Source organism: Cyanistes caeruleus, chromosome 1, assembly GCF_971803275.1.
Source record: "Cyanistes caeruleus chromosome 1, bCyaCae1.hap1.1, whole genome shotgun sequence".
Lineage (NCBI taxonomy): Eukaryota > Metazoa > Chordata > Aves > Passeriformes > Paridae > Cyanistes > Cyanistes caeruleus.
In genome coordinates, this window is record NC_141701.1 from 58919501 (window position 1) to 59063679 (window position 144179).

A 144179-nucleotide genomic window follows, 5' to 3' on the forward strand; every position below is an offset into this window, starting at 1 on the left:
TTTTCTTTCATCATATTGGAAAGTTTATGTATTCTTATCCCCTCCTCCACAAGTCCTTCAGGGATTATTTAATTATGGTCTTGTAGAAAGCTGTTCTGTATGGGATTTGGGTTTATGGGAAGTTCAGTTTTGCCTTTTCTTTTCTTTTATTTCTGCTGAGGGTCTCTTATGCAACATTTGACTGTTTTATTTTTATGATTTAAAGCAATAAATTGTGTTTTAGAGAAAGAAAGGAGACAAGGTCTTTTTTGAATTTGCCTTTGTATTTCCTAGAGTACAGAATGCAAGCAATAATTTCTGGCTGTAACTTATATATATATATTTGAGGGGGTGGAGGAAGGAAATTACTACCTACTTTTTATATACATATATATTTTTTAACAAAGCAATAGGGATTTATATAGACACAATTGTTTAGAAAGTCCCAGAAGAATAATTCTGACATGATGTGAAGTTATACACAAATGCAAGTCTTTCAAAAAGTCCACATGGCCTACAGTCTTCAGATTTTAAACAGCTCCTGACTGTTATACACATAAAAAAATGTTTAGAAAAATGACATATTTTTATTACTTTTATTTGACAATCTAATTGAGTCCCCGACCATGCATATATCAAAAAGCCGTTATCAGCAGTGGCTTAATGCAGGGAAGGGGCACCCATCCTCCCCATCTCTTTTGCTTAGCCCCAGGGCTTGGCTTCTTCATGTGAAAGGTGTCTGAAGACAGAGAGAAATCTCACCACACTGAATATAGAGAGAAAACAAATCTTTTCCCACCCACCACCACAACAAAAATATTCTCTGCTATTCAGCGAAGCAATTTAGAATTATGAGCTGCCTTTGACAAAACAGCCCATAAGGACTTTGTCACATAAATCACACACTGTGTGACCCTAAGACATTTTTCTATTATTTAATATTTAACAAAGGATTTGCACAATGGTGACACCATGCCAATCTTAAACCCATTTAAATCTTTAACCAGCAAGTTTTTAATCATGGTTGAGTGGGTGAAATAGCCTCTGCCGAGCAACACTTATTTTTCACCAACAGATGTAATTTGAATGCTTCTGTTTTCTGTAAGAATTGTTGACCATCAAAGCATGGTAGCAGTAGGTGATTTACATACCAACCACAGTCAAATTGTTGCAAGCCACATAGATGAAGGGTTTTTTTCTAGTTCTAGAACTAGAGTATAATTCATATTAACGATTGAATGGATGCAGATAAAATAAAAGCCGACCTGAGCCTCTGAACAGAAACTGAACATAGCTAAGCAAGCCTTTTCTCATGCAGACTAGTTCCTCTCATAGCAGAGAAGTTCATTTTTGGGTCACATATTGCCCTTAAACAACTGGGTTAGTTAAGGTCAGTCAGTCTGTGTCCACTGACTGATGAAAGCATCCTGATTGCTGCAGTGAGGAATATTTCTAGCACCATACATCATGTCATTTGTACCCAGAACAATTTGGATGAATCCTCAACTCTATGCATTCTCCAAAAGCAGGAAAGGTCAAAAGTTTTCTTCTTGCTACAGGATACTCTGCTACAATATGTACATCAAATTAGATTGCACATACGACAAGCTATTGAGATGACTTGTGTACTCCTTGCATTTGACACATATTAAACAGCATACAGCATGCAGAGGGCTGATAGATCCTGCGGCCAAAAACGAAGTTTAGGTTCAGTTTTTAAGTACAGATAAGTTGTGGGGGGAGGGGGACAGTGTTTTTTGTTTTGGGTTTAGCAGCAGTAGCAGTTCCCTAGTATCAAGGAAAACATCTTTGCTGCTTTTGGAAACAAATTTCTGTTACACTGACAAGGTGAAAAGAAATTTCAAGTTGAAAAAAACTATTTGTTTCTATGAAACCAAAAGCTGTAAACAGTGCTTATTTTTTAAGATATTAATGTTTAGTACATGTAAAATGCAACTTAAATTTTAAATAACATTGAGGAGCAAATTTGGATGAAAAATAATTTTCTCAAAGCAAGCAATGATTTATGAAATGATGAATGATGAAAACAAAAACATAGTTTTTCTGTCTAAAATGTTTTCAATATTTTTTTTAAAAAATAAATCAATGAAATCTATAAAATGGGCAAAATATAAATAAACCAAAACTTGTGTCTTTCTTGATGTATCTTCCATGTAATGTTTTAGAAAATAAAGTTGTTTCATAAAAAAAAAAACTGATTACCTTTCTATGTAAAAGACACGGTAACCCATAGAGAAGGCTGTATTTGGAGAAGCAATAAAACATCTGGATTTAAAGCTAAAAATTCTTTTCATGAAAGCACTAATGACAGCCTTTATTTTTTTTTTCTTTTAAATTGACACCATTTTACTAAGTAGGTTTTAGAGGTTTGTATTTGATTCTGGCTGGCTGGCCATATTTGTATAAAGCAACATCTTAAATCTGAATTGCCTTGCTATTTTCAAGGGGACTTTAAGTTACCATAAAGCTGGAGTAATAAAGAAAAATCCTTAATAAACAATTTTCTGTAGTTTTTAAATAGCTGTTCAATCCTGATCCAGCTGTTTTATGTTGATATTACATAATAAAACAACTAAAAAACTGGATTAACCTGCTTCTCATAGATTCTCTCAACACTGGGCTGTCTAAATTGGCATAAAGCCACTTAGAAGGCTTTCCTCCTGCCCAACAACAGGGAAGTTAGGAAGGTACATAATTCTTTTTCTAAAAACTAAATCCCAAAACATTTTGTTTAAAATTTAAATACTCCTGCATTATATCTTCAATTTGCAGTTTGGGATTATTCATTTATCTGGATACACCATGTTTTCCATTACTGACAATGTCACTGCCTTTGGATGATAAACTTATCACAGAATGTTGGTCAGCTAGATCTTAATCAGATCCCTTTTGGCTTTACACAAGGTAAATTTTTGCTATCAATGAAATCAAAAGCAAAAGACCTCTAACTTCAATCAGAGTAGGATTTTCAACATCCCAGCTTCTGAATCAGAGAGATACATTCTTATAATGAAACAACCTTTGCAGGCCAATAACTAGGCTGTTCTTTCTTGTCTTAATCTATTACTTAGTCTTTCAATTCCAGATTTTCAAGTGTATTCTAAGTTGCTTTTCTTTATTATACTGAGTAGAAGTTCAACTTGTAAAATGCAGTATTATTTACTTTTTTCTTATAACATTTACTATGGTTTTATTTTAATGACTCAGAAAATACAATATTTTACCGTCTTCTGATGTGACCCGACAATAAGATTTTCCACATCTGTGCAAAAAATGTCTGGATGTATCTGTTTATTCCAGATATATGTACTGTATATAAGGATAATCATTAGAAAATTACAAACCAGTCTCTGTGCCTTTCTCAAAGATCTAGGTTCACACTGGGAACACTAGTCCCTTTTGAATAAGGCTTCCATAAAATTCTGCTCAATAACTGTTTAATACAGATATTGATGAAGTTTTATAGTGTCTTGATTCATAAAGGACTAGCACTAGCAATATTGAGTTCTATTCATGATTTGCATTCTAAATCACCTTGCAAATTGATGGCACTTTTCTGAGATGAAAGTTAAAAAGTTAAGTGTTGGGCTTTCACAGCTCAGGAAAGTAACGGATTAAGTACCAAACCAAACAGAACTATAAAGGGGATTTATGCTACTCAGAACATCTTGTCTAATTGAAAAATAAATATTTATGCCAAACTGTAGGAATGAATGTGTTTATGCTTTCAATTTATTTTTCAGCAGCGTGATTCTTAGCATTCTGGCAGCATCTTGTTATGGAGCTTTGGGATTCTGGAGGCGATGCCCGCAGACACTGAAAAATATATGTGGGCAATAAGTATGCCTTAGATAAGTTATCTGCACTGTGTGATGCTCTTGGAGCATTTCATGTAATGACTGTAGGACATATTCAGATCAGCCACCATAGACACCTTACTTAATCACAGGCATTACTGAGAGTCCTTCCCCCAAGAGGGAAGTTCAGATTGCTGAACATTCGGGTTTACCAAGTCAGGTTCCCTGTCAGCAGTGAAATTGTTAAAGGACTTGTTTGTCATGGTGTCTAAAAGATTAGAACTATCCTGAAAACACCCATATACTTAGGAAGATGGTAAGCCTACCTGTATCAATTTTGGATCACATAGATTTGGGAACATGTTTATGGAGCAATTCTTGATGTCTGCCCTAAAGAAAGTTCATCTGAGTCCACAAGCATGAGCTCCTCTCCAGAATGTCCTTTGCTGTGGGGATGCTTCTGAATCATCTGGACCAGTTTTAGTTTTTTCATTGTCTTTACAAACACCTTATGATCTAAAATTAATTACACAAGAAAATAATATCCAAGACTATGAGTCTCTTCTAGACAAGGATTGCAACGAAATTTTTCCATATGTGTATGATACGAGATGAGACCAGAGAGCAGCTAATATCCATGACCTGGAAAATATGGCACTAGAAGAGTGTGCTGGCTTTTTCTCTGGTATAGTTAGTTTTCTTCCCTGTGGCTGGTATGGGGCTGTGTTTTATATTTGTGCTGAATACAGAGTTGATAATACAGAGATCCTTTTGTTATTGCCGAGTGGGTCTTTCACAGATCCTCTTCTACTTTTTATACTGCCACATTGTCAAGGACTTTGAAGGTGCATGGGAGGTTGGGAGGAGACACAGCTGGGACAGGTGACCCAAACTGACCAAAGTTTTCCAGACTATGTGGCACCACACTCAGCATATAAAGCTGGGGAAAGAAGGAAGGTGGGGAGGGAGATTTGGAGTGATGGTGTTTGTCTTCCCAAGTCACCATTACATGCAGGGGCCCTGCTCTGGTGGTGATGTGGTGATGGCTGAACAACTTCCTGCCCATGGGAAAAAGTGAGTTAATTCCTTGCTTTGCTTTGCTTTGTGTGCACAGCTTTTGCATTCCCTATTAATCTGTCTTCATCTGAACCCATGAATTTTCTTTGACTCTTCTGATTCTCTCCCTGATCCCACTGGTGGGGGAGTGAGTGAACGGGTATGTAGGGCATGGCTGCTGTCTGGGGTTAAACTATGATAAATGGTTAGACACAAAGTGTTTACCTCAGATTTATGAAGGAATCAAAAGAAAAAAATTCACTTATACTATTTACCTCTCTAGATTTCGCCCACTGGAAAGTTTCTCACATGGTAGACAAACATATTGCAAAAAGATAACAAGAGACAGGTGGACCAAAGAACAAAAGAAAGCCAATGCATCCAGAGTAAATCATGACTGCAAACACATTTGGAAATCTTGTTATTGATCTTCACAAGAAAAGGATATGAATGCCTGCACGTGTACACATGCATTAGCAAACTTTAACCCACCTGCTGACAAGAGACTGCTCTGACAGCTGTTCATCCAGTTGGACTGTGGTTTGTACGTGGTTACAGAAGATATGAGCCTGCCAATTTGATAGATGGCTCCTTTTTTATTGTTTAGAAGAGGAAGAATACACTGTTCTGGAATGTGGCCTCTTTCATTCCACAAACTTGAAAGAAAAGTATCAGAAGGATGCTCAAAGGATGCAGCATTATGCCATTACACACCTACAATTCAAAACACACATACTCCAATAATGCAAACTGACTATAATGTGCTTAGCAAGAAAGGAAAGATTTGCACCCTGGGCAATACTAAATGTGACTACCTAACTAAACAACATTTTTGTTAGCACTGTATGACAAACCAGAATGGGAAGCAGCTATGTCTGTTGTCCAGCCAAGTCTTTGTTCTGCTTTTAAGTCCTGTGGCAAATTACTCAATCTGTGTACTATTATCACCATTGTCAGTACAGAGGTGTTATTAATCCTTACCTTCATACAAATCTTTACCTCTACAGCTAAGATGGGGAATGCAGAGTGATATATGGCTGAAGTGGCTCAGAATATTAGGGTCACTTCCTATATTTTGGGTTCTGACATTTTTTTATTCTAAAGTAAACCAGATCTTTGATAAAATCAAGTGTATTAAGCAGGAGTGGTAAGTTATAGTCAATTCTGCTATGGGTAGACTTACATCAACATCCTCATACTAACTCCTGTATAGTTTACACCAATTTCCAAAGTTGAGTTTAACAGCATGATGTTGTATAACTATGGCCTCAAAAACTGTTCCCTAGGTTTACTTTCTTGATAATTAAAAAAAAAAAACCAACTTTCCTTTCTCCTGCAGTAGCTTTTCTGCTTAGTTTATGGACAGAAACACTTACATGTTGGTATGCAGAAAAGTGTTCCAGAACTCTTTGGAGGCTCTATGAATCACAGCAACACAGGAATTAACACATTTGATTTGTGGTGTTAGGTTCCTAGTTATTCATATTGCTAGTTAAAGCCTAGATACTACAAATCTTCAGTCTTCCAATTAGTCTTTAGCTATTGAAGCCAGTGAGATTTTTTGTATAAGTAGAATCAATTTACATGAATCAAAGTTTTTGATATTGGCTTTTTATTTTTATTTGCTCTTTCAAACACTTCAGTACAGCAATATTTAAGCATATCATTTCAAGATCCTGTATGGATTGAATCAGCTGACAATGCTATAAAGAAAACATATTTCATATATTTTGGGCTTTGCCGTTCATCTAAACTCACAGAACCAGAAGAGCTCTGTAATTTCTGATTCCAAAGTTTGCATGTTCTGATCCCATGTGGGGGCTGGACAGGGTTCCCAGCTTCCCCTCTTTTTTCCCCCTCCCCTTCTTTCCCACCACATACACACACCACTTCCCTCCCCCAGAAAGAGGGAAACACAAAAACTCCAGGACAGAAAATAAACAACACAAGACAGGCTCTTTGTCCAGCAAGGACAATTAGGAAGCAGGAACCTCCAGTGTGTCAGTGTAAGCAATCCCTTGAGAACTTCCTTTTTGTTCTTTAGGTGCTTTGAGGTCCCAGTGTTGCTCTGTCTTCTAAATATAATTGCTATAAATTAAGTAGGAAAAAGGGATGTTATCCTCCCAGTCGTTCTGACAACAGAGAGCAGCACAAGCTGTTCCTTGGAAGGTGTGGGGCAATGTATTCCATACTCATAAACTCAGGACACTCTAACCCACATACTTAGTGCTTTGAAAATCTGGAACACTTGAAGACTTAGCAATCTTCTAACATACTAAATAATGTCTTCCCACTTGCATTAGTAACAGCTGAGCTAACTTCTTAAATGTAGTTAAATGCTATTATTCATTATACAGAGAAATTTAAATTTTGCTGCCTAGAGGATCTTTATATTTATGGCTTTGAGAATTACCTGATTTCATCAGTTATTATCCACTAGCATAGTCTTCACATTCTATCTAAACTGCAGGTTTATTATGTTGACCTCGTTTCTACAGCCACCAAAATTTAACTTCTGTATTTATATTCACAGATATTTTCTATAATTTAAAAAATTACAGCTGCAGTATGATAGCAGTAAGAATCACACAGTAAACTTTGCACTGAGATAATCATCAGTGTTTCCAGTTTTAGGACTCAAGAGGACTCAAAATCTGATTAAAGTGATAAAAATGGACAGACAGAAAAATGAGGGGGAAGAAGAGGACTTTTATTATTAAAATCACAGAAATGTTTTCTTCTGAAATACTAAGTTTTGGAATTTCTTCAGCTGTGATCCACAGATCTCTTGGTATAGTGTGCAGAAAGGGAATTTGCTAAAATGTTGGCTTTTCCTCTGCTGTAAAGAAATAAAAGGAAGACAGATACTTCTTCCTAATACCGTCTTGATCATGTTGGCAATTTCTCTGGAGGACTGCTAAGGTCAGGTAGAGAAAAATCTTGTGCACATGGCTCAGTAAGACAATCTCCCCATTAAAGACAAATAGAAGACACAAACCTACCCATATAATGGTTGAGTCAGGGAGGGAACAGGAAGATTCCAATCTGTGAATCCAGACATTCAAGCTGAAAAGCTCTTTAAGTCTGTAGAAGCATGACTCAGTATGTAAGTACCAAGTATTAAAATTAACTCAGTAAATAGGCAGTTTCATCACATTGAATTTTAGAAATTTAGCAGTTCACACCTTGTTGGTGTGTACCTGAAAATGAGGCTTCTCTCTCTACACATTTGTCACTTCCTCATAGCCACAACCCTTTTGCTTTCTCTTAGTGGCATGCCCATTCCGGGAATTCCCAATCCTTAGCTGTCTTAATCAGGGCAGCAAGCTTGTCTAAGCACTTTAAAAACCATTTTGACCTTAAACAGCCTGTATGAAAACCTTCAAAACCATGATTCAAAATAGATGCCATCAAGAAAAAAAAGACAAGATTGAAACAAGAAATAATTCTAGATTCAGTATGAGAATCTGGCAGATCTTTACTGTCTGCATACATACACGCTCTGCCAAAATGCAGTGCTTGAGCAGTAGAGATATCTCATTGCAGCTCCTGAGGCAAAGGCCCAAGCCACACTCTGGTTTCATACCCAAAGATGTTCTCAGGCAGCTTAGATGAAAGCATTTGGCCTCTAATCCTAGAAATTAACACTGTCCAGAAGACCCACTTCTGTGGCCTCATTTATGGGCCACTGCTGGAGAACCTGTTCCTGCAACTCATTTACACCCTGGAGATCAGCACATCTACTGTGGGCACAATTATTTAGAACAATCTTTGCTGACAAAACAAAATCAGATAATTAATGTTAACCCAGAAAAAAAAAAATTAAAATGTACCTGAAATGGACATATAATTACCAAAATGAAATTAAAGGCATTAAGTAGTGATCCTTTCTGAGGGTTGAAGGTGAAGGATATGGAACCTGAGCACTGTGCCCTTGCTTCACTTCCCCTCTCTCTTAGCTATGATGACAAGACATGACAGACAGAAAAAAGGAATCATTACCTTCAGCTGTATATTCATCCAATCCAATCCATAAAAGTCTGGTATTACAGTTTGGCTGGAATTTTCTTTCTGTGAAAACCACTCTTGCATGTTTTTCTGCCTGGTGGCAGAGTTTTAGGAGGAAAGACGATGACTCACATCAGAGTACAGTCTGCTAAAAGGTAAAGGATTTGGGTAAATACTTCCTGAAGCTGGGGCAAGAATTGAAAGTAGGTCTTCTCCATCTTCAGTGAACACCCCAGTTATAATTACATCACAGGAATGGGAAGCATGAATGATCTTTCACTTTTTTTAATTTATCTGAGCAAGATCATTGCCAAGACAAGCTCAAGTTCAATCTACTATACTAGATTCATAGGAGGTTTTAGCAGAACATGTGGATCCCAGCTAGATCCAGATATTAAAGCAATGCCAAAGCACTTAATTAATCTGCTAAAATGATGGTATTTCTGTTTGTGCACAGAAACAGGACTCTAGAAATCAGAGCAATTCTACAAGTGAAAATGTTGATATCCATAGATTTCCAAATAGATTTTCACTCAGGAACCAAATTCCACCTAAAATCCACTGTAGTAAGCAAAAACCTTCTATGGACAGGTTCTAAATGACTTGAGCAACACACTCAAGGAAGCCCTTGTTGGAGTATGACATAGAAGTCTAGAGGGAAAACAGCACACCAGGATCTAAATAGCCAAAAACAGTCTGGGTTGTTTTGCTCTGTGATTTTAATTCAGGTTCAATACTTGTTATGAGAATTAATTAATCTTATTAAGATGAGTGTAGCAACTACTTGTATCAAAAAATTGCCAAATATTTTCAAAGACAATAGTAAAGCCTTGGTATGGATTACTTGGTAGAACCACAGAGGAGGAATTGTCTGAGCTTGCATACATGGATTCCTCATGAAGAAGGATATGACACTACCAAATCACCAGTTGTGTATTTTGGGTTGCCAGATTAATATTTCTGTCCTGCTGTAGCTTAAATATCATGTGTTGAGCCTGGTTTTCCCCAGAGGAATCTTGACACTGCCAGGTTCCAGTGTCTTACCCCTTGTTATGAACATACCCCTGCAACTGATGAAACCTGGCTAAATTCTGCTCTTAAATTCCTTACCCCAGCAGTCTCTGAAGACTAGTTCACAACATTAATGGACATTGTAATGGCCATTATCAATGTAAAGGAAAGTTGAATGAATCAATTAAATTGCATTTGTCTTATACACTTAGTGTTCTATGTCACTACATTCCTGAAATTTAAATATATTTAAGCCTGTCCTGAAAAGTTTGAACACAGTTTTACTCACCAGCTTCATGATGTTCATGATGTTCACAGTTCAGGAGCAAGCCTTCCTCATATGTGGTTATGAATATGTTGTTACGAATATGTTGTTATGAATATGAGGACTGATTTTTCAATGCTGAGGAACAATAAGTATTACCATGTACTGAAAATCTGTTCCCACAAACACATACTCCCCCTGAACTTGTAATTTTGTTATATTGCAAAGGAGAAAAGTGAAAAATATGAATACATGTGATGAGGCAATGATGACACACCAGGAATTGGGAGAGAAAGCATCATCTTCAGTGAGCACACTGATTTCCCAGGCACTGCTTTGTGGCCCACAGCAGAACAGGAATTGATGTGAAGACACGGAGTGCTGTTGGGCACAGCACAGGGGGAAGGCTCAGGGGGCTGACAGGAAACTTCACAGGGCAGATAGTGGAGGCTGGCTGAGGTTACTTCAGGTTAAGCTGTTGTGGTGAATTGTGGGGACTGTCCACTGCTCAGGAGTTCAGTCTCTGTGGAAGGACCAGTCTACGGCCTGGAGAACTTATTCCTGAGGGGAATGGAATGGAAAGAGCAAACTGACTGCTGAGGATGATGAGTGTGCTTGTTTGTATACACCTCTCCTTTCTGTGCCTTCTCTGCAATGTCAGCATAGCTGTGGGAGACAGGCCTACTTTAAAATGAGACCAGGGATCAAGAGGAGTATCGTTTGTAAGGCGCCCAGAAAATGTACTCTGTCCCCTACAGGTCCCAGTGCTAATGTCTCTGGAGGTTTTAATGCGAATCTCGCATTATTTCAGTGTTTCGGTGCAACCAAAATGAAATAATTTGGAAAGCTTCACTGGGGGGGGTGGTGGATGAAAAAAGAAAAAAAATCTGAGATTTTGGCTTGTTTCAATTTGGACTGACTCCACATGTTAGGTTCTTGGAATTTCCTGTAGGAAATACCATTTTTCAACCAGAGGGTAGGATGAGGTTCATTGGCAGCAGAGCATGAAAGAGCCTCTGTGTCACCATCTTTGTTTTAGTTATTCTTCAGACAAATTGAAGTTTGCCAGGACTGTAAGTAAGAAGACCCATTTATTTCATACAAACCACAGACTTCCAGGTATTGTGGCTTTCAGTCATTACCAATCTTTCTATTTACAAAGGCAAGAGGCAATCTCTAGTATACTTCAATCTATCTCATGTACAGCTCCTCAAAATTCTCACAGATAAACCTGAAAAGACTATATTTTCTGAGTTTCTTTATTCCTTAAAAGCAGAGTAGTAGCTTTTCAGTTTGGTCAAAACCTTGGACTGATTCGCAGGTAAATTGAGATTATTCCAAGAATGCCAAGTAATCACAAAGGTCATTTAATAGATTCATGAGCAGTTTCCAAGGAAAATGGGGAAGTCTTTATTTAGGATTTACCTTACCCAGGCTGATGTTGGTGACACGTTGCATTCTTGAGGTCCTTTGGGATGAAGGCACTAAGCAACTGGAACAATTATATGCAGTGGAAATATGTGCTTTACACATAGATTGGCAGATCCTGTACTCTCATGTCTGAATATATTTCTCCATACTGGTTCAGCTCATAACTTATTATGAACATTTTTTATTCTTTCTTGCTAGCATATGTCTGCTTTTATCTCATCCATTACTGGCACATGTATCCTCACAACATTATACCACAGCGGCCATTTTAGTATAACAGATGGGCAAAAGGATTATTTGTCTTGATACTTCATTCAGAAACCACGTTTTGTTTATATTTTGTATTGACATTAAAAAGCTTTTCAACCAATGGGGGTTTTCTTTTGAGTTAGTTTCATTTTATTTTATTTTTTAGTGATACAAAAAGGCATACTCTTTTTTTTTCTACTTCAACACAGAATGATAGCACTGCCTGGGGGTTACCCATAGCAGTGAGCTAACTTCTAACACAAATCAAACACAAAGGCTGATGAAGAAGAGATGCAAAATTACTACTGTAACATTGGAAATAAAACTTAAACACGAGATTCAAAGGCTGACTACTTGATAATACAATGGAAAAGAAGAAAACCCTATTAGGAAAAATGCTATTGGAAATATTCAAAGCCAGGGAAAGAAAAAAAAAAAAAAAAAGAAGCCAACTCATCAGAAACAAAAATGGATTTTGCAGATTTATCAGATACTATTTTTTGAATTTTTATACTAGAATCAAACAGGCAGACAAAGCAGGGAATAGCTTAATGCTTTGGGGAGGAATGTACAGTTTAGGGTATATTGCTTCTGTCTGTCTATATGTGATCTGTCTCTTTTCCTTCCTTTGGAGCACTGAAAGTTTATGCTTCAGGTATGGATGACCTGATGATCAGGCAAATGCTCTTCATGGTGAGTAGAGCTATTGTCCCTCTTCACTGAAGGCAGGACCTTCTTTGCCCTTTTCTTGATCAGGTTTTCCCACTTTTAGCAACCCCTGTACAGTAATAAAGCAAGATTACTGCACTCAACAAGGATCTGCAAAAAGAGGTTCATATTCCTGGAGTTTGCAGTCCTCGGTGAGCACATAAATCAAAGTAAAGTTTTGCTGCCCAAGTAATAGTATGGCTGGAATGTAGCACGGGGGGATTGATATCCCTTAGGTTAAACAACTAACACTAATTGAAAGGGCGAAATTTGAATTGAGATGTATAAGTTTAAAGTGTTGCAGAAACCTCTGTTTTGGGGGTTAGATCTGCCAAATTTTTGACTTTCCATACTGGGACCGAAGTCAGAAATGTTATTAACTCTGATCTTGGGTGGTCACTTACAGCAATTTCTATGTAACTGAAACTTAAACCCCTTTTTGAGTTCATTCAGTTCATGAAAATACCAATACTTACATTTTTGAGAAGTACACTAAAAGATCATTGATAACTGAGATAGTTCCCATTAACACTGAAACAGTAAACTCAGGTTCAGATGCCCATCAGAAGAATTTTAGTAGCATCTAGAAAACCTAAAATTCTTCTGTGTGACCAATTTAACACTACATCTAAAGGTACATAAAGTGTTTCCCCGTAAAATTATATGTAAACTAAGACTGGAAACATGCTAACCTGTACTTTACATTGCATCATTCCTTCCAAAAGAGAAACAAAATATACTTGATTGTTCTCTCTTCTCTTATACAGAACAATTGAACTAGAAAGTAGAAAAAACCAAAACACCTGCATTTATAAATTATACAGAGATTTTTCTTCGTGGAAAGTTTCCAACATTCATCTCACAGAGGTCCACTATCTGGAATATATAGTGAATAAAGTTTGTTCACAAAATATGATAAAGCAGCTAAGTAGGCTGCAGTTTCATTTTCCTGGTGATATTACTATAACAGATAAGAAATCCCCTCTCAACATTTTTAAATTTTCCCTCATTTATTTTGTTTAATTTTAGGTCTTTAGTGGGCATCAAAACAAACATGTGAACCTAAGTATTTGTACAAGCAAACTTTTGAACGTTGCTATACCCCTGATATTACAATTACTTCTAGAAAGTTTGGTTTATCTAAAAATGTTTCTGTTTGATTCATCTCCTCCCCCAGCCTTTTCTGATTTTCTGGATTTCCTGGTTATTCAACTGAGCACAAATTGCTGTTCATACAGATGCACTGCCATGATTTCTGATTTGCAGGCTGTCACTCCCATTAATAACCTACTAGGCTGTCATGCTGTCATTCCTTGTTGCTGCAACGATTTGTTTCAAACATAGGGGCTGATTCATGAAGAATAAAAAAAGCAGTTGTCCTGTTTTACAGGAACCTCAAAATATTTATGCAGAAAATGTGTGAAAAGCACACACACCATTTTTATCCCGAAGTATGTGCTTGCTAAATACTCAACTTGTTTTCCTGTGAGAAAAGAGAAAGAATACAGACTCCACTCAGTTTTATCTATATGAAAACATAATGCCTTTAATAAAATCTTCTCCTTGTAAAATATCTGAAGTTCAGTTCCAGAGATATGATATGATAAATCCCCAGGATGATGCAATGGCTTAAAAACTGATATCAAAGCTGATTTTAGAGATTTTTTTTTTTTCATTTCTCACCCTGTCTTTCCCAAAAGTATTAACGGCAGCTATATTAACAACAAGAAACAAAAGTATATCAGTGCCCTCCAGTCTATTCTTTTTCTTTCCTCATTCAGAAGAACTTGGCCAAATTTCACTCTTGATAGCACAGGTGCAGCTTCATTGCCTCTTAGAGGCTTGTGCTTTCAAAAAAAGACAGAACAAAGTGACCCATTGGACTCTCTGTTCAATATCCCTCTACACTGTTGGACTGGGAATGGTCAGATAATTTTTGGGATGGGAAAATGCCGCTGATGAATAAACCAGCACATGCATCCACACAAAGCAGAAAATGAACTGGGACTGAACCAAAACCTGCAGAGGTTTTGACCCACTGGCAGGTGTCCAGGGACTCCCCTGTCCCTGTGGGCTGGAGGCAGACAGCTCTTTGACAGGTGATGCTGGTGACTGTGGGGAAGAAGGGCAGGTCTCCTCTGCTGTGCCTTCTCCCCCGAGTGCTTCCCAGCACATCATGGGCATCACGCCGGGATGTCTGTCTCAGGGGCAGTGGGGCTGGCCAGCCAGCCCGCTCTTGAAACATCTTGTCCCAGCATTTACCATTCAGCTCACATAACCACAGCGTTTCAAGGAGATGGAGCTGCCAGGAGCTGAGCTCCTGCACTTTTTCTACTGCCAAGGCCCGACAGTTGGCACATCTCCCAAAGAAACAGGCAGAAGAAGATTTCAGAAGAAGGAAAAGAAATAGAACAACACAGGATGCTGATGTAAATCAAAACTGGGAGAGAAGATGAATGTGGAGGCTGTTTGGATCTCAGCTGCAGTTCTGGCTCCTGGTTTCCCATTTTTACCCTGTCATCCCTGAGTTGCTTCTCCACACCCCAGACCTGCACTGTTCGAGCTGTGCAAAACTTTCTGCTCCGCTTTCTGTTCCTCTCCCCACACCTCTCACTAGGCAGCTTGCTCCTAGTGCTGCCTACATGGCTGCTGATGGGTGAACTAGCCATGTAAAATGCTTAAATCATTAGGCTCACTTCGTACATCATAATTTAAACCAATATTTTAAAGAGGCAGTCTCCCAGTTACATAGCACTGTTATCTTCCATAAGGCTTATACATTAACCCAGTTGAAAATTGATGCCTGCCAAACAGTATCAGCAGCCAGTCCCAAACCTGTCAATGACACTATTTTCTAAATTGATGCTTAATTAATGAAGTATGATAGCAACAGGTTCTCTCTCTCCTTTTTTAATTTGATCTCCATGGCATTATAGGAACCTAAAGCTTCCACTAGGCATATATTCCTACCGTTTCCTTGTCAGAGGAAATGTATATTCATTTCAGACTTGCGGAGGCAATTACAGTAGCCACCAGTTGCCTACAGCAGCTAATCAAAGTGATAACCTGCAAGTTCTCAACTCCCCATGAGACAGACCACTTGCCTCCAGCTGATGAACGCCAAAAGAGCAGCATGGGCCTACCAGTAATGACACCGTCATCTAAGGCAAGTTTTTAACTAACCCATGGTTTTATAAAGACTCTATTAATGTCTCATAAAAAGAGGTCTAGATAAAACACTCTAATAAGAATTTTTTTAAAGGGAAATACCAGTGCTGATGTAAATGTCTGTTCTAAAACACTAAGCTGGTATTTGCCTACTTGTAACCTTTGCACTTCTCGTGTTCTGAAAAGTGATGAAGCCTTCCCTGAGCATTTTCAAGCATGTGACTAACCTCTGACTGATGTGCTATCATATCCTTGCCCATGTCCATCCACAAAGTCGGGCACGTGCTTTGTCTTAAAGAAACGCACAATTCCACCATTTTCTAAAGGGGCTTAAATTTAAATGTATAGAAGCACCATAGGAAAGTGGGCTATAATGCTGCTGGAAAGTAGTATTCCAGATTTTTAATTTAGGCATTAATTGGTGTTGCCTACACCAACTGCCTACACCAATAAACAAAACAAATTTAGAAGTAGAAGCAAACATAATTTATAATTAGCTCACAATTAATTGCTAGCAGAAGGGATTCACCACATTGGTAGGAAACATTTAGATTCTTCTGCATGACCAGTCCCTTGTTTTTGCTGGAATTTTATTATTTACGGCATAGGCATACTTGGCAACAATATGACCCCCTCCACAATCTGCCACTCTATTAGTGTGAAAAGCAGCATTAAAGATATACATTATATTTATGCTTTATTCCATCTGCATAGTTCAGAGAGTTCAGTGTGTAGAAATTTAAAAGAAAGAGAATAAAAATATTTGAAGCCTGTTCTCTGACCTTTACCTGTTTCAAAGTGACAGGCTTTGCAACCAAACAAAACCACAATTTTGTGGTCTCATTAAGATTCTTTAAAAAAACAAATTTTAAAAAAGCCACAGAACCTCCTTTCCCCTGAACTATAAAAGCTCCCCAAATGAAGAAATTCTCTGTAACTTTACTCGAGTTCTTAAATATGGGATTTCTCTTTAAGGCTTCTGGCCAGGTTTCGACATCAAATTTCGGGATATTCTAATTAGCTGTGATCCCAAAGGAAGCATTCCTGGCTTCTTCCCTGCATAGTTGGGAGTCCTGAAGGACTCCAGGCTTCAGGCTGTAAAGAGAGCGGGTGAGGTTTGTACATTTCCTACTCATGTCGCTGTCATCGTCCAGGGAATGGACTTCTGCTCTACTATTTCCTAGTCTCATTAAAAAGTTTGTGAGCTTTTAAAGGCTGAAGTTTCCAGTTTTCAGGACTGTCACCACCTGCAATGGTCATTTTGTGCTTTGAAAGACACACATCATCATGCTATCATTATTACTTGTTTGCAACTAGCACTCAAAGGACCTGAACAAGGCCAGCCCAGAACTTGGAAACCTCCTGCACCTTAAAGGAACAGGTGATGACCACATTGGGAGCTCAGGCTGTGCACAACTTGAAGATCACACCAACTCAGTCATGTAAGCAACACCAATCTTTTTCTCCATAACAAATGTGAGGACAAGTAATTAATCTTAATTTGAAAAATCAAGATTTAAAAATCTTCCACCACATTTCTCTCTGAAAAGCATAAAACAGCAGGTATTCATCCAGGGCTAGCCTTCACGCTCAGCTCTTTTCTCTCTGCTCAGCCCCAGGGAGGCAAAACCAGTGATGAGGGGACAAGCAGTAAGCTCAGGCTGTACATCCTGGACATGAGGTGTCCACACAAATTTTTGGACTTCAGCAAAGCTTTTGATATTGTCTCTAACAGTATTCTTCTGGACAAAATATCCAGCACATATTTGGATAAGCACATCATGTGATGGGTGAGCAACAGGATCACAGGTCAGGCACAGCATGGCCAGCCAGGCAAGGGAGAGGGGATTGTCCTGCTCTGCTCTGAGCTGGGGCAGCCTCAACTCCAGTGCTGTGTGTGGATTTGGGTGCCACAATATAAAAAAGATATGAAACTATTAGAAAGCATCCAAAGGAGGGCCATGAGGATTTTGAAAGTTCCTGAGAGGGAGCTGTATGAAAAGCAACTGAGGTCAACTGGTTTGTTCAATCTGGAGAAGAGATGGAGGGGAGACCTCATTTGGATAATGCTTTCAGCTGAAAGCTGCATGGTGTGGTTCTTGGGGTGTCCTGCACAGGAACAGGAGTTGGACTTGATGATGCTGGTAGGTTCCTTCCAACTCAGTTTATTCTATGATTCTATGAAGATTGTCTGGCACCAGGGCTGCTCTGCTGGCTGAAACTCATGAAGAAGCTCTGTTTGAGACATAAGCAGTATATAACTGATACTGTATTGCTGGGTATTTCACTTTTCTAAGACATTACTAGGAATAATGAACAGAAGCCAGGAATGTTGGTTGAAATGAAAATTTAATTAATAGATAGCAGACATCCTTACAGGAACAAATATGTATTACACATGTATGCAGCTTTTCACTAGTGGCTCCTGGTACACCAGGCATTTCTGAAACTCCTGGATTGTACTACTTTTACAAGTTAGAACTTTTTTTGTGGGGTTATGATGGTCCTGGCTTTGAGTTTCTGTTTAGTGAGAGAGGCATCTTGTGTGTGAACCCATTTCGTGGGGTGATATGACAAGGCTTTAGTTGTCTTTTCATTTCATTAGGAGCTGTTCTCAGCTGTCCTGAGGCTCAGCTCATTTCTTTTCTCCAAATTTCTCTCTCTTCAATCTCAGATTTTTTCCTGCTTCTCTAGTTTCCACCAGCTTTGAATACAATTACAACACAGTGGGAAAAATTATACAGAAATAGGCTTTTTTTTACTCAGAAGCATGAAGGATTTTCTGATGCTTTTGAAAGCTAAAACACATTTCTAAAACTTTTCATCCTCTCAGGACAATGTTCTGTAGCTTGGAGGACAATCTGGCTAGCTTGGGAAGAGAATCTTAGTTGCCCAAAAAGAGGGATATTTCGTGAAGATCATTTCAAACTTCAGCAAAACAAACATAAATAAAGGCTCAGAACTGCAAACTTCAAAATTCTTTGATTCACCTTTTGAGGTATTGGTTAGCTGAATTCTACCTGCAGGAACAAACTCACATTTTACATTTTACATGAAATGTAAAAATCTTGTAGATTCAGAGTTGCGAGACAAATGTGAAGACAATTTAGAAGCAAGAGAAGCAGAATTTGCCCTGTATAATCTTTCTTAGAAATAATGATTGCAAGGAATGGCTTTCCTTCCTTGGAGACAGAAATACCTTTTGTGAACTGCAGTCATTTGATCTGAGACACTGAGAAACGATAACTAAAATAGTTCTCACGTTTATAGTTCTACAGACACTTTCCAGAAACAGTTTAGATTTTCTCACTTTAGAAAGTATGCAATAAAATAATGACCCCCTGTATTTATTGAAATGGCATGGTGTTCTTAAAGTCTAATTTCATTTTCCTCCAATAACACAAGGAGATGACACCCAACAGATTATACTAGCTGTCAGCTTTATGCAACCATATCTGTAGACTTCAGACAATTATCTGTAATCAATAGCTGTAGCATCATGGTGATAAAATTATAGTACTTACATATAATTACACTTACATTCAAATAGAACCAGTTCCATTCAGAACATATGTCAATGGAGTAAATCATGGTAAGTCTGTAATTCTCAAAAGACAGAAGGGAAGGTCAGATCCATGTTTTCCAAGAAATTTAGTTCAGAAAGAATTTTCCTTTTCAGTTAAGCTTCTTTTAGATCTTAAAAGAAACTTTTCTGGGTAAAGCCTTTGCAGAAGTAACCTTGCTAATCCTACACATATCACTCTATTTTTCTACTAAATAAATTTCTTACAATTATATGCATATGAATGAGCATAACATAATTTATCACATGCTGATTCTGTTACTTAAAGTCAGAAATTAGTGGACACTCTTGATTTCACAATTGCTTGTAAATTCACCAAGATGAATTTTTCATGTCAGTATAAAAATAGGCCTTTATTATATCTTTCATTTTGTGCTTTCTCCATTCAGTTTCAATACCATCTCTGTGTTCCTTTTCTGTTCTCCTTCTATTCCTTCATTTCCTGGTCCTCTATTCATTCTGTGTTTCTCCTTTATTTCTTTCTCCTTCTACTACTTTTGATTCTTAGCATTGATCTTGGAGATAGAATTCTGTGTTGATGAGGTGTTTGTATTTGTTTAAAAATACATCTGCTCAATTACTTCCCTCCCCCCCTCCCCCATATAATGACACTTTAATACCTTGTTTGTGTTACAGACCCAGATTTCAATAGTTACAGGACTTTTTTCTACATAATGAAATCCTGAGTCCTAGTCACCCTGCTGTTAGGAAAGGGGGAAAAGCAGACCCTTAAAAAATCCTAATATGCAGCTTTCTGGACATGTTTCACACAGGTCACCACTCATGTTTAAGTATATTAAAAACCAGATCTGTGCAAGCAACAACAGTAGGAAATGAAAGGCACTGTAGGAGGACTGACAGGATCAGTCCTTCTTCCTTTATGATTTACATGTGCAGGCTGCTGCTAAGAGCTTCTCTTCCTGGAAGCACCTTTCTCAAAAAGTGTAATGTTTATGGTGAAAGTTTCAAATTTCTACAGTTTTCTTTACATAGAATAGTGTTTATTCATATCATTATACACAGAAATGCAAAGTTTTTCCTAGCCAGAGCTACCTGCAGCTGAGAAAATGAAAGCTGTGAACATGGATGGGGAACCTGTTCTGGGTATGCCTATGAAGAATTCAGGTCTGTTGTTCCTAGTGGCATTTCTCAGTCAATTTTAAAACAGGTGCCTTAGTTCTGCCAGCAGCACAAAAGCTTCTCTGCTTCTCCTGTGACCTTTGCAAGCCATACAAGACTTGGTGCTGCCTGGGTACCTCCAGTGGGCCCCATGGGCTTAGAGAGAGAATATTCTTGTCCTGGAGAGAGCAAGAACAGAAGACAAGGAGAGACAGCTCACCTGTGGCATGCTTCCAAGGGCTCTTCTTGAAAATTGTCCTGATCTTCACTGAGAAAACTGACCCTGACCTGATCCAGGAGTGAGGGTCACTGCCACTATTCCTATGTCAAATTTCAGGTGGTTAATATCAAATCTGCAGTATTTCCCAAAGCTGCAGCACTGAGTTACTATCAAAGTGAGTTTAGGAACTTCAAGCCTACAAAATTAATATTTTGGACAAAGATTTCCTTTTGGGAAGATAGGTCATGTCTTAAAAGTCAAGGATACTTGGAAGATTGTCAACGCCTCTTAGAATATGGCCTGTAACTCCTCAGGTTCTAGCTAAAGAAATAATATGCAGCCAGACAAAAAACTAGAGCTGTCAGAACCTGAAAAAATCTGATTTATGAGAGATTTTTAATTTTCTTTTTTCTTTACTCTCTACTTCACTAACTAGAGGTAAAACCAAGGCAATCACACCATAATTATAGCTTTGATCAGTTCTCTGCTGAAGACAAAAGTGGTTCTATATAGGTCATTTTCTGATATCTAAGAGTGTCAAAACAGATTTATATGACAATAATATCAATCTAAAATCATCCATGGCATGCACACACAAAAACTGCAACTGTTTCAGGTATTGTCACTAACCATTCATTACATATTTCCTTATTTAACTGTTTATAAATTTTATTTATTGTCTTACAATTAGTAGTACTAATAGTGTGTAATATCAATAAGGTCATTAAATATGTAAACAAAAAATGATAGCAATATTAATGCCACTAAGTAGCAATGCTTGACAGCATTATGCATATTCAGTCAGCCTATGACTATTTCTCAGCCCTTTGACAGTCAGACATGGAATAGTGCCAGTCACTGGTTTAATGAACATCAAGATGAGTGCAGAAGTTGAAAAGTTAGCAGTTAGTTAGCAGTTGGTTAAAAGGAAAAAAAAAAAAAAAAAAAAGCTAATGAAATAAGTGTGTTCTAAATCTTTTATAATTAATTTGCGGACTTTTTGGATCCTTTTTATTTACCACATCTGTTCTACATCCTCATCCCCTTTTCCTGGACAAGCAGGGATACTAAGCTTCTTTGCTGTATCAACCAAACTGGTGGACTTAGCTAGTTTTCTATGAGAGCTGGAATGACAGATTTGACCTCTAGATTACATAAAGATATATCGAAGACAAAAATGAAAAGCAAGTAGGTTGGACGTTTTAATACCTTTTTTCTTTTTCTTTTCTTTTTTTTTTTCTTTTAATTCCCTTGGAGATGGTCAGATTTATTTTTTTTTTTGTTTTTCTAATGGGCATTCTACACTCTGCACAGATTTGCTATCTGCTGGACTCCTGGAGAGGCCAGGTAAGGACTGAAGGAAAACAAATGATTTTTGAATCAAATGAAACCTTGTTGAAGCTTTGCATTAGGTGTTATATTGACTTTACCTCTTCAGGTAGAGAGGGTATATAAAGATGCCTTTATACTTACAGATCGATATGAAGTGTTTCATTTTCCTTGTCTTTCCATCTTAGAAGACTAGAAATCTGCTCTGAAATGAAAATGGAAACTATTTGTCAAAGAAAAGACAACATCACCTTTTTGCCACAACTAGGATGGCACACTGAGAGGTGCACTCCTCAATATTTGGGATGTGATTCTGAAATACACTGTCTCTTTTAAAGATGTCTTGACTTCTCCATTTATTCTGGAACTAAGGAGCAAACCCATAGGATTTTATTTTTTCAAACTTTGCTTCCCATGTATCCCAAATTAACGACCATTATCCATTCAGCCCTCATTGCTTGTAGTACTGGGAGTCCTGCCCTGTTCTAGATCAGCTCCACCACAAAAATTAGCCCCACATGGATTGCTCTAAACACCACCACCGTGGCAGGTGCTAAGAGGGTTTCTGGTCACGTCACAACTAAAGATTCCAAGAATTTGAGTAGCTCAGGAGCTTTTAGGTCAAATCCAGCAACACCTAATGCAAAAGCAAAAATAAACACACTTTAGCTGAACTGCATCCAGGCTACTTGTGACACATTGCTGGACACAGCTAAACTCCATTCAACAGCATTAACTGCATCCCAAAAAAATCTTTGATGTCATTCTGGTCTGTTTAACAAGAAAGGCATGTATAGCCATTTTTGTCTGTGGTGACAGTAACAATACCATATCTGATGGGTTCAGCTAAGATTGTCTTCAGCTGTGTTACTATCCTGGGAAAAATAGTGTATGCTCCTTGGTGCTACAGTGGATAAATGTCCACACAAAATAAAAACTGCTGCTCCAGGCCTGTCCCTCCACACTGCCAGAAGAGGCTTACTGCTGTCATGCCCAGACCATGTAATTTGAAATCCATCATGATAAGATGACTGATGTTCCCAGTAGACAACAAACTGACCATGAGCCAGCAATGCATGCCTGCAACAAAGTAGGCCAATAGCATCCTGGGATGCAGTACAAGGAAAGCTGCCAGCAGGTCAGAAATAGTGAACCTTCCCCTCTGCTCAGCACTGGAGAGACATGCTGGAACACTAGCTATAGGATTCCTAGATGAAGATGTCCGAGATGGACACCCAGTGGAAAGGAGTGAGAAAGAGGGAGCCAGACTTTTACTGGTGGTGCCCAGTGACAGGACGAAAGCCAATGGGCATAAATTTAAATATTGGGAACTCAGTGTTGATACAAGAAAACACTTTTGTACTGTGAGGATGGTAAAACTTCAGCAGAGTTTGCCTGAACAGGTGGTGGAGTATCCAGTCTTGAAGATATTCAAAGCCCTATGGACTGGGTCCTGCACAACTTGTGCTTGAGGTCCATGCTTGGACAAAGGGGTTAGGCTAGCTAAGATCAGAGGTCCCTTCCCAACAATTCTGTGATTCTGTGATTCTGTGAAGACCTCAAGGGTCTTCTGTGAAGGCTGAAGAAGAAATAAAATTTGAGGTTATGTCTGGTCCAAGTATGCTAACTACTAGGCACAGTACATTAAGTAAAAAAATGTACTGCTGAAAAAGCATATTGCACAGAATAAGCTGTTTTGGATGAGACCCACAAGGATCATCAAGTCCAATGCTTGGCCCTGCACAGGACAGCCCCAAGAGTCACACCACATCCCTGAGAGTATTGTGCAAATGCTTTTTGAACTCTGGCAGGCTGGTGCTGTGACCTGTTCCAGTGCCCAGACACCCTCTGGGTGAGGAATCTTTTTCTAATATCCAAACTAAACCTCCCCTGACACAACTTCAGAACATTCCCTCGGGTCCTGTCATTGGCCACCACTAATGTCATGGATAATATTTTGGATCCCATTCTGAGGTCTTAGTCCTCTCAACTTATTGTTGGAGGAAATCTGCATGTCCATCTCAATGCTATGGATCCTCTAGGTAGCTGGACCTCTGAATTATAGAATTTCATTCTGGATATTGCTCAGTTTGCTATAAAATACCCATATGCATCTGATAATTTTTCTCCTTCAAAACACATGATATTAACAGTAAATCCTGATAATGCAAAATCCAGCTACTGCTTGGAGGACAAACTAAGGCTTTCACACCAGATACTTCATATTTTCTCATCAACATTCATCTGTTCTTGACAGCCAAAGCTGACTGATGCACCAGAAATACTTCACATGATAATGAGTAGCACTACCAAGTGTCAGACACACCTGAGCTAGCCAAGGTTATGGATTAGGCTTCAAATATTTGGTCTTGATTTTTCTGCTGATAGAAGAAATCTTGAAATTAATTTTTCAATAAAGAATACAATTACAAGATCATTGGTCCAAAGAATATCTAGAAACACTACAACTGAAATTGTTTGGGGACACGTGTCTCTTCTTCTCAATGAGGTATATCAAAGTGCTACAGTGCAGGTGAGAGCAATTCTCAGATTCAATCCAGATAATTCCAAACCCTTTCTGAAGACTTGACTCTTGAATAACTTTAATAAAATTAACTCATCCTTTATCTCTTCCTTAAGACTGGCTGTTCACACATTTCATTAAGAGTGCTTCCTAGCTACAGACTATTTAAAAAATACTGTTTATAACCCCATCTCAGGACCTTTTTGCTCCTTTTGAGGATTCTTGTCTTACAACAGGTGAGCTCCAAGATCCTCTCCATCCATTCTTTATTCCTGAACTATAAACTTTGGTGGAGTGTAGGGACAGTTTTAGGTCTCCAGGCAAGGTGATTTCATTTCTTTTAGATTAAATTTTTGAAGTACATTCTCTTCGTTTTCCTGTTCCAGCATAATTTTCTGTGTGGAACACTTGAAGCAATATTTTTTTCTTTTCCTTTGCTACTTTGCTATTTGGTTTTTCTTTGGGTTTTTTTTTCTGGCTGCAGACATCTCTTTTGGGCCTCTCTGCTTGTCAGACTCTCACTTTCAATGCAGAACCCTCCTCCATTCTCTCACTTGAAACATGAAGCTAGATGTTTAACATACGGATCTTTGAAAGTGCTGGGCACCCTCTAACAGACAGTGATAGATCTTCCCTCGTTTCTACTGGAGTTGAATTTCCTTGGCACCTTCTATCGTGCCTGTATACTTAGGGCTCTTCCATTTTGGAGCGCAGCCTTCACTACCTTTCAACACTTCTCCTGTTTCTGAGGACTGTCTTTCATGCAGTTCCCATTGCTCTCTTTCAGTCTGCTTAAAATGCTATCTTTAGCTGTCTTCAATTTTAGAAGACTCCAATTTTGTTTGGAAAACTAAATCAGACTTTAGCAGTAAAGCTAAATAAATACATGAGCACACATTCATGCGTTTGATATTCCAGGCTGCAACTGAAATGTGTCTCAGTTTCTCAGTGTCATGATTGCTTCCACCTTACTGGGGTTAAAACAAAGTTCTTTGAATAGGAAGCAGAGATTCTGCCTTCTAGTGAACCAAAATCCTAATAATGTTAATTCAAATAACCCAGCTATATTGCTTGCTTTTAATCCCACATTCCCAGCTTGAAAGCCCAAATGCTCCGATCTTGAATTCCATGCTCATTTCTAGAATAGGATCTGTATGAGAGGAGGGCCATGGTAATAAGCTTTTTCCTTACAGCTGATAAATAGAGGGCATAATTAAGGACTGTAGGCCAAATCTTCAACCAAGGTAATTCACAATGATCCACTTCACCTGCACATGTGGCTCACAACACAGAATTCCTGTTGTTAACATCTTAAGTCACTCCCAACCAAGACAGAAAAGCTGTATTCTGGGCTTACTTCCTCATGTGTACTTTGAATTTTCCTTGATTTGAACACCTGTCCCTTGGGAGATGGTGGTGACCATTTTCTGAGAGAAAGCAAACATTAATTTTAATAGAAGGTCTGCTTGATTCCTCAAAGCAGGTCAAAGCTGGGATAATTCTAGGTATTTGACTGATGTTCAGATGCTTACATTCCCTGATGAATCCATAGCTAACTCTATGCGATAGAAATATCTCACATTATTCTTGTGTTTGCCAGCTTGCAGTGTCATTCCAGATGGCAAACACAAAAATAGCATGAAAAAATTCTTTCTGAAATTCAGGCTTTAAAAGGATTCTGTTAATCCTACAACAGATTTTCCAAGATGTTCAAACTGTCCATTCCTTACTGACAGTAAAACATCCCAACAGGAGTATCTTGTAAAACCATTGTTACAGTAAATTTCAGGCCATTACTAATTTCATTACTGGCTACTTACTAAAAGTATATTTATTCTTTCATCACTCCTCCTGAAATTCTACCTCTGCTACATTTTATTCTTTCCTTTATGCTACTTTCATTAGGGTAGGAGTATCTTCAGAGCAATAGAATCGCAAAGGTCTCAGTTGTTAGCATGAAAGTGGGACTGCTTAAATTTGATTACTGTGTTTAATGAAGTGTCACATTTATTTACAAGATGACATGATGAATCACATTACAGTTATTATGAATCAGCTTATAAGAATGGACAAATGGTTCAATAAAGCAATGGATTTACGAATTTGAGATGAATGCATTTGGGTTCCTTGTCATATTTCCCTTTTAAAAAAAATGGCAGTGCACTATTTACTTTATCCCAGGAGTTAAATTGGCAATTTGTTTGAAAAAGAGAGAAGAGAGGGTTCACATTACATTTTGCATTATACTTTCTGTCTCACTGACCAAAAATATCAGATCATTCACATGGACAAATCCAGTTCACCTCAGCATGTTTGTTAACATTAGAGCCATACATATGTGCTGTTTTCTGCCTCTTCCAGTGCAGTTTTGTCCTATCCCTTGCTAAAGACTCTTCTCACATCCATACCAGACATAATATCTCCTGAAAAACTTACTTGGTCTGTCTCATTCGTTTGCCTGTATGCTGGGCCTTTTACTGGAGTTCAGATTACCTCCAAATACTATGATTAACATAAAATTTTATCTGCTTGCCTTTTGACACATTCAACACCTTGCCTTGTTTAACAACAGCGATGTGAGTGGCCCAAAGCCTGAAAAAAAAAAATCAAAAAGTAAATAAATATCTATCCAGCAACCCCTCCTCGGCCTTGGAGTCTTCATTAAAAAGGTTTTAGTTCACTTCCATGTGAAGGAAATTGGCTCATTTGTGTGCTATACTTTCTCCCTCTCTCTCTCTCTGCCTGACTTGCAAAGAAATTTGTTTGTAACATTTTTTTTCGGCACATTTCTGTTTATTTGTGTTTGCCCTGCAGAAATGCTAATGCAGGTTCATTGCATTAAACAGGCCTGATAACGTCTGAGTGCACTCACATATGTGTAGGCTGAAAAGCAGCCACGTCCTGGGAAGGAGGGGGGCTCAGGAAGGCGCGTGTGTGTTTTGGGGTGTGTGTGCACGGTGAGCGGGGGAGGCTTCCGAGTGAGTGAGCTCAGGTTTTTGTGCCACATCTGCATTTTGCTCAGCTTGAGTGACAGGTGTACATGGATGCCACATCGGCTGCCAATATGCTATGAGACCATGGTAACAATCGCTCATCTCTGGGGAGCTATGCTGCCTCGTTCCTCACTATCAGACATGAAAGAAATAATTTCAGGTGCCAGAAAAGGAACTGTGATAAAAGAAAACATTTCGGTTTTCATGGCACTGGAGTTTGCCCCGAGGCAACAGCTTTGATAAAAAAAAGTGTCTCTTTCTTTACATTCACAATTAATCCATGATTATCTACAAGCAATCCTTTGACCTATAGGATACTGTCAGAAAAAGTTGTTTTTCTTTTTTTAATTCCTTGTACTCTTCACCTCTGTTTTTTCCTGCTACAGGAACCTATTGTATCATGCAAATCTTCAAACCCTGCTGAAGCTAGAGACAGCTTGCCACCCCCACTTTGGGAACTTATGTGGGTATTAGACATATCTGTGTAGAATAGCTATTGTTAGCTGAAGTATTAGCATATAATGTTTCTTCAGTTGTACATTTCAGAAGGATATGAAAGAGGGCTATTATAATACAAGGAAAGTTGAGCCAAGCCCTCTTTTCTGCAGTGTTCTGTGTCATCAGCCAAAATAAAGTTTGGATATATTTTTAAGAGCAAAACAATGAACTTCATTCAGAAGGCGGTATTATCTCTGTCTGCATGAGTTCACTTTCACTTGATATTGGTTGAATTCTAACATTTATCATGTCCATCTGATATCCACAAGACCATCCTTCACACTGGAGTCCAGGTCCTAGGGGTCAAGGGACATGAGAGGTCACAGTGTAAAGCAAATAGCACCAGGCAGTAGTAGTAAAGCAAATAGACCCAAGCAGCCTTACTCTTCCTTTGGGCACTCATGAGTACTGGGGACAAACAGCCTCCACAAAATCTTCACTGCCCAACCCAGCAGTGGAGACAAAGGAAGATTGAAAGATCTTTGCAAAAAATAACCAGGAATTGTTTTAGAGACAATGCTTAACCTGACATAACCATCACTAATAGTGAGAGTTAAGATTTCTCTTCTCATTCATCTCAGTCATGGTTGATTTCTTGAACCACTTCCAGCCTTTGAATTTTATGCTGGTGACGCTTAGATTGCAAGAAGGTGTAACTCCTTCACGTTACTTATTTTGATTCTTCTAAGGACAATGACATACCTTTCATTCAGATCAACTTTGGAAAAAACCATACACCTACAGGGTCTAGTATTTAGGCAGTTTGAACAAGAAAATGGAACAAAAAAGCCAGAGAAATTACTGAACTCATCAGCTACCATGGATGTAGAAACTCTGTGTTTCTCCTTCTCATTTTCTCCCATTCAGATACATCTGTCCATATGGATGGATGTCTCTTTTTATTTATCACTTTCTCTCTTCCTTTCTTTCCTTTTTCCTTCTGCATCAACATGCATCATTGTCCTCTCAATGAACAGTTTTACGGTGCTGTCTTCTGACTAACCCAACCCGCAATACTTTCAGCGATGGGCTGATTAGTGGAAAGGAAATAAAACTGTGTGAAGGATAATAATAAACAGACTGGAGAGATGAAGGATTATCAGGCAGCAAAGCCCTAACACGGTATTGTTAAGTTATGTACTCATTGCTCTCATGCTCCAACAAGCAGCTGCATAGAGCTAGGTAGATTTTCTTCTCAAACAAAGCTAAGGGCAGAAAAACAAAGCAAGACTTCTGTGCGCATGTTGGTACATGTTTCAGGGGGAAAAAAATCAGGACACTGTGAGCAAACTGGCTCTGCAACGGATCGACACGGGTTTATTATTCTGAGCAGCACTCAATCAAATGTGGCCCCTATGAACAGAGAGTAATGTTGGCGAATCATCCTGGGGGCTTTTTTTCTGTGTGTGAGTGGTATCCATCTGTCAGCTGTCAGTGCCAGTGAGAGATATACAGAGCTGTCACTTCTTGTCAGCCAGCATTTGTGAGGCCTTTTGCAGCTGCTACACAACACATACTGTCCTTATTGGAGGCCAACTAGGAGTCTTGGAGAAGATTCTGCTGGGCAGGGTGAAAAGGGGAAGAGAGATGTCAGGACCACTCTAGGAGAACAGCCTTGACCCATCAAAGATTTTTAACTTCCCTCTCAAAATGCTATATTTTTCTGAATATTAATGATAATAAAAGGCAGATGGAGAGCTGAGGTAGTGGCACAGCTATATTCCCAGCATTCTGAGATTCAAGGCAAGTCTTGCACTTCCTTTGGTACCTCTGGAACCTGTAATAATAAACATGGTGGGATGTAGGTGGTGATGCATTCCAAAAAGTCCAGTGGTGTATCCTGAATGAAATGAGAGAGGGTGCAAACAGTCATTCCTCCAAGGGAAAGAAATTATCTCCATCTATCATTCCCAAGATATACACACACACACACACACACACACACACACACACACACACATAGACACAAGATAGATGTGTGTGTGAAAAACTTAGATGCGTATCCACACCTTTTAGAAGTGTTGGAACTGTGCTGGGCTTGTGCTGAATTTAAGGCTAAACCAAAATTCAGGTTCCAAGGCACTGAAATCTTGCCAACTGTTTTCTGAAAATGTTGGCTCCAAATGGTGAAAATCTCATGACATCAGCTGTTCTTCTGAGTTTTCCTTCACCATGAGTTGTATCAGAACCAGCTCCAGCAAATAAGAGGTCTTTTGGGTTTTTGATCTGCTGCAGATTTATAGCATTGATAAGGGCAAAAAGTTTTGCATCCAGCCTGTTTGTTCTCAAATATTATTAATTATAGATGGAATTGAAATACATTTATAAGTAAAGGATCCTGATTTTAGAGCAGTATTATAAATGTGTGGGTATTCCAAATTGATTTGCATCATTTGAAAAGGATAACTAACTAAATCTATAGAGAACATTTTGGTTTGGTTTATATGTTTACAGCTGCCTTTGCAACAATGCTAAACTAACATGGCAAAGGTGCAAGACAGCAGGGTTAGGAGAAATGAGTGTACGTGGAATCGGGAAGTGCTAAATTCTACTCTGCTTTTCCATCCAAGTCGCCTCAAGCTAGCCATGTCAATTGTCTACTATTTCCCATTTGGTGATGACATTTCATTACCACTCTCACAAGAGTATCAAGTTGATGGATCTTTCAACCAACCTTTGAACTTCTAGAGATCTCTACAGGTACAAATCTCTTCTGAGTATATCATGAAATGAAGTTGTGTGATTCTGGTTGTGGGTCCTTAACGCGAAGCTGGAAACATAGCCCTAGTTGTGCACCAATGATTTTGGAAGGGGAGAAGATCAAGTGATATTTACAATTCTGAGAGTTCAGTGGAGCTTTGGGCATGAACAAGTCATTACTTAAACATAAGATCTCACATCAGATAATTTTCTTTTAGAAGTTATTTTGCTCTTATGAAGAGACTTTGTCAAGAAATATAGAAATTCAGGATTAAAAATGCAATCAAGAGTACTGTGGCAATGAAGACCTGTTCAATAGCTAGGGTTTGTACATACTGTATAAACCAAATAATAATATCTATAATATAATGATTAGATAGTCGTATTATATAAAAATGCAAGCAATTAATTTAAATTATTTTACATGGTTCTGTTACATTACACGTAAATGAAATTTAAAATCCTGGACAATACTAAGACATAGTCAGACTGGATAATTGTTCTCATTTTTTTTAGTAGGGTGACTGGTTTTCTCAGGCAGACTGCTATTGTTAAGCCCAAGCAGCAAGTTGTTCACTGATTCATTTTGTGCCTGTAGAATTACTTTTTATTTAAAAGATGCAAAAAAGATTTATAATTTAGCTTAGGCTTGCTTGAAAGACTGCTCTGTTTGGTTACCAGTTTCAAACACATATGGTATAACTCATATTGCTGCAAGTAAAACAAGGCTGACTGTTGAATGAGCATAACACTGTAATAGCAGAATGTCTGCATTTAGCCCTTTTAACTCAGATCTGCTTGCAAGCCAAAATCAAATGGGAAACAATTAGTGCCTGTCAGAAAACGATTTCCTCCTTCCCCCTGAGAAAATACAAAAATGCAAAAGAAAAAAAGAAGAAATTTTCAGATGAAAACTATTAATTTTATTGTGGAGATGCTTTTCCAATGTCTCATGGGAACTGTAGTTTGTGTGCCTCATGACCCAATTCCTTTTCAACAACTTAATGCCTTAATAGTCTGTCTTTTGCCCTAAGTCACCCTTACACCCTTCCATGCACAGTTTAACCATAACATGGAGGATTCCACAGTTTGTATAGTAGAAGATACAGAAAACTCGCTAAGAGGAGTGCCATGCATACATGACAGGGAAGCCTGTGACTCTGAACAACAACTTCTGCCAAGCCTTGGGCAAAAGTTCAAAAGTCTGGGCAATGTTGTGATTTTGATAGGAAATCATAGATATAATTGTCCTCTCTGAGTCAAAATCTAAATCTTATCATGCTGTAGGCTATTAAAGCTTAGGATCCTCCTCAATTTCTTTTCCTATTTAGAATAAGAGTAGCTAATATTTTGAGGAGTCCATCATGACAAACCCCTTAAATAAATCTGTTCGGTGAGTGACACAGAAACCATACTGCCAAAGCATTGCATACCTAAAATGTTTCAGCATTTCTTGTGAAATCTAGAAGTGTGCAAAAGAATTCTAGGGCCACAGAAGGGAGCACTTCCTCATGAGTCCCTGAAAGTGTGCTGTATTATTAGCTGTATTAAGCAAAATTTGTTGGATTACCACAGAGTACTTTAAAAGTAATATTCTTTCCTGGGGGAGAATAAGAGGAGAACACTGCTTCAGAGAGGAATAGTGAGGGGAACATAATAGTTATTAATGTGATTAGAAAGAACAGTGGATCTCTATAAACTCATGTTGCTCTTGGTTTTAGAAAATGGCAAACCTGAAGTAAACTGGGATTGAGACAGAGAAGCTTGTTTACAGCAACTTGCTGCCTAGCATCTATTCAGAAAATTCTGGTGGGCACAAAGACACTCTGGTTTTCCTATGTTGCAATCAAAACAGCATGGTGATCTCAGCAAAATGTGTCTACTATCTTTTTTTTTTTTCTCCAGTGACAGATATACATATTCCATACCTCTCCAAACAAGACCTGGAGAACCTTGCACCCTTTTCAGTCCTCAAATGTTATCAAATTGTATCACTCTTTTCCCTCAATACTTTGTGCAGTTTTCAAATTTACTCTTGGGCATTTCCCCAGTCTGCCTCCGCCATCTAAATTTAATAATGGATTTTATTTCCTTCCCAGAACTGCCCTGCTTCTCAGATTCATACGCTGTCTTTGCTGATCCTGACTCTGCTTTCCCTATTGCATCTACCTGGACTTCTCCCCTGGCTCCTCAGTAGGTGGGCCAGCACAAAACATGGAACAAAACCCCCAGTTGTGTAGGGTAGCAGCCAGACATGGTATATGACAACACAGTCCCAAACAAGAGAGAGTATGGACACAACAGTGTCCATGGCTCTGTGTTTAGACCCCAGAAACTCAGCTATAAGGGCACTAAGCTACCTGGGCTCATAAGCCTTTGTAGATGGCTTTTGTTGACCCTGCTGTTCAGTGTCCCTGATGTTTCGAGCATAAGGACAGAATGGGATTAAGTCTGGAGACTGGCTATTATCTTGCACATCTCTTCATTTTCTGACTGGCAGGGCTGTACAGGCTGATCAAAATCAGGCAGTCAGAGCTCAGCACAGCCAGAAGAGCTCCTCTGGCCTTTGCATCCAAAGCTTCAGAAAATGGTGTGGAAATACCGTTCCCTCAGACCTTCTAAGAAACCTCCAGAGAACCTCGGTAAGAACAGAATCAGGCACCTTGCAAGAAACCAGTGATATAACAGTTTCAAGGTGTATTGGAGACAAAATATAAATCTCTGAGAATAGACAGTTCCTAATGTTACTGGGTTTACCCAATAACATCAGGAATTAACAGATCCCAAATTAACTGTGGGCTCCCAACAGCAGGAATAAACTCAACTACTTGATTAGTAAATAAAGATCATCAGCATTAGTTTTCTGGCACCCACAGCAGCAGTTTAGATTTCCAACCTCATCCAGGTAACTTAAGTGTAGGAAGAACCCCCATGGGAGTTCAGTGAGGAACAGGACTTTTGAAAAACTGTGAGGATACCAGGGGGTTAATTACAGGGCACAGACACAGGGCCAACATAAAGTCTGATTGACAGTGCCAGCAGCTAAGAGGACCACTGCTTCTGGCAGCATTTCTCTGTCTAGTGCAGTGATGACTCACAGATTTCCTCATCACCTGTTGATAAACAGAGAGAAGATATACATTGAGTCTTTCAGATACCTTTAGCAGAGAAAAGAGAAACAAATGATCAGAATTCATCCCTAAGATGGAGATGATGCATGTCAAGCTACACAAGTATACACTTGTGTTTAGCGGGATTGACCCCAAGGACTGGGAAAAAAGACAGTCTACAAACCATAAATGAGCATGTCAGCTGCAGACATTGCAAAACAGGAATAAGCAGGACCATTGGATTGCATAGTGCCACCTATTATTCAGCATTGCTTAACTCCTGGCTTTGTGGGAGAGTTTCCAGTTACTCAAAACACTAATAAACTTTATTCACAGTGGCTGACATTTTCCATGCCTCAGGGTAAGTGCTTGTGGAATAGTGCAGCCAAAATGTGGCTCAACTATTTCTAAGTATTCAGCAGTCATGCTTATAGCTTGAGAATTACCCAGCTTCATCCTTTTCCTTGTGGTCAAAACAGTTGATGAGGCTCGGACACATGTGTTTGTCCATCAGCTTGCGACTTGGATATGCATTTGTGCCATCTAGAATGTGATATTGATACAACGCTTGATATTACGTGGCAGTTTAAAGGGTTTCTTTGGCTTGAGACCCACAAAGTCATTAATATTCCATGAAGGCCACACCAAGTTAGTCACAGGCCAACACCTCATCAACAATTTTGTTGATGCAATGTTAGAGAGAAAAGCCTGAAGAAGATTAGGATTTTTTTTTTATATACATTGCCATGTGTATTTCTTTGTTTTTGAAGCCAAATTGAATCACTGACTATGTTCAGACAGTTGTGGAAGGGGAAAAATATAAGCTTAAGTTGGAAAATCACTTCTAAGTCATTAAAGATAGCTTTTCTATGCAGTAAAACTGTGTTTTGAGTGAAGATCTGTAACTGAAAGGTTAAATTTGTTTTAAGCGTGTTGCAGTTATCAAGAAGCAACTATTAAAACGCAGGAAATTCTGACTTAAGGTTAAACTTAAAAGGAACTCAAGACAGATGTTAGACCATGACTTCAAGGAATAAGTGTTAGTAAGATTTATTGGGCCAAATTCATTGGAATCAAACCTAGTGCAAGCCAACAGAGTTTTTAAAGTTAGTGATAAGAAACCACTGCTATGCTAGATAGATAAGAGATGCCGACTTTTGTTTTTCTCAGGTTGTTCAAATAAACTGATTTGAGGTGGCTTGGATATCTTAATCAGTAGCTTTTATCACTGTAGAAATTTATATTCCTTTTTTCCTTTATTTTTCTACACATTTAAAATATGGGGCTTGTCTTTCTTGATCTTAAGCTGGGCACAGTTTCATTTTTTTGATTTTATACATTTTTTCTTGGCTTTCTTTTCCTGATTTTCTTCCTACCATTTTAAAGTGCCATTTTATTATTCTTTCCCTGGTGTGCATATGATAATATAGGAAAGAAGGAGAAATATTCAGGGATGAACCAATCTGTGTGTAGAAACACTCATTTTCACATCCTTCCCTTTCTGGAAGAAAATCACCCCTGTGTTTGTTCAAGTCCAGAAAGGTGTCCCATGGAAGTCATCCACAATTTTTGAGGTTCAGATTCATAGTCTGAGGTGCTTTTATATCAGTGCAACATTAAATAGGTGAATGCAGATTGACAAAAGGAGAAAGAAATCCTTCATTGATTAGAGGTCATCCTAAGAGCCTTTTTCATATTTTTATAACATTTTATACTAAAATTAATTATACAATTTCATTACATGTATTACATTTTCATCACGATTTTTTTCTAGAATCTGAAACAAAATGCAGACATGAAAAAATAAAAAAGTGGGGAATAATGTATATGTATCAACTTAGCTTCACTTGAAGCATATCTGAACAGCTGTCTCCCACATGAAGTGTTATTCTTCTTAGTGATTGCCAAAAAGAAAAAGAAAATCCAGTGGTATTAGTGTATAGGGCATTCTAGATTTCCCTGGCACTATAACAGAACAAAGAAATAAGAAAAGTGGTGCAAAAAAAAAAAAGAATAAAGGTTACCCCAAAGCAGGTTGCTCGCTTGCTAGCAGAAGTGTCAGTAATTTTTACTGACATAGTCACTTTGAACAGTACAGAAGCAAAACCAGTGAAACACAGGACAAGAAAGATCAAAATATGTCTATGTCCCCAGGATCTTCTTGCCTTTCCTTTACCAAAAAACCAGGATATGAATCACATACACCAGGACCACCAAGCCCTAGCAGCTGATCTCTGCTCTGCTTTCCTGGGAAAGGAGACCTTCTTTTCAAATTTCTGTCAATATGTCACAGGGGAAAGGAAAGTCATGCAAAAATCACATCAGAGTTTTCCCAGTGATGAAGCTTTTTTACAAAAAGCAAATGTTTTCCTTAGAATTATTACCATCTGAGTTATTTCCATGTTGCAGCTGAAGGCCAGTAGTTTGCAAGTGCAAATACTTGGGGGCGAGGAATAGGGGAAGAGGGATCGTTTCCATTTTTGCCAGTGTGTAAATCTTGTTTTCTGTTGGCTGCAGTCACCCTGATGGACTTGCACTCAGTGAAGGCCCCACTGTTTCATGACATGAATATGATTTTGGAGTCAATAATGTAAATGCTTTCTTATACTCAGCATAAGCAGGCACAAGAGCAAATGGTCTCATTTACAGTGAAGTTGACATTTAAAATAACTATTATATGTTTATCTACCCAAAGCTCCCAAAAGATCTGCATATGTGTGTCTCCTGCCTAGGTCTTTCCACTGAAAAAGCTGAGAACGTAGTTAAGTCTCCTTGGACTCATCAGCTGTACTGCTTTTGGCACAGTTCTTCATCACACCGTCCCCTTCTGCCTATTTGTTTTTCCCATTGTCTGCCTATATCATCTGAACCTGTAAATACATGGAACTCAAAACATTCTGTGATTAAAAACAGGATACTTTCTCTTGCAGTAAGGTTAATCATGCTCAGAAATGGGCTCTTAATACAGCATCCCAAATATCTTCCTTGAAAATGTCCTATGGGCCCTAATTATCTCTCTCCAAATAAAAAGGATTGAGTCAAGAGTTTTATGCATCTGCTTAGTTTTCAACTGGATTTTGCTGGTGGTTTAAATAAGCATGCTCATTAGCATCTGTCAGCTGCCCAGACTTATTATTTTATTGCTATGTGTTGATTTGACTTTATTAAGACCTACAAGCCTTGATCCTGCCTGAGAGATGGACTCCAGATCAGATCTGCCACAGAAGTTACAGTCATCTGCACAGGCTGCATCAATGCCCACAGTCACGTGGAGTCTGCTGCCCTGCCCTGCACAAGGTTTTCACCTGCAGGTTTTTTTCTTTTCTCCGTCAGCTGAGTCCAGAGCTTCTGACTGTTAGAGCACACTGCTGAAACATTCCCTCTTCTCGTCTTTGATGGAAGCTGCCCACCTCTTTCTTTAGCCTAAAAAGAAGAATGGATTCCTGGAACTTGGAAAGGCAGATTAATGCTTCTAACAATATGACAAATCAACCAAATAAGCAGTGTATTTTTTAATTTGTCCTCTTCTCTCTTCCCTCCTCAACCCTATCTCCCTTCCTCCCAGGTGAGAAATGCTGATATGTTGTGTAATTCAGGAGCAGTTTGGTGTGTTCCTGGCCTGCCCCAGAGCTGATGGCTGTTTGGACTGTGGTATAATTGCTTCTTTGGCTGCTCCCAGAAATGTGGCTCCAGGTTTGCAGACATTGCTGTGGGAGAATGGGGAAAAAAAAAAAAATACCATGGCAGCCCATCTTCTTTTTCAGATGGGGAAGAAAACTCACTAGTAGTTTTTGGTCATGGTTTTATAATTCTTAAATAAATTTCTGAAGGATTGCTTGTGGGAAAGGGTGACAGACTAGTAAGTGAAAAATCTGTGCTTGGGCTGTCGAGGTGACTGTGTAATGGAAATGCTCCCCTAAGAAAGGCTTGCAGATTATAAGAGCTTTTTTCATTTGAATTCTTCTAATACTTTTTCAGCTCACATGGTATAGAAGTGTCTTCTGTGGACATTGATACAACCAATCTCTATTTTATTAATTTAATTCTTTTCCAGTGTTTCTCCTCTCCTTGTTTTCTCTGCTAGAGAGTGAAACTTTCATTTTCCTTCCAGGTCCTGTCAAATATTGCTATGATGCCTTTTAATCCATCTGTTGTCTCCCAAAACTTTGGAGTCTGCTCATATTCTGAAGAAGGAAGATCATCCCAGACTGTCCTCAGCTGAGAGTCCTGAGACAGGGCTGAGAGGGACCAGAAAGGAAATTATCCAAAAGAGCATGCAGGGATCACCACACTGTTGGAAAACAAGAGTTACCTGACACTGCAGCCAGTCTGCAGCCCTGTCTTGCCTGCAGTCCAGTCTGCAGCTGCCTGTGATGGCAACTTTTCTCTGGCAATCAGGCAGGAAAAAGTTCCAGCCCATATCCTGTGCTAAGCTAAGGATGAAGAGGTAAAAGTATTTAGTGTTTTCTCACAAGAAGTGAAAGCAGCTCCCTATCATTTGCAAAGGCTGAGTTATGATTCCACCACACACCTTCCCTGAGAGACAAATACTCACCAGGGCTGATGAGTTGTATTAGCCTAAGAATTAGCATCCATGTACTTAAGAAAGAAATGCTGAAGCAACAGCCACTTAGCTTGGGACAATGAAACATCAATGATCTCACATTTCAAGTCCTTTCACCTAGCAATGTTTGCAAGCACTGTCCATTAGCCCTCCTCCAGCCCCCCAGTGCCACCTCTAGAAATGATGAAGTAAAATTCAGTTTGAGATCACACTTATTCCTGCATCCAAATCCATCACATATTATAGCCTCTCATGTTAGCACAAACATCCTTTAGAATGAAACTTTCCTATTACCATTTCCATTACAGAATCATTTCATCTGTAATAATTTTCCATCAGAGGCTGGAGAGGAGTCTGCTGCAGCTTTACCTGCTGTTCATACCAAGCACGATTGAGAGATACCATTTTTCTTTGTGTTTGAAACCAACAGGAGGAGGAAAAGGGTCTATAAATACAGACGATCAAGAGTCTTTTACATCTAGTGGTACGCTGTGAAGCACACCTGTAACAAAATAGGAGAGCAGAAGGGGGTGGGGGGGGGGAGATTTAGGAAAAATCGGAGCAGAATTAATCCTTCAAGCTGAACCGCCTCTGCAGAGCACAGCTATAGAGTCCTGCTGACTCGAAGGGCCATTATTCAAGGGTTAAATGTCACTCAAATCAACCTCATTATGAACTGAAGGATGAGGAGGGGCTCGGGGGAGACACTGCTTTCTTATGCATTTACAATTGAGCCGCTCTGGCCTGGAGATGACCCGCCGCACAATTTTTAAATTATCTCTGCGCGCTCTGCTTGTTTTGGAAATGCTCTAAATAAAAATAATGGACTGTCTTTTAATAAGTCTCATTGTGAAGATTCCACATATCAAACAACACAGCGCAGCTTGGAGGCAAGCGACGGGCATGTGTGATCTAGCTGGAAGAGAGACAAATGGTGATGGGAGCAACTCCATCTAGGGACCGCTGACAAGAAAATGGCATTCGCAAACTGACACATCTGTCAGGGTGGAGAATATTGGCACCTGTCACGCAATTTCAGTCATGACTTTTAATAAAGCTGCTTTCCCTTAGGTAAAATTGGAACTTGACTGTAATATTAGCTGCAAGCACGTCTTGTTTTCCCCTTCAGAGCTCTTTTGTACGTGAGACGTTTCAAATGAATCTTAAAGCTGAAGTAATGATGTTTACTACTTCTTTCCTCCTCCCCCCTCCATTCCCTTTCCAAGTCTGGATTTGAAAGAGATGTTGTGCTGAGTTTTTTTCTTTGCAAAATGTCTCCCCTTCATCTACCAAAACGAGATTTTTTTTGTATGTGAGTGTGTGTGTGCATGCGCGTGTGTATAGCGCTTTTTCTGTATCACTCTTTTTTTTTTTTTCCTTTCCTCCTCCTTTTCAGCTGGGCTGTTGTTTGAGTGAATTTAGCCTGGGGAGGCATGTATATCATAAAAACTGGGTTGGGATTTGTTGGCTGTCAGTCAATAAATCAGTCAGAGTTTAATTACCAGGCATGTGATGGGAAGCGGTGACAGGCACCAGGTCTGTTGGATAGCATTTCTTATGGGGCAGCAGCTACTAAAAACAAAAAGTTAGAGAGTATGTGTGTGTGAGTAGATGCCGGATGGGAAGGAGGGGGAGAGATTCGGGAGGAGGGAGAGGAGGAAAAGTGGAAAAGGAGGAAGGGGGAAAGGAAAAGTTGAGGAGTCCTGCAGCTGGAATCCACTATTACAAGAGAAGAAAAAAAAAAAAAAAAAAGTTTTGTGTTCTTAAAACAAAGAATATGAGTCTCCATTTCAAGACAAAAAAATAAGGTTTTTTAAGTGAATTTCCCATGTTTTGCTTGAAATATGTCAGCATGTTCTGAGTGTTACCTGATGCCTGCATTAACTTATGCTACACTAAAGTGCACCCCTTTGTTTAACACTTGCAAACATTTTATCAGAAATATTTTTTTAAAAGGAAAAAAAATAACTACAGTTGAGAGAACACATCAGGGAGATGGGGCTGGAAGGAGCTGGAGAACTATTGTATTACAGAATGACATAATGTGTTAAAGGACGTTTCACAAAGTGAGAGTAAAATTTTTTAATAAAATATGAAGGTTATATAACATTCCCAATGAGGAAATCAATAACATTTTTTTTCCTTTTTCTTTTTCCCCTCCTTCTTCCCCCTTTTTGGAAGTTTTCCAGGATGTCTGACCATGGAAATCATGTACAGTATTTTTTTCAAAGGCAATTCATACTTGACATGGTTTTTATTATTGACTAGTGATGAGAGATGTCATCTTCTTCCTGTCATATGCCATGAAGCATTATGTGGAGATACTGCAGGATGTTTTGACTGAAAAGATGCTCTATTTTCTTTTAACCATTCTCCTGTGGTGTGTCTCAGTGTGTGTTTCAGAAACCTTTTGTCCATTTTAATGCATTATGGGTAATGGACACAAAAGTCTCTGTCTTGAGGTAGTGTAGCTGCTCCTCTCCTGGCAAGGCATTTGTCCATGAACACGAGGGAGAACAAGAGATTTCTGAGAAGAGGAGGAAAATGTTCAGCAGAAGAAGAACACGTTACGAGTGGACTTCAGCTGGTGAACATTTAGCTGGAAAAACTTGTTGGTTCAAATTTCATAGAAACTTCTGAACAAAAAAAAAAAGCCGTATTAAATATGGAAATTTTCTGCATTTAGATGTCTAGTTTAAATAGTTACTTTATTCAAGAATAAGAAAAAAGCCTTCTATGGTTTGCTCAGTTAGCTGGACTCCCATGCCAACAGTCTGTTTATCTCCTTGTCTGGTTGCTTTGCAGCTGCCTCTGTGACTTCACCTATGTGAGTCTGGATATCCAGCAAGACCTCCCAGAGATCACCTGCAGGACCTTGTCCCATCTATGCATTAAATTGCTCCTGTCAAGTACAGCCGACTGTATATAAACTTTCTATTTCTCCCCCTCTACCCTCTGTCAACTTTTGCCAGCACTCTTAGATGGCAAAATCCTTGGAGCAGAGAACTTTCTTCTTGATTGCCTCACCAGGGCCTAGCTTATAGTGTGTACTACTAAAAATGTGCAATAAGTCCAGAGCTTGCCCTATATGTGTACATATTCAAACCACATGTGGTGCAATATCCAGGGTGCAGAAACTGTCTCTCATTGTATTCACAGAGGATCAGAAGAAGGAGAGGCTGAAAAGGAAGGAAGAAAGTTCTAGGTAGGAAGGGATACAGACACACGAAGCCACACTTTCAATGGAAACTTTTGTGGATATTTAATGACCTTTCCTCCCCCATTCCTTCTCTTTCCTCTATCTGTGACCTGGAGATTTTGCAGCACAGCAGGCCTTACTCCCACACTCACAAGCCACCAGCAGCACTGGCTTAATCAGTCTCAAAAGGCCTCAGTCTTAAAAGTCTTGTGGATCTAAAGGAAAAGAAATATTTTTATTAAAACCTTCTCTTTGGAGTTGCTTGCTCCATTCCCTAATTCCACACTGGCTAGATCCAGATTTCTCTCAGACTACTGGAAATTCCCCTGGCACCCTCCCAGAGTTAGTTCGTCCAACATCAGTAAAACTTGTGTAAGCTGAACAATGGTAAAACACTTTTTAAACATTCTGCCCAGCAGCAACAGCACCTTGTGGCTGGTAAGAATTCAGCCAGGTCCCACAGGACATCCCACCAGCTCCTGCCATCAGGGCCCTGGCTGCCTTGGACAGCACAAAGTTTCATTACATCAAGTTTGCCCTTCATGGGATGGCCACGCTAAATCTCAGTGCCCTGTCCAGAACTGAAAAAAAAAGTCCAGAAGGACTCCAATGCCTAATGTCACATAAAGCAGGCTGACCTCCATGCAAAATGCTCCCCAACAGCAATGCAGGGTGTCCGCTCATTGACAGTGGTGGCTGAGAAACAGAGAATCAGAGAGACAGTTTCATAACTGGTTTAATCTTCTACTACACACCAAGGCCACATGAAAACCCACTAAGGTTGAAGCTTTAAGACTCATCTTAACACAGAAACAATAATGGGACCATAGCAGATCGACTCTGAAGTTTTAAGTCAGAATCCACCTCCCAGATGAGTCACTCTGGCTATTAACGCATTACAGGAATGTCAAATTATTATAATCTTTGTCAGAGGTCAACCTGTATTAAAACAGCAGCTCAACAGACATAGGATAAAGATATCTTAATAATATAGGAAAACTGTTGGGGTTTTTTTCTGCCAATAATTAACTTTAGTCTCCAAACATTTGCCTCTGCCCTGCTCTTCTCCTTGTGTGAGCATGAGCACCAGGCTCTCCAGTTCACCTTAATCACAGGTGAACTCCACACTGGACAGGAGTGTTCCTAAAAACAGAAAATATGCCAAAATTGGAAGTGAACAAGGCACAAACTTTAGAAGCAAGTAAACTTCCCCATTTGCCTGAAAGTGTTGCCCACTTTTCTTGATAGCCCGAGGAAAATGGGCCCAGTTTTTTTCACTTTCATTTGATACCCACTTGTTGTATTCAAAGGAAAAGTCTGATGCATTCTGTATATGGACCAAAGGCTTCCCTAAAACAGCTTCTCTCTTGAAGTATATTTTGCACAGATGTCTTAGCCAAAGGACCTGAACCCAGAACTGAAGTACTAGTGCCACAAGGCTAGATTAAGGGGCCCAGGAATTCCCCAAAAACAAATGCATTAATTGATATTTATTTAGGGAAGTGTGTGATGGCCTCTAGTGGTGCACATTGTCGACAAACGCCGAAACACCACAGCTTCTGTCCTCTGTTTTTTGAGTGGCACTGGGAGAAAAGTGTTGTGGATGTACTGACACCGGTGTATTGCTGCCACATGAGTAACAAGACAGCCCAGTGACAGACGAGCCTGTTTCATTTATAGCTCCCTCCTTTCCTTCTCCTCCGTGCGCTGAGGAGGAGGGTGCACAGCACACGCTGGGAGCAAGTGCACAAACTGATATTTAGCAGTGACACATTAAGTACTGCAGACTTCCTGTGAACACACCACCCTGTTCCTGTGTCCAGCATCAGGGAATAAAAACAGATTGACTTCATCACAGTTTTCTTTTCCTGCTCACCCACCCGGCTCACACCATGCTCAGAAACAAAAATTTTGATTTGGTTCTTTTTCTGCCGCAGTCTTCCCCCTTTTATCAAAATATATTGATGGCATCATCAGATCAAGACCATAACAGGAATGTCACGACTACAGGACATTTCCTCCCAGCCATCAGATGGACTGAACCTCAACAGCACAAACATGCCGAGGCTTCTTGCTGTGAGTGCAGCCTCTACCATTACTACAGTGAACGTGATAGCCATTAACTAATCGTCATCAGAAAAAAATATAGCACTCTCTCCCTCCTCCACTGCACACTGAGGCACATACCATATAAACATCATAAAGGACACAGTGAGAGAGAAAAAACACACTAGAGGCCATACTAAACCACATATAACCCTGATCTGAGAAGAGACTGTTATTCAAAGCAGTGAAAGCTTTCATATACTGTATGGCCATAGAGTCGGATGTTTTCTCAACAGTTTTCTAAGCAATAATACATAGATAAAGAGGCTGGAATCTGCCATCCCCTTTATAACATATGCACGTCTATTTATGAAGACACTTAAGCATGGATTTAGTAAGTCCGAGACAAAGCTCTAGAGGCGGCTGTCTCTTTAAATCCGTCTCCTACCAAGTGAAATTTGTGGCCCTGATGAATGGCAGAGCAGAGTCATCCATAAAAGGGCAGAGGCAAATCACACTCATTTGCATACAGTAATTATTCTCTGAATCGGGCCACCTTTATTGCTGCCAGAAAATCTACTGTCAGCATCGCTCTATAGATCATGTTGGAAAAGCCCGCAGCTGAGGAGCGGGGTGGTGGCTTCAGACCCACCGGCTGGCACCCCAGCCAGCCTCACCACTGGGACAGGTTGTGCTTTGCCTCACTCCCCACCCAGAGCACCCATAGGTCCATCTTCTTTTGGGTCCTGGATATTCTCAGCAGAGTAGCAGCATAGCATGTGGGTGAAAATTTGTCCCCAGATAATAGATGGTGGGAGCCATGCAGGGTGGCTGGGGAGGTTCCTAACTGCACCAAGAAAGACTGGATATTTTTCACCTTTTTTTTCCTTCTCACATGACATCTTTTTTACAGAAAAATAAAATAAAAGAGAAACACTGTATGCGCAGAGTTACATTGCATCGCCTTATGGCTGTGATAACTATGCTTATGCTCCTGTTTGGCTCTACCTCAGAGGGCACCAGCAGATTAAAAAAGGGAAAAAGCTGAATGAAGGCATTTCAGTCTGCTGGCAGGAGCAGTAAGAGGGGAAAGGGCACAGCCAAGGACTGCACAGGCAAAACCAAACAGAAACCCTGAAAAATGAGCAGAGATCTGTGGGGCCAGAATCTCATTGCAGCACAAACAAACCTGTCCCCTGTCAGAGTCTCAACACACAGCATGAAAACAGAGTTTATTCGGGTGCCCATGGTAGTTATAGAAGAGCACCTTCCCATCCATTTATGGCCATCGACTTGCAACACTACCAAAAAAACTGAAGTCTGATAGAAGCTCTGTGGCAAGTATGTCCTTGGCAGGAATCCAGTTGAGATCACACTTCCTGTGCAACCAAAACCTGACATGCAGAAAACGCTCACTCCCAGTAACGAATCGCAAAGACGAGAGCAGTTTGGAGCTGGAAGCGACAACAGCAGCTTTGGTGCCAGCAATGCAATTTGCCACACTGTGGAGCAGCTACCACCCAGCACAAGGGCCTTCCACCACTGCAGCAGCTGGGAATAGAACATTGGTGGCTCCCATTTTGCAGGCACTGCCCACCAGCTCAGGTGTGTTTGCACATCAGTTTTTGCATCGGTCCAAATTCACAATCAAATGCATATTTGAATTTCTTGTTCAGGGTGGCTGCAACAGACTTTAGGAAGTCTCTGTGGATATGGGCTCCCCATGAGGGTGGAGGCAAGGATTTCTTGGACAGTCATTATCCTACAGCACCATGGCACCCCATGGCATCATTGGTTAGTCAGTGCTTACTGCAATATTGAGTCTGTCCTTAAAAGGATCCAATTTTGTGACCCAAAAGGAAAGCAACAATATGAGACTGAAAAAGAATCTAGAAGTCCTGTATTCAGCCACGACAGTTTCCATCTTCTGTTCTGTCCTAGGATGTCTAGACCTAGAGGCAAAATGTTGGGAAAATAGTTGATTACTTCCCAAATACCATGTAGTATTGTTACAGTAGTAGTAGTAGTAGTAGTAGTAGTAGTGTTGCGTGCATGTCATGGATGTTATGTTGGTGAAAAGCTTTGTTATCAGTGGGTACTGGAAACACTTGGTATGAGAAAATGGAGTAAAAAGTACACTTGAAACTCCATGGGCGAGGAATGTTTTAAAACATAACATGAACAAACATGATCCAAATTTTGCTATAGACAGAGAATTAGTTGATCAAAACTCTTCCTGAAAACACTGAAAATAAGTTTTGCTTGATTGACTGGAAGCATCCTGAAGTTGCAATTTTTCTCTACTCTCCCACCCCAATTTAGAGACCAACTTAGGACCTTTAATGTTCATTTAATTTGTGATCTAACCAAACACTTTGGGTTTCCAAACAGCCACAGACAAAAAGCTTTCTTAGAGCATTTTTATGACTAAGCCAAAATGAAAACTTCATGATAAAACACAATGGACTTTTCAATGTTTCCAGCAGGTACTTTCAACATTATCATACCATCCAGACAGGGAGTTACTGAGAGATTACTTAAATAAGAATGTTTTTTAATCCAGCTAGAAATGTTTGTTAGTGAACTGTTTTATGATTCATATCTATAACAAAGGTTTCAGTCAAAGCAGAATCTAGTCTTTTCCCCAATAAGTAAGAGGTGATGGAAAGTCATTTTGAATTGGACAGTATTTTTTGCACTCAAGTATATAAAGTTTATATATATAGAGAGAAAAAAAATACCTGCCACCTACCATAGCTTCGTGAATCCTCATTGGCTTATTTAAAACAGATTGTATTTCACAGTCCTGTTTCCAGAGCAGTCATCTGTCCACATCAACTCCACTAATTTTTACCGTTGTCCCTTCTCTGATTCCTCAGGAAGGGAGTGTAACAAGCCAAAGTGAGAGACCTTGTCTAAAGCAAATTTCTGCTGACCAAAACATGTCCTGCCATGTGTAAGAGAAAGGCTTTTTCCTTGATCAGGCTGGCAGTAGGATATTTTGCAAATATTAACTTAAATAAGATGCAGTAGAAACAGCAAGAGAAAGAAAAAAAAGAGAAGGGAAGTCAACATTGCTGAACAGTGATACTTCACCTTGCCTAAAGCTCTGTCAAAGTACCTGACCCCTGACAGATCTAAAGTAAAATCTTTTAAATGATGTAAGGGACATAAGTTTTAAAGCAAGCAACACAAGCTCATGGCTTTGCTGTTTATTAGGGGACGAATCTTCCAATATTGGCTTGCTGAGATGAACACTTATAAAACCACACCAATATATGTGTTTGCATTCCTCTTCGGGTAAAAATTTGTCAGAGAAGGAAGACATTAAACCTGTCACCTCAGATAAAGATCAGATGTTTGATTTCAAACAGAACAAAGCAAACACTTCACTGCAGGTTCCATTAACCCCTTGAGTACCCCATGGAAACTGCTCGATGGGACGAGTAGCAGGTGCTGTCTGGGTTGTGGACTTGCAGCTGCAGAGTTTTCTTGGGGAACATCAGTTACAGGCTGTTTCTTTCTGTCTGCTCTTCTTTCCAGCATTTGCAAAGCAGAGTGAGTCTGCTGCCTGCAGAAAGTGGTGTGATTCAAAACAGAAACTAGCTTAGATATTCGTACATAGTCCTAATACCACTTACTGGATCTGCTTTTTAAAAAAATATACTTTCAGGGCATCTGAAGTAGAAGCAGCACTCAGATCTTCTCTAGTAAAGGGAGAGAACTAGGCTAGTATGGAGATCTCTCTTTTATTTCTCTGGCAACAAAGGGCTGCAATTTTTGTACCCTTAGACACATATCCAGGTTACAGCTGTTCAAAATGTCTACTGGAGTGGCCTTACATTAGGAACTAAAACTCTCTGGCAAATCTATCTATGGTAATACCTGGAACTTTACTATGGCTAACTGGCATAAAATGAAGCGAATAAATTTTACTGCAGAAAAAAGAAGAGAAGAGAAAGCAGAAATCAACCTGTTTCTAGACACTTCATGCATAAAGTCGGGGGTTAAATCATACAAAAGAGAGGCGTAATAAGAACTGCTAATAAATATTTTCATATGGAAAATCTGATCCATGCAAGACTGGGAATGTAAGTATGAGGCAAACTTTTATGATCTCCAGTTTGCGGCAGATCATGTGGAACATTTGGAAGTATGTGAGATCATGCCACACAAGTGTTTGCTATATTAATCAAACAGCACAATAGTTGCCTGGATACCCACATCATTTCATCAGCTGTGGTGGCCTGTTACCAGTTTTCAGAAAATGAAATGTGACCCCTGAGGACTGTAATTGGGTGAGTATAGTAATTTAGGAACGTTCAGGGGATCTGGAAAATCTGTCCAGCCAATTCACTTACAGCCAGCCATGGCAGAAGGGTATTTCAGCACCAAAGAATCACGCATGTTGCCTTTTATCACTGCTGATACCCAGTTCTTTCCCTTTGCCTCTTTTCTGCTTGGTGCCAGTTACAATGAACTCCAGAGTCTTAATGAGACTAGAGATAATTTTGTTTAATGAAGGATTAAGGCAGTGTCTTAGAATACTTGAAAAAAAAGGGTGAAAAAAATACAAGCCAGTTCTGTGCTGGCAGAAACTGTGGTGCATTTGCAATATAAACTGCTGGATCCTCTTACACAGAATGTTTGTCGTGATACAATTTGAAACATAAAGGGCAGTGATCTCATATTTTAGTGCAGGAGGAAAAAGCCCTTCTGGATTCATCTAAGCTTGTGGCATTTAGTTTAACCCAGTGTAACCTGATGCAGTTTTGAGGCAGGTAAACTGTGTGTATGTTTTAATTACAGCTGGGATATGTAACCGGTCCAAAGTTCGGGTCAATAGAGTGATGAATTCTCTAGCCACACAATCTTTAATACTGGCTGGTCTGGTTATTAATTTTCTTTATTTGTACTGTTAAAGACCTATATAATTTGTAGCTTTGGTCATTTGTTTTTTAAAAGCTCAGAAATGCTCACCTACTTTAATCAATTCATTTTCGTGGGGTAATAAACTTATTTTGTGCTCTTTTCATAATTTATATAGGGTTCTATTATTTACATATCTCCTATTTATTCTATTTCTAGTAGGCTATAAGGCTTCCTATTTCTGTGGCAGCAGATTGCACTAGATGCATGATATAGGAATACTAAAGGGCAGAAGAAGACCATATGCTCCATCATAGGCTGCATTTTAATCCCTGAAATACCAAATCATCAGTCTAATCCTTCCAGTTGACTCAGGAGTGGTCTGTTATAACCCTGGAACTGGGATGGAAGACAAAAGAAGGCACAGAGCCAGAACTTCTGCTAATATAAATCAGTGTGCTTCCACTGACTTCAGCGGTAACATCTTTGACAGCAGCTGAGGTTTTACCCCAGATTGTTTGGCTCAGTGGTGTCAAAAGGAAAGGTGGGCTTCTCAGAGCCTGTTTTCCAGGTCAGACACTGGTAGCACATTATTCAGAGGTAAACCAAACTGTCTGAAGTGTTCTGAAAGCTGCTAGATGCAAATTGCTGTAACAGGTTTTAAAAATTTAATATTCTTTTCTTCAGAAAATTCCTCTATGGTCTTTTCTAAACTCATCCAAGCAGAATGCATCCTTCATATTGTATGAAGAGAGCAAAAGTGGCAATATTCCATGTTCTGATCAGTACCCATCTGAGAAGCTTGAATCATACATACATACATACATAAAAACGTCGAATGGTTTGGGTTTGAAGGAACTTTAAAAATCACCTCATTACAACCCTCTTACTGTGGGTGGGGACACCTTCCACTGAACCAGGTTGCTCAATTATTAGTAAATTTTTTTAGGGTCAATCATAAGCTTATGAGTAAGGAAAACTGGTTCTGCCAAAAAACTCGTGACAATAGATAGGCTTGCTTCAAGATGGCTTTGTTCTGCCACTGATCAGATTGTTGGGAGCCTCTTCAATTGTTTCATTGAATGCTGCCACTCAGCTAGAAAATGCTCTGGCAAGCATGGCTGTACATTTCAATTGTTCTGCCAGAAATTGCATCTTTCCATGATGATTCCAGCTGCAGTCGATACCCTATTGGCATTCCCTTGGCATGTTACCCTGGAAATTTGCAGTTGGTGATCTTAAGGTGAGCCACCTTCTCTAAAGCTTTCAAAGAGTACTGCGGCTGATCATTTGTGCATCTGCTATACCATTCCCAAGAAGCTATCCTAGCACACATGGCAGCATTCCGAACCGGCTTAGGCTGATTCAGTGGGGAGGCTGTCTCTAAGAATATTTCAAAAGAGTTAGTATCAGGCTGCAGAGACACCACAAGTGCAACTTTTCAAAGTGAAAAGTTGCTGCTTCTCCTTCAAGGCTCACCGATAGCGTCCGAGTGGGAATTAAGCAGTACACTGATACTGTACATGATTCGCAGCGTGGCTGTGGGATAAGAACAGTTATATCCTGGATAAATTTAAGATGACAAATTTGCATGTAAAACCAGAGACTCTTGTCAAAAGAAAGAAATCAATGAAGAACTGTCCATCTGATGACAGGTTGCATAGGCTATCCATGACAGCTAACACAACTTTAAATAGTCTGTCTCAATGTATTTGAAAATGTTTTGGAAATGTATTAATAAAAATTACTTAAGATTTTTTTGTATGAATCATCTTGATGGTGAGCCTTCTGAGAAACAGCTGGGGAACAGAAAACCTTTAATGGATTTTGTAAATATTCTCAGTTCTGAACTGTATATTATTTTATTGATACACCCTCACTCCAGAAGGCAGATTTCACTGCAACAAGAATTTTTTTACCCCTAAGAAAAAAAAGAAAAACCTGAAACCAGAAGATGGGTGCATAATACATGGCTCCTCTGAGGCAGACATTCCTACAGTTATTCAGAGTTTCTGCAAAACAGTATTTCGTATTCTCTGTATTGGAGAAGAAAAAAGACTAAATTTGAAACATCTCCCTGCTTCTGTGCACCAATAACATTCGAGCCTTGATGCAGGGCACTCCAAAAGTGAAGAAAACATTAATGGATAACAACAAAATTTTAGAAGTTACTGAAACTTATGCTGATCAAATAAATACTCTGACTAATACAGTGCTCAAAATGAAAAAGCTAATTTTTCAGACAGTGGAGGGGTGGAGAGGGAGGAGATGTTACATTTCATTAGGAGTCATGTGATTTTGTGGTTTTTTTTTTCCTTTAAGTAAATTTTAATGAAGGGTTGTGGTCTTGGAAAACTTTCTTTTCAGATAAATGCTTTGAACCTCTGTACTCATTTTAGCCTATGAATTACTTAATAATTCAGTTTACCGAATGTGCTGGATATTTGGGAGTCAATATTTGCACAGAATATTTAACTCCCCTCCCAAAATCATCTGGTATTATATTAATAGCTTTATGCAAGTCTTCCATGGAACAATATAAATTAGAAATGGTTTCCTAAATATGTCTGTAGGCAAAAAAAAAAAAATCACCAGTTGGAATTTTTGCAAGAAAAAAACAGCCACAGATCTTGACTCTTAAGAATTTTTGCAAGGACCTGTAGATATATATTTCCTCTATTTAGACACATACATGTTGTCATCACAGTAGTTAAAAATAGCAGTTCTTACTGAGTTCATGTTGTGAAAACAGATTTCTAAGTAATAAAACTATATGACCCAAAGCAAATTAAGGTTTCTTCTCACTTAAATTGTACAATAGTATAACTTTTCAAATACTAATTGGACACTAGATTTTTGAATGCCCCAAAAAAGCCCTTTCCACAGACCTGATTTTTAAAAATCATTGTACTTTAAGAAACATATCCATTGTAAAAGCTCCAAGTTAAGTGTCAAAGTGTAAGGACCTAGAAAAGTACTATTCTGTTTTGTAAATATTGCCATTCAATCTCTTGTTGATTCATTCATAGCAGCCTGTGTTTCCTGTTTGTTTATAATATTTATAAGTATATAAATCTATATACTTATATAAGTTTATATAAGTATATAGATTTGCACATGTATGCATGTATACATGAGTGTGTACATATGTGCTTATTTGTGTGTTGGGAGTAGGGAAAATTATTTTGTGGACAATCAAATTTGGTTACCAGGAAAAGGTGCTTAAGTGGTCACACTGAAATTTCTCAAACTGGTGAGACGTTCCCACAAGGCCCTGTCAATAAAAAAGCAGCATTAAATAAGATGTAATACATATAAAAGGACCAGAAAATCTTCTTCAGTGATGCCATCCAGGTACTTGCTATCCTTGACTAATGTCTTAAGACTTTTTTGCAATTATACTGATCTTCATCTTAAAACCAGCTGAATTTCTGATTAGTGTCTGGTCAGAATCTCATTTCTCTGATGACCAGAAATCTGAAAATATCTAGCTTACACTTATTTGTACCTAGATTTATATTCATTTGTTCTCATCTCAGCAGCTTTTACATATGTATTTTGATCCTTCTAGCAAATGTACCTTTTGGGGAAATGTAGGGAGTTGTGTCTGTTTTCATAAGACCTCAAAGGTTACAAAAGTGCAACTACAAAAGGCTTACAACTCACCTCATTTGTCTTTTGGTCTGTGTTTTTTAACAAATATTTACATGCAGAAAGTTGCAGGGAAACTCTGAGCAATACAATGCAACAGTACCCTGTCACATCAGGCATTGCAGAAGTATCTAAATGAACAAAAAGGTTATCTATCACTAATGGAGCAACCTGCTGATTTCCTCTTCTTGAGAGCAAATAACCTCTTTGCTGTTCCCCAGAAACTTCCTTTGTATGGAGGTGATGCCAGCAGACAATAAGGTCTGGTTGCCCATCTCAATTGTTCCATAAAGCTATGTGAACCTGCCTTAGGCAAGTAATAGAAGTGAAACCTCCCTCCCTTCTCCATCACACCTGGCTATTGTTTCTGCCCCACATTGATTCTCTGATGGGATCTTCAAAGCTCTCGCTTCATCTCCCTATCTTAGCCCTTTGGTCTGTCCTAATGCTCTTAAGAGTATTCCCTTTCTGTACCCTGGCAAATATCCTTACAGTTTGACTGCAGCTGGGGCAACACACTCACTCAGACACCAGCCAGTCCTATCTCCATTCTCTGTCCTGACCCATCCTGGAGTAAAGTTCATGCTTTTATATCAGCTACTCTCTTTCCCTCACAGAAGTCTGTTGAGTGCAAAGCCAGGCTTACTTCCCCATCATTCATATTTATCCAGACCAAGCCAAAATGCTCTCTAGCTCTCTCACTGCATTTTCTCTGTCTATTTTCTCCAGAGTCTAGATTACCTGCAGACTCTGCTGTATTAACAACAAATAATGAATAAAGTATAAAACAAGTAATTGAAAATTTTATTGTAGTCAAAGTTTTGGACGTTAGAATCTCAGACTTCTGATATGTCAGAGTTTAAAGAGGAGGGAAATGGCAAACAAGGCATACTTTGGATGTTTAAGTTCTTGGCACAGGAGAGCATTTAGCATGGTGTTTTGGCCAGACCAGCATCATTCAGAGGGTGATCTTCTACCTCAATTCCTGCTGAAGTTGTTTGGCCATAACTAGGGGGGATTGTTTCCTGTCTTTTCCAGATGTGGACAAATTACCAGAGAAGTGAATATACCGCAGACCATAAAGTATTCCCCTCTCTTCTTTTGTGTCACCTCTGATATGATCAGGCTAACTAATTCACTCTGAACATCTATTATTACACTGATGAGGTCTGACTGGCTGCCCTTACTGATTGACAAGGAAAAATGAGCCTTCTTGAATGTGGTTCTAATCTATATTCCAGACAAAGAAGGAGTAAAAAAAAAAAACGCAAGAGGAAAAAATTAATTTTGTCTCTTTAAATTTTGGAAATGATGACAATTATGCCTCCAGGTTTTTAATTTTCAATTTACAGATGTGGTGAAGTACACTGGGTCACTTGACCTCTCTAAGAAGCAGTCTTGTCCTGGCATCCTCATAGGTATCTGTGTCCATCTGGCAGAGATATTGCAATTCAAATCTCAAGCTCCAACTGACTGCTGAGCTGAGAGCTGTGCTTCTTTTGTGCATCCTGTCATTTCCCCCTCCCTAGCTTCAAAAGATTTAGAAAAATGCAAAGGGAACAATATCATATGGTGAATTCTGTTTATGTGGCATGGCTTAGTCATTCTTATTTACATCACCCTGCCACCTAAAAAGACCTATTCACAATGCATAGCTGTCACTCAGCCTGAACCTTAGATTATTGTTAATGTTTGCAAAGGGAGGGTTATGCAACACTATACAACTGTACATCAAATACAGAGCCCAAGGACATCAAAGCTTGGTCCAAACTGACCTAAAGGCTCTGGGATTTCTGCTCTGCATACTGATTAATCTGATTACACAAGATAGAAAATACCAGTAACATATTTTAAAACACTTTTTTTTTTTATATGTCCAACTTTTTTCATCCAAGCTGTTTTTCTTCCCTCATGTTGTCAAACACACTCTGTACCCAACCTCTATGAAATGAGATCAGGTCAGGTTTGCTTGAAAATAGAAGCATATACTTTAATTTCTGTATGAAGGCACTGTAGCAACTTTACAGACAGGAAACTTTGGAGCAGTGAAATGAAGGACAGAAGATTCAATGCCCAGTAGAAGAGCAGCTTACACCACTGGTAGGAAACATAAATTTAAAGTTTAAAATCAAATTAATTATCATTAATCTGAGGCCCTGGTCTGACTTGCTATCCTGATGCCATTCAGTCCCTACTCCTCACTCCCCATAATCATACCCATCAACATCATGGGGATACAGCAGATGGCCTGGAGCAAACTGAGGCAGCTCATGGACTGAGAAACCCAAAGTTCAAACAGAGGCAGTGAGGCATGCCAGAAAGAGGCAAGTTTCCAAAGTTAAACTGACCCTTCATAGCACCCAGATGTGTTCCTGGAGGCTGCTGGCAGCAAGAAGCAGCCAGCAGCCAGCTCTGCCACATGGATCAAGATCTGGCTGGTACACCTCCAACCTAAAACTGTGAGAAAAACCATACAGTTTGCATGGCTAGATGTGGGAGAGGATTAAGGACATGGGTTTTCCATTTTTCTTTACAAATGCCCAGGAAAACTGTCCAAAGTACTGTTACTGGCCCATCCAGTCCTGTAATACTCAACACAACAGACTCAGCTGGTCTGTTGAATGCAGAATTCAAAGGGGAGACTTTTTTCTTCATACCCATCCTCAGTAACAATAGAGAACAAGGGGTGACATCAGGCATGGCTCTGCAGCCTGACTAAGGGCTCTAGACAAATATCATCCTGGACTTTAACGTCTTGGTGATGACGCTTACGGAGAAAGAATCTATGGAGGGTTTTCCATTAACTGTGCATCAGCCAATATTCTTTATCTCAGCTTTGAATAAAACTTTGAAACTGGGTCAACTAAGGCAAAAAACTCTTTAAAAAATCCCTCTTAATAAGTCCAACTTTAGCTTATCAGCCATTTCTATTTCAAACAGGTCTAGAAGCAGTTTCCACTCAGAGAGGCCACTGTTACTTTTCCAAATGGAGATGCTAATGCACATAAATTAAAAGCCTCACAGCTGTGTTCTGATCACAAATAAGAGTTACACTGGTGAGCTAAAGGGAGAATAATAATAAAAATGCTCACAAACAAGTCTTACTTAAAAAACTAAGGGTATGCATCTATAATGCAATTTATATTCCTGCCTAGATTAGTTTGGGGGGATTAAGGGATACATAAAGGCTTAAATCCTCAGCTGTTATCAACCTGAGTTGTGGCAGTTCCCCTTAAAAATGTGGAGTTGGCCCCATGCAAACCCACCAGCCAACAACATAACAGATTTCCAGGAACACAAGTCCAGGTTAGAAACATAAGTGGAGAAGGAAGAAGTGCTTGGGTGGCAGAAGAAGGAAGAGGAGAGCAAGACTGCGGAACACAGCAGGCAGCAGGAAATTCTCAGTAGTTTGCCACTACCATTGCAAAGAGCTTTCGAGGCGGTTATTTACCAGTCACCCAGAACTGTGTTGTTGTTAATGAGTTATTACTTATTTCTCAATAAACTGAGACAACTAGGTAATTACTTAATTGGGTGTTCCCTCCCCCTTTTACTCCTTTCTTCAAAGAGATTTTAATGTGAAAGCCATCTTCTATGTCTCTGAGCAGTAATATGCACTTGAGTTTTCAAGCCCATGTATCATAGAATATAAAAAAAAAGCACCAAAATAATAGAAAGCTGTAATTCTACTGATGGTTGTTGGTGATAAGAAAAGCTGCAGTGGCGTGGCTTGAAAGGGTTTGTCACCATAACTCCAGGATCAAATTTCCTTGTATTACAGAAAGATGGCAGAAAGAGTCTGCAAAGGACACTCAAGGAGACATGTAATAAATGCCATGAAAAGAGCAATTCTTTCTGATAGAAAAGCTTTAACACAGTCACAAAGTGCCTAATCATGGAAGTGCTGAGTGAGTTCACCCCGCCTTGAACTTCAGCAAGATGCAAGGTGCTCAGCACCCCTTTGAAGAGGCTCAGCACCTCAGAGAATCGGGTCCCAAACTAGGAGGAAAAATCATCTTCAGAAATACATGTGGCAAGATATAAATTCCTACCTAATAAGATAAATCAGGTTTTATTTCAGCATTTGGCATACAGAAGAAAGAGATCCCAGACAGGGCGATATATTTAAAACAATCCATTTGTTTCCTCCCCCAGAGTGGAATCCAACGTAAGAGACATTTTGAGAGTTTGAGAGGTATTTGACTGTCTTTAGCTTGTAGTAGACTTCCACACAGGGGTGAATCACAACCTTAAGAAAATGCTTCATACATAAGAAGGGCCACAGCTCAGACAACTTAAAATGAAATAGTGTCAGAGCATGTAATGAGAGATTTTGCGCACTAAAGGCGATTTCTTGGCCATGATTTCAGATTCTACCCAATTATTTCATGGTAAGATTTTAATGCAACAAAATCAATAGGGTTTTTTTGTTGGGTTTTTTTGGGTTGTTTTTTTTTTGGTTTTGTGAGATTTTCACTTTATGAAGATAAAAAATAGTCTAAGACAAAATCACATCCAAAAGAGTGGCCTATGAAGGGAAAGAAGGAAATGGCCCTAAGGACGTCAAATTTCTTGGTCCTAAGGATATCAAATTCCTGTTGGAGATCCCCACAGACAGCATACAAAATGTCTGCAAATTCTTTTAGAGTGAAGCAAGATGTTCCAGGGAAGTTGAACCTGAACAAAACTTACCTCCTTCCCTGTTCAGTCTGGACTGTTGGAACCAGACATCTGTGCTTCCTTCAGATTTGAAATTTGCTTTTCTTTCTGGTCTTTAAACCACTGTGTCAAGCACATCTGTGTATGACTTAGCTGCTTTATCATGAAATTTAAGGCTGGATCCTGAGTGAAAGGTCAAGATAGTAAACATGGAGGTAAAAGCATATTTGGTCCTTCCCCTCAAACTGCCATGGTGTACAAGACATCTATGAACATTTCATATGGTGCTCGTGATGCTGTACTGCCTCAAGAGACCATAATTCCAAGGCATCCTAATAAAAAAATTCAAACCCCAGATGATTTGAAAAGGAAAAAACCCACCCGTTTTTTCACATTGCAGTTCTACTTGCATAGTCAGAATCAGTATGTGACTTTGTAAATTGCTTCTGAAGAGCAGTCTTAGAAACAGCCATAAACATTGAGATACCCCAGTCTTCTGAGCCCCTCATAGGTCTCCCCTCAGACAGCTGTCACAATTAGGGCAAGGTGATATTCATTACAATTTCCTGAGTATGCACCAAATGATTTGATAAAGCTTTCACATAAACTTAGAAATGGTCCAGACTCACTCAAAACACATCCCAGTGAAGTCATACCTAAACTGAGGAATATCTGAGAAGTTATCAGTTGTACTGTAACACCAAATCAGGATTGAGCCAAGCACAAAACATTCCCAAAAATATAAACTGGAAGGAAGTCTGAAGAGTGATCCAAACAGTCAAAGAGGTCCAGGTCCAGGCCACAAAACACTATGTACAAGCCCAACAACAGAAAAGCTGCATAAATGAATTTTGATTGGAAAAAACCAACGAATACAGAATCCTGTTGAATCCTGTAGGAAACATTGTTCTTTCTGTTGGCCTCTGCGCTGGGAGAACTTTGGGAAGTGTCTGAAGCTGCAATCATGGTCTTGGTCCAAACACCTCTAGTTTCACGACCATTCAAATCACATCAGTGTTTCTGGTCTTTATTACAAGAATTAGCATATTCTTATTTTTTTATTAGTCTTTCTGAAAGCTTCTTTGTTTCTTTTTTCTCCCCACCATACAATGAGTATTTCTCTGACTCATAGCACCTCTGCATCATAGCCTTGTTACTCATCAGTAGAGGGCTGTACCTCAAGCTAAGTAAAATAAGCTGTATGCTGTGTGTCCCCCTCTATCTTTTAATGCTGGTGTGACTAACAGATACTGGAAATCCATCTTCAAGAGTCACACCTCATTTTCTGGTAATGAGCTGTAGGGTCTATGCACTGGACTGTCTCTCACTGATTGCTAAGGTGCTAACATTAAAGAATCCAGTTTGCCCTATAAAATCACGCAGCTGTAAATAGAGGACCTTTCCTACTGAGTTATCTTCATAAATGAAGTTGCTGTCGCAAGCTTTTCCAAGAACTCTCAGTCCCACATGCTGCAGTTAAACTGGGATAATGATTTACAGCGTAGTGAAGTAACCTCCTAAAGCTGAACTTTTGGGATTGCACAAGGGACTGTTCATCCACATTCCAGGTTTGATTGCTCAGAATTTATCTTAATTATAAGGGGTTCAATTAGAGTGAAGCGAGAAGGACTGAGAGAGTGAGAGTGAGCGATATTAGAGCTCTGCGTGGAATGACTGACAGCGACATAATGCCATCATATAACTAAGATGTTGCAGCACAGCATTTAAGTAGGCCCCATTCTTCTGGCAGATATGAAAGGTTTGCCTGGTTCTGCTGTCTCTTGCAGGTAGCACAATGGGTAAAGGGGCAGAGGTACACTCTGCAGACACATACCTATTTAAGGAACAAGACTCCACAAGATAGAGCGACACTACAGAGTAAAAGCCTGTGGTGCACTGTGAGAGAGGATTAGAAAAATAAAAACTTCCTTAACTATCCATCTTTAACATGGCTAAAACACATCATGCCACGTTTTCTCAAACAGGTTCAGAAAGAAAGGTCTAATCCCCCCAAAATTTGGGGTGACATGGTCCCATCCAGCGTCTCCATTCATTTACTGTCTAAATAGTTGTTTATTTTCAGATTATTGATGTAAAAATATATGACATCACAGACACAAAACCCAGTTACCAAAGAGCCTACTAGCACCCTGGACATGGAGCAGTGAAGTCACAGAGCAGTGGGTAGAGAACAGGAGGAAAAGGCACAGATGCAGCAGTGAGATCGTTCAGTTACTCACCATGGGCACACATTCATGATTCCAGAGTATGTTTTACAAAACGTAACTGAGTGAAGCAGAAAAGAAGCTGTTCCACATTGCCACGATGATCTTTAAACACATTTTAAACCTTTCCTTAGTGGTTTGAGCACACACCATTTGTACCTCACCAACAGCATCACCTGAGCAGTGCGCACCAGCTGGCTTTCAACAGTGCCCCCAAAGTGTGTGGGACCGACTGGGAACAGCTGGTGCCGTCCTCATTATTTCCATGGCAGCTGAGGATTCTCCTGCACTCCAAGAATCCTCAGCTGCTGCTTTTATCCTCCATCCCCTTTTTTATTTTGCAAGAGGGTATATATTTCCTTTGAAGAAGCAATGGGGGCTCATAAATTAAACTGACTTCTCCCTGCGACTGTTTCTCCTCCATTTTTCTGCATTCATTTACTCTTGTCATATTTTTCAGTAGCAGTTCATGAGAGCAGCACTGCTGACTAGAGATGTGTTTTTTCATCTACATAACAGGAAACCTTCCTTTCTATATGCAGTTCTGAAGAGAATATCACAGTGGATTCTCCATGGCCATAAATGTGGACCGGAGCCACATTCCCAGACAGGGAACCTTGATGGGACTCTATGGTTTTGTCTAAAAACAAATATGTGCAGAATAACACGACTACAGTGAAGAAGAGGGGAATATGGGTTGGGACAGAGATTATCTCTTCTTCTCACACTAGCAAATAAAACATTCAAAGCACCAAAACATGATAAACTGTCCACGACTTTGTGGGGGAGGCTATACAATTGATTCAAGTCCCTCCAGCTAACAAAACTCAGAGGCTCACAGAGAAATTTTCTAATAAACATCTGAAATTAAAGCTCCACTGCTGACAGCAAAATTACAATTTACAGTTTAAAGACGCATTCAATTATAGTTACCCAGAGACAAAGAAGACAAGAAAAATAAAATAAATCTGGAAAGAAAAGGAAGGACTTCAAATTTGCATCAAATCTTAATCCAATAATCTGCCTTTAATTGCCCATAGCAGACTCTCTCCTAAAGTGATCAGTTTTGCCTCAGATCTCCAAATCTTTTGGCCCAAAGCCAAATGTATAAGTGCTTTATCACTTGAGACTCGGAGAGCATCCGTGTCCGCAGGCTCAGTGAGAACATTTATAGCTGGTATGCTTGGCTGCCATTGTGGATTTGGTTTAATCCACTGAGAGTCTTTTTACATCTTTGACTCTGTTTCATGCTTTGAACCAGTGGTAAGATTTTACTGGATTACTCCATCTCTCAGGACAGAAAGAGTATTGTTCTTTAGCCAGCTTCTGAAAGTTTGCATTTTAGCCTGTCTGCATTTTTCTGCTATTTGTGTACCCTTTGTCTGATACTGGAAAATTTGCCAGTGCAATAAAGGTAAAGGAGGAACATGGATGCCCACTTTGGGCTCTTTTACTTAAGTTTCTTGAGTTTTTAATGTCCTAGCTGTCTGATATTAGTAGCAGTTAAAGATGTGGCAGAAGAAAAGCATTCTTATAGGTAGTCCCTTCTTACTCTTCTATTTCATGGTATTAAATCCACTTGATCATATGAGGGAGCTATGCAGACTTTCCCTTTAGGGAAGAGAGAGAAGGGGGAGAACCTGAAAGCAGTAGCTCTTTCTGCTGCTGGGAATCCTTGCAAGACAAGCTCAAGCAGCAGTCTGCTGTAAAAGCATCACTCACAAAGGTGCCAGAAGCCTGCATTTATTGGATCAAGTCACACACATCTGAATGACAATTCCAACAATTATAGTCCTGTCCTGTCTCTCTGTGCTGATACCAGCAGTTAACATTATAGCCTGCTTTCTCCTCTGATGATGATAAATCAAAGAATTATAAAAGATGCTGTCATCAAAAATGCAACCAATAAACAAAACACAAAGTTAAGAATTATCCCAGCCGTAGGACAGACTGGAGCAGAGAGACGTCATTTAATAACCACTGTATTAGCCAGATCAAACCTAGTTCTAACATAGATCCATTTCTATGGCCCCAGAACCACCACTGGCAATAGGCAACTAATTGTGGTTGAGTAAAAAATTGGTTAGACTGGAAGAAAACAGTTTGTGCTCTCTACTGTGTTACCAGTGTCTTCTGCATTGCCTTTGCTCAAGAGTTTGCTTTGCAAAAAAGGGAGTGATAACTCTTGCCTATTTAACACAGGTCAATGGGACAAGTCTTATTTGCACGTGTCTACTTTTTCTTTAATGTATGTTTTTCCTTTCATACTATCAATGATCTTTGCAGCAGACAGAAATCAGAATCAGTATTTGTGAAATACTAAGATCCCAAATTCAGATGATACTATACAGAAGAATCACAGACTGTATTTACACTGCTATGTGGATATTGTTGACACCAATCAATCATTTAATCTTTCCCTTTTCAAAATATTTATAAACCAGCTGCACAGTTCTTAAGGTTTTCTATCTACAAATCACAGAAAAAGCACTAACAAAGTTAGTTTGTTTCAAAAGAATCACCTCAGTTAAGTTCAGAGCAAAAATTACCCCTTCCTAACTAGGTTCCCTATAAGAAAGATCTTCATCCTTCAGTAAATATGTTTTTTTTCCAAAAAGGAGTCACTGATTGCAAACTGGCCCTTACTGCTAAATTTCTTCTCACTAACAAAGGACTCCCTAGCAGTGATCTGTGATGATGCAGCATACTCTATTTAAGTAAAAACAACCCCAAAGTTTTTGACTGAACTGGCTTTTGCCTGCTGTTTTTTTCTCTCCTTTGACCATTATTGTGCATCCAGTGTTTTCCACATCCAAAACAGAAGCACATCAAGTACTGCACCTCCTGCCTATGTAGTTTCATAAAGTTTTCCAAGTATCTCCTTTCTTTTCATTTCCCTTTTCCAGTGCATCTGTGCACTACCAAATGCATTTGGCATTCAACTCCAGATATTATTGCATTTTCAAGGTTATTATTGTATTTTGGGTAAGGCATATGTTCATACCCAGTGTACTCAAGAAGCAGCATGAGTTGGTCAGCCCATGGATGAGATGCAGGAAACAGTCTGAAGAGATTAATCATCACAGAAGATTTTTGAGGCTCAATTCTAGTACAAATCAGTAGCAACATTTTTCTTGTTCACCAGATGCACAGCAAAATAAGATCAACAGAGATGAAATCAGAATTGGATTGTGGTAATAAGCATGCAAGTTATACCATAGTGCCTTAAACCTAGTGTTATTTGTCTACCAGGGTAAAGCAGATGTACTTTCCCAGTATCCTGACTTGAGGGATGTTTCTAAGAAAGGACAGGGTTATATTGTGAGCACTGTAAAAAGAACTATAGTGTAAAGCACTGTAGCATGCAGAGGGTAGTACTAGAACATACTGTTATGGTTGGCTGTACCTGTAAAATTCATGAAATTATTGGCTTCTTTCAGCTGTAGTACAGTACTTTTACAGTAATTTGTCACTCTGTTTTCAGCAGGGATAATGGACCATGCCATTTTCTAGGAGCACATTATTTGGCCACTGGCAGCTCTTTATATTTGCCATGAGATCCCCAGTAGCTACATGTTCACCCTCACCCCCCTCTGCAGGACACTGGAGGCAATAATAGATCTGGGGGGTTAACATTTCTTTATCAGAAGCTAATGGCATCTGTGATAATTGGTGTTAATTGGCTTGGCTATGTCCAGTGCGTCTGTACTGTTCTTTTCAGCATGCCATTCCTCCGCTTCTGCCTGCACAAAACAGCATGACAGCACTGCAGCCAAAATCATCTAGGAAAATACTACAGTCATTGCTCCTCCCTGTCTCACCTGACACTGCTTAATATTGCCATTTTTATATGGCCAGTATCTAGAAGCCCGGTAATAACCTTTTCTATGGCTGGAGATAAATGCCATGTAAAAATGAATGAAAAGGAAGATCAGGGCAAAAGCCCCTTCTGACCTGAGGGCTGATATTTTTCAGCTTTAAAGTTCTCTTCTACCTATACCATAACATCAGTGATGAAACTACTCTTTTCCATCTTATTTGAAAACCCTAACATGTTACTGGCATTATTTTCTGTGAAAAATGATAAGTCATTAGAATTAGGAAGGAAATTGTATTCCTGTATAGTGACATGTTGTGAGATTTTCAGATTTTTCTCTTTTCTGCAGTGCAGAAAATCCAAAACATTTCTCAGTCCTCAGGAGAAAAAGTAGGGTGATTTTAGCTCCAAAATAATGTGGAAGCTTGGCATCCTTCTAACATACAGTAACATGGACAACAGGGACCCGATCTCTTCCTCTCATACACAGTCCCTGTTAAAGATATATTTTCCAATGACAAAGTCTTTCACTCTCTTTTCCATCTGGATTTTAACCACATGTGTGGTCATTCTGATGTTAAAAATTAGACAGCTCCCCTCCCCAGCAAAAGGCATTTTTCACAAAGTGTTTTAGATTTGCTAACCATCACCTTTGTAGCAATTCTTCTGCGAAGCATGATGCAATGCAGTGTTCCAGAGCCAGAAAGCACATGGTTGTTCTGGAAAGGGTATCCGATTTCAAGGTCGAATTCTTTTCTCCCAAGGTGAGTATCATTTACACACTCTCCAGAACCAGTGGAGCTAAGCATATGTTTCACAAGGAAAATTACAAGTTTTTTTTTAAAGCAGTAATGAGGAATATGCCAAAATTGAAATAAAACCTTTATTTTAACTGCTTGATGTCTACCACAAAACACCCCAAGTCAAAATGAAGCAAAAAACCAGCCATCATGCTTAAGCTTGGAAGGCAGAAGAATTTTACCCATGTATTTTTTCCAAACACTGAAGTGTGCCACTGCTTTTAGATACATGTAGTGTCTTTCAACCCGCCTGGAGTTACTCAGATGCTTAAGGAGAAATATGCCAAAAGACAAAAAGCACTTTTGTGCCAAAGCACTTTTCTGAAGTAGGATTTTACCAATTCAGGAAAGGGAGAGGATTCATACCAGTCAAATAGTGAAGCTGGCAGGCTTGGTGCCATATATGGCCACAGAAGAGACACTGGCTCTTACAGAGCTCCCAAATTCATATCCTGTACTGGAGGCATCACTCTTTGCCTCCAGTGACTTACCCTGGGAGTCATGGGAAAGTGGAGCCTAGTCTTGGCGCCTGGGTTCCTCATCTAGGTCGTGTTAAGCATCATATTCTTCGTCTTTTTTTACAAATAGCATTTATTTGTTACTCCTGCTAATTCCAGTAAAACAAAATACACTCATCTTTTGTACCTAATTAGGTAACTCTGGTCACATTTCTGAGAATAGTACTTGTTGACTGTTTTTGCAAAACATTAAAGAATAGAAAAATTTAATGAAAAATTTTGTCTGTCTGCAAACATTATGTACAGAAGTTTGCATGTTCTAAAAGTCATCTTTTAAGCTTAACACAAACCAAAGTCTTCAACCATCACTGGCTGAACTTAACAAATGCATTCCCATTGCCAGCAATAGGCTTTTGCTATAAAAGTGTCTGCTCAACACAGCCTAATCATCAGATGCACTCTGTCATCCCTTACATTGCACATGGAAAAGAATTCCACTTAAGGTAGTGAAATGCCAAGAAAAGCAGAAGTAGCCACTCAAGATACCATATTCACAGATATTTCCTGTATCAAGATCTGCTCATTTATCTATATTCAAGTTAAAATTTTCAAAACTTGCACTTCAAGTTCTAGACACTAGTAAAGGGGTAATAGTCTGGTGATAAAGCCATGCATTTATGTATATCTGAGCCCCAAATGTTAGCGTACTGAGGGAACAAAAATTGTAAAATTTCTGTAAAGCTTTCTGGACCAGCTTTGAAGTCACAAAGTCAGAAGGAAGAGAGTTTTAAAGGAGCAGAGGGATAGCCTGCTTTGTGTGAAGCATGTAAGAGTGCCTTGGTAAGATACAAACATGATGCTGCCAAACACCAGCCTGTGAAGGCTGTGCACTCTGAGTGAGCTGTAGATTTCCTCCCTTTTTCTCACTATAAATTCCATACACAATCAAAGTTACTCTGTTCAGGAATGTGAAACTGTATTTGCAATAAAAAGGAACTGAGGCAAAGGGCACCAAATCATGTAATCATCTTTGCCCTGCAACATCTGTAGTGGAGCAATACCCCAAATAACCAGGAAGGAGTCTTTCAGGTACCTGCTGCTGCATAGCCAGAGCAGGGAACTATGCCAGGGCATATTTTCCTGAAATTGGACTGCACCAACAGCACTGCCAGCAAGCTGCCAGTCAGCACTTCATTTTGTTCCACTCATTCTCTGAATTTCTTGGTGTTCTGTTAGTAACAGAACTATGCTGTAAGATCTTGCAGGTCTTATGGGTGGCCAGAGGAAAACCTTTATGCTTGGGCTTTATTTAAAATCCTTGACTCATCCTATGACTACATAAGAATAGGGGCATTGTCCTTTTAATGATTAAGGGAAAGGACAATGATGTGGTTTTCAGGGTTTATAGCATTTCCACAGCAGTATTCTGCAACACTGAACACAGCAGTTTGTTTACAGGAAAACCTTTACATGGATATAAGTCCTTATCTTTGCAGGATATATACAGCAAGCTGCTTCATTCTTAGAGAGGTTTCCTGTGACCTTCCCCTTCACGTGGCATGTATGGCACCCTCCCCCACCTAAGAGCACTACTGGTGGCCCTGCTATAAGCTGTGCAGATGTTTCTACCCCATTATTGCAGCTTTATATGTGCAGGAGCCTTCCTCGAACAGATGTTCTTTCTGTGTGCATATACCATACTTCCCACTGCAAACACTTTTATAACACAAACAGCAGATTGTCTTGCTTCTGTCGTTCGGATAAGGAGAGAGTAAATGCCTCATTCTAATGATGTGAGTTTTCTTCCCACAGTGCTTAATGTCTTCCATTCTCACTGGCCCTGCTCACTTCAGGTGTTTCATTTCTGTTCCTTTAGCTCTTTGTCACTTATCTTTACTCTAAAAGGTCTCCCTAAAAATATCCTCTTTCTGAATTTCCTTTAATGCTTTCACCTTCTTTTAATCCTTTTTGCTGTGTCCTCCTTATTTTGTAGAAGCTACTCTGCCTTCTACAGCTCCTCTCAGCAAGGACAAAATTCAATAAATTCAAAGTAGTGTGTATTTTCTAGAGTAAGAATGAATATAAATTGGTGAATATGATTCCTACAAGTTGTAGCATAGGAGACAATAATTAAAAAATGAAAGGAAGCTTGTATCGGCTAGGTATTGCAAAACTAAGAGTTGAACACACCAATTCCTCTGATGTTTAATCAAAAGCCTAACTTATAAGTGGAGGAATTTGTACAGAGCCTTGTAAAATTATGACAACACTGCATAGATCTTTGGCCTCTTTCATGGTGATTATGATTGCTTTCAGAGGACATCTTCATTCATGACTATTTCTGGTTAAAAATTATCTGTTCCTGTGCTTTTAGTTTCACCTGTTTTTCATCAGACATTTGCCAGTAAATATAGCAGCAATAATAGTATAAATTTTGTAGCAATTACAAAAAGCAACATTTGTCATTGAATAGTAATGCATCATGAAGAAGCAGTGGTGTGGAGATTCCTTCTGCCATAGCTAGTTCGCTTTGGATACTTGAGCTGGCCTGTTTAGAGGTACCTGAAGTATCCTTACGACAACTTGTACAACAGAGATGTGACAGGATGCTGAGGGCGTATTCTTTGAATCTGTCCCAGCCTCAAAGTCATGGGAGACATCACTCTTGTGCTGTGCAACCTCCTGAAACACAAGCCCTGTCACAGTCCTAATATCTGTGATAAAAATCCTACCCTTTGTTTCCTTATCATAATTTGCCTTTTTAAAAATCTTTTAAAATCACCTTACACGCAGCTTTTCAATTGACCATATTGTTCCATTTTTGCTCACATTGTTTTCCTCTGCATCCTCTCTGCTACACTTCTCTCTCACGTAAACACCATCCCACTGAAAAATACTCTGTCACCTCTTTGTATTGGTTTCAGTTCTCACATTACAACTTCCCTGTTACTCCTTACACAGATGGACTAAAAGCTATTTGGAGTGCTCACTTCCAGCTTCATGGATACAATATTAGATGGCTGGCACCTACTATGCAGGCAGTCTTTGAGGGTTTTGCAGCTAAAAGCTGTACTTACCAATGGCAGTCACACAGCTTAAAAAGTAGATTAGGTTGCAATGAGAGAAAAATCAGACTATGGTCACTTTGAATACAAGAATTAAATTACTGTATGTTAAAGACACAGCTCAGGGTTTCATGAAAAGCTCAGTGACACCCTCTTTTGCCTTTCTTAAAGCACTGTAAAATTAATAAATTCCTATTTGTTTGAAAATCACTGATTTCCCTGTCTGGTAGTCTGGAAAGCTTTCTGCATCTGCTTACAATTACTTTGGAGATGAAAATCTTGACACAAACAAATTTTTCTCCTTTTCAGTCTTTTTACTTGTTCACAAATGAAATCTAGCCATTCTTTAGAAGTAACTATATACCAGCAAATTAATAATAAAGCCTAGCTGTAAAATTTTCTCTCTCAGAAATGTTTCTAAACCACTTTTACTAACTCTTATGAATACATTACAAATACAATCCACATTATACCCATCTACCTTGAGATTATGGCCCTGAGTTAAGCATTAGCCCTAGTTAAAAATTATTTTGAAAAAGAGCAGCTGGGAAGAGTGTGCGTGAAAAATGATGAAAAACAGATTTCTACCGTCATCCTCTCTGCATCATGCCCATCCATCTCACCATGGCATCCACCATGGGCCTGTTCAGCTCCCTTCCAAGATGCCCTGTGCGGGTTGCTGCACTGAGGAGCAACACGTGAGTGTAGCTCTGAAATTACTGTGCAGTTTGGTCATGGCTTGGGATGATTCTATTTATCAATATTACCAATGCTAACTGTGGATTCCCCACTGGGTAAGGCAGTTCTACAGAGCTAGACCCACAACAGGGACGTTTGAAAGTGAAAATTAGAATTTTGTGAACAAGAAATATTTGCTATATCCAGGTAAATGCAATGATATTCCATAAGATAATTATAATTTTACTGTTGGAATTTAGCTATTATTTTTGAATACTCAGTTAGATCTTAGTGCTTGTTATCATGTAAGAGCAAAGGTGTTTAACCTTTTTCTGCCTATGAAGAAAAATAAATAATCATACAAATAATCAGATGCTATGAGCCAAATAGTTAATATTATTTCCATTTAAACAGAAGTTATATTTCACTGAAAATAAAGGAAAACTCACCTAACTCAAAGATAACCTGGAGTTGCTAGGATTTTGATGATGTCAACAACATAATCAATGTTTCTATTTTCTTCAGGAAATTATGCTTTAATGGAAGTGTGAGAGGGAAAGTGCACTCACACATTTTCTTAGCCAGTGCTTCTTCTCAGCCTTGCTCATCCACAATCTCAGTTCTGTCAAAACAGAAGAGAATGAGTCTAATCTTTTCTGTGTAGTGTGCTCCTCTTCTGCCCCAGATTTGCCATTTCCAGTTTCACTATGGGTGATGAAGGGTGATCTCATATTTTTCAGGAGGACAGTAGATCAAGCTACATTTACTGTCCGCTACACTGACATAGAACTGGAGAAAATTATTTATTATGTAGAATAAAACTTTATTTATCCAATTAAGTAAAAAAACAAAACAAACTCTCCCAAAAAAATACCTACTAAATATCAAGAGCTTCAGTTTGCTGAAATACTGTAATGGGATTGATGAATTGAAAATATTTCTTCATTATGGGCTGCATGTAGGGCATCAGCTTTAAGAAAGTGAAGTCTTGAAATGACACCATGAACCACCTGAAATCACATATACTACCTGAACACAATACGTGTTGAAATATTAGCGTAGAAAGTGCATTGCATTTCTAGTGCCTGGGTATTTAATTTGCTTACTAATTTAGTAGGATTTAGACTTCAGGGATGGAACAGGCATTGAACTACCCAGTTTAGGGAGCTGTTGTTTGGATAAAGTTGGGAGGTTGAGTTTTTTCTTTTCCTTTTTTTTAATTTTAAGTGAGGAGGATGTGAAGTGTCTGCCTAAAGGAGAAATTCTACAAAACTCATTTGCCATGGTAAAATTAAATCAGTGCTCTCCAGATCATCCTAAGTTATTATCCATGAATCTTTGTACAACAGTGCCTTGCATCTCTTTTCCTTTCACACATATTATTTCTGCCTTTGGACCGCTGCTTGGTGCCTTTTAGAAAGTCCATGGCTGAGCCATTGAATGAGTATGATTCCTGCAATAAAAAATTGGGATGATTTTTATTCCACTTCTCCTCAAAGCTGCATGAAATGCTTCTTCTGTAGCCCTCTGCTAAAGCAGGAAACTAAATTCTCCAATGTCTCCTATTCCATTTAGTTGTTTAGATCTGCGTGAATAGTCTCCAGCCCTTGCCTACAGTCAGGGAATTCAGAGCACAGTTAAAGAGGAAAAGTCCTGGGATAGCCCTGCGGCACATTTTTGAGCAATGCAGTTCTCATGGATGTCAATTACAGGGGTCCAAACATCCCACAGAGCAGATATCACACCTACGGCTCAACAGAGCACTGGGACATCTCATTCCTGCTCTGCTTTTCACAGCATCAGAGGCTGGGTGAAATTAAGGGGTGTTTTTAAGAGGTCAGGCCAATCAGGCAATTCCCCTCATGCTCTCCAGTTCTCTGAGATGTTTGGCATCTCCACTCCTCTCCATGCTGCAGAACTGAAGTTTCAAGGACTTTCCCCAATAAATTGCAGGAGGATCTTTGCATCCTTCTTGATACGTGGGAGAACTGTGAGAGGATTTTGAAGGATTTCAATAAATTCATGGTTTGACTTCATTCTTTCCTGAAACATAGGTGGACTACAACACCACATGAAGACAACACCCGAGCCCCAGCTAACAGACAACATTGAGGCAGCTTGCTCAGTCAGAAGCTGTGCAACACTTCCAAGCTAGATATTTTGTAGGTGACTGGGAGACAATCGGGGACAACACTTAGTCAGACCTTGTGATTAACTCTGCAGTGCAGATGCACTCCCAAGTTTTTTCACTCACATTCAGTTGCAAAGGCAGCCAATATATATTTTCTCAGTCATAGCGGTTTTATTTTAATCTGAAAAGACTCTTCATAAGAAAGTCCTTTGAATTCCTTTTCTACCAGTTGAATAAAAAACTAAGGGAAAAATTTTGTTTTCAAGAAGCTGAGTTAGGAAATCTAATCCTGTTCCAGACTAACAACAGTTGAGTGCCTAAAGGCAGTCTCACAACACACCATCTGATTAACTTGTAGCAAATCTGGACAGCTTTCAGAGAATACACAACAAACTATTCTCAACCATGGGAACAGAAAAGCAAAGGGAGAGGATGCTTTCAAGAAAGATCATAAGTGAAAAAATTATTGAAGAATCAGCTACTAAAAAAGATTTCCCTGTGTAAAATGATGATTAATCAAAGCAAGAAACAATCTGTGAAGGGGGAAAATGTTATTTTTCACAAATATCAGCAATTATCATGTTAAAACATTATAAAATTTTATTTATTTGTTTGTTTTTATTTTAGCTGAGATCAGGTTGGGAAAAACTTCCAAAACTCTTATTTGTCATTGCTAGATCAGGGCTGTAAGACACTGAGAAAAATGCAGCAAGGATAACAACATAAATATGTAAGTTTCATTGAAGCAAATTTTTACACCTCTTTAACTAATCTTCTCTGTGAGGAGCAAAACACCCTCCTGCTATCAAACATCTACATTCATTGATGGGTAGAGAACACCTGCATCCACAAAAATTCTACCATATGATGTAATCGTCCCACGAGGTTCTAGGGATCTTCTGCTCAACCACCTACCACTCTCCACTGTTACCAGTCACATCACAGGTTAGACAAATGCCTCATTTCTCTCAGGAAGCAGAGACATCATTACAAATATTTGAGAGAAGTTTTTCCTGGAGTCATTCTTGAGGTAGTTCTTGCAGCTATGACTTTAGAAGTTTTTCTGCAAAAATGAAGGAAGACATTGTCCCATCTCTACTTGTTGAGCACCACTGCTTCTGAAGCAGTGCTAAACCCTCTGTGCTAGGTAGCATCCCTGGAATTTATCATCATAATGCTAAGGAACATATTTCAGTCCAGACTGCACCAAACCGAGATGGCAGATTGTTTTTTTGTTTCCCAGTGAAATAACCTCTGTTTTTTCCCATTTTCAGTCTGCAAAAGCTGTCATAATATCAATAATATTGGTACATCACTAGAAAGCCACAGTTCCTAACCTTTGTTTCATGTGCAAACATGTTGCCTACAAGACTTTCTGATATTGCCTCTTGATACAGTAAATAAAAAACTTAAAACGGAGGCCAACAGAGAGAGAGTAAACCTGTCCACAAAATGCAAGTTGCTCAGTATTGCTCCTCCTGGGGCCACTGTTCTAGAGTAATGTGCAAATATTCTCAACAAATCACAGCTTAAATATCAGATTGTTTGCCAAGTGATTCTCCCAACTCCCTGCTTACAGCCACAAGAAAACATTTTATTTATTAATTATTATTTGTAATTTGGGAAAACAAATGGCTGTATTCCCAGTCAGTCAGCTCTCCTATCCACATATGTGCATTCCAGGAGCACAAGCTTTACCTCTGGCTTAGAGGGGTATTTTTTTCCCTAGGATCCTTCATTAAAACATTAGCAGCACATTACAGCTTAGCAGGTGCACAGACCCCATAGCCAAATGTTACTTGTTAACTGTGGTGCAACATTATATGGCCATAAATGTCTAGGTATTAATCACATGTTTTGATTTGTATCCAAAATTTGATTTATAAGACTGTATGCTAAACTAAGAAGGAAGAGTGAAGGAATACGGTTCAGTCAGGCAGCTTAGTCACTCTGCCGTGAAGTGGAAGTACCTACCTGCAGGCAAAGCAGTGCAGGGAAACTGGAATCCACCAGAGCAGCAATGGGGGAGGGAAGGGAAACAGAAGCCACCTTTGACAAATTCAACTAACTTATTTCCCTCGCTAAAGAAAAGAATGTAAGAACAGTTCACAGCAGGGTCCAGAGGGTAAGGAAAAATACAAGCAAACAACCTTCCCAAATCCAATTTCCTTTCAAATAAAAGAACAGAGCTGTTCCCACAAGAAGTGGAGGTCTTACACTATATTCAAAGCAGGGTTTGACAACAATATAATAGCCTGCTGTTGCTTATATGCTAATTTATATATGATTCTGAGAGGTGTCACTGACTGGCAGAAGGTCTGTAGTCCAGTTTCACCAAGTCTCTCTGCAGTGCTATTTATTCTACTAAAAACACACTGTGCTGCCATTAGGGTCAACAATAGAAATTTTATTGTCACTGCTTATACCAGCTGATAAAATGGTGACCCCTTGACACTCCTGAATTGCTTAGTTGTGTTGATGAAAACACAGTACAGATCATGCTTCAAGCACAGCACCCCACATGGGACATGGATGTATCAAGAAGAGTGATAAGCAAAGCTGCGGAAAAGTCAAAGAGGAAAGCCTAGAGAAGGATACTTCTTTCCAAGCAATTGTGGCTTGATGGTTTCCTCTAATTTTAGGAGAAAGTCCCATATGATCTGGCCTGCAGCAAAGCTTAGGAATAGATGAGGATACTCAGATGGATTTTTGCAAAATCTTCCCTTCATTCTTCCTTTGAACTTCCTAATTCATACTTTGGCCTAAGGACTTCATCAAAAAGGTCATTCATGAAAACAGGTGAAAGCAGTACTTGCATCCCACCTGCACATGCAACATGGTAAATAACTGGCAACTGAACTCCAAGAGGGGAAAAAAGCATAGGATTACACCCCAAAAGAAATATCTGAAACAATGTACTTCAAAACACCATAAACAGGATAAGCATATCCAGTTTCTCAGGGAGATATCCAAGGACTGGGTGAACTTCATCTCACTGCATGAAAACCCTTAAGTTTCCAAGCAATTCACCGTGATGCTCTACTTGTCATCTTTCATTCAGAATCCTATTTCCTGGCACTGATTTTACCTTCACCCACCTCTGCAAAGGTTTGCTGTGCTTTCTGTTAAAAGGGAGGAGCCCTGTGGCTGGCCTGAGATATTACCCAGGATAAGATATGCAAGATATAGTACATCCTTCATCCTTGACTTCCACCTTCCTCACTCTGACATTCACTTTCTTCCGTAATTTCCAAGTCCAGTTAAGCAAATCACAATAATCAATTATGATCAATGAAATTTTTTATCTGTGACCTCCCTTTTGTGTGTGTGTTGCTTCCTATTAGCTAATGCCACACAATTAATTTCTTCTTGATAATCCTTTTGTGCTCAACAAGTAGTCATAGTTATGTCCAACCCTTCTTTCCAATGTAAACCTTGCTCTAACATGGGAATGAAATCACTACAGATCTATTATTTCTCGGAACAGGATATTTCATTTGCATAAAATATTCTGCACTTGACACAGTGCCAGGAAGAAACACCTAATGTCCATTCTTCATTGCACTCTTGCAGTGGCCTTAGGAACAGAAGAAATCACCGTGTTAGTCTCGTGCCTATTACTCCCGAGTTCCCCACTTCTTAGTCCCATCTCTGATTTATACTCCCATGACTCTCTGAGAGCCCTGTCAAGTCAGTGACCAAGATAATGGACAAAAAGGAATTTCCTACATGATGTAATTTCACATTAAACAGAATGGTTCACAGGTTGTATTAGAAGGTCAATAGCAGATATTATAACCCCTAAATTGGTTGGAAAAAAAATGGTTATTTGAATCAAGACCTAAATAAAGTTCTATACAAGTCAAGATAGCTGAAGGGAAGTGTCTCCATGCGTGTCAGTGATGTGCCTGGTCTAATAACCTCAAAGGAAGGCAGATCCCACCCTTGTTCATTTTCACAGCAGCAGGACTTACTGGCAGGGAATGGCATTAGCACTGTCTTCAAATGTACAATGTCTCTTTTTACTTTTAAGTTGGATGGCTATACTCCAAAGTAAAAAAATTATCTAAATGTCATTAGTCCAATGGGAATGCAGAAAATGTACATTTTGGAGACAGATCAACCTGTTTAAGCAAGAAAAGGAGACCAAGAAGAAATTAATTAATTGAATGGAATCATGAGTCCCTCATTTGTTATTAATAAAGCACTGAGGAATAAAATGTTGATGCGACACAGTCATTCACCTTGGATCAGTATGCAAAAGGAAAATTCAGTGCACTGTAGATAGTTATCAAGGCCATATGCACAGCTTTTTGTACTGAGTTATGGATGTTATATTAAATGGTAGACTCAACATCACATACATATACTTCGCCTAGGGATGAATTTCACCCTAAAAAAAAAACGATAAGGCATATTTTAGAGAAGAAGAGAGATGATTAAATACAATGTATAGCATGTAGTCACTAATGGACTTTTAGTTATTCCAAAAGATAACTGACCCCATAAAGGGTTTTAAGTAATTCTTAACATTATTTTCATACACTTCAAAGACAATCAGTCTCTTAGAAGTATTTCTATATTTCTCCATATTACAAAAGTCTATGCATCTTAGACTGATACACAATTACATAAACACACTACTTTCTGCTTTCATGGGCAAAAGCCCATGTCCTGTGGTAATGACAACCACGATATTGAACTTTCCTGTTTCAGAAGTCTAATGCATTTTGCCTCAGCTCTTAGGTCTTTTTTTTGTTTTGTTTTGTTTTTTGTTATTTTATGTTTTCCTGTTATTTATAGCAGTCTGGCTGTTGTTTTTTTGTCTCTCATCAAATACTACCAAAATGAATATGATTTTAGCCATTGGATGGTGTAGCCAAGGCCTGGTCTTACACAAAGGTGTCCATCTGCAAGATCTGCTGCAGTCCATTCTCTGAAGAAAACAGAAGTTATAATTTATTGATTTGCTAAAACTTGCTTAAGTTACTTGAAACTGCCAAGAAGTGAAATCCACTCTTGAATATGAGGTCAGGAACAAGGCCTAAGAAGTGCTTAAACTAATTTTGAGGATATAAAAGTGATTGAAGTGGTTACACAGGATCAGTGCTAGTACTTCATACAGGAGAGGAGCTGACCATGTGTGAGCACTTCAGGAAATCACACCAGATTCTGATTTCCCTCCAAATTTCAGCAACTACACTAATAATTCTACCAGGCCATCCCAGCCATGCTACAGCTCAGGACTGTTTCATTTTGTCTAAGTAATTACAGAGGGATAAACCCACTCTAGGTCATGGTAAAGCTCAAGTCATTAGAAATAACTCCTCACATTTTTAGTGCTATGATTATTCCAAAGGAAAAAAAAAAAAAAAAAAAAAGCCTCAAGACAATTCTAGAAAGAGGAAAGAAGGGATGGATTCCTCTAATCCACTTCTAATACAGATTTAAAGAGTACTCTGCTTTTTGCCTTTACTTGAAACCAGATCTCCCACATATCCCTGAAGATGTATCATGTGCTGTGACTGGTTAGGACCAAGCCTGCTGGTCTAGAAACATACTTTTTTTTTGTTCACTAAGTGAGCCCAGACTGTATTGAGTCACAAAAGGTAGAATAAGAAATGGGGGAAGAGATTTTTTTCTAGCACAAAAAAAAACTCAGAAGCTCCATTGCATCTGTTTACTGCTTTATTTCTGAATTCCTAAATCACTGACAAATTTAAAGAAGGACCAGCTAGTATTGGAAGAGATCCTGAATAGTCAGCAGTAGTTTAGTGAGATCAGTCAGGCCACAAAGCCTTGCCAGAGTTGCTCCTCCCTCAGAAATTTTTGAATCTATATTTAAACATCCTTGATCTGGCCACGAGAGACGTGATAGGGCCGACAGTAAGAGAAGAGGGGTAAGGAGGAAATTAGGGTTTCCAACAGAAGGGGGGGTGGAACAGCACTTCTAGAAAATCTGGGCTCTTTGGACATAATTGTCTGGCAATGTGTAAGTATTACTAAAACCCAGGATTATTTCCAACACTACATCATCATATCCACTACTACTGTCTGCCAGTGTGTTAGTAGTAAATCTGAAAAGCCAGGAAAATTATTGGAGCCTCTCTGCCTGCAATGAAGGTCTGGCCTCTGTACTACAGCAGTCAATGCCTTTCTCAGAGAATAAAATTATCTGCTAAATATCTGAGACAATAAATGCACTTTGCTAAATTTCTGGGGGTGTAAGGTGGGAGAAGTCTGGGATTTGAAGAGGAGAACATTTACAGGTATAAATGGAAATTGGAGCACTCCTGGAAGTGAAAGGCCTCGTTGGCATCACTACACTGGCTTCACCAGCAGCCAGTCCCAACCCAACAAAAGCACACTTTGTGCTTTCCTTTCTCCTCTGGCATAATAAAACTGCTGTAAGATTTGGGAGAAACTCTTTGCATTTGATTCTCTCTGAGGCTGTCACACACCGAGTCAAGACCTTAGGGTTGAGAAAATCAGTGCACCTCAGTCAACATTAGAAAGAATTGCCTGTAGGAAGGATGCTCAAGAAGAGGATGAAGTGACAGACATCAAATCTGGTGGATCCTGGGTAAAGGAGGGAAAGCAAAGCTCAGACTGAAGGTAATCCCACAGGCTTGTGAGTTCAAACAGGAGATACACCAGTTTCTGAAGTATAGCTGTGAAGCAAATATTTTTTGAATTTTTAACAAGCAGCATTTTGCCATCCAATCAGAAGATCTTTCTTGTATCATAGCAGCACCACTGGAAGAGAGATTGGAGCAAATTTAATCCAAAGTAAGCTGACTCTTGTCTCTGTTCAGGCCGTTCTATCGGCCAATTGGGGCCTGACTGTGTCATCAGTTTTAACCACAATTTTCCATCAGCGTCAATGGGAAGTTTTGGTTTAAAAGAAATTTAACTCCCTTGCCTTTGAATAGTGCAGTTGGAAGTGTAAAGGTACTGAGCTGGACACCAGTTGCCTTGGTAGGAACCACCTGAAAATCTATAACATATCACTGGTAGGTGCTGGTGACTGCAGGTGTCACGTGGCCCGTTCAAGCCGGTATCTTCCTAGAACCTAGATAATATAAGAGAGGTCTGTCTTTTGAATCCATCCATCCACAATGTACTGGTTTTCTCTGCGATAATTTTCTTCATATGAGCTGGCATGGTGCTTCTTTTGCAGCTATGATGAAAAAAGAGTTCATAACAGAGCAACACTAATGGATAAGCTGTGGCTGAGCAGTGCTTACACTGTCAAGGCCTTTTCTGCTTCCCGAGCCACCTTACCAGAGAACAGGCTGCTGGGAGTGCACAAGAAGTTGAGAGACAGCCCCACAGCTGACCAAAGGGACTTCCCATGCCATATGACCTTGTGCTCAGCAATAAAAGCTGGGGAAGTTTTCCATGGCTGCAATTGCTCCGGAACTGCCTGGGAATCAGTTAGCTGGCAGAGAAAAATTGTGGGTAGGTTTGCATCCCTTGGTTTTTTTGGGTTTGTTTTGTTTTGTTTTGTTTTTGGTTTTTGGGTTTTTTTTTTTGCTTCTTCTGTTTGTTTTTTCTTTTTAACAGCAAACTCAACTCAAAAATTTTCACACTTGTACTCTTCTGCTCCCAATGTCCATCCCACCAGGATGTGATATGAACAAGCAGCTGTGTGGAACTGAGTTGCCCACCAGGGTTAACCCACAACATGTGTCTACATCTGTCACTGGGTTCACCAGAGCCCTCCCAAAGGAGCCTCCTGGGGCAAGGACAAACCCCTCACTCTAACTGGCTCATCTAAATGTGAACATTTGCACTCTTCCCAGTATTCAGAGTAGAAGAGTCTTTCACAGGCCCAGGACTTCTCCTTCAGTTTCCAGGTTCAATTTCTTCCCATTCCTTTTCATCTGTTTGCACACTGATACCATCCTTCATCACAAACAACTTAACTTCCTTATTGGTATTTGTCCTCTCTCACTCAGGAAACAATTCAGTTTCTTGATCTCTATATGAAGGCCAAGCAAAACAAGCTCTTCTAACTTCCTCTCATTTCACATGCTTTTCATGCTCCCAGCCACCCTAGTAACCATCCTCTGAAATCTTTATTCATTTTTTTTAAACATGGGGCACCACAACTGCATGCAAGGCTTTGTATGAAGCTATCTGTCTGAATACTCTTATGAAAGCTGATAAAATCATACATGCAGGAATTTTTACTAAAAATCATAGTAAAATCATAGCCATAAAAAGCAGATCTTTCATATATTTTCTTACTATGGCTGATATTTAATATGTGAATGATGGCAGACATATAAAAAAAAAGTAGGTGACTGAAATCTGGAAGTACAAGGAAAGTTTTTAGTAAGTATTTTTCTTGGTATAATTGCAGTGGATATTAACTAAAAGTTATACTTCCTCATAGAAAAACAAAAACAAAACAAAACAAAACAAAAAAAACCCAAAAAAACCCCAAACTTTAAATAAGCCTAAAATAGAACTTTTCACTGAGAGTATATTAGTCATAGAACAGAGCAGGATTCTTGGGCATTTTGTATGCCATCAGTGAAGAGAGTTACAGGAAAAGTATGAGGTGAATGGGTTGTGGAGAACCACAATTCCATGCCAGTTCCATGCAATTAAAGCCTAATAAAGCTCTTTTGAGAAGCCTCTATCAACACATCCAAAGATAAGTCCCATTTTCAGAGAAAAACGCTAACACATCTCATACCTGCGTGAACACTGTTCAGCCCCTTAACATATCACATTACCACTTGCTAGTAAGTAACCACAAGAACAGAATAGAAAACTTCCCCCCTCTTAGAAAACCTCTCAATTTTTTCTTTAAAAATACAAAAAAAGAAACCCTTATGAAGCAGAAAAAAAACCAAAACAAAACCACACACACAAACCACCAAAAAAAATCCCAACCACAACACAACAAAATTAAAGACATCATACCACCTCACACTCCTCTGCTGCAGCATTCAGCCAAGAAGTGGCTGTGCTGACTCCAACTCACAGTCTCTCTTGCCATACTGCTGGGTCAATGCAATGCTGCCTTTTTTCCCTTCTCCAAGGAAGTCTCACAGCAACTTCTCAGCAATCATTTCCCTCCAGAGTTGAGCACTGAAGCCTAAGCCTGTCCTCTGAGTCAGAGAAGGTGGTTTATACCCTGATTTCATTCAGTGAGAGCAGAGCCTTAATTAATGTTTCTCTCTTCACTGGTGTAGCCTATGAACACCCAATCATGGGGCTCATGGAGGTGTTGGCTTCTCTAAAGTGAAGTTTTGAAGCCAGAAACTTTTCCTAATAAAATCTTCCTGAATTGGCCATACCTTCTGTCTCCAAAATGTGTTTTCAGGGAAATGACATGTTTCAATGAAAGTATTTTTTATTGAAAGGACTTGCTGGTAATCTTTGATAAGCATGTTGAACCAATGATTGTGTTCCCACACAGAAGAATCTAAAGGACCCAACATGTTTTGTGCATACAAACTGACAGGAAATCTCCAGCCACATCTTACCCTACTTTCAGTTACTCTCATTCCTTGCTGACCTTCTCCAGCAGATTCTTGTGAAGCCAAGGAAAACTTTGGAGTTCTGTGTGAGATTTCACTACCTTAACTCAAGATGACTGACCCTTGCTCTAGACAAAGTCTTTTTCTTTTACAGGCTTTTCTCCCTCTGCTACCCCTTTTCATGCAGGACAGCCCTGGATCTCCTCCAGCTGGACAGTCCGGTTTGTGCAAGAGGAGAGACTATGGCCTTGCCTGTTCCTTTATACATCTGAGACTACTTTCTTCCCAAGAACAATTCTGCCTGGCTCTCTCATGAGCTATATGAGTTTGCAGTTTCTCTGAGAAGCCCTGGACACCACAACTGTCTTGATTTTCTCTTTATGGTGTTTGTTGTGAATGTTATTCCTAAATCCTCATTTCTTTCTGTAGCCCACAAACTTGATGATAGCACAAGCCCTGCCATTCTTTCCAGTTAAATACATTTTGAACCTGAACAGTTTCTCTGTAGAAAAAGAGACTCTCACAACCTTTTGAGGATGCACTTGGCACCTACTGCTAATGCTTAGGGGTTAAGACTTTGTGGCAAACATCTGCCAACTCAGCTCCCAGTGCTACTTACATAAATATGCTTTTGTTCTTAGAATATGTTACACCAGGTTTCATAAAAGCACCCGTGTACCGCTATAAAAGATTTAAAAGATATAAATAATAACCTAGGAGTCATTTAAAGTTAGGATCAGCAAATTTCAAGGAAGGGATCAACCAACTTTGGTAATTTAACAACTGTTTAAAATACATTAGCAATATCTGGTTTAATCTTATGGTAATTTATAAGCTATGAGGTTTTTTAAGAAAAAAGTCACAGTAATACAGGAACACAATAAATTAGGTACAAGCCCACAAGTGAGTTTTTTAAAGAAAAAGTCTATCATTCTACAGAATTGCTAAAGACATGAGCATGCACATAAACAAACAAATGAGCACACAATACATATATAAGCATTTCAAATAGATGTATAGGGTTGGTTTGGAAAGGAGCAGGTATATTTGATTTGTCTCTTATATTTCTATTCTGTGCAGGAGTATTAATGAACTCAGGTACTCAGAATAGGCATGCAGACAGTTTTCATGCTTGAAAAAGAATACAGTAAGCCCCCAGTACCCCTGCTCAAGGAAGACATGTAAGGAACTGGTTCACTGTATGCATACCTAGTGTCTTGTTGCATATCTACCTCATTATGTTGTGTCTGGGGGTTCAGTGATTTTTTTCAGCTTTTCTTACATGCTTTGGTGCTACTAAGGCAAGGAGCTGAAGTGAGAGCTGTTCACCGTCCTATCTGAACTTGGGCAGAGCCTGTTGTCTACCAAGGTCAAAACTGCTTAGCATAGAAAATACAGTATAAGGAATCTTCTGAAAACAAGGTGGTCATACACCTGGTGCTCCCATGTTATTTTTCAACACCCATGTGTCACTTTGAAGCAAAAGCCCTCATCAGGAAAGCAAATCAAGACATGCCTGTCTTGCCAAGGCTGCAGAGCTGGCCTGCTGCTCTGGGAAGGAATGGAGGTTGGCTGGTACCTGAGAGGAAGCCTCATGTAGCTCTAACAGTGCCATGCTTTCATGTGCTGCCAGGCAGCACAGGGCCAGGTGTGGCTCACAAGACCTGGGCAAGCCCCTGTGCCTGGGGTCTGCTGCACAGCACACACTTCTCTTGGCACCCTCTTGCCAGTGGCAGACAACATGGCACAGACCTGCGAGCACGGCTTCTGCTTTCAACTGTGGGTTCATACATGGACATTTTCATGGTTGCCCTTCAAAAGTTTCCACTTAAAAACAAAAAACAGACACTTTTAACTGAACCCAAACCAGGAATAAGGACGATTGTTACCCTTTGGAGGGGTTTGATTAGTGACTTTGTCTTGCTTATTCCCCTTCCACATAAGAAGAAAACTTACTGAAATCTAACCAAACTTATTGAATTTTACATAAAGGTTCATAAAAGAAATCACACTCTTCAGTTTTAAATTCTATTTTAAAAGTCCTTTCCATTCTTGCAGGGCTTTATTTTACAAATAATGCTGAAGCTAAATCTATTCTTTCAATACAACTGGTGTTTGTGATTTAAGTAATCAAACAGGATCCTTAGCATCAGGAACCATAAAATCTAGACCTATTTTGACTTACTTCTATTAGGTAACTTTGCCTAAACCAGCAAGGGGCAAAATAGGGAAGGTGGTGCTCAAAGAGTAAAACAAAAAAAAATTATTTAAAGTTCTTTGAAACAGAGAGACTTTCTGCACCCCATTGTCCCAGTCTTGGTGATGTTTGCCAAGTCTTTCCACAACACAAGAGGTTAATTTGTATTCTGTGGATAATAAAAACAGCAAGCAAGGTAATACAAAACTGGCATTATACAAATGGGCTTGGGGCTGCACAAGAGGAATATCAATATTATTAAAGGAAGGACTTGCCTTGTATTATATGTTTTCCATTAGAAAAAATCCTTCACAAAATTCTGCTGAGTTCTAGTGCTCTGGCAATATAAAATCTTTCCTTCACTGTCAGAAAAAGAGGCAAGACCAAGACGATGTTACTAACAAAGTCATACAATGTCAATAAGAATAAAAGATATAAAGAAAGTAATAAAAGTGCAAAACTCATAGTGCACATTTCACAGCTTTTAAACATACATATTTGAGAGGGAATATAATATTCCTGAAAAGAGGATAATCATAGGTTTGTTTTTTGTGGGACTCAGACTGCTGAGAACATCTCAGGATTGGACCCTCGAGTTCAGGAAGACATAGAAGAAGTTGCCTGACACAGTTCTGCCAGCCTATTTCCAACCTGACCTAGAAAAACCCATGCAGTTTCTGTTCTGAAATTCTGTGAAGAGTCTGCCAATTGTACCAGACTGCAAGGTGGTTTAATGATGTGGACAAACGGGCCTTTTATTTCTCCTGTGCTAGTCTGGGAAAATTTGGAAACCAAACATTGTAGTACCTTTCAGTGTTCCCGAAAACTGAATAGGGAGCTTTCCAAGGTGTACAGTAAGTTGCCAGAGGTTCAGCAACAAGACAAAACCTTGCAGCTTGTTATTGATAGTTCACCTGCACATACAAAAGAAATAATCCTATATTATACCTTTGAAAATTCAGAGAAACTGAATATGATTATAGAAGTAAAATTTTCAAATTTTCAAATTTTTCTTTATAATTTCAGATGTATTCATAGCCTAACAAGACTAAAAATGTAAGAAACAACTTAAATGATTTCACAGATATTAAATTATTCCAGGTAGAATGCAGAGATGTTTCAAAAAGAGACTGAACTCCATCCTCCTTTTCCTGCATCCACTGTTTTCTATATTTGCTCATGCATCACTTGATTACCCTTATCATTCACAAAGATTACAAAATATCCTTTCCCAAATTCAGTAGTATGAGTTAAGAAATAGAGAAAGACAGAACCCAAAGGAACTCCTGTAACTTCTATAAATAGCCTTTTACAAAAGATAAGAGCTTATGAACTGAAAAGATGATATTGTCTATTGCTGAGCAGTTTTCTGGACAATACCATTTTACACGTCATATTCTCATAACAGATAGTCTTCCAACCAAAGAATTGATCCAAATACTTTTTTTACAATTAGCAAATTACTTTGTGAAAATTTCTCTCTGTTGTAATGGGAGCTGTGCCTAATCCTCTTTGCAGTTGATAATCATATTTCCCATTAAAATAATCTTCTCTCATACCCGTAGGACAAGCTGGAGAGGAAGATTTCACAAGGGCATGTAGTAATGAAACAAGAGGTAGTGGCTTTAAACCAAAAGAGAGTAAGTTCAGATTAGATATTAGGAAGAAATTCTTTACTATAAGGGTGCTAAGGCACTGGCACATGTTGCCCAGGCTGTAGTTTCTCCATCCCTGAAAGGCTAGGCTGGACTGGGCTTTGAACAGCCTGGCCTACTGCAGGTGTCCCTGCCCACTGCAGGGATTTGGAACTAGAGGAACTTTAATGTCCCTTCCAACCCAAACCATTGTGTGATTCTATGATTCTAAGACAAGGAAGCATGAGGTGGTTCAGGTCTGTATTCACAACCTGGAGGATCCTTGCTGTTTGTAACAGTCAGAATTGTCTCATTGGAGGTCCTCTCATGTCCAAATACATCCTTACCATTCAACAGCCAGTTAGGCAGGACACAGGAAAGGGAACTCAGCTCTTTAAAACTTCAAGTATTACCTAAAGTCTTATTTCTTAAATTTTAATGTTAAGTTAGTGAATTTTTATGAATGGTAGCTAGGAATGGCATAATTGTTCTTGTCCTTCTATTCTCTCCTCTGTCTCTCCCTCACATGAAATTCTACTAGGGAATATACTCTCCTGGCAGAAAGATGTATTCAGAGATTCAGTAACCTTTTTCAAATCATATCTTGTCTGAGTTCATAGCTCCCTGCACACATGCCCACACATTCTCTTCCTGGAATCCTGATTTTGCTCCATTTTTCCTCCTCTCCATACCATAGTTCATCATCTGTGGAGTACCAAAATTTTTATTTCCTTGAGAATCTTTCATTGGGCTCTGTATGAAAACACCTGTTTTGCAAATAAAAGATACAAAACTGATTTTACATTAGTCCTATTGCTTTCCTTGAAGCCATCATTACACAGGATAAGGATTCACATATGATAATGCTGACATTCAAATCTACAACTGAACTGTCTAAGACAATCTCCAAACACTATCCTCGTGATTAATAAACTGTACATTCACACAGAAATATTTGATGTACTGCTTTACTCACCAAAGTCTCTTATTGTATAGTCAAAGGTTACTTGGAATTTATCTGTCACCACCAGGCTGGAGCTCACTATTATTAAGCAAAATTCAATCTGAAGGGCAGTGAAACTGTACACGGAATATGGAGTGTTTTGACTCATAAAAATACTGAAAAGTAGGTTTGGGACTTAGATTTAGGGAAAATTGTATTAATATTTTAAATTAGCTCCCCACAGTCACGATCACCCAGTACATGTGTAGTCCAGAGGGGTCACAAGAATATCTGTTCCTACTGTCTCTATACAGCGCATATTCTAATGTCTTATAAAACATCTGAAGAAGGCCACAAGTTACTGCTATACATTTCCATGGAAATGTTACCATTATGATGGACCCCTATAATAGCACAAAATTTTCTGTTCTATATTGTCTTTCTGCAGCTGGACTGTTGTTTTAAAACCTGATCATACATCTTGAGCTCGTGGAAAGGAAAGAAATGAAAGACAGACAAATACTGGGATTATATTGCAAAGATAGACTCAAAAAAAGCCACAGAAGTCACACTAAAATTGAGAATACCTTTCTTTTACTGTGGAAGAATTCCCATATCTTATCCTAGTATTCTTTATATATACCTAGAAAATAAAAATGCACTTTTAATGCCTCATAGGAAAAAAAAAAAAAAACCACTCAATGAAAAATGTGCATTTCCAAAATAATCTCCCCTTATTGATCTCTGAAAGGAAGTTATAAATACATCTGGCCTTATGATTATGAACTACACATCTCAAAAGATATCTGAATTTCCATGAAGCACAAGGATTGGATGCTCACTGAAGATCAGGAGTATTTCAAAGTCCAAGCCCCCTTGGTTCCTAGAGATTACATTGCATCCCAGCTCTTACCATGCTCATGCACCTGTGTTTATTTCCAAAAGAACCTGGAAATTGCATACCTGATACCAGGACTCTGGTCCTGCGTTGAATGTATTGTCATTCAGACAAGAATGTCTTATGATGGAAATCATTAAAAACGTTGGTTTTCAAAGACGGGGACTGGAGCTACTTGTTTGTGCATCGCGTCTCACCACTTTCAGCTTGCACAACTTTTCAAGCTGCAGCTGCAAAAGACAACACATTTGAAAGGACAAGAGAATGTCACTGCCATAAAATGAAAGCCTTTAACATCACTGGTTTTCATTCTTGCCATAAATGAGACCAGAAATCATCAGGAAACCAATGTTTTCACTGAGATCAACTCTGGAGCCATACACTGACCTGATGGATCTGCCTATTATCATCAATATTATTCCTTGTTACTGGAAGAATCAAGAAAATCACTACTTGGGTTCCTGATGCCTTTCCCAATTTCCCAAGGCCCCAAAGCCTCTTTTGATAGCCCTTTGTCTTCTCTTCCCTGCCAGTTTAAACAACCAATAGTGGATAGTAATCAGAGGGCCTTACTAGACTGGAAAGTTTTCCAATAATGTCCCTTCTCTGAGCCCATCGGAGACAGCAGACTTCCCTGAGAGCTGGGTCCAGCCTGCATATCAGGACCTCTGCTCCCCTTAGAAGGAAGTCTCCTATTACAACTATCCTTCTTTTCCTGTTAACAGAGGAGGTCTTGATACAGGGTACAGGTGGTATTGTTTTAGGAGGCCCCACTGTCTCCGAAGGACCTTCTCCTACATTGTCTGTTGTCTCGTCTTCTAGTTCTGGAGCCTCAGACCTGTTGTAGAAGGTACCAGTCCCACTTATCAAATTCTGAGAAGGAGGAGGAACCTTCCTTCTGCTATGTGCAGTGACTGCTTCCAGCCCTCATCTGTAACAGATCCTTGACTAATAGTGCTTTGACTAAATACCCTGCAGGGTTCTGAGTCCATCTGCTTCTGCACTACAATACAGGTTCAGGACTAAAAGGAATACTAAGAAAGTTTACAGACAATACATAACTGTGAGGAGCTGTTGACTCCCCAGAAGGCAGGGAGATCCTGCAAGACTCCTCAATAAATAAGAGGCCTGGGCAATCACCAACAATATGAATTTCAAAAAGAGCAACTGAAGAATTCTGCACCTGGGATACAGCAACCCTGGATGTATGCACAGACTGTGGAATGAGATGCTGGAAAGCAGTGCTGTGGAAAGGGACCTGGTTGATGGCAAGTTGAATCTGAGTCATCAGTGCCCTGGCAGCCAGGAGGGCCAACCCTGTCCTGGGGGGCATCAGGCACAGCATGGCCAGCTGGGCAAGGGAGGGGATTGTCCTGCTCTGCTCTGAGCTGGGGCAGCCTCACCTCCAGTGCTGGGGGCAGCTCTATGTGACACAAGATAAAATAGATATTAAATTACTAGGGAGTGTCCAAAGGACGACAGTGAAGATGGTGAAGGGTCATAAGGGGAAGCCATATGAGGAGCAGCTGAGGTCAATTGGTGTGTTCAGCCTGGAGAAGAGCAGACTGAAGGGAGACCTCACTGCAGTTACAGCTTCCTCATGAGGGGAAGAGGAGGGGCAGGCACTGATCTCTTCCCTGTGACAGTGACAGGACCAGAGGGAATGGCCTGAAGTTGTGTCAGGGGAGGTTTAGGTTTGATATTAGTAAAAGATTTTTCACCCAGAGGGTGTTTGGGCACCGGAACAGGCTTCCCAGGTCACAGCACAAGCCTTCCAGAGTTCAAAGATCATTTGGACATTGATCTCAGGCACATGGTGTGACTCTCGGGGCTGTCCTGTACAGAGCCTGAAGCTGGGCTTGATGATCCTTGTTGGTGCCTTCCAATGTACCTTATTCTGTGATTCTGTGTTTCAGTGACCACATAGATAACTGGTTTCCTAAATGGTGAAACTTACCCTGTCTTGAAAAATTCTGCAGTGTCCACCAGTCTTCTTTGGCTTCCACAACCTTGAAATTGAAATCACGTCCAAGGTGGATAATTTGGGAACCCCAAGAAATTAATCTTCAAGCCACCAGTTCAAACCAAGAGGACAATGATGAGCTGAAAAACATTATATGAAATGAGTTACTGATCTTACTCATTTTCTTATTTATGAAATGCTTTATGTCAGAGAATCATTAGAGAAATCTGTAGTAAATTACCATACTTTCATTATACTCTCAAAGTAAATATTTAAGACCTAAGGAATCTTTACCATCTGGAAAGTGCCTCTAGAAAAGGGGTGAGACAGAAAAAAATCACAGAAAATGCTGAGTTGGAGAGACCCACAAGGATCATTGAGTCCAACTCGTTGACCTGCACAGGACCATTCCTGAACTGAAGATATTTCAAGCTGAGGAGCTAGAAAGAGTCACTAGTGAGACACATTATGCCTATCTATCTGTTTTTCTACAAAATTTACTCTTCTTGGAAGAAAAGTTTTGATTTTATGGAATTTGAATTCATGTGGTCTAATGATTTGCCACCAGGAAATGTGTGCTTCTACCCTAACATTTTACGTAATAATTCTAAGACTCATAGACTATAATTTTAGCAATAACAATTTGGTAATGTTTTCTTTGAGTTTAAAAATTCACCATGCTCAGTTTTGAAATTACGGAGTTGTTTGAAGAGCTTGCCTCAAAGTTCTTTCAGTCTCTCCTCCATATAGATTGTAGTTTCTCATCCACACATTCCAAGCCTTAAAAATAACTCAGAATATATATATATAGGGCCACAGAACCAACCAGCTCAACTCTGTTTAGTTGGCAACCATTTGACTTTCACCACAGGGACAGCTATAGTACTAAAAGCTAATAACGCACAGGTTATTTACATGGACATCTTGCTGGGACCAGAAGAATTGTGCTTACATGAAAAGTTTGTTGTTCCTAAGGTTTAACATTAAAGCTCCATTTGCCTTTATTTTCTTCTTTTTTTTTTTTTTTTTTTTTTTTTTTCTGTTTCCTTAAACCTCAGTGGAAAAGAGGCGCTTACAGTGAAAGTAATCCAACCAGATATCTTCAAAATCTTAATAGGCAAAGTGGATTGACCTCAGTTCATCTTCATGGAGCTTAGGACAAATTGATCAATTTACTTCCTAAATAATTACCATTTGAATGTTGATTTTACCTTCCTAAGATTAGTACATTAAAAAGCCTGCATTCAGGAATGCTAATGCAATGCAGTTCTACACACACACACAGACTCACAAAAAACCACAATATATTCTTTATATAGACAAGCCTCAACTGATTCTGGGTAATGAGGATTTACTGATTCTTTTGTTGAAGAATGAAAAAAAACCAAACAGAAATAAAACAGAGAAATGGATATAGTTAGAGTTCTGGAGGGAAAGACTTTATTTAGCATTCAGATTTTTGAGGTTAGGCATTAAGATTCTATGGATGCAACAACTGCAATCCAAAGTTTATGTTTAAAATAAGCCCATGGAAAAAAGAAGGCAAGGAATTATTTATGTTTGAAAGGAGCAATCTAAAATGGGAAAATCTAAAAAACATATAATTATTTCATAAATGTTGTAAGTTGCCTATTAAGATTCCACATAATACATTGATTGTGCAATAACTTTTGAAGTTTAGTTGCAATAAATGGTATTTGTTTTTGTTCTCCAAAGGAGTCAAATATTGAGGCAAGGTACACACTCAGATGTATATCTGTTCATTTCAGTGAAGGCTGGGATAACGTAACAGGTATGGTTAGAGTTTCCCAGGTGGAGGAAGACTCACCAGCAGTCCAGACTCTTAGCCATACCCAAGTAGGCTCCATTCCCATAATCAACCTCCCTGACAGTCATTTTCTTTGTTGAGAAAAGCTTTCTCTGCTGCAGCAGATGCTGACAGATCTTAAAGAATTTACTCTGGTTTGGCATCAGCCAACAGCATCTGCCCCTCTGAATGTGCAACAAATAAAGAAAGTTTAAAAAATATGTATCTCAATTTAATGAGGAAATTCTTCTTTTCTGTATCCCTGTCTCAATTTCTCCCATTTCTTTTTTATCAAAAGTTTCACATTTTTTCTTGTAACATTTTATATTCTGATTCCTCTCTATGGATGTTGCTTATATCTCTGCATTTATCATCTCTTGGAATTTGTATCTTCTGGAAATTCTCCATTACAGCTTTAGTATAAGTTGCTTTTTCTGCACCGTTTCTAATAAGAAAACTGCAGTCTTTCTGTGCTTCTTTACAAATGCTTTTGAGTTCTGATTCCAATATCCCAGGAGCCTGTTTTTCCTCTCTTCTGGAACAAATATAAGTTCTGAGGGGAACCTCAAAATCCATCCAACCTGATGAATTCTGTTTAGAGCAAGTCTCTGCAAGATGGAGTCTTGTCTTTTATCCTGACTTTTAGCTGAAATTTTTTAGATTTCCCACAGACAGATCACAAAGATGATGGCTGGGCTTGCTGTGTAACCCGTTAATTAGCTCATGACCCAGGAAAGAGTCACTTAGGTTACTTACCTTCTCTAGTTTATAAAAAAAAAAGCTTAAGAAATACTGTTAATAATATATATATATATATATATATATTTAGTGGGAAATGGATTATGTGCTTAATTAAAGTCTGGAAGAAATATAATCCTTTGTAAGTGGGATTAGTACTATATATGTATTGCAACTGCAATGGCTTAAAAAAATATTTTCTTGTTGTCTATCGTGAAAATTCAAAGTTATCATCCAAAAAGCTAAGTTAGGCACAAGATTCAGCTCCAACTGGCACACTTCAGTCCAACACCTCAGGGGGTGTGATCCGAGGCTCTTAATGCCCCATCGTTCGTCACCTGGTGAGCCATCTACAATGTGATTACAACCATAATCATTTTTCAGCACAGGTATCTCTGAGAGTGCCAAGGGAACAGAAACACTGATTCAAGTCACACACAGATTTCTACCAAATTTGGTGTTTGGCAGGGGTGCTGAGAACACCTCACTTTTTCTTTGGTCACTGGCATGATTGAATTTACTAACACAGCATTTCCACTATATAGCAGTAATACTGCCAGATGCAAAACGATGCAACAAGGGGCTAACACATCACGTTAGGTGAGTTCATTTTAATCTTGCTTCCTTTATACCATCCAGCATCCTTCAGACCTGTTTTCATATAGCCAAACATGCCACGTGTAAAAAATCTGTGAAATTTGGAGCAGACAGGTTGGTCTTAGTTCTAAGAAGTAACACACTGAGTGAAAAATGCTGAGAGCCATTTATTTAGACAAATAGACTCCAAAGTGACATTTGTATTTTGCTATCGTTACTATAAATACTTTGTCTTTTTTAGGAAAGCTTTTCCTGGATGTTATTCTGAGAGGATCAGTCACAGTGCTTTTGACCTTTTACTGTACACTACTCCATTAACATCCTGTGGAGAAATTCTCCTTATACATGTAATTGATGCATTTTATGAGACACAAATCAAAATAGATAGTCAAAAAAAAGATAGCATGGAGCTCAGGAAGAGCTGCCTGCCTGAGTACTTCGTTGGCATATTGCCTATAGTTGATAGTGTCAACTCAACATATGGCCCTTCAAATGCACTGATGAATCCTCTTATGGGAATAAAGTCAGACTTGTCTGTGAAATGTTTAAAATTTCAAAGTCCAACAAATAAAGCAAGTTGTTGCTCTAGCACGGAGGACACCTTACAGGGCTGTATGCAAACAGCGTAGATTTCCACCACAAATATTTTTTATAATTTCCACAGGCCAGTGTGAACAGCCTTGCACACGACCAGAACAATTGTTAAAATAGTTGCTACTTGAGCACGGCCAAACTATGTTACAAGCAGATTTAGTTGGATGGACAAGCACTGAACTTTAAAAAAAGGCAATTGTTAAGCTTGTTCTGAAGCTATAGATGTATCCTCAAATTAGGGCAAACTTGAAACAGTGCAGAAAAGAGAGGATGGCAGAATTATGCAATTAAAATTCTCATCTAACCTCCTGAACAAGATCCAACAACTACAGAGTGTCTGAAATTATATATTCAGTGTTCATATGTGGCAGTGATAGAGTAAAAGAATTTGTACTAGTTTGGCTTTTCACATAGACATGCAAAACAAACACAGTCTCCATGCCAAGAAGTACAAGGGTACATGGCAAAGGACTGGGAACAGAAAGGCAGTCCTACTGCCTTGCCTGCTCATCTGAATGAGGTAAAGTGATGGGCACATGACCCAAATGACTGAAATAATAACCCTCTTAAATAATGACCCCTTTTAGTGTTGCTATTGTTAAAACGAAACAAACACTGCTGCAAAAGGATTTCCTTTCCAGCATTTTTTGCTGCTGCCTCCAGTGGCCCTTTCAGGCAATGAATAAACTTCAAGAAGGGCGGTCTGGTGCACAAATGCTCTCTTTATCTTAAAGGGGTCAATGGTCAAAGGTGAAAAAAATTCATAGAGCAGTTATGATTAAAGGTAGGTTTTTATACACTTTTGATAAAGACTTGTAAAACGGCCAAAAGAGATCCTGCAATTTTAATGTTAAGTGGCTTTTGTATTGGAAAAATGCCCAAGGCCCATGTCTAGCACGGTCACTTACAAATGACTGATGGGAGATCAATACAGACGGAGTGGGGATGCAGCTTTGTCACTGGGAGATGTAGTTAGTATGTGATTAGCCTTAAGTAGCATTGACACGGGTGTAGATGGGCAGTAAAGTGCTTAGTATCCAGCGAGCATGATAGCTGTTTGTACACAAAAGTTAATGAAAGAGGAAAACCACATTATCATTAAACACTCAAAGGGTCTTCCCACACCCATTTGGGGATTTTAGGAGCAGATCAGTCTGACAATGAGCTGTTTAGAGCCGCCAGTCCCAACAGCATTAACTCTGAATTTGGTTTTCTTTTATGAGGAGCAATCCCACAGGACTTGGTAAACCACCTAGTTAAGTTCTGTGTGCAACCTGATTATAGGGGAACAAGTAGGCCACTTTGCCTTTCTGAGAGACAGAAAATCCTCTTAAGTAAGCACAAATTGAAACTTGAAAGTAGAGAGAGAAAACAAGAAGACACCTTGAGGAAGGCAAGGTCCTCTGGCACTGATAATATATTATACTAAATCTTCTCTGTTCCTTAGTGTGGGGGTCATTATGCTCAATCAGATCCAGACTATCTCACTAGGCATTTCACTTTTATTCCCTTTTTGTTCAGATGTGTTACTGGTAAACAGAGATTTTAAAGTGCATTTGATTGCATTTTTGATAAAGCACTTTTACCCAGGGATACGGTAGAGTTCCTATGACTGGAAGTTTTCAAGACGCAATTGGACAGGGTACTAGATGATCTCCTCGATTCTCTCTCCCATGAAAGTTTGGACCAGACAATCTTATGAGCTTCCCTCTAACCTGAGTTGTTCTGTATTTCTGTGTTGTTGCTAAAAAAATAAATAGGACCTTCTTAATTCACACATAGACATATATGCACTTTCTTTATTTTCAAAAAACAGATTTAGTGGAGGACCCATAGTTTTTAACTCATACATGTCAAATTTGCCTCAATTTGTCTTTCTGGAGGGTTTTGGGTTTCCTTTTTCCTACAGGAATTTCTGTATTGTATCTCTGTTAAACAGCAAAATAACTTAAATAAGATGCAAATCACAATCAATATCAACTCAATATCAAATTATAGACTCCCTCATTTGTTGCACAAAAAAAGAGACAACTGCACTACTGAAGAAAGCAACTATGAAACGATTAATAAGAATTTAGTAATTTCAAGTGTTCTGATTAATATTTATTTTTTTTCTTTCCTACACAGAAAAGAATTAATCACACCCTGAAAAAGCATCATCTATGCTATCTTCTCTGACCTCCTACCCCACTACTCAGAGTATTAAATGGTTTGCCTCAATTTTAGTCACATGGTGTAAATTGAAATTACTTCATGGCTAACCTGATATTTCCAGGGTCATGGTAAAGCCAAAAATCTGTGGCCTATGGTCATCACATGCCTTTCTAATGGACCCTCAGTACACAGTTAATTACAGGGAGAGTTTGGGTATCCTGCTGTCAAATGCCTGCAGCACAGCACCAGTCAGAAAAGCTCCTCGCTCAGCATCTCTGCTGCATTCAAACCTGAACACCCTTTCAGGGTTCCCACTAGAAGTGGAGATGACCCAGAAAAGACCAGAAGCCTTAATGTTGGACAGTGCACATGTAAAATTTGGGGGCTTTATAGCTACATCCATCTAAAATCATTACACCCTTTATTAGCAAACGATAGCGCACACATCATCAGCTAATTAAAATTGGGCGAAACTACTAATGGAGCCACAACCTGGGTCATTGATTCCCAAAGCATTTCTTCTTTTACTAAGCTAAAAGAGAAGCTCTGTAGTTTCAAATAAGGCAAAACCCCTGCTATACGTATTCAGTTTTTTTTTAAATGCCTGAACTCAGTAGTGACAAAAACTCTTCTGATGGCATTGAATTGAGTTAGTAGCTCAGGCTTTGCAGTCATGGTTGTTTCTTGCCTGTTTGATTGCTCCTAAGTGAAATGTAAAAAACATAATTTATTAATATTTACAAGAAGGAGACATAGTTTGTTCTGTGAAGAATCTATGTAAGCATATTCAGAAGACTAAACAATTTATTTTTCAAATTACTTCACACAATTTATCAAAACTGAGTAGTTTGCCCAGGCAAGATTTGGCCACTTGTCAGAAGCAGCATGGTTGTCCAGTCATTTTCCAATAGGAGCAATAACATATTGGTGTCCTTTGGAGTGTTTTGTTAAATGTGCAGTCAGCTAACACTCAGGGGTAAATATACAGCCCACAGCTGAGGCCTTCAACTCGACATTTCCAGGTTCACAAGTCCCAGACCTGTCACACATTTCCTTTTTGACCCTGGACAAGATATTTAATCTCCCAGTCCTCCATCTGTATAACAGCTAATATATTACTTGCTTTTATTGCTATAGACTGCAGAACAAGAACAGTGTCCAATTACAAATATGTTCAGTGCTGGATATGATGGAGATGTGTTGATAGTTGAGGCCTCAGACAGCTGCTCTAACAAAAAGCAATCAGAAATTACACATTATGATTTTGTCATGTAGTTTCCTAACTGTGTTTCTGTAGTCTAGTCACCCAGATCCTCCTTACATGTGAAATTTGCTAGGCCCTGCAAGTCTACAAGGGCACCTGAAGCTCAATCCAAGGTCTGTTTCCTTCTCCAGAGGGCTCTGGATGTATTCAAGAACCATGCTGATATGGCTGCCCAGAAATTCACAGCCTTTGGAATACTCCTGAATCTCTATACCTTTGACACAGTGAGGGAGAATTATTAATTTGGTCCTCAACTTCCATGGAAAGTATTCAATTATTTTACATGGCCATATATTTACCCCTCCAACTTGGTCTCCTAGAAATACCATGCTTGCCAGTGAGCTGTTTCTCATGACCTGAAAAGCTAAGCGATGTCTAATATTGATCAGTGGTTCATACATTAATGGAAATAGCTAAATTGAAAAAGATCCTCTTTATACACTGTGGCAAATTGTATCTGTTTGACTGGAGAGGGCAACCTTTTATTGAACTGCATAGTGGTTTGCTTTTAGTGGAGTTTATTCCTTTCTACAAAGGATTTTTCCCTTTCTGAATTGTTCCACAAAATAAGTGGGTTTTTCTGTGTTTGCATGTCTATCTTAACAGCAACTCTCAATTTACCTTAAATCATCCCCCTGATGCAGGAAAAGCCAGTTTGAGTTTCCTAGTGAAGTACAATGCAATAAGGAACTATCTCATTACTACCAACCATGGGCAAGATTTTACTACACCTTTTCCTAGTCTTTTGCAGGGATGAGGAAACAGCAGGTTTATCTATACCTCTTTTTTTTCAGGTGATACCCATTTCCGAAGTAGTGCAGCCTTCCTCAGACCTGGGAGATGCTGCCTTCTGCAGTTATCCCTCCTCTGGAAGAACTGTACAGATTTGAAATTTTTGCACCAGAATCTCAGCTTTTTTTTTTCACAAGTCCATATCTATCATCTGTGTCTCACTATTTTACTTTAGCATGCCTATATCAGCTATGTCCTTGCTCCACCTCCTTCCACTGTGCTGTCATGGTCTAACCGCAGCTGTCAGCTCAGCACCACACAACCACTCAGTGTGATGAGTGAAAGAACCAGGTAGGAAAAACTGAGAAAGCTCATGGGTTGAGATAAAGACAGTTTAATAGGTGAAGCAAAAGCCAACAAAACAAGCAAAGCAAACAAAAAAATTCATTTACCACTTCCCATGGGCAGGCAGATGTTCTACCATCCCCAGGAAAGCTGAACTCCATAACATGTCACAGTGACTTGGGAAGGCAAATGCCATCTATTCAAGTATCCCCACTTCCTCCTTCTTCCTCCATCTTCATATACTGAACATGATGTCATACGGCATGGTGTATCCCTTGAGTCAGTTTTGTTCAGATGTCTTGGCTGTGTCCCTTCCCAACACCTTGTGCACCCCCAGCCCACTCACAAGTGAGATGGCATGAGGAGCAAAAAATGTCTTAACACTCTCCTAGCTCTGGTCAGCAGTAATGAAACATCCCTGTGATCACCAATACTGTTTCCAGCAGAAATCCAAAATATACCCTATATTTTGTATGGAGTATACAGTAGCTACTGTGAAGAAAATTAACTCTCCCCCAGCCAAAGCTAGCACACACTAACTGGCATCAGTAAGCTGGTTGACAGGAAGATAAAAAGCAAGCCTTATGGGACAGGGCAAAGGATAGGCCTTTATTCTGGCTGCATGAGGGAGCCAGGTGAGCCTGACATTACACAATAGACGTAGGAGATTTTTCAGTTTAACAGCTTTTCTTATGAAGAGACAGAACAAATGGAGTTTGTGCAAATCAAGCTTAAGGTGAGCTGATGGAGCAGTTTTGTTTCTCAGGAAATGAGTGCACTCTGCTTGGCATCAGTCATTGCCTCCTGATCCCATCTTTGAAAGATCCCAACATTTTATATTTATTTACCAACACAAATTACATTGGCAGCCAGTCACTTCAAGCAATCTGCCTGGTCTAGTACAGCCAAGCATACAGGGTTTTAACAAAGGAAAATAAAAGATCTGTTCTTCCTATTCTGAGAGAGACAAATATAACCTACCCCAGGCTCTTGGTCAGCCAGCTGGCAACGAATTACATCACACTTTAAAAAAACACCCAACTCCTTCTTTAATTAATACTTTCAATGTGACTAACTATTACAGAAGACAATTATTGGCAGTGCAATGTCTTTGCTTCAGCTAGACTGAATCTCTTTCTGTCTCTAACACATTTTTTGACACAGCACTGAAATGTGATGACCTCAAATGAAGACATATCTCAGCTGTGGTCAAGCTGTGCTCTCCTCATTTTGCTTTGATTATAAATAAAAGAAGCAGCAGAGAAAACGTCCTATTGTGGATTTGGGCAAGAATAAAGCAGCACAAGCAAGTAGAAAGATGCTCTTTGTTCTATAGGGCCTCTCATTTCCATAAATTTTTCATTTGCTGTATTTGGTGAATTCCCATCAACACTCGCTTCCTCTGTCCCACACAGAATTACTGCCCAGTCGTCCTACAGAATAAGTAAGAAAGAATCATCACAGTTCATAACAGAAGGTATTTAAGAAAACTGTTAATTGTATATTTCCAAGGAGATGTGATTTGTAAAATAGAAGTGTCCTAGGGGCAGTGTGGCACAAGAGGCAAAACTTAAGGCAAGGACATATTAATCAAGTTATTTAAAACATTAGTTTTTAATTTCCCTATCAGTAAAAGTATTATTGTTATGTACCAAGTGAATGCTGTGAGGGTTAGTCAAGGAGTCAGCTCCTTGCCTTTGCACTTCCTGGGTGGCCCTGTGGTCATTGGGAGAACTTTTTCCTGTAACAGGAAGATTTGACTCAATGTGGCTCAAATCCACAGAGCACTAAGCTTCATGCAGATCAAAGTGACATCCACTTCTTAGCATGAGATGTGAGGCTTGTTGTACCTTGTCAAGCAAGACTCATCTCACAGTCACATCTCATTACTCCCATAGCTTCTTTCTCAAAGCACTTCATCTTCCCCTGCTAGAAGGTACTGGCTCTGTTCAAAAGGTTAAACTGTTGTTTCCAAAGGATCCAGAAGAACAAGTCTTGACAAGGAAGAGAGCTGCAGCTCCCTGATAAATCATGCACAGCACTTGGTCATGGGCCTCACAAAGTACAAAATTAAATTGTGTTTGCATTGGCCTGTGCTGACTCATAGAAATGCAATATGCATTGTTTTAATCGAGTCACATGTGTTAGGTCTTTTAGTAAAATAAAAATTAGAGTGGGTTATACAGACTAAGAATAAATACTAAGGAAAAGAGAGTGGTTTGTGGAAATCAATCTCTCCTTTATATACTCCCAAATTATACTCATAAAGAAGAGGCCTCCAGCAGCTCTGTCAGTCACAATAAAGCTATCACTCTCAGATTTATTACAGGCTCTCTCCTTGTGTTTTCAATGGAAAACATCCTACAGGTGTGTTTGCATTACTACCAAAGCTATATGAAGATTAATTACATGTCTAAGAGATGAAATTCATGGACATATTTTCAAAGATCTAACTTGCAATCAAAGTCATGCCTTAAAAAAAAAAAAAAAAAAAGCAGGGGAACTAGCAGAAAAAGCCAGAATGAGAATAAAATACTTCCAAGAATCAAAGCGCTATCACCATTTCAGTCTTAGATGCAATAATGTAGCCTGAGCTTTCTACCTGGTGCATTAAGGAAGCCCTGCTTTGTGCTTGACACAATCCAAATTCTATTTTTTTTACCATGGCTTCCACCAAAAAGATGTGTATGGGTACCAAAAGCCCCATTTCCTGTTTTCTAAAGTCCTTGGGTCCTCACCTGGGACAGCTACTTCCATTCTACTCAGCCTACAATGAGTGGCAAATTTCGGCTTTTAGGCAAAACAAGTTAATCACAGCTGTCAATCTACAGTGTTGATTAGATTATTTTCCTCTGCGAGGAAATAGTGCATGCTGCTTAATTTCCAGGGATGGGAAATGTTATTCTGAATGTCCTGCTCTCTCTCTCTATCCCTAACACCTCAAGACCACGTAGAAACTGGAGTTCACTATGTTGGGGAAAGGCTAGCAAAGACAAAATCTCTCTTTTTCTGCACATCTAAGTTGTTTCCAGGAACAGAGACACTGTCCCTGAATTGTGGAGTAAACTTGCTTGGAAAGGAGAAATGTTTAGGATCCTCTTTGCCATGGGGTTAGACACATAAAATAGTAATCAGATTTGCTGTAAAAAAGCTGCTATGTGTTTTAAAGCCACCATCTTGACAAACATCATCTAAATAAGTTGCAGCAGTCCAAATGTATTGGTCCTGTCATGAGAACTGAAGGTAGACCAGGAAAGGATTTTGATTTACTGCTTTTCAAGGTCTTAGATGAACAAATAGAGAGTGGTGCTTTTTATTTATATTCTTGCAATTGATGCTAAAGTAGCACTTAGGCAATGAAGTATATAGGTTGCAATTGAAATCGGAAAAACTTAATCCCTAAACATTGTATATCTTTGTCCAAGCAAGGAAATGAAAAATCTAACCAATACAATCCAAAGTGTCTGGACCTTATTCAGCAGAAAATCAAACTTTCTGAGAGCTGAATCAGTAGTATGGTGGTGATGGCAGCGTGCTGATGAGAAAAACAAAACGAGGCCCACTGCAAAAACAGATGTATATTTGTCTCGTCACCTCCCTTCCCCTGACCTCTTAATCCTCCTATCAGGGTCTGAGTCTTCTTACTCAAATCCTGACTTACTTACTTAAGTCCTCTCAAAATTGCACAATTAAATACAGTTTGTCCCTTCAATTCAAATAATCATTAAATAATCAGCGAGGAAAGATACTCACAAAGTCAAAGAGACAAGAATGAAAGACTGTGAGACAAGTAGTTCATTATGAAGGGTATTTTAACACTTCCCAAAAGATCTAAAATATGTGTGGAACAGGAAATCCTAACAAAGTCTTTCTAGCTGGGAACTAGAAAATTTTCAGATCCATTATTAATATATTATTTAAATTGAGTTATATTCAAAACAGCAAGATTTCAAGTTTCATTTCCAAAAGATTGACTTTTATATTAAATGCCAGCAGTAGGTCTTTCCAAAAGACAGAAGATACTTTAAAATACAACTACATAAGACAGAAAAGTTATAAGAGGAACTCCACTGTTTTTTACCTTCACCTCCAGCCTTTACTAGTCTGGAAGTTATCTGTATCTAGTGGCAAAAAGTTTATGTGTGAGGCAGATTGTTCTCCTCTAATGAAGAAAGTTAAAAGTCTTTAGTAAAATTGACTAAATGCAGCAGGGAATCAGAAATGTGTTCTGCCAGCAGCCACCCTCAGTTCTCAAATCATGTTTCCAAAGCTACACCTATTAGGAAAAAAATTGAACATGAAAGTTGCTGCTCAAAACTTATTGTCATGGAACTACTATCAGTATTGACAAAACTCAAAACCAAAACAGGTACACAACAGCTTTGCAAAGGAAGGTGACAGTCATCTGACAGCTAATCCATGAAGTCAGAAGGTAAATCCAAGTGACTATATCTTATCATCCATTTGTGATACAGGAAAAAATATGAACTCTTACTAAATACAAGGGGTAGATTTTGATCCTTTAAAGTGGACTATGAAAAAATTAAAATAAATCAGTCCTCTCTGTCATTAAATCACAAGTCCACAATTTAATGTCAAAAGCTAACTTTTTCCAAGTGTGATGCTCTCTCAAATTCAATCCAGCAGGTGCAAACTTTCCCAATACTATTCTCTGCAATATTCCAAAGGACTACACTGGCAACTGAACACCACAGATTCTTCTATCTCTAGTGTCTAGAGTCCAACTTTATAAAATTTGCTGTGTTCCTGTACAGGCCTTTGGCAGGTACAGCCAACTTAAACAAAAAAGGGTGATACATCCATGTCAAACATGTTTATCCATTGTCCTTATTTAAACAAAACCCTATAATTATATATGCATTAAAAATTAAAAATAAGAAAGAAAAATATTGTTTTATATAAATTGTTACACCATTTTTGTCAGCATTGCATGCAGCTTCACTATTTTGCCCATCTAGTAAGATGTTTTGTGGGTGTGGCTCTTTCACATACCAGAATGGAAGAAAAATATTTGTCAAATTGGAAAACTGATTTTAAAAACTAAACACTATCAGAGCTGCTCCAGGACAGATTGGGGATTCAGTACTGGCAAACATATATGTTTATAAATCAAGACACTGACTTAAAAACAGTGTCTAAAAATTATTTTAAAAGCAATATTGTGTTACTTTTCTTGTTGTGTGGAATTCAAACTTTTATGTGTCATGTCATCAAGCTTTTTAACCATTATGGGGTTTAGAAGCATTACATTTGTAATTAAAACCAAGGTTTACAGGGAATCTAGTTAAAAGAATTAGGCCTTTAAGAAAAAAATAACTTATCATAAAATGGGCAATAATATCCAAGTATGGAAAAACCTGAAACCACGTTAAAATAATTCTTTAATAATTTGTACATCAAGCTGAAATTGGAAGTTTCTTTAATATAGTAAAGAGTACCTGGGTTTATAGTAATTTATTAATTTCTATGCTGGCAAGGTAAGACTACACTATATTCCTACACTTTTAAAATCTCTTTGATCAGGGCAATAAAGCATAATCTAAAAATATACAATAATGTATTACTGTCTATGGAAGACTGTAACTCAGAATTTTTTGTGTCTTTTTCTAACTTTTTTTTATTGAAAAATAAGCTCAGTAAAGGGAGAATCTGGACATGAGGAATGAATTTTAAATTCTAATTAAGATCAAAGGAGTTCTACCAGAGAGAGACTTGCAAGAATCCAAGAATTCACTGCAAACACAGTGCAACATACTTGTAAACAAAATGAAATCATATTAACCAAAAAGATGAAAATTACTAAATTCCAAAATAGTTTTAAATTGTGCAGAGGAGTCAGGTTTATTGTAGTGTGAAATATACCAATGACTTACTTTAAATATAACCAAAATTGTCCCTTTCTCTGAAATGTGATGGAATGTTCACCTTTGAAGAGTTTGGAGCTCTCTCAGTAAGTTCACAGATGACACCAAGTAGGGTGGTGGGAGTGTTGATCTGCTGGAGGACAGGAAGGCTCTGCAGAGGGATCTGGCCAGGCTGGATCAATGGGTTGGGGCCAATGGTGTGAGGTTCAACACGGCCGAGTGCCGGCTCCTGCCCCTGGGTCCCAACAAGCCCAGGCAGAGCTGCAGGCTGGGGGCAGAGTGGCTGGAGAGCTGCTGGTGGAAAAGGACCTGGGGGTGCTGATTGACAGTGCCTGAACACGAGCCAGTGTGTGCCCAGGTGGCCAAGGAGGCCAATGGCTTCCTGGCCTGTATGGGGAACAGCGTGGCCAGCCAGGAGCAGGGCAGGGATTGTCCCCCTGTACTCGGCACTGCTGAGGCTGCACCTCAGATCCTGTGTTCAGATTTGGACCCTCAGTTCAAGAAGGATATTGAGGTTCTAGAATGAATCCAGAGGAGGGCAATGGAGCTCATGAAGGGTCTGGAGCAAGACTGAAGGAGTTGTTTAGTCTGGAGAAAAGGATGCTCAAGAGAGATTTTATTGCTCTCTTGGAGTATCTGAAAGGACATTGCATCCAGGTAGGGGCTGGTCTCTTATCCCAATTAATAAGTGATAGGACAAGAGGAAATGGCTTCAAGTTGCACCAGGGGAAGTTTGGATTGGATATTAGGGAAAATTTCTTTGCTGAATATGTTGTCAGGCACTGGAACAAGCTGCCAAGGGAAACAAAGGAGTTACCATCCCTGGAGGTATTTAAAAGATGTGTAGATGTGGAACTCAGAGACATGGTTTAGTGGTGAAAATGGCAGTGCTGGATTAATGGTTGAACTTAATAGTCTTAAAGGTCTTTTCCAACCTGAACAATTCTATGATTCTGTGAAAAATCACATGCTTTAGTAATTATAAAGAACATTATATCACAAGCATGTCTAATTGATAAACTAAGTACAAAATTAAGTTAAATTCAATTTTGCTGGAAGAAGAACAGTGGCAATAATAGAAAAATTTTCTTTGGAGAGTAACCCAAGATTCCAGATGCTCTTGACATATCATATCAAAAGACATGAAAACACTGCTGGTCAATAGTCAAAACTAGACATTTTCTGATAACAGAATCTTACTCCCTGGCAAGATAAAGACAGTTGCCTTTGCTTCCTAGTGATACTCAAATTAAAAAATCACTTGACCTCCCACAGCTTCTGTTATCTGCGCATTTACTGTTTTCATTTAGATCTCATATGTTTTCATGTTAAGCACTGACAATCATTTAGCTACAAATCTAGACTTGTCCATGAATATCTGAAGGAAGAAGGTTTCTAAGCCTTGTGTTAGTCAAGATTTCAGTGGGGTGACATCACTTTATATCAGGTGAGGATCTTGACTAATAGTTTAAAAGGATGGTATAAAACAAAAAAGAGGAGAAAGCAAAATGATAGTCAAGGTTACATGAACCCTTGCTACTATTCTTCTGTTAATGAACGTAGGAAATGCTTTTCTTAATGATGAGGTAACTTGTGACTAGCCCGAATCTTGCAGATGAAATCAGTATTACTCCTGGTAAGCAATAAAAAAACTTGCTGATAGTAGTAGTATTAAAGGAGAAGCAGCAGGAAAGGAAAAGAAATAGTGTAATTTGTAGAGATTCAAAACATACATCAGGGTTTAATATCTGAAACTGCAGTGCAGATGCAGATGCAGCATTTAAAATTTAAACAAATACTTCAGAGGCTTCTAGATATGTTATAGTCTGTAGTTATTTTGCACACATTCCTACATACCTTCAAAGAGTAAAAAAAAAGTTATTAAAAAAAAATCAAAACTTCACATAAACAGAAGCCAACTGCTTCATCACTCATCTCTGCAGCAGTGGCATATTTCCCTTGAGTGTTTCAAAGCCATAAGAACAAGGTAACTCCACAAGGCAGTGTATTTTATTGGTCAGCAATGGGGAGCTCATATCTACACATTCTGCTTCACATAGATACTCGCAGTGACCAGCCTCTAGCTCTGTCATAAGAAAGGAGAGAGACACCCATTTTGTGCCCTCTTCTGATGTGAAATACAAAATGGCCACGCTGTTCAATGTGATTAAATTTTTTTGGTAAAATTATTGCCTGAGTCAGGAAATTAGAAATTGCTGTGGTGGGAGTATTTAGAAGATTAATAAACCAACTTTAAAATAAAATTTCATAGATTGACATTCTTTAATGACAGATGTGCCAATGGTTAGTCATTACCAATTATCACCAAATAGCTTTACACACACAAATCTACTAGTCCACTATATCCTGAATTAGCTATGAGCATGTAATGCCAAGGAGATGATGCACCAGTGGATGCAGTACTGATGGTTGACAGTTGAGGTGATCAGCTCTGGGAGAGCTTTTTATGGGTAAAATTCCACTGGAGGCCTGCTACTTTATGCAGCTTGCCTCTCTCCCAGAAAGGCATTCCCCCTGCTCCCAGTGCTGTTTATCTTTGTTTTGGCTTTGCTGGTCATCCTGATATTGTGCATTCAGTAGGATATCCTGCCTGTTTGCTGTCCTTTGTGTTTATCTTGTCCTTTTGTTCTTTGTCTTGCAAATTCTGTTTCCTCAGTTGTTGATTATATGTTTTCCCACACTTCCCACCTGCCTGCAACTACACAGGTTTTTGTTTACTCTTGGGTGGACACATTGTTCATATACTTAAATGCAGTACTTGCTGCACATTGTTCTTCTGTGCAAACATATGTGTTGAATATTTCCATATATATATATGTGTGTGTATCTGTGTTGTTTGCTATGCTATTTCAGTATGCTTCTAGTTGGGTTCAAGGCAAGCAAACAGGAATTCTATTCTAACTATGCCTATATTATAATGTGCATCCTGATTCTTAAGTATGGCAATAATTCATAGGTGTCGCAGCCTCTGTTTTGTCTGTAATGCCTAGAGTTGGCAGTTGAAGAGATCTCAGGTAAAACCATTCTCTCTGGAAAAAATAAGGAAGCAAAGAGCTGTCTATCAAACAGCTAGAAGAACAGAATAATGACCACACTTCAGTATTGTGCTTTAAAACAGAATTACTGTACTTGTATCAGCACTTTCTTTAGTCAGAAGGGTGTCACTGTACTGGTGGTCTGCACATTTACTGAAATAAAATCTATTTCAGAGCAGCAAAACAGAGATTATGTGAAGATGACATCATACAAGGATTCACTATTCATAAAATGAATCTATTCTCTCTTGTGCTGCAGAAGCTGTTAAATTAAAGAACACAGTAGTTAGTATCTTTGATGTAGAAAACAAGGCAAGAGAGAAGGATAAGTGTTATGATCAGCCTGTCGAAGAGAGAAGCAGAAATAACAGATACAGGAATAGACTGATTTTGACTTAAATAAACCACTTTTTTCAGCCTTAATGAAATTATTTTTTAGCCCTAATGTGCAGCGGAGCTAGCAGCAGAGGCTCTCTGCTTTGATACAGATGAACAAGTGAGAAATGACATGCAAGTATGTTTAGGAAACCTGACATGACAGCTGGTTACCTAGTCTCTCTACTCCACAGATGTACTATTGCACTGGGGAAGAAAAGGCATCAGTCATACTCTTCAGCCAGAAGGCAGAGGAGGATCATTTCAGGAAAAGTTTTCACAGCTTCTCTGAAAAAGAGAAAAAAAAAAAAAAAAAGAAAAAAAAAAAAAAGAAGCCGTGCCAAGGAAAAGTGTACTCTGGGAAAAGCCCAGAAGAGCCTTTTCCGTGGAGAAAGGTCACAGCCAGGTTTTGCCATCGTGCCTGGGGTGCCGGGGAGCCAGGCCTACCCCAGGCAGCGGGCCGAGCGAGCCAGGTCATCCCCAGCGCCCTTCAGCGAGCGCGGGCAATCAGCGGCGCTCAGCGATCTCCTTACCATTCCCTCTCCTCCGCTTAAACAAAGTCCGCAATCAGCGGCATGGAAAGCAGGTATCGGTAGCAGGGAGCCAGGTGGGGTGAGGGGGTGAGCAGAGCACCGTGGGGCAGCTGGAGCCCTCCCCGTGCCGTGCACACGGTGCCAGCGAGCCTCCTGCGCCTCAAGGCCTCGCTGCCGCCGCGCTTGCGGTGCTCACCGCCCCGGGAAGGCCCAGGGTTCTTATTGCCGACGAGAAGCAAGAAGAGCGAAGGGAAACTTGTCCCCGGTACCGGCACCTGTCAAAGGATAAATGAACGCTGCACGTGTCCTTGGGCCGCCTTAAAAGGCTGCCTCTGACAGTGGTAGGAATGAGTGACCTACCTGCAATATAAACGTGGAGGGAGGCATGTGTAATGCATGCCTTCTGACTGCTCTGTTGGTGATCTCAGTCCTGACCCAGTGGGTCTAGTCTGAAATTAGTGGGCTTCTAATTGCCTTTTAATTTAAAGCAATTACAAAAGGGGACACTACCAAACGCCATTTGTACTTGTGGGATCACACGTGGCATTTAACTGGGAAAATATCATGCTGGGTAATTTTTTTTTTTATTAAAAATCTTATTCCAACCAGAGAAAATGCTGTAATACTTGAAAATCAGAATTTATATAGCAAGTTGTACAGGCATTTTTATCAACAGACATTTATTTTGTTTAGAATATTGAAGGAAAAAACAGACTCAACTATTTAGACTGGCCTGAAACTTATGATTCATACTCTCAGCTTTGTGGCATTGTTCTTTATTGTTTTAGCCACTTAAGAAGAGACCACTGCTAAAGGTTAACTGAGCCAAAGTGGAATCTAGAAAGAAAATAAATTCCTGGTGGTCCTTTATCTTCCTTCAGAATTTACAGCAGTGTGGAACATGACCTTGAGAAGCCACACTATCTGACACAGTGATGACCACGGGCTTGCTGTCATAGCAGACAGAGATAAGTTGTGTCCCTGTAACAACTTGTGAGTCAGTTCTCACTAGAGTAAGGTATTTCTGTGATTGAGAAAACACTTTGCTCCTGCCTAGGCACACTGTGTAGTCACGGTCATCGTTGCATTCGTTAACATGAGTTCTCAAGGACATGTTTTAACTTGTCATGCTGTTAGAGTGATGTCAAGCCCACTGAGAGGGACATCAAGAGGGTATTCGTGAAGTATGAGGCCAGCTCCATCAAAAAGGACAGATTCTCCTGCAGCAGTTCATAACAGAGCAGTGACATATCTGGATTGCCACTTCGAGCCCACAGTGCTATCTAAAGTGACATCTTCATGTTGCAGCATGAAGCCTGTAGCGTTATGTGGAGTGACATCTCCACAGAACTGACTGAAGCCCATGCTAATTGCAGCTCAATCTTGAGAAAAGAGTTTTGCAAAAACATTACTGGAAGCTCTCAGTGGAGAGCAGCAGCTAGCAGTGCTGGTCTCCAAGTACCAGAAAGTGGTTTCTCCTGTTAAACAAATAATAATGTGGTATCTTCCCCCTGAGTTACAAGAACAGATCGCCTTTGATAATAAGAATTCGTTGCACTATTTATCTGAAAGGAGAAAAGTCACTTCATTTTTCCTCTTGCAAATACGTCAGGGAGAAAGTAAATCTCTTCCCTACACTTAAAACTGCTCAGCTTTGCTTAAGGAAAAGTAAACACGTGACTTTCTTTCCTCAAGAAAATGTGGACTCTTACTTGATTTCTACCAGTTTGAGGCTGTGACTCTATGACTGTGCCTTTAAGCGAGAGACCTTAAGCTCTTGCTGGTCCTGGAATCAAGGCTCACAGATCCATGTCTATCCTTTACAGCTGGGTAGTTTTCTTTCTTTGAAGGTCTCACCAGGGCTGCCTCTCTAATTCTGGCTTTGATGTCATTATCCCAACACGCCTAACTCCTTCCCAACAAAAGAGCCCAGCAGACTGCAAACAGCCAGAATCCAAAAAACTGCTGGAACAGAGGTTAAGACTTAGGGGTTACAACAGGCATAAACCTGTGTGTGTGTGTGTGTGTGTGTGTGTGTGTTTTTGGGGATGGAGTGGGTGTTAATGTAAAAGCATGCTTCTATCACCCTGGCTTCCAGCCTTTGGAAGTGAAATGGCAAAGAGGAGATGCTCTTTCTCAGGACTTGAATGCTTTTGCTTTATATATTCTTGTATCATTATGGGATGCTCAGGATTCTGGTTTTGAGCATTGGCCAGTATTCTCAGATAGCTACATTTTAAATGCTTGACTCAAATTTTACTTTAGTTAATGACCCGTATACTGAAGTCACCATTTTTTGCTGGTTTAAGGCACTTCAGAAGTAAAGAATGAATCACTGATGTAGACACTGGCCAAATCAGATCTCAGTTCTTAATTTGTTTTCAGACACATTTTCAACCTTGAAGTGATTCGATTTTTATTACATTGGTTCAGCTAAGCTCTTTACTCACATGTTTTGTTTTCCAGGTGTATACTTTTAATAATTCTAAGTATAGGAAAGATTTTCTCCTTTCTGAAATTCTCTTTTTGAGGATATTTTACAGACCCTCACATGCTTTCTTCTGCTCTACTAGTGGAAACTTTCTCTCCAGCTGGGGATATTAAAAGTTGTTTGTTTTTCATATATGGGTCTGGTTTAAATTGACAGTGACAGAAAAGTTACCTAATATGCAGTACAGGAGAATTCAAACTTGTTGCACTAGTTACTCTCAGCATTGACCTGATGCAATTTAAGGCACAAAGTGAATACCCATCAGTAGGAAAATGTCATTATTCACCACAAATAAACAGAATTACCTGTTCTTAAACAGTAAGGTCATCTGTTTCACATTCTATCCACCTTGGGCTGATTAGAGAAAATTAGGTCCTGTGTTAATCAGCTCAAGACATGCACTGAAAATGTAGAAATCTGCTATTTGATTTTCTTCCAGTAATTATCAGAGTTTGTATGCTCAATGAAGAATGCAGAAGTATGTAACCTTGGTAGGTTACTTACCAGTACTTATTGTACCTTATCTACCCTAATTTTGTAGAATTTAGAAATTAGTAGGTTTAGCTGCATCTTTTCATTCCCATCAGGAATGAAGTGACAGGACCAACACTGGACAATTATCACTTTATATTAGAATGAGACTTCATTGAGACATGAAAGGTCAGGGGACAGTTAAGTCACTCCTTTTTTAATTTAAATTTCATTAGTTTTGCACATTACATTTGTCATGACTATACTAAAATAAGTCTTAATTCAGGTCATCTATGAAGAATGTAGGAATGAGAGTCTAAGTAGATTGTTTCTATTCTTTGCTTTACTGTTTCTTCCCCTATGAGCTTGGGAAAACCAAATAAACTTCTTTTTCAGCTGCTGAATGAAAAAAAAAATGTTTAATGTCTTCTGTGAGTTTTACTTCACTCATAGAATTAAAATGCATTCAGAGTCTCATATATTCCATCTTTATAAGCACCAAATAAATACGTTTATAAATAGTATTTTTTCATTTTTTATGTTATCATTTCAGTATATTTCAATGTTGCCCAACTTTAGGACTTTAATTATTATCCTCCAAGAGATGGACATCTCTGCTTCATAGGTGACTACCTTAAAATCAATTCACATTTTAAAAATCATATTCCTACATTATATTTTTTTGAAAAGATTGTGATTATTTGATTGTAATAAAATTCATTCAGACCTAAAAGCAGAATGACAAAGCAGAGATTGAACAAGGTTACAGGTCAGAAATAGAAACTCTGCATGGACACATATCAGATATTTTAATTTGTGTCTAGCACCATACTGGTCAAATTATCCTTCTTTAAAATTTCAAATTAGCAATGTCATTCTACTGTCTTTGCTGCATCAGAGGTGTGGGGAGTTCTCCCCTCACATTTATTTGCACAGTTCTGAATACAACATCTGTTGGCTGATTTGTGCAAGTTTCCCATCGATAGCCTGGAAAGAGTATGAGATTTTTTTAGTTCAAGGTGAAGATGCTGTAGGTTGGTGCAACTGGGGATTTCCTTCATTACAGGTGAATTCAGGGCCATGCTGAGGGGCAGCGCCAGGAGACCAGACACTACGTAAATTCCCAAAATGGGAATGAAAAAGAATTAGTGGCTCTATGACTTGTTACTGGATGAATTTCCCTGTAAACGGGAACTGCTTCATTAGCACATACCCTCTCCTTATCGCAGGACTAAAACCAAATAAATCAAGCCCTGGCTAGACTTAACCAATATTTTTTGTCATCATAATGTCTCCTTTTCAAAAGAGTTACATGATTCAAGTTCATTTTAATAGCAAGCAATGAAGAAATTACAGTTGTTTCCATTCACACATAGCTCTAATGGGAAAAGCTTGACAGTAACTGCTGTTTCAAGAAATTCTTAACTTTTTCAGGAAAGGCACTAGTGTTTCTACATAGGTAAGTACATCATGGTTCTGAGGTTTTCCAGGGGAAAAAAAAAAAAAAAAAAGAGAGACAATATCTTTTGTTCTCTAGATTGGAGAGGACTAACTGGGAAAGAAAAAAACTCGTCAGGTTAAAAAGCAAATGATTGTGATAGAAAGAGTCAATTACATCATTCATTTCCATAGAAACAAAACTTATAAAAGAACAATAATGTTAGCAGAAGTTATTTGAAACAGCTTCCTTGAGAGTTGATATAAAACTCCAGTGAAAATATTAGGTAAAAAGAAAGATTTGCTGCTTCTATTGAGGGCTGATCTGCTATTTGTCCTCCTCCTAGATCTTTCCCTCTTAATATTTTAGACTTTTTTGGAACAAAGAAATACTCCTTTGGCTCTTTGAAAGCATAAATGCAATTTTCTATTTTTATTCATTCTTCCTTGACCTATCTCCTTCCCTCCTGCTCTTCTGCTTTCCTATTTTGCTTGTTTTCAGCTACCTTTATAATTTTCCCTATCCAAAATTTTTTCTTAACCAACTCAACAAAAGAAAATATGTAACATTGGAATAGAAACAAGAAGGTATATCTCAGAATAAAAATCAAAAAATACCAAAACACTGATGACTGAGGAAATATACCTGACAACCTGTATCAGCAAGGATTCCTTCACTTTTACTTTTCCTCTGAAATATTACCATATTCTTCTCTAATCAAGGGTCAGTTTAAATGTTGAGGAAGACAGAGAGAAAAATGCTTATCTATTGAAATCAGAGGCTTCTCGACTCTTCTGCTGTGCCAAAGCCTCTCTTTATTCATGATAAATAAACATATGTTCCATAAGTAAATCCTGTAGGTTTTGCTGTGACTACTTTCAAAGTAAACTGCTATGTGATTGCAAAAAGGATACTGGCTAAAACTAGTTGGGAAATGCTGCACTGAAACAACTCCTAGTAATGTTATGAACTTTACAGGCAATGACTTTTTTTACAAGAAATGTGGAAAACATTAGCTAAAATTGTGTTGGTCTGTACAATTTTATTCTGTTAAAGACAGGTTTTATGATACATTTAGCCTTTTAAATGACACTAATAGTCTCTGGAGACACATGGTCTTTCCTGCAGTTCAACAATTAAGTCTATTTCAATGTTATTTGGATAAGTTGAAACAATTCAGTTACTGTATGTCTGCTCAGTGGCATGTACTGTAAGGCTAATGGAAACCACCTAGAGTTAACTTAATAATAAGGCTTTACCCAGCCTTAGACATCCACCTAACTTTTGGAGAGAAGGCTGAAAAGTGAGAGGGTGGAAGGGTCATTTTATTGGCAGAAAAAGGAGTGTATTTTTCATCTCTCATTCCACACATATGCACCCCTCCCACCATCCACCACCACACACACACTTCAAAAAAAATGCCCTAAAATTTACACCGGTCATAAGTCTGAGTTGATAATGAGCATGATTAATCACAATTGTATTTCTGTTTCTCCTCTCTCTCTTTTTGAAATGTGTTGCTTGCTAAATTGTACTCTCAAGATTTTTAGATGTGTATGTATATATACACACATCATGCAGTCTTTACCTTTATATATATAAGTATATACATTTACACACACACATATACATATTTATATATGTATGTATATATGGCATGTTATGAATTGCTCACACTTTTGTGTAGTAAGAATATGTTTATATAAATTGTCTTATATTGCTATGGCTAGACTGCATCTGCTACCAAACCAATATATATATATATATATATATATATATATATATATAAAATCAGGTTCTTACCACATGATTAAAAAAAAAAAAAGTGAAAGGAAGTAATTAAGAGGGCTCCATATATAAAATCTTGGCTTTATTTCAAATCTCAAGCCTTGAGCTAATCAGACAGAAGAAGGATAAAATGTACAGGGGGAGCTAAATTAGTCACTGGTTAAGAGCTCTCTATCAACCTGTACTGGGAGTGGGGAGTGGGAAGTGGAAAGGTGCCAATAGAAATCTACTTCCTACAAACCTCAAGTTTTCCCAAACTTTTGGGTCTTGACAATCAAACTGAAAATATTCTTTTAGGGTTGATTTAATGTCAGGTATTTCTTTGGGCTCAGTTAAATCTGTGAACTGTGATGCTGCTGAAGCACATAATTAACATTGGTGTGACACAGGATAAACCACAGGCCTGATCTGTACATGAATTACCTGAGGAGACTTGTCTGATCATGACATACCACTGGAGATACAGATGAGAAAATAATTGCAGTTCTGTGGATGAAAATTACACACAACGTGTGGCCATTCAGGTCTAGGGAACCTGAGAAAAGTTAAAAAAAAAATACAACATATGAAACATGTGTTTTTCAAAATTTTTTGTGCTGCCTCAAGCTTGACTTTACACAAACACATGAAAAACCAATATGCTGGTGAAGACTATTCCAATATTACTGAAATTGCTCTGTCAAAGTACTCCTAGGAAAATATCTTGTTCATCAGGACCAAAGGTGGAGAACTTTTGGGGCAGAAATTTTGCCAGACAGCTTCAGTATAAATTGTCACAGATGGGCTGACAGTGTAACACTCACTCACACTCAGGTATTTGAGTGGCTGTACTTACTGATGTCCCCACATTAATGTCTGATCCAGACCACTGTCCAGGTCCACCAACAGAAACAACTGCAAGTGCACCAGGCTCCAGATGAGATGTGTCTCAAACATCCAGAAAGCCAGTAGATCCTTCCCAAAGTAGCCAAGTAGTAGCACGCAGCTAAAAGGGATGATCTAACACCAAATACTACTGGAAAGTTTGCAGTGCTCTTCTCAAGGACTTGACTTTTCTGAAGAGATTTTCTGTGGTGATGACCCTCCTGTGAACAGTTACAGCAGGAAGTTTTCCTCAGAAAGCTCCTGACAAGGCATATAACCAAACAAAGCCATTAACTATACTGAACACTGAATTCTGGGGGTATTCAACACCAAATTTGACCTAGAAATTACTAGAATACAACATTGCAAACAATTAACTTTTTTGTCCGAAAGATGTCTTTTTGCTAAAGCGTGGTTGGTTATGAAGACTGGGCTCATCCTTCTGCATTTATTTAAGAATTTTCGAGGGACATCAGGAATACAAAATAAGGTCTGTGGCAGAGCTTTTCTTTGATCTAATACAAACAGACTACTATTCTGCAAGCTGCAAAAGTACATTTTAATTACCACAGTGAAAGCAGATGTAAAATCAATAAGGTGTTTTATTTCTCTCATTGATGTGTATAAATACTTACTTTACAGCAAGGTTAAGCTGAGTTTTCTGTCATTAAATGTAAGGATTGATGCAGACCATTCAAACCAGGTTAGAGCACCAGAGAACAGAGTACCCCTCTATGTCACACCATCATCTGAAGATACTCATCTAGTGCTGCAAAAACTATTTTCTGGGATATTCAGAAATTTCTGATTTCACCCATTTGGGATTGAAGGCTATAATGGACAAAACTTTATTCCAAATAACTGGGTCAATGATTCCAGTGTTTATACAACTGTGCTTGCTTGTCTTAATTTATGAAGTAGTTCAATTACTATAGAATTTCTTGGGGATGTCTCATTTTAATCGAATCATTAATTCTATGCTCAGAGGATGTATAGAAATTGACAGTCAGTTCCTGCTCTTCATTTTAAGCAGAGATAAATCCAGTTCAGAGCCTCCCACTCTCTCAAACTTTGTGGAAAATTCAGGCTGTATTCACAAGTATCAAAGACCTAGCTTTTTGTTCTGGTTTGGTTTTGTGGGTGGGGGTTTGTTGTTTTTGTTTGTTTGGTTTGGTTCGGTTAGGTTTTGTTTCTTTATTAGGTGAAAGAATCATAGTCTCCTGCTACCCTTGGCTTCACTCTGAATGGAAATAAGCTTTGAAAAACTCCATGGAGGAAAGGCTGGCCCAGCCAGAGCAGCACTAAAATGGACTTTGCCTCTACTACAAATACATCTGTGACACTAGACAGAACAACAAACCCAAAACTTCAGAAGACTTAAAATATTTAAGCATGGACTACCAAAACACTGAAATCAAATGCAAAGTTTTGCTTTTTAAATCTTAATAGATTTCATATCCCAGTTTTCTTCTTTACAAGACATTTTCCTCCCTGACAGTGGAATGGGAATACGCCTTCAACTCTGAAAGGCACACAAGTGTGTTGCTAATAGGTGCTGTAGAAGTACTAGTGATTCAAAGCCAATTTCACATTATTCCCATCATTTTACATCTTCATTTAGAAGTTGGTTTAAATGGGTATATCCCTATTTGCAAGTCTCTTCAACCACACCATTATGCACATAGTGCCCAAATGACAATCCAATCTGCTCCACAAAAATCTGCAATTTTTCTTCTGCTTTTTAAGAAGTACTTCCTGTATTTTTAAATTTCATTTTAGTTCAGTTTATGACCTGTTTTCACACATTCCTCATGTATTCCATTGTGAGGCTTCTTAGAGAAATCTACAGGAAAGAGGTACTTGTAGTGTCTGCTCAATGATGTGCAGAGGGACCCAAACTACAAAACATCTGGTTATACTGTACAGACAGGGGAACCATGAAGGCAAGTTTGCCAGTAGCAGAATTTTAGTCTTGAATAAATTAGAAGGGAGAGATCATTCACAGGCTCTTTTCTAGCAAAATTATATGAATATCAGATTAGCATGGGACAAGAGCCCAGTGAGAATAGAGCCCTTATGATTCAAAATGCAGAAATATCAGAGGAAACATGTCACAGAAATAAGGAACAGCAAGGATAAGGATGTTATGATTCTGGGGTTTTTTTCCCCTTTTTTACTGCAGTCACATAAGACAAAATGCCTTATCAAGGAATATGCTTTCAGGGGCCAATTTTGCATCTAATGAAGTTGATGGAAAAAAAAAACATTGAGTTGAATGATGCAACATAATGTCCTTAATGAAAAAAGTAATCTCATGTTAAGACCAACTTTTGAACCCATTTAGCTTAATGTAAATCTTTCTTTTGATTTCAAAAATATCAGATTTAAATATCAAGTATTCAAGAAGGAAAGCATCTAGAAGCTTTCTTTACATGTAGTGTACCCCATCTATTCAAAGTCTGAATTAAATCATGGGGAAACCAGCTCATGATCCTAGAGATATGGCTGACTGCCCATATGTTTAAAATGATCCAAGGCTCATACACTGCAGGACAATAGCGCCTGAATATCTTTGTGTTTAACTCTTTCTGCCAATAAAATTCTCACTGACATTTATGGACCCTGCCATTTTGACTTACTGTGTGTTTATGCTAAAATTCCAAGGAAAAGGTGTATTTTTTTTTTTTGCTCCCCATATAGTCTACCTTAATAAGGAACAATTCATTTTACTTGGACTTTTCTTTTTTAATATCACTGTAGCCCTGAGACCAGGCAGAGAAAATATCAACTGGAATGCTTAAGTCAGGAGATGCTGGCCATGGGGGGAGGACACAGAGGGAAGAATATTATGAAAGGAAACTGCTGTGGCTGGTCCATTTTTAAGAAAGAACAACTACCTGGAACATGACTTCCCCAGTCTGAATTCAGAAGGCTCAAATTTGGGGAATAAAGGGATCAATACCTTGGGGTAAAGTTTAACTCAGAATAAAAAATAAAAAGAAGACCAAAAATTCTGCTGGATCCAAGAGTTAAGCAAAGCTTGTTTTGCTCCTGAGCTAAACAAACCCTGAAATTAAAAAGGGCAAATTCTTATTGTCAGGCATTAATTTTCCCCAGAGTATTAGGGATAACATAGCACAGGAGAGAAAGCAAATAAACCCAAGTTGTTTTTTTCATATTGATAAGCCACTCTGCGTGTGATAGGAAGGTCATCAGTACAGAGCCACCAAGGCTGGGCCTCCACACTGAAATGCTACAGGTGCACATTGGCTATAATAAGTCCCCAACATTTATAGGAATTGTGATGGTATTGGCACTTATTGGGGCAAACATATCACTTAGGGATGCTTCAGTACTTCCCCCTCCCTGGTCCTAACCATAATCTAATCCTCTTTTAATCATCTAACTACTAAAAGGACTCATATTATTTAATAACACACTCAAAGCTTGGAGGTCAGAAAATGAGGTTTCTTTCATCACTAAAAAGAAGGGCAGCAGAAATTCTGTTGAAGAAGACAGCAGAAAGAGGAAGAGGAGCAGTACACCCACACAGCCCCCCAAGCTGCTGACACTGAAATCAGAAAGGGAACCTGGATTTTAACTGCAAGACTAGGCTTCCTAGATTAATGAGGAGCAGAGACATTCCACTGACAATCAGGTCCTTCAGCAGGAAAAGCAGAGCATCCATGAGTATGACTTAACCTGGCCCCCTTCACTTAAAACCTTGAGCACCTGAAACACATGTACAGTTATCTGTGCTTTTCTTTTTAGATAGGAAATTTGGGGCAGGGGCTATCTTCTTCTATATATTTGTACAACTAGACAGCACTAAAGAGACCTATTTAACATTAGGGCAGAGTATTCATCCTTTGAAGCATATTTAATGTCAGTTATAAATCACTGTTAGATCAGTATATAAACACACATATGCTCTTGGACAAAAGCATCCATGCATCAAAACTCTGCATCCATACTTTAATGTATTTAATTGAGTAAGCCATTATCACTAATTATAGTTTGTATTTTCATAATACTGTTTTATGGTTATTGCCTATTCCTTTCTGTCCTTCCATCTATAAGCCTTACATGCTATGGTGCTATCTGAAGAGCTCTTTGTTCCACACAAGGCCAGAAATCACCACCCAGACTGATCTCAGAGCTTTGACATCACCCATTCTGCGATATTGAGGCTGCACACTGACTTATTCAATTTCACATACAAATTTCACACTTTGAGAAATGTTCACAGGTGCATGAGCACACTCCCCAGGGAGCTTTCCCAGTGCTATGATGCCCTCCAAAATAGCAAACAGTCCTGGGAGAGGAAAGGTGGTGCAAAGATGGAACCAACATTCCAAGCATTTTATTAATTCCTTCTAAGGACATGAAAACAATGCATCAGTACAGGCAGAACAGCTCAAAAGAGAGAAATTATACAAACTGGACAACTACAGAGAAAAATATATATAAAAAAAGGATGTCTTGAAATGAAAACTAGATTTTGTAGAACATTGATTTGACAACTTTTTCTATCCTCTGAAAAAATTTAATTCAAAGGACTGTCACTGGGTCTTTTAAAAGGAATAAAAAGACTTCACCTCCAGTGGTGTCATCATGCTACCGACTGGCACAGCCTTTGTCCTTCTGAGGGGTTGCTCCAAAGACACAGCTGGATTGGCAACATGAGGATATGACAGTTCATGGTTCCCCCATCACAGAGCAATAACAGGACACCACAGGTCGCTACCTGTGAGAGGGCCACCAATGTGCAAGCATATGACAGGAGAAGTAAGTATCATGTTAGCCCAGCAATTTAGATTCATTTTTGAACCGTACTTTATCTTATTTAATTGTAAATGTTTGTATTAATTAAAAAGTCTGATTTTTCTGGGCACTGCAGGTGGTGTGGAGCCTACAGCCATGGCTTGGTGTAGAACCAAGGAACTAGATCAGCACTGGTTCCTTGGGCATACTGCAAAAGCAAAGCTGCCTCCACAGAAATCTGCCAGGTCTCCTAGATTTTTGACATCTGATACACAATTTTTGTTGGGGTGGTCACTCCACAAAATAAATTGGTTTTCCCAGTCCATACCACTGCCTCTTTTTTTTTCACTGGTTGCATCTGATATCAGGCACAGAAAAAACAGGTTTGTGTCTCAGCTGTCAGTACAATGGTGCAGAAACATCACAGCAAAAAAAAATATCCCCAAAAAGTAGAATTATAAAACTTTTTTTGGTTTACTAGGATTTGGAGCCCCAACTCCTGATAAAAAATTCTCAGCAGGAATCACTGGACATTTTTTAAGGACTGCAACTGCAATCCATACAGACTTCAGCAACAATGGGAAAAATAATCTTGAAATAATAAAATCAAATAAAGCTCAGTTCTCAGAAATAATAATGGCAATTTTTTGAGCCACAAATAAAGTAATGCATGTTAGCATATGTATGAAAGTAGGTAGCAAAAGATCCACATGTAATTCAAGTCATTCTACTCTGTGGCTGTATCAAGCACTGAGGTAAATTCAACTTGTTACACTGCAGCTCAGTCTAACACATACTCACCCTGACCCTCTCATCACTGATTAAATAAATATTATATGAAAAAAATTCAAAGGAATAAAAAAGAAAAATAAGGGGAAAAAAAAAAAAAAGGGTAGACAAAGACACCAAGAAAGAAAAGAACTATTGAAAGCCTGTGCAGACAAGTATGAATCAACTATTCTAAAAAGCAGATGCAAAATGAAGCTGCTTAAACATATAAGGCACTTCTACATTGTATTCAAATAATGCTGAAATTATAGAGCTGTCATTTGCAGACCTGTCGAGGGTGCCTTTCTTACCACATTATGATTTAGCATTTCTCTTAGAAGGTTGTAGCAATTTTGACATTAGAGTCATTGGACAGAAAAACCATAAAATGTACGCAGAGCATCACCTCTCTTTTTTGTAGTCTTAAAAAGAGCTCTGAGATTTTTGCTACTAAAAAAAATTAATTTAAAAACCCCTGAAATTATTTGTAAAAGTGGAGAAATGCTAGTCTCAGGAGAAAGAGCGCACACATCTGTAGAACAAATGTAACTGTGAAGATTTAAATAACTTGATGGCATATAACTTAATCTGACATGGCAGGAGGTTATTTTACAAACTGTGAAGGGCTCTGCCCACTGGTGTCATTAGAGCCTCCTTGAGAGGCAGCTCAAAGATATGGATTTTTCTGGAGGCAAGCACCCAGCTGGTAGAAATGGAGATTGAAGGAGCAAGCTAAGACTTGATGACTCACTTCCCATCCTGCTCAGCTCCTGGTGAGGCAGCAGGTGTGGCACTCGGACACCATGAAACCGAGGGGCAGATCCAAGCTCACACCAGCAGTACGGAGCTCTGCACGGATGGCTCCACACCTGCTCCAGAGGCAGCGCTGGGCATCCATCAGCAGGGTCACGGGAGCGTGGGGAAGGGCCGCAGACATCCCTGGGAAGGCACACTCCCCTCTGCCCGGCTACAGGGTGCGGCTCTGGCAGCTGGCACACGGATAAAGGCGTCTCTGTCAGGGAGCCTGAATTGCTCAGAGGAAATCACTGACCCCCACAGGTCCAATTAGCAGAGTTACCTGTATCACCACTAACTAGCAGTTACACGCTCACTGAGACAGCCCCCCAGACCGATCTTTTCTTGCACACACATATATCCAAACTTTCGTTGCACACTGTATTGTGTCTACTAGGTTTGCAGTTGGTTTTGAACAAATAAAAGGCATATCTGGAAGGCTGAACTGGCTCTGGACACGAACAAAGATACAGATATATGCATGCCTCCAAAAGATACGAACTGCAAATGCTGATGATCCATGCAATATATTTAAGGGGGTATTTTTAATCACTTTCTCAGACTGTTATAATTTGATTAGATAATCCTAACCATTTAGCTCTAATAAACTCACAGATCATGAGCAATGACTGCATTAAATCCATTGTCACTAGCAGTAACACGAGGAGCAAAGGCTCAGTAGCTCTTCTCACACTGCTTGGCTTTATTCAGTCAGTGTCTGATTCCACATCAACTGCCATCAGGACAAAATTCAGAAACCATGACACCTGCTTGAAGAATAAGATGCTGATCAGATGGAATGGGCTAGGACTTTATCTTGAGAGCAGAAATGTTAATTGTTGGTAACACAATCGCTTAAAAGGTTTGTAAATTATGTGCCTTCAGCTTAACATATGGCTCATGTGAAATATGCACTTGTGAACTTTTCTCAAAACTTGGGTTTGGATGATATAGTGTGGTTGTTTCATAAACACAAGGTATAAATAAGTAAAACTTTACATGTAGACAAACAAGAGAGAGTGTAAATGTCTTTCAGCACCCTTTAAAATAATTATACTATTTTACTTTTCTTTAGCAGCATACAGATATTTACCCAATATAGGATATATACCCCAAATATCCACACAAACCTCACAGTACTGTGTAAAATCCAGGCAAGGAAACCTGTGGCCTTTTGGTTATCCTGTTCTGGTGTGGACACCAGCCCCTGCTGCCATTCTGCCCAGACAAGGAATAAAGATGTTGGCCCTCCTTTGGCTGGGTGGAGCACGGCCCCTCAAAACCTCCACCCCAGCAGAACTGTAATTTCTGCCAGGAGGAATATGGTCAGAACAAAGGATAGTCTATCTCAGAGAGGTGATTCTGTCTCTGGAGGCTCTGGAGTCTGCAGGGAAACCCACATGATCAGCCCTATCTTATGCAGATCAGTGACCAGGGAAACTCCTGATATCTACTCACAGATGCATTTGCAGAAACATAAATACCTGTTTGCACACACAAGTGTGGACAATGCAAGTGTTTCAAACCCTGTTTTGTTGATTTTATGAGGTATATGTCTGTGTGGCTTTTTCACATGTCATGTGGGGATTTCTGGGTATCGATAGTCAAGAAGAAGAATCTGAAGAAACGTGGCGTCTTTTTACCCTTAGTGACACCAGCCAGTGCTGCTGAGACATTAATGAATTTCTTTTCATTTCTTTCTCAATTTTGCAGGAAAAAAAAAAAAAGCCCTAACTGTTCAGAACTTTTTCAGGAGGATGATACAGATTTAAAAAAATTAGTTCCCCACTCTAATGCCAAGTTATGGTGCTTTATAGCAGCCAGCTTTGCAGTGCTAAATGATCTTCTGTAGCCTCATCTTTCCGCCTGCCTACAAGAAATAGTGACAAATTACAGCTGGGGGGTGGGGGGGAGACTGAAGAAAGAAATATTCCATTTTTAATTGCCTTTTCATTTTCTTTTTATAGCCATGCTTAAACAGTGAGTTATCAGAAGCTGTTCAAAGTCTTTCTTTTACCATTTTAAAATATATTCCTCTTAAAGCCAGATGAAAAATACGGTTAATGGGGTTTTGTGACTCCCACAAAGTCCCCTACAAATTAAGGGACTTTGAAAAAATGTCAGCTGCCCAGTTCCCAAGAAAGAAAAATTAAACAATAAAGGCTTATCGACTTGTTCCTGAGAAGATAAAGCACTTATGAATGAGACCCTCTCATACTCTCTGGTTTGTGATCAGAGCAATTTCCAAGATTCACAGAAAATATTCTGATTAGCCAAAAAAATGCTCTGATGAAATGAGGTTTAAGATTTTATAACTGAATCTCTTCCTCCCTTCAACCTGTTTTCATACAATGTGCTGTCTTGTTCAGTCATGCTGCTATCACTACCAATTATAACCAGTGCCATAAAAACATCACATTCATGCAGATCAGCTGATTGTGCCAAGTTCAAGAAAGGACAGCAGGATAGAGATGACAGCAGCTTCTGCTGGCTCTGCTCCAAAGTCCCTGCAGGCCTGTTGTTTTTCTCTTTTGAAGACCCCCAGGATTTCACTCTCTCAGAAAAATTAATGCTAGGCCTCTCTCTAAGAGGACCTGACTCCCAGTCTGCTGACACCATTGAGGGTATTTCCACTGACTTTGACTTGTCATCTGTAGAGCTCTTCATATTTCATGCCTTCCTCTTTTGCACTATTCTTGATCTCCCTGCCACGTGTCAGCCTGTGCAAAAGCCTTAAACTGCAAGCTCCAGACCCTCATCACATATTCAATACATATACACCACATACAGATAAAACTAGGATTATGGCTGTCACCTTTGCTCTTCATATGGCTTCTAGATGGTCTAAGAGACCTTAGAGAAGAGTGGGGGGGAAAAGAAACCTGTGGAAGACTTCCAATTTTAAGTTTTCTCCCTTGTGGAGTCGTGTCCTATGCCAGCTAGTGAAAGGGAGACAACACAAAAGGAAAAGGTGAGCTCACACTACATTTTTATTGTCCAAGCACAGTAAGCCAGGCATCTTTCTACAGTTTTGCTAGACTACTGTTGAAAGCCCATGTGGATTTCTGAATTAATTTCTTTGAAAATTGAAAACTATTTCACCTGGAAAAGTGTAACTGTAGCTAGCTAGCTAAATTAGTCAGAATTGAAAATAGCTTTAAAATGTTCTACTTAAGCTAATGCCATTACCAAGAGTAAGCTGAAGAAACCACCTCTTCTTGCAATGCTCAAAGGAAAATGAGATTTAAAAACACTTTTTGAGTTCTCTTTTTCTCTGTTACTTCATTTTCCTGACACTGTAAATGTGAAGGCAGTTTCATCAGCAACAAGACAGTAGTCAACTGCAAAAAGGAGGATCATTCATATCTCCATGTTAGCGGCAGCAAAACCTGGCATAAAATGTTCATTGCAGATTTTTTTTAGAAATCCTACATAATAATTAAAGATAAATAAGGCACTTCTTATTCTAATCTCAAAAAATTAAAATAAAATAAATAAAAAAATCCGAGACACAACTGTTCAGCTATGCTTTGGCTTCCCAACTTGCCCAGAGTTGTGTATTTTTAGCATTCAGCTGATTTGACTAACTAAGCAGGGACAGCATTAATTGCTGCGGGAGGCTGACGTGGAAGAAGAGTCACATTCTTCCCTTAACGTGGTACAGTCTGTCATGACTCTGCAGAGTGACACAGTGAGCTCAGAATAGCAGTTGAACCAAGTGAATCTTCCTAATGCCAGACAGGGATGACAGAAAATGATGGAGTGTCTCTGAACTAAAAACAAGAAGCAGAAACAATGCAAAGTTGGTAAAAGTGTCTCATGCCAAAGGAATATTTGCTTTGATTTAATTGATGATAAAAGAAAACCCAGGAGAAGGGTGAGTTTGGATGACATTCAAGTGTGTGTCCTGTGTTAGGAGGAGGGTAGAGATACCATCTGCTTACATTACCCTTCATTGCTAGAACCACAATGGTACATTGTGCATATGTTCAACTATGAAAAGAGCCTTTACTACACAAGAAGAGGCCATGGCCAGCAAAGTCAAAGGTTTGCTGTTCTATCAACTGCTAGCCTCTGCTAAGGCATCTCCTCTGGAGTGGTTGGTGGAAGGCAGAACTAACAGCTGTGGGGTGTGGCAGAAAGGAGCTACCTGCTCCTTTTGGAGTGAATTTTCCCTGTGCTCATTCTCTTCCACATAGAGAGAAATACTGAAGCAGTGCAGTTATGTTTCACTTAGTCCAACAAAAGTGACTCTGGACTCTTTGGTCTGTTAGTTATATGTTGAAATCGATGCATCCAAATTCTAAAAAACAAAGAATGCTTTTGTCAAAGGTGATAGAAGCAAATGAGGAAGCAAAGAAGACATTTTCTAACCTCCAGGAACAGAAAACCCCTTGTCTCTTAGAACAAAACCAAATTCAAAAAACAGTCATGTTTTCTGTATCATAAACCACCTGCTGACCATATCTCTTTCTCACCAGTATGAGATGCAGCAGGTATACAATCACTTTCCTGGTCAAATGCTAAAGAGGCATTGTATATAAAATGCACAGACAAGCAGAATAGGTTTACATAATGTTAATACAGACAAATGACATGTACAACATATCTAGCTGCAATTTAATTAGATTAATTAGATCAATATAATTAGCAGTGGTATATTACGCTATCAAGACTTAGCCTTGCAAAGAACGCCTCTAAAAATGGTTTACAGTCTTAAAGCATTGTAACAGCGTATGCAGCATCCATGCTATCACGCATCAATATCACCACTAACACACTATTAATACTGGGAGTTTATAGGACACTCAGGAGACACATAAAACACTACCCTTGCAGAGGAAAATTCTGATAATGGAGCCTGGGAAATTATTTCAACAGTTGAAAAGAGCTCATGGAACTTAATTCCAAACAACAGCGTGGCCATGATTATACAGCAAGTTAATTTAACCCATCGAGGCAGGAGCAGACATAATGAACAAAACAGATTGAGATAGCATGACTTACCAATGAACACTTTGCTGAGAGTTCTTCCAAATTTTTGTACACATAATAAATCACAAGTGGCTGTTTAACTATTGCATCACCTACTTGGACATAGACTAGATGTCACACTTGGTGAAATCTTATACAATTGTTATTGTTATCAGGGGTGATTTTGCATTAAACAGGTCTGTGGGATTGTTCATGGACACCTAAACCTCCATAGTGGTAAAAAAATGTTCATTTACATCTGCTAGCACTCTCAGTACACTTAGGCTCAAAACTTACCAAATAAACTATCTATGTGTAGCATCTCAAATCAACTACTGTGTCTTTCTATATGCTAAAATCATAGGCCTTGCAAGGAGGAAAGAACAAAAATCCAGCACTTCCAGCTTGTTCAAAATAGAAACAGCCAACAAAATTCAGCATCACAAAATTATAAATTCACCAGAATTTATGTTTATTGTTTCTCCAACTAAGAAGGAAAATTCATCATAACAAATAAATCTGCATTTTAATCTGAAGTTTGCACCAAAGTCTACTAAGAAATAAGGCACACAGTCTACTTAGCTGGAAAATATTTGAGTTTTTTCTCTTTGCATTCGGACACACGTAAGAATACATCTCTTAATGGAAGGGATAAATGCCTTGAAGCTGCAATGCAGAAAAAACACAGGCGAGGTAAAAATACCCAAACGCATATTTCCATTTTTTAGCCTTTTTAGCCAATGAGAGATGGCTCAAACTGTATTTCCATTTGAGCATGGAGTACTGAGGAAATAAAATCAACCCATTTTATAAAGATCACCTCTTAGTTCAGCTGCTACAACATTCACCTTCCTAGAAGACTGAACATTGTAAGACAAAATGACCATATTTCAGTGTATGTATCTTCACTGCCCACAAGAATTAGGTTCCCGCTATCTTCAAGTACATTAAAAGCACAAATGCAGAAAGATTAGATGTGGGTCAGATTTTCTTCAGAGCAGATACAATTAAAATGTATCTATCTCCCTACAACAATCAAGGGAACTCATCCCCTTCTCCACAGTTTTTCAGGGTTATACTGTTCATTATTATTGATACATTAAGGTTTACACTAGTGCTACTCCAAGTCATCTCTCCTTGGTCATACATTTTATGGATTTTACTTTTTACTACTTTCAAGAAAAAGTTATATGCACAGTGAATAGTTCCCCTGTCTGTTTGTTGGGATTAATGCTTTACTGAAGAAAACCAGCATCATTTTGGCTTTACCTGTCACAGTACAGTGTTGTATATGCACTACCTGATTTTGAACTTGGTTAATTTTGCATCCTTATTACCTGCAATCTACAGTCTGGTCTTCAGTAGATTTACACTACCAGATAAATAGAATAAAACACAGAGGACTGAAATAGAGTGCCTTGTGTCTGGAAATAATCACCTATATTATGGAAATTGTGAAAGCTGAAAACAAACATTATAGCTTTCCAGGTTTTTTTAATATGCTGATTATTTTAGTTTCTCTGATAGAAAACTTTGCTTGCTCACTTTTGGTGTGATATATTCAGAAGAAGGTAGTACTATTTTCATGTGTGAGTGCAATTAGTAAAAAGCAGGTAGGTAGCCCAGCTGATATGAAATTAAAAACTTGGGTGCAGAAGCCATTTGTGTCAATTTTCCATTTTGTCACGCTCCTTTCAAATAGCTAATTTAGGATACTCCGTCACACACTAGTGTTTTATGGTATGTATATTTTATGACAGCTAAATGACAAATTTGTCTGAAACGCAGCTATTCCTTGAAGAGTTAATTATAACCTGTGTAATATATTAAAGTAAATCAATATATATTTGGAATGAGTCACTATTGAGTCTTATTCCAAACAGCAAACCTATTCTAAAAATTAAAGCTCCATTTTTAACTCAGGTTTTGCTAAAATAATCTAATTTGAGAGTTAAGTAGTAGAAAAGAAATAATTTGGCAATATATCTGTGCAACAATCCCTTTCTAATATAACATTATGTAGTCTGCTTGTATGATGTACAGCTGAAAAATTCACTTTTAATGTTGTTTGACAGCAAGACAGTGGACCAGACTGGTCTAATTGCTGAACACCTTAACATATGTGATATTTGGACTTTGGAAAGCATCACCAGATTTTGGGTATCTGTTCTAATCTTTCGAGCTCTTTTAAATAATTAGACAAGAGACCTGAGAATTCACTCTAAGAGTTTCTCAAGGAGTAAATTAAAAAAAAAACCAAAACCCCACACATTACAATTTTTCAGCCACCTCCACAACTCTAGATTTTGTTCTCAGGTAACTACCAGTAATTTCAGCATATGGGTTTTGTCATTATAATTTCTTTCTATGTGTAACACTTACTACAGCAATAGTATCTCAGTTCTGCAGCTACAGACATCCAAACAATAATGAGCCAAAATTTTAATATGGAATGCCTCAAAATGTTTTGAAGTTGACCCACCTTTTTCTGTGATTTCTGTTTCTGAAGAAACAGACTTCAAATCTATCACTTTTACAAACTAAAAATACAGCAGTAAGAGAGAAAGATCCTGAAACAGAGTAACAAAAAGACACGATTTATCATATTCATTGGTTTTATAGTTCCAAAGGAAGGTTGAAGAAAATTATGGACATACATAGGGCCATTCCCACTCCACTCAGGGAAGAGAAGGTATTAGTTATATGTTGATGGTAGCTTCACATATAATTATCTCTAGGTATCTACCATTATCCTGTCTCATCAGGTCATACTTTGTTAAGTAGGTTATGCAATAGCACATTCGTTTTGAGAAAACAGGCTTTATCATTGTAGCTGCAAAGAAAGCAGTGGTAATGTAAAACCAATCCAGTTTGTAGGATTATGGGCAGATTATGACCAGGATTATAGGAGCAAATCAATATGCATACAATGAACTGAAATTTATGGAGTTTCCAATTTTCATTCCTTGAAGCAATTCTTTGTTGCTGAAAAATCAGGCTAAATGTTCCATTACAATTGCAAAAAGAAAAGAGGATAATGGACAGCCTTGTCTTGCTCCCTGGTGTCATTTTAAAAAGGGCGAGTTTAAATTGCTAGTATGTACAGACCTGGTCAGGATATTACAGAATATTTTTAATCCAATTTTTATGAAGGTCTTCCTAAAGTGAGGAGTGTGAGGGTTTGGAGGGTTTTTTTGTTTCATTTCCATGTATTTTTTTTTTTTAAGAACAGCTACCAGGTATTTTTATTTTAATCAGTCTGAAGAGTTACCCAGTCAGTCGAGTGGACAAATCTATATTATCCAAGATATTGCTTGGTTTACAAACACAAAACACCCAAATCATCCCTACTGAACCACAATGGAAATAAACCAGACTGACCTATGTGGAAATCATTTGCAATAAGCTGGGCCAGTGTCTCAGATATTTGAGACACTTGCAGTATGTGCCCTCTGCATGTAGGCATGTGTTTCAGCACTTGTAAACAAATTTTGTCCAGCATTTAAGAACAATATTCAATGCAGATAGATAGGAAAACCATTTCAGTGAGATTGTTGAGTTGTGTAATAACAGACTTTTTGATTCAAATGTTCAGTTAAACACATCCAGTAAGAGTTCAGTTGTATATCTATGATTTCTCACTGAGTGTTTACTGGCAGCTCATCTAAGCATGCATCTTTCCCCCCTGTTAGACTTTAACAGCATTTATTACTTCTTATTAAGTCTAATGTCTAAGTCTTAAACTTTGATCTGTTGAAAGTTTCAACAAAGTGCTTTTGTTTACAAACTTTATCTCCTGTTTAAAGCAACTTGGAAGATTCGGGTGTCTGACATTGTTCTTTGAAAGTGCTATTTATGATTTCTAGATCATATGTCAAAGTTTGAGCTTTTAGTTTTAATAATTGACACAGTTTGGGATACTTCATCTTATTCTTTACACAAAACACGTGCCAGCAGTTTCTCATTTGTATTCTTGCTGGTTTACTTTATACAAAAGCTTTTCTGTAGCCACGGTGTGATGCCGTTTGTTCACTTTTTGTCAGCTTATTCAGTTGAGGTTTTTTTACTACACATATTAGTATTCATTGATTTTTGTCATTTTAAAACTATTATTCAAAATTACTATTGTTGTATCTCTCCTTTTTGAGGACTGCATCATCGTTAATTGTGGTTTTTAATGATTCACATCTTGGATTTTATAGCATATTATTACCATCACAGAATCAAGTTTCAAATTAATATTTTGGTCTGAAGAAAAGCCCTCCTTTTTTCAAGGAATGCTTGATGCTGTTCATGCCATTTCTTGCTTGTGACAATTGTAAAATTTTTTTTTTCTGCTACTTCTGGAGTGGCAAAACTACCCCAAATATCTTACTTTATTCTTAAAGTCCGTGAGACAGGGATGAAACTCATTTCCTCAGTCTGGCAAAGGAAATTTTCTGTGGAAAAGAATCCAAGTCCATCTCCCAAGATACATCCTCAGAAGGCAAATCATCCAAAGAATCCTCACCACATGGGGCACAGGACTATCTTTCAAATGCTGCAAATAGCAGGTTGGTTTGGAAGAATGAAGTCCCAAATGAAAAGCCAAAAAAGCGTGTGTAACACTTTTTGTGACATTTTTACCTGGGCCTCCTTTTTCTATGAGATAGATCACAACATATTAATCAATTTTCCATGTGCTGTTCATACATGGCATTAGACAAAATGAACTGAACTGCTGTAAGCTGGAGACACTTGACAAACAGATCACTGGAATTAGTTATTCACTGAAGGCAAATGAGCATACACTTCTTGCTAACCCCAAAAAAAGACTTTCCTCTACATTGCCACCTGTATACTCATGATGGCACTCCCAGCTGAAACTTGGCATCACACTCACGATCCATGGGGAAGAGTCCTCAACGAAAGTTGAGGTCTTGAAGTATTGCCTTTCCCTGCCAGCCTCGCATGGTCTTATCGACAAAAAGCTGCATCCTGATTCTTTTCAACCCTGTAATTATTTCTCACAGGCACTAGGACGTCTGGGCAATACTGACTGCCTCTGCAAAAGCAGACAGATAGCTGTGCATGTGTGCTCTCGATGATGGATCCCACTAAGATGTTGCAAAACATAGAGGTTTGAAAACTACATAGCCCACGAGGGAGGGCCTTTGTCATTTGTCCAAGAGGAACAGAGCCAGCTCAGGGCTGTGCATCCAGCCCAGCCAGGTCCTGTGAGTGAATCAGCCACGTCCAGGAGACTGGTGGTGTCAAAGGTGGCTGATCGATCAAGCAACAGTAACATACACATCTTCCCATATGGAATTCACCCATCAGGACCACTAAAGCTGTTCTCCAGACTGATGCCTGGTTGCAAAGAACACTGGATTTTGGCAGCTGGGGTTCTAGACACTATTTTCCCAGTATCTTTGCTTAGACATAAGAGTTAAGAAATCTTAGGTACTCATGTGTCATAAACCTGTTAAGGTGAAGATAGATGGCAGAGGGAGGTCTAAAAGGCTTTAAGCATCCTAGCTTTCAATCATTTCTTATCTTAGCTTTAATATAAAAATCTATTATTTCTAACTCTAAATCTTCTGTTAGAATTTTAACTTTAAAATTAAAGCCTTCTTTCTCCTAAGAGATTTAATTTCTTTATTGATTTTTGGATTAAAATACAATCTTCTGATTGGACTTCTCCTTATTTTTATGATCCTAACTTAAATACAAGGTTCTTGGTCCTGTACAAAAAACAAAGAGGGAGAAAAAAGGAAAAACTATACTTTTCTGATAGTCTCACATAGACAATGTTTTCCAGTAATACAGAAAAGAAAGGAAAAAAGGACAGCAGCTAAATTATGCAAAATAGTTACTGGTAATTGAGGGAAATGGTGCTGAATTTTTTGCTAGAGTGGTGACACATACACCACAGTACCATGGGAATTACCCAAAACTCTTGCACTAAATTTCAACATATCTCATGTATCAACTGCCCACACCAAGAATGTGCAAGTAAATTTACAAACTTGAGATATCTCAGTCTGCCCATAAAGTATGACAGAAATTGGTAAGATCATGAACACCCTTAAGCTGGTCATCATATATCGATGTCATAAATTCACATTTTAAATCAACAGAAATTTTTTTAAAAATCTCTAATTAAATGCAAAGAAATGATGAAGGACTGTAATTTACTTCATCCATGCCAAAACAGCACACAGAGCTGATACAGCTGCAGATGCAGTGCTAAGCAAAGTACTGATGTGCTGCTTACAAGTATTAGCAGGCAACCACAAGAGCACTAGGAGGAAGGTAGATATTCAATTTGCATAGGACAGGGTCTATACCCTACTTTTATTCAAGTTAATATAACAAATTAAACCAGAGAGATATTGCTAACAAATAGCTCCTGTTTGGGCAGGATATTAATGGAAGGAAAAATTATATGAAGGCTTAGGGTTAGGTTTTGATTGAAGATTTTAGGCTACTGAATCTATTTAGTAATTAGATGAGGACTAAAGGGAACATTTTATCTCAGAATGAATACAAGTTATTTGTTGGGTCAAAGAGCCCAAGTCCCAGGTGCCATGTTTTCATCTACTTACGGCAAATGGAGGAAACTTGGCTTCTCAGCAATGGTCAGTAATCAAATGTGAAATTTCAGTCAACTTAGTATTTTCTCAATTACGAAGCTTTTTAATGTATTGTTTTAAAATAATTGAAAATAAGCATCAGTGGGAATAAAATTCTCATTTAAAAAATGTTTCTGCAGCAGGAATGTCAAAAGAAAATCCAGCAAATAGGTCCATTCTTAACAGTTTCACTCTGCCTATTGTAAGTGCTAATGTAAATTACACCAGGGTTCAGAACTACATCATTTTCTCTTCTGTATTTTTCTGTTTTCAGTCCAAGGGCAATTGCACATAGGGAGGGTGAAAAGAACCACCAGGAGGGGCCAGGATTGCACAGGATGAGGGTTTTTTTCACATTCATTTTTCTCTCAGAAGACATATCCTCAGAAATTCTTATAAAATTTTTTATATAAAGAGATGATTTCTCAAGGTGCAATTCTGATAGATCAATTATAAATGTATACCTACAAAAATTTGTACATGGAAACTTTGCAGTCAGTTCCTGTTCAGTCAGTATTATTCTGTTCACTATTGCAATGCAGCAACAACAACAACAACAAAAAGACTGTCAGGAAGAGATATCACTGTATCAACTGTATCAAAAAATAACACAGAAGCAAAAGAAAATCCAGCTTTACATCTTCAGAATATGTGCATGATGGCAAAATTTACAGAAAAGGAGATGCTCTGTTCAACTGAGGGATAGTTATGCTTTCTTAAATAACCACAATCTCCACTAAATTTATTTCCCAGGGTCCATGTACTTTGATAATTATTTTTTCCTTTTAATTTCACTCTAAGAGATTACAGAATCTACACTAAATTTAATTATGAACTTGAGTTCAGAATTTGAGATGTATTGATTTGCATTTTTTTATTGTAGAGCCAAATTCTGAAAGATCAAAAAGAATTGGATTTTGGGACTGTTTGTAAACAAACAATGTAACTCATCTTCTGTCCCTAGTTTTTTGGAATCAGCCTCCGTAGTGAAATATTGAAGACTCTGATCCTTTACATTCCTCCATCTTCTATTGATAAAAGAGAAGATATAAAGTGACATGATTTACATATTTGCTACTAAAACATCAGTTCTTCTCTTGAGGTAGCAAGCACCAGTGCCACGGTAAAACACAACTTTGCCTAGGAACCTTTGGACAAGGAAGGCATTCAAGATCCTTCACAGACAAGTCTCATGGGAAATAGAACAAGGATACTAAGAAGAGATTGTTTGTAACATTTCCATCTGTAATCTGGGAAGCATCAAATGGTACTGTGCAAACTAAGCCAAAATTCTTGAAACAGCTATGAAAGTAAGTTCAGTTCTGTCATCTGAGTTTTGTCTCAAAACCCCGTAATTTGAACTGAAAGTTTTCAGAACCTAGCTATGCTGCAAAGTGAACAAGTGGACTGCATTTGGGCATTTAAAATGGATGTACTCAAGAAGAGTAAACTCTTAGGATGAAACAAAATCCAGTCATGACATTTGTGTATGAAGACAACCTTAGGTCAAAAAAAGAAACAAGAAAATCAAACACAAAGCGACTTCTGTCTGTATAGAAAAAGACTTTTCAGAAGGGCATGAAGAGCCTTCAGATTTTAAGTATTTTAGAAATCCGTTTATTAAGAAAGTAAGATATATCTCCATGAAGCATGCACATACCAAAATAGAATTACAAAATTATCTTCTCCCCTCTGTTTTGGATATTGAGGGATGTTACCATTAAAATCCTTCAACAAACATACAGCTAAATCAATCAGTTAAAATTGTGATCAGAGAAAGACAAGCTGTAAGTGAAGTAGACAGAACAGCTAATATCAGGCAACTGAGACAGAGAGTAGCATAATAGATTGATCAATTTAATGACTGACTAAAACTCAGTTCTAAAATAAGCTGCAGGACAAATAGGGGTAAAAATCCTTCCTGACTACATAGCTGTTTCTTTATGATCAATTCCTTCATCTGCATTGCACAGTGTTGCACAAACTGGTTGAGATTAAAATCTTGAGGCTCTGTTTTTTGGATTTGTCTCAACTGGCAGCTTATTCAAAGTTGTTAGTCAGATCTGATTTATAATTCTCAAAATGTCATGAAGAGGGCTCACATTAAAAAAAAATATGTATATCATTCTGGAGATGACTTAGTCACTGTAGCTTGTGCTGCAGCTCTGTTCCAATGTGTAGTGCTGTTTGAGTCATCGATTCTAACCAGACTTCTTTAAACCTGATTTTTCCTGGAAGTCCTACAGACTTTTTTTTTTTTTTCCTTTATTCCCCTACTCAGAAGACCAAGAAGACACAAATTAATTGATCTCCCATATATTACTGACCCTCCTATACCTTCAACACACCTCAGAAAGGGAAAGGAGTAATTAAATCTGGATGTGGTTGTTTTCTAAGTATATATTAGTTAAAGGCAACAACAAGAGCAAGAAATAAAATCAAGAATCTGGGACAGAAAATTTTTCCTTTCATTAAGGGTGAATCAATCACCAAAGGACTGCAAAGTTCTTCAGGACAAAAAGATCTTTTCTCATATTTCAGCTTCTTGATATGATGCTCTCTGAAGTGGATACAACAAATGTGGGGGGAAAATGTCAGTGTGGAGACACCGTCTATGCTGAAGGCTTTTCCATAATCCTGTGGGTTTGCTTCCATACATTAAACCCAGTTCTCAGACTAAATAGGGAAGGTAGGCATGTTATGTTGAATCAGTTCAGTTGGAACCTCAGGACATTAAGAAACTGAGCTGTAAACTATAGAGCCTGACCTTGATAGCTGAAATATTCTACAAAGTATAACGTTATCTAAAGACCTTTTTTTCTGGAGTAACAAAAGGCTTAAGTCCTGAATACCATTCATTAAAAAGTGTTTCTCCAATTAGAATTTTCCAGGAAAATTAGTTACCCTTTAGTAGTAATTCAATAAAATTCAAAATATGCTGATGAAATAAGATACAATAAAATTATATATATATTTATGTCAGACATTTTCTGATCTCATTCTTTTCTGTTGGTCCATTTTGCAAGCAGCTTTCACCCGCAGAAAGTAATTTCAAGCTTTCCTCTAGGAAAATGCAAACGCAGTGTGCTGGAAAGCGTCGCATGTATGTCTTTGGCTTCAGCACCTGGGTGATAAACACTGTGTATCTGGAAAGCTGTCCCTGAAAAAGAATGGAGACAAGAAATTATATCCCCACGACTCTCACAAAGTCTGATTTGCTAATCAAAATACTTTGGTTTTTTGCCAAAACTATATATAAATATATATATAAATTATTATAAATTAAATATATTATATATGTAAATTCCTAGGCTACAAAGAAAATGCTTGTTTTTTTAATCTCCTTTGAGGAAATCTGAAATCTAAAAAATAATAATCTTTCAATAAATTAACAATGTCAGATTATAATAATTCAATCATATAGTCACCCATTTATATCTCTACTTTAAATAAGCACAATTTTGGCTACAATAAAAATTAGTGTTACAAGCATAGGTATTTGTAGAAAAAATACTAGAGGTTCAAATAAGACTGATACAGAAAGGTTCATATGCTTCTTAAGAAAAAATCCAGACATCACAAATGATATTTCAGAGTTGCCTTATATGAAAAAGTCGACACATAATTTAATATTGTTTCATATTTCAGAAGAAATTAAACTCCATAAAACATAAAATCCATCTTTGGCCTGTCTATTATATAGTGTCATGAAAGGAAGGAAATAAATGTTTTATCACTGTCAACTTGAATATGCAGCCTAGGCCTTTCTTGCTCCATTTTAAGAATAGTCAAGAAAGAAAAACAATATCAAAAGGTGATTAACATGTTCCATACTGAAAAGGTTAAAAGGCATATTTCAGTATCTTCTGCATGAACACACCCTGGAGTTTTATTACCTAATTCTGAAGTATATTTTTTTTTCCATACTTCAGCTTGTAAGTAAACCAAATTCTGCTTATTTTGAAACGCCAATACAATCTTCTAAGTATTTTCTAAATAGATGCAAAATGTAAAGACTTTTAGTTCTAATTAAAGTACTTCTCATTTTTGTTCAATTTCATAATTCTACTTAGGTTGTATAAAAAGTAATCTTGTGTCTCTCCAATTTGTGTAAGTCTAAGATACAGTCCACAAATTATATTGTTTTTTTTAAACTGGGACATTAAATCACCTTAATGAGATACGTCGCACTACCCAAGTTCTAGCGTGTCACCCCAGATCACACCAAGATTCAAAACTATTTTCCTCCACCTTGCCCATAACTCCATGCTGTTGTTATCAGCAACAACCAGAATTATTTTCTATCATATTTTCTATCAGATGTAGTAGAGAACACAAGAATGTGGAACAAAGCTGTCACACCCTGAGGTGGGCTCTTAGGAGAGTCAGGTGAGACTTTTACTCTGTTTTTTTCAGCTGAACAATAGAAATAATGCACATATACTAGTACATCATTACCACAGCAAATTCTGTACACCCCCCCTTAGTATATTATGCTAATTTATAGAACTCTTATTTCAGTATCATTAATACTGACACAAATGATTTTTTCTTTAAAGTGTACCTATTTTTCTGGATATGAAGACCAAGCATGAAAAAAAAAAAAAAGAAAACCACTGCCAGTACAACTGGCTGGAAATACTTTTGATGGAATAATTTTTCAAAGGAAAATTCAAAGGTGTCCTAAGATGCTTTGAAAACTTGCATGGGGTTTTGCCAAAATTTTGTTTCAGAGAATAATGAAGACAAAAGTTCCATGAATGAAGAAAAATGTACTGTTTGGATCTCCTCCAAATGAATCAGTTTGGGGTTTTTTTTAATGTATTATAAACATGTGTTCCTCAATGCAGAAACAGCAAGAAGCAAAATGGTAGTAAAAGGATGGGATTTTTCCCAAGTGACACACCTTCACTGATCAGAAACATTTTGATATAAGCAGAAGATGGGAACTGAAATTGTTCACTCCATTGAAATTTAAACCTTGCATCTGTTACATTTTCTTTCCTTCACCTGCGTTGCTTGAAGTAGACAGTAGAAAATTAAAATTCAGGTTAAATATGTGCCACAATAAGTCTTTTTAAGAAGTTGTTTTTTTATTTTGTCTGCAAGCTTCAGGACCAAAACCTTCTATAAAACAAGCTGAAGCAGCCCCTATAGTGTTCAATAAATGGCCAGACAATTACATGTGTAGTTTAGCCTACAAAACTCTCAGTATATGCTATTTCCCAGGGATCCAATTGCAGACCATGATGCATTCTGGAAAAGGTCCTTCATAGGTAAAACACCTCCACAAGGTCCTGCATAGGTAAAATATCTCCACAAGGTACATAATGCCTTTCACCCAGTAGCATTGCCAATGGCACGGAGATTTTCTCAAATGATTTTGGTATAGTTGCAAATTGGAAAAACATTTTTATACTTCACCAAAAGAGCATTCTGGGTACAAATTCAAAAGCTTCATTTCCTCCAGTGTATAAGAAGAAACTTGCAAGTCTACACACAAATCACTAAGAAAAAAAAATAACATTAGGAATAACTCCTGCACAGATTTTTGGCTGGCATCAGTAGTTTTGTCTAAGGATATTTTCTGTCTAAAGCTGGCTGCTTGCTGCTTCATAACACTTGACAAATTCTTGGTTCCTAGAATCAACCATAAATGTTTTGAGAATTGCTTCATTTAGCAGGGAGTTTTCAGGACCTCACCATAGTATTCAGTATTCTGTGTAGTTCTGTCTTCCCTCTTCAGTTTATCTCTATTTTTATGCATTTTCAAATCTGAAAACTTTCTTTGTCTCCCCACTCTCTTCGACCACAGTCTTGATTTACAATCTGTAATCTGGAAGTTCCCCAGGCATGAGAATTTCTCCTGGAGAGGGATCTATTTTAGGAAGTCTAGAGCATACAGAAGCAGTACTTCTAAATCTAGTGTTTAGGGGAAAAAATAGAAGACAGTAGAGCAACTAGGAATACTTTGCAAGTGCACAACTGTTGTGAATTCCTAACAAAGTAGTATAAAGGGATTACCAAAATAGCTATTATATAAACTCTCTCCAGAACCACAATAACATATGTTTTGAATAACAACCATTCAAAAGAAAAGAAATTATATGCATTATAAACAAAAAAGGGGGGAAAGGATAGTGAAAAAATAAATTTAGGTATGTAACCTAGGAAAAATCACATACTGAGAATCCACTTGAAGCAGAAAGCTAAATTGACAGACCTCCTCTAAAAACTAGCCATCAGAAGGCAAGATGTCAGCACATTTTTTTAGAATATTATGCTGGATAAATTCTATTCAAAATGAGATACAATACTGTAAATATAAGATCATCTGTTCAATGGTTGTGTCAGTGCTCAGGGCTTCTGTTCATTCCCTAAAGTACAGTATACCAGATATTATACCAAGGCTCTATAGTACAGGTTTCCATCACTCAGAAATGCTGCATTTTAAACCAGAGCTTGTAAATGAAATATTTCACTCTGCAAAACCAACCTTAGGACTAGTGTAACATAACCTTGATTCACTGCTGTCTGCAGTACTACTGAAAGTAGAAATTTTAACTTGCAATAACAAAAAGCATTATACCCAATTTTACTAAGAACCTAGACAGCCACTTTAATAATAAGTCCATGTTTCTAAGAAGATTAACAAAGCAACACCCAATTCAGAATGAGAAAAATAAAACCAAAGACCTCAAGGTGCGTTTAATATTTGCTTATGAGTAGCTCTGAGTTTGCTTTGATTGTATGCTAGAAGTTCACTTTCTGAGAATTCTATAATAATTGCCTTTAAAATATTTGTTTTGCATGCAACTAGAGATTAAGGCAAACAAGCTAGTTTTCTCTAGTATCTTTAGTTGGTAGTCATGGTAATATCCAAAACATATTATTTCTGTAGGCTTCCGGAATTTTTGAGTTCAAAAACTGTATCAGAGGACAGCAATTCCTGAGCAGCACAAGCAGAGCAACACAATTCAGCCACATAGGCAAAATATTTGCCAGGAAATACCATGTGAATCTTTGGAGATACTCCTAAGATCTCTTACTCATGTCTGGGACAGCCCTGGCTAGTGTTTCCTTCCCAAGAAAACAAAGACAGAGATTAAGGAGAAAGAGAAACCTCTTAGACTTTCCCTTTTAATGTGATATAATCTATACTCTCACAAAGCAAGAAACTATCCTTGAAGAATAATTGCTTTATTTACATCAAGAGAACAGTTTCCTAAAATTTGGGATTGTCAAGGCATTGAAAGACAAAAACATTGATTAGGAAAAAGAACTGAATGCCATGCAATTCGTGGAATTCAAGCTACTTGAAAACAGCAGGATTTTGGAAGGTTGGTTGGAGGTGGTGATGGCCCTTTCTTATCCTTTTACTGCACTTAACTTACCAACCATGCAGTCAATATATGCTTATCTACTCCCAAGTCAATATTATGCATGAAAAGCCATGTTGGAATTGACAATATTAAAAAAATAACAAAAATAGCAAAAAGAAAATGTTTCCCAGGCAGCAAAATTTTGTCTGTTTTTTCACCTGTGTCTGTTATATTCACTTTTCCCAAATTTTGTGAATAGGCTTGGTAGAGCCAAGCCTGCCTTTTTTGGCAAATAAACTATTATCTCTCCAAACTTTATTTTCTTCCCATCATAGCAAAAGAGTGCCAGCACTGAAAAACCTCCAAAAGCTCTCTGAATTTGAGTGCAAAGAAAACCTCCATGACAACTGCTGCTTACTTTGCAGGTGAAAGAAGAGTCCACACCATCTGAACTTGGATCACCCACAGACCTGAACCATTTTGACCCATAAGTTTTATTGAAATAAATTTAAATATATTTCACCTTATAGCTAGCTATATAAAAAGAAGTTAATATCTTGTACTTCCCTCTGTAAAAGTATTTTCTTCATTCATGCATTTTGGAAAAACTGCTACTTTGCATTTAATTTTTTATTGATTCCAAAGTTTATTAGGAGTCTGTACAGGAAAGGAAAAAATCAATAAGTTGCAAGGAAAAAAGTTGCAAGTACTCCTGCAGATGACCTCCCTTGTAGACAGCTCAAGATTTGACTGCTCAAGGACATCTGCTTTACCAGTCAGTGAAAACACTCTGTTACTCACAAATAAGTTAAAATGGCAAAGGAGCTTTGAGAATCAAAAACACAGTACCACAAGCATTGGCTAATGCTGGAATGCGAAGCACAGTCCTTGGAAACAGATGGTTTAATACATCACAATAAATCTCTTACCAGCCTTTGAAACATAGTGCTTCAGATAAAAATATGTTTAAGTCACAATCTGTGGACAAAATGTTGTCCTTAGAGGCAAAAAGGAAATGCTTTTGACTTTACTGAGAGTTGCAGCTCAGAAACAATTTAATAAATGTTTCTAAAGAAAATTATCTAAAGTTCCTTCTCAACTCATTTCATAATCATGAAATTCTACCTGAAAGACTACATAGTAACTAAACACCAAAAAACCCTTCAGCTAAAAAAAAACCTGCCACTCATCATTTATCCTCAGCCAGGACACCTGCAAGAGCAGCTCGTGACATAGATGTGTCACAGACAGGTGTAGCAACGGCAGGACAGTTATCAGTAAGGTTGTCGTTTTAGCTAAGTGTTCGCCTTACACACAGCTGACACATCAGAATACCTGACTGGATTTGCATAAATGAAAGAGCTATAGACCGTGACTGTCACAAGGATGTCACATCAGTTGGACCATGCTTCCTTCCATTTAGGTTTTTATGGGGGTCAGTCCTGGGAAGCTGGAAGAACCAAGGCAAAAAAGAAGAGTTAGGTATTTTGGATGACATAGTACAACTGTAGCCTCGGTTTTTGACAGGATTGCATATTTAGAACTAAGAACTTAAAGGAGATTGGGTACAAGCTGGTAATTTCTTGATCTAAGGAACATTAACATTCATTTCTAATTCATACAAGTTGGTATGCATCTTCAATTGCATCCGCAATGTTTACTCCATCATTTGCTTCGTTTCACATGAGTTCTTTTATTTAAACAATATTCTTGTACAGTAGGGGCGATGGGTCCTCAGCTCTCTCCAGTAGCATCAGCAGCTTCTTATGTCTCCCTTGGTGAAGTTAACAGCGGGCAGAGTTTGTACCGCATAATTTATCTTACTCACAAATGCTGTTCATGAACAAACTGCAGTCTTTACAAGTTCGTTTTCTATTTGAAGCTGTCCAATAAAAGTTTTGGGCAAACCAATTTCAGTCTGCAAATTGCTCATAAACTGCTCACGGTGTGTAGTACTCGCAGTACTCGCTACTTGTAATTCATCAGTCAGCCTTTCGGATTGGTTCAGCTGATCATAAGGCTTGCTTTCCTTCCCTGAGCATTGAACTAGTCCTACCAAACCCCAGGCAGACCAGAAAGTGGGAGTTTGACTGGGTAAAAAAAACAGGACACGTGCCCAAGGGGGCTGGCAAAGATATGAAGGCCAGTAAGGATAGACTACTAAATGTTAAGAAACAGTGTCAGCTTGTTAGCAGTACAAGACAATGCACAGTAGTCCCCAGTAAGGCTGCGCAAGTAAGTTTATTCTGTAATTCATTTAGGAGGCTGACTCACACCAAAAAGAAATTCAGGTTTGATATGACCAAAATTGCCAAGTTTTCCATGATGAATAAAACCATTTCATTTCATCAACACTATAACATTTTCATTTTTCACTACTTGACATGTAGCAAGACTATGCCCTTCCCAGATTAATTATTTCAACCATCAGTTCACGGCAGCCAGGTAGGAAAGTAGAAAAGTTTGTGAAAGAACATGAACACTGAATTTTCAACAGTTCTCAAGAAAAATAAAAAGAGGTAATCTAAAAACATTCTTTGATGTGTGTGAGAATACTGAGCCCCTACTTTGGGCTCTATGTTCTAGAAAATAAAAAAATATCAAGCATGAAGTATCCCCACCCACTCCTCAAATACTTGCCTTAGAATTGAGAGAGAAAAGAAAAAAGTTATTCCTCCATACTACACATAAGCTTAATCACAGTGCGTTCTTCATTCCATTTGTCTCAAGGCAAAGCAGAGATTTTAGAGAGAATTGAACAGTTACCAATAGATCATAGAGGTAGGTAGAAAGGCAAGAAAAGGACATAAAGATATTATTGGCAAAGCGAATAAGCAAAAGTGGACTCAGAAGAAGAAATGTAGGTCAGAGCTAAGGTCTTCATGTCCCTGAAGGTTTGCAAAGTCTGAAGCTACAGAGAAGTCACACAGAGTATTTTCCAAGGTGTGATTGTGCACTTGACTATTGGTGCTGAAGAACCTTCAAATGAATTACTATAATAAGAACTGTAATTTCCGTAGCAGGTATTGCAGGGGTTAAATTCTAAAACGCTCTGAAGTCTGGTTCCTCACAAAAAATGGTACTAAAAAAGGTCCAGAGGTACTTTTTTTCCAGCCCTGTAATCAGTGTGGGAAGAAAAAATAAACTTGAGGCAAGTGAAAGGAAGTCCAAACGATCAGGCATTTGCTTCATTTCAGATGTGTGGGGGTTTATGAGATTGTGTGCACTCACGTTTTGCCAATGCCTCAACAGCTGGCCCTGCTGTTTGCAGCTTCAAACACAGCAGTGGCCCAGAGCTTCCCAGGATAGGAAGTGTCCTCATGCACAATGCAGACCTCTAGCCCAGACCCTGCCCCAGACTCAGACCTTCTCTGATGTGTGCTATCCTGCCAATCAGGATCACTTAGTTATCTGCAAATCCTAGGGACAGGAAATAGTGAAAAATCATCCATGAAAGTATTTTTAGCTCATGGGGTAAGATTTGGAGGTATTCATCGTAGCTTTTCAACCACCAGTGATAAAGAGAAAAATTCTGCTCCAGCAGAGAACTATCACAAAGGACTTGATAGTGCGAAAAGTCAAAGTTCAGAAGTGAAGGAAGTATGAAGTAAAGATAGCACCAACCACTGTTCCTCCATCAGTTAGTGGCCATAGCACCGAGAAGCCAAGTACTCATCACATCCCATTACACAGGTGAACTGTAATTTTACAGACTGGAAAAACAGCATTCTTCAATTATATTTGTTTTTTGAACAGGTAGCTAAATATTGTCATCATATGTAGACACCTACCATGCTCTTGGTTCTTATTTTTCATGTAAAATTTTGATATCTAGCATCTAGATAAATTAAATCAGGTCATATGTAAAATACTGTTACATGAAAACCAGCAACACCTAGATTACATCAACACAAGTAAAGGAAGCATCATACTAACAGCAATAACAAAACCATTTGTCCAATATTGCTGGCTACACACATTTTCAGCCACTGTGGATGGTAGTTATTGCTCAGAGACTTCTAGAATAATAATGCATTGTGCATGTAACTCTGTTAGGAGACATAAAATAGGGAGGAGATAGATGATCTTTCCAACTTTCACTCACTGGATTCTTCCCAGCACTTGGTTTCCCTAGTCCATCCATTTCATCTGGTCACTTGGGATGTCAGCAAGCAGTGATGATACAAGCACACAGTCAGGTGCAGCTATTTACCAAGCACTGTGCTACACCTATTGCTTGAATAAATCTGAACAGCATCTTAAAGCAAAGGAGACACTGCTGCAGTAACATTGACAGAAGACCTAGCTATTAAGCTGTCTACAGAGTCTAGTATCAGTGAAATGTTTGACAGCCGCAGGGACAAATATGTATTAGCAACATTGCTTAATCCATGTTTCAAGGGCAGAATTGAAACCATGCCTTCACCCTATGCAGGAACAGATTGCTGGAAGGATACTGTCATAAATAACAGTGCTGGAGGCCATACCATTATGCACCTCCTCTTCTCCCTCATCCTTCCACTTAGCTCCCCTAGGCCAAGTATATCTCATAAAGCAGAAGATGCACAAGCTCCTGGAACACCACAGAGTGCAAAAGAAGTAATCACAGCATACCTATAGTTCCTGGGTCTTCCTTTATCAGCTCAGAGTGGGGCAGTACCTCCCAGGAAAAACTCAATTTGTCCGTATCATGGGAAGAATCTGTCCATTATGAAAGGTCTATAGGTGTCATGGGAGACCTTTTCATATGCTGGGAAGTGAGAAGTTGACTTTCGAAAAGATATGCTCTAGTTCAGACAGGAATTAATTCAGCGAAGCCTATGGCCTGTGTTAAACAGGAGGTCAGATTTGATGATTGTAGTGGTCCCTTCTGGCTTTATAATCTATAAAGACTAACTACTTTACAGGGCGGGGGAGGGAAAAAGACAAAGAAAGAAACCAATACTGGTACTTTAAAACCTCCAAATTCCCCACTATCCAATATGTGCTCAGATTTCTTTTTCGAATATGTGTCTGGCACTGAGACAGTTCGAAAAAGTGGGTTTAATAAACCGCAGCATAGAACACCTCTTTCTTAAGGGAGTAATTTGAAAAGCTTAGCAAGTTAAACTTGCAACATGCAGGTGACTCTTTAAATTAGCCTAATGGAGGAGACTGCAGAGGAATCTATCAATCAAAATTCTTACAGAAGGTGAGGAGACATTTTACCAAGTGTGGTGCTTACATTCCTATTCCCCTTTTCCTCACTTCCCATATATTATATAAAAGATTTTCTCTACTATCTGCTTGAATAATTTGGCAGAAGATAAGAACTGTGCAAATCTCTGTTCTGTGAGAGCTTTTCTTGAAGCTTTGATTCACCTGGGTTCATAAATCTCTGGGTTTTGCTTGGAGGTTTAAGGACATGTGGGCTGCAAAACTGCAAACTGATCTCACGTTAATAGCGTGCAAAATTGCAAAATTACAAAGCCATAAATGGATTTACATTTGCAACTTAGGAACAATGGACTGACTTTTCCGTTTGTAACAAAAATCTATAGCCAGGCACATTTTACCATATATCCACACAGCACATGTGCCCACAGATACACATGCAGACAATTTATTTGCTGGAAATTTGTGAGTGAATCCAAAGAGTGAAAGCTCATAGCAAGTAAACAATTTGTAGAGTATTCTTTCTCAAAGTATCCCTTATTATAGGCTTCTGGATTATTTCACTTTTATTTTCTGCTGTAGTACTGAATCCTAAATCAAATAAAACCCATACCATGTAAAACAAGAAATCAGTCAAACTACTGAGGCTGTAAGGCTTGTGTTTGCACTGGAATATTTAAACAGAAAATACAAATCCTAGATTTAAATACATGCATTCAGGTAAATTCAGCAGGTATGGTAAAATGGAATAACCTCTATTTTCACTGGACTAATTTCATAACAGAGGAAGCTCCTTTCCAGAATAAATCAGGAAACAACAGTTATATCAATACCAAAGTATTATATTTACATATTTTCACTAAAAGAAAACTAAGCAAACTGTAATACAAAAATGTTAAATTTGGCTTCATTTGAAAAGGAATATTTTTGTGAGGATAGTTACAGTGGTCAAAAGGTTTTATTTTGCTTTGATAAAACATATTTGTCCGGGGACAAAACGAATAAGGTATTTGCTTCCCATTTTCCAACCAAATTTTACCTGTGAAACAAAAAAAGGGAGGGGTCTATCTCACTTTTGACAAATTTTTGGCATGTGAGAAGTCACCCAAACCGATTTCCATCATTATTCCACATTGCAGAGATGAATATGTCTTCAGCCTTTATCATTATTGTTACTGTTTTTATCTGTGTGACAAAGAGGAAAGCTAGGCTTAAAGTTCATTGTCCTAAGCTATGTCCTGATTCTGGGTCCCTACAAGTGTTATCAGTATGCCTCAAATGTGCAACATTAGTTAGATGCAGCCCTAAGAAACTACTAAGTGGCAACAGATAGTGATGCTAAGTTGAGGAAAGATGCATAACCAGGGACAAACTATTTTCAAAATTATTTAGAAGCATAAAAATGCAGACAGTTTTGAAAATCCCATCATTAAGGACATCTATTCGCATGAGATACATGCAAGTTAGGCACATATAGCATGATACATGATAATGCTACAGATTTTTTGGGTTCTTGAGCCATGCAAAAAGTTCAGCTGAACGGTCCAGGGGCTCCTTCAACTCCTAGCGTCCCGTAAAGAAAGCTCTGACTAT

At 38.6% G+C, this 144179-nt stretch overlaps 1 protein-coding gene and 1 long non-coding RNA gene across 9 annotated transcripts; one reads left to right on the forward strand and one right to left on the reverse strand.

Moving 5' to 3' along the window:
* Positions 1–18023: 18023 nt before the first annotated feature.
* Positions 18024–105594, reverse strand: LOC111925258 (uncharacterized). Of its 8 annotated transcripts, XM_086894415.1 has the most exons (15): positions 105504–105594; positions 105144–105418; positions 104785–104898; positions 87058–87203; positions 85166–85330; positions 84790–84845; positions 83847–84026; positions 82433–82539; positions 81901–81987; positions 52114–52229; positions 51657–51721; positions 27002–27060; positions 25826–25895; positions 22089–22149; positions 18024–20574 (listed from the first exon to the last, which is right to left on the reverse strand). In XM_086894415.1, the coding sequence occupies exons 10-14, from the start codon at positions 52216–52218 to the stop codon at positions 22137–22139; spliced, it is 312 nt and encodes a 103-aa protein (XP_086750541.1). In that variant the 5' UTR covers positions 52219–52229; positions 81901–81987; positions 82433–82539; positions 83847–84026; positions 84790–84845; positions 85166–85330; positions 87058–87203; positions 104785–104898; positions 105144–105418; positions 105504–105594; the 3' UTR covers positions 18024–20574; positions 22089–22136. The 8 variants fall into 8 exon arrangements, 1 of the variants encoding a protein (XP_086750541.1); XR_015288444.1 differs by lacking the exons at positions 18024–20574; positions 22089–22149; positions 25826–25895; positions 27002–27060; positions 105504–105594 and adding exons at positions 42251–45530; positions 46331–47149; positions 68250–68422 and having other exon boundaries at positions 105144–105438; XR_015288441.1 differs by lacking the exons at positions 18024–20574; positions 22089–22149; positions 25826–25895; positions 27002–27060; positions 104785–104898 and adding exons at positions 42251–45530; positions 68250–68422 and having other exon boundaries at positions 83847–83964; positions 105504–105574.
* Positions 105595–116715: 11121 nt separating this feature from the next.
* On the forward strand, positions 116716–117286 carry LOC111925259 (uncharacterized). Its single transcript, XR_002862147.2, has 2 exons — positions 116716–116983; positions 117096–117286. It is a non-coding gene; the product is annotated as an uncharacterized LOC111925259 (long non-coding RNA).
* Positions 117287–144179: the final 26893 nt, after the last annotated feature.

Excerpts from the sequence above, each read along its gene's own strand:
- LOC111925258 (XM_086894415.1), bottom strand. The coding sequence starts at position 52,218 with ATGCCTGATGTGACAGGGTACTGTTGCATTGTATTGCTCAGAGTTTCC. Across the intron at positions 51,722-52,113 it reads CAGACCAAAAGACAAATGAG|GGCCTTGTGGGAACGTCTCA; the intron begins GTGAGTTGTAAG and ends TTTTATTGACAG. Across the intron at positions 27,061-51,656 it reads CACTTAAGCACCTTTTCCTG|GCTTTGGGCCACTCACATCG; the intron begins GTAACCAAATTT and ends TTTTTTTTTCAG.